Source organism: Peromyscus californicus, unplaced genomic scaffold (genome assembly GCF_007827085.1).
Source record: "Peromyscus californicus insignis strain IS unplaced genomic scaffold, ASM782708v3 Scaffold_8__1_contigs__length_139910024, whole genome shotgun sequence".
Lineage (NCBI taxonomy): Eukaryota > Metazoa > Chordata > Mammalia > Rodentia > Cricetidae > Peromyscus > Peromyscus californicus.
The window spans coordinates 101,274,253-101,384,565 of record NW_026294606.1 but is presented as its reverse complement, the minus strand read 5'-3'; the positions used below and the strand labels follow the sequence as shown (position 1 = coordinate 101,384,565).

Below are 110,313 nucleotides of genomic sequence, written 5' to 3'. Positions count from 1 at the left end.
GGACTACAGTACAAAACATTGAACATGCATCAGAAAGCACATGAAGCTAATAACATTTAAATTAATTCCATGTTACATTCATTGTCAGATTTAGACACAATAACCACTGTCAACATGTCTAGGAGTTTTAAAGATCCTGAATTTGCAACTTTGTGTTACAATGTCTGAACCTGTCGTTGGACGTGATCATACGTAATGATATTAATTATTTTGTGTAATTAATATACTATAATAAAGAAGATTACCATTAAAATATATATATATATATATGAAACAATGTATTTTTATGCCAATGTATTTTTATGCCAAAACAGTGTAAAACACTGCTTTGAGTGAATCTGAAGAGGTCATATAGTAAAAAATTAAAGAGAGCTATAGTTACTGATTTTCATTACTCTATAGTGTTTGATATAAAATACAAAGTAGCCGGGCGGTGGTGGCACACGCCTTTAATCCCAGCACTCGGGAGGCAGAGCCAGGCGGATCTCTGTGAGTTCGAGGCCAGCTTGGGCTACCAAGTGAGTCCCAGGAAAGGCGCAAAACTACACAGAGAAACCCTGTCTCGAAAAACCAAAAAAAAAAAAAAAAAAAAAAAAAATACAAAGTAATGTTTCCTGTTTTTTTTTTTTTTAACCATGTAGGCAATTCTGATCCCAAAGCACTCACTTGCTCACTCTCTCCCTCCCTCTCTCTCTTAAATTTTTTATTGTGTGTATGTGCCTTTGTGAGTATATGACACATTATGCTGGTGCTTGCAGAGGCCAGAACAGGGAATCAGATCATCCGGAACCCAAGTTCGAGGTGGTTGAGAACCACCCGGCACTGGTGCTGGGAACTGAACCCGGGTCCTCGGGAAAAGCAGTGAGCCATCTTAACCACTGAGTCGTATCTCCAGTCCCATCAAAGCTCTTTCTCTTAACAGTTTACATTCCAGACATAAACCATCTCTGAAGCTGGATATAGTAGGTCACATCTGCAACCCCAGTACTTGGGAGGCTGAGGCAGGTGGATGTATTTGAGACTATCGTGGGCTACAGAGTAAGACCTTATGTTAAAAAGGATTGACTAGTTAAATGAACAAACTCTAATTTTTTCCTCTTGAAATTGTTTTTAAGAACTGTACCTTGTATGCTGTTCAGCTCTTATTCTTAGGATTTGAGTCCTCTGACTTAAAAAAAATAAAACAAACAGGGGCCTGGAGAAATGTCTCAGCAGTTAAAAGCAGTTGCTGCTATTGCAGAGGACCTGGGTTGGTTCCCAGAACCCACATGGAAGCTCACAACCGTTTGTAATTCCAGTTCTAGGGGATCCAACATCCTCTTCTGATCTCTGAGGTTACCAGGCACTCACATGGTACAGGTACATGCATGCAGCCAAACTTATGCACATGAAATAAAAACAAACCTAAAACAAACAAACAAATAAGTAAAACAAAGAGCTAGGCATTGCGGCACAGGCCTTTGATCTTAGCACTCAGAAAGCAGAGATTAAGGATCTCTGGGAATTTTGGGCCAGCCTAGTCTCCATATTGAAGTTCCAGGACAGGCAGAATTACATAGCGAGACCCTGTCTTAATAAATAAAGTTTAGTTATGGAAAAATGTAGATATATAGCAAATTAATGATAGAATATAATGACATGCTAAGTACCAACTATCCATTGTCAACAGCTGTCACCATTCTCATTTAATCTATTTTTCTCTTTCTAGCATTTCTGGAGGGAGGGTGAAGGAAGAATCTAAAGTAAACTACAGACATTAACAAATTTCAGCCACGAACATTTCAGTCAGCCCCACGCCTCTTAATGACAAGATACAATCGGAGAAATACGTAGTTAGTCCGTGCCACCATGGTAGGATTGTCACAGAGCGCACTTACGAATCAATCATTGTCTTGACTTCTGGCTGCAATCATAGGCAGTAAATGTCAGCAGTGTGACAATGCTTCCAGGCTAAGACAGCAGGCTGTTTTGTTTTCATTTTTATACAGGGTTTCACGTAACCCAGACTGGTATGTAGCTAAGGATGATCTTGAACTTCTGCTCTCCCTGCCTCTACCTCCTGAGTGCTAGGACTACAAGTGTGTGCTGCCACGATCTGCTTATGTGGTGTGGGGGATCCAACCCAGGAATTCATGCGTGCTAGGCAAGCACTCAACTGAACTGCATCCCCAGCCCCAGCTTACTGATTTAAATAAGCTCAAAAATGGGGGAAGGTTAATTTTTCTTAGCATTTGGGAGACAGAGGCTATCATATGTTTGTGAGTTTGAGGTTAGCCTGGTCTACCTAGCAAGGTACATAGCTAGCTACATACTGAGATCTCAAGAGGGAAAACAAGATCGTGTGACTGTGTGTGTGTGTGCCTGTGAAGGTCAGAAGAGGGTATTGGATCCTTGGAGCTGGAGCTACAGGCAGCTTGTGAGTCCCCTGCGAGAGCAGTAAGAGCTCCTAACCACTGAGCCGTCTCTCCAGCCCCTCAGTAAGTCTGTATTAGTAGGAGTGCACTCTAAAATAACAACAAAAATAGTGCAAGTAAACGTGTAAATTAGTACTATACTTGTTTACTATTATTATAACATACTGTTGTATTATTATTATAATATATACATTGTATGTATGATTTTTAGGTGACTGCTAACACCGTAGCTTTGTTTACTCTAGCATCAGCACACACATGGGAGACATCCTTTGAATTACATTATAGTTCACTGTTCACTATAGCATTGTTGTGGGATATGTGACTATATGAAGCCCTAACATATACCCTTTGTTCTTACACTCTGAAACAGCACCATCAACTCAGGACAGTGAAAGCAACCCCTTCATATTATACGATACTCAAGCCATATTAAATTTCCCCGAGTAGCTCAAAAGTGAATTTTCTAAGTTACTATGTTGAAATCAAGATCCTGGGCTGAAGAGATGGCGCAGCAGTTGAGAGTACTGGCTGCCTTTCCAGTAGATGGGAGTTCAAGTCCCAGGATCCACACCATGGCTCACAAACAGCTGTAACTTCAATCCCAGGGAACCTGATCCTCCCTGCTGACCCCGGCAGGCAGGGCACACACATGATGCACATGCATGCATACATCAAATAATAGAATAAGTTAATCTTAAAAACTTTTTTTTTTTTTTTTTTGGTTTTTCGAGACAGGGTTTCTCTGTGTAGCTTTGCACTTTTCCTGGAACTCACTTGGTAGTCCAGGCTGAGCCTCGAACTCACAGAGATCCGCCTGGCTGTGCCTCCCGAGTGCTGGGATTAAAGGCGTACATCACCACTGCCCGGCAAAAACTTTTGTTTAAAAAAGAGAGTGATGAATTTCCTGAGAGCCACAGCTTGTGCTGACTGACTCGCAGCTGTCAGCCTCCCTCTTACTGCTCTTCCCTCCACCCCGCTTTGGGATTTATTTGTTGGGAAGATTTCTCTGACTTTATTAAACTGAATCATGCTTCAAAGTAACATCCATGGTGGCACCCGCCTTTAACCCCAGCACTCAGGAGGCAGAAAGGGGATCTCTGTGAGTCTGTAGACCAGACTGGACTTGAACTCAGTGATCCACCTGCCTCTGTCTCCCTAGTGCTGGGATTAAAGGCCTGTGCCACTACACGGGCCCAATTTTTTTTGTATATTATTATCATTGTTGTTACTGTTTTCTTTTCTAAGAAATAAATATTTATTTAGGGCTGGTGAGATGGCTCAGTGGTCAAAGCGCTTACTGCCCAGCTTGATGACCTAAGTTTGATCCCTAGGACCTACAGGGTGGAAGAGAAAACTAACTCCTGCGACTTGTCTTCCAACCTTCACATACTTATTCTGGCACATTCCTATGTGCACACATACACACACACACACACACACACACACACACATACACACACACACACACACACGTGTGCGCGTGCACTCTCTCTCTCATTCACATACACCAATAAATAAATAAATATAAATATAAAAAGGAATATTTATTGAAGGTGTCTGTTTACAAGTTGCATTTGAAACTCCAGCCAATCACTTCCTAATGATCTTTTTTCTTGCTTTCAGAATGATGGCTATAATAAGAATGGCCTACTTTCTTTACTGGTTCTTGAGTTTGGAGAATGCTGGAAGAGGCTAGAGGCATTTCAAACATTGTAAGAATATTTCTTCACTGGCTCAGAGAGTATGCTAGTGGTTGCCAGGGGCACAGAGTGTTCCTTTGTAGCAACTAACCATTTAGTTAGTGTATGGGTGTAGATCATGTTTTGAAATTCATGATACAGTTCTGGAGGGATGGACCTTCCAGTATTGAACAGATTCTAAAAACTGGTAGCAAAATAAAGGTCCTTTCTGTGGAGCCTTGTTGCTGGGAACCTGGCGAATACAAACAGACGGAGTTCTTGTGTGAGGCCTCTTAGATAAACAATCTTGTTTGCATTTGGGGAGGGTTTCTTAGTACCCATCTCCTACATGGTGAGCAAGTTTCTGAACACATAAAGATGATGTCTGTTGCTTTGATTGGCTTGTTAGGAATTCTTTTTTGTTTGTTTGTTTGTTTTTTGAGACAGGGTTTCTCGGTGTAGCTTTGGTGCCTGTCCTGGATCTCTGTAGATCAGGCTGGCCTCGAACTCACAGAGATCTGCCTGGCTCTGCCTCCCGAGTGCTGGGATGAAAGGCATGCACCACCCCCGGCTGTGTTAGGAATTCTTAAGCACAAGTAGCTCTCAGGGCCACTGTCACAATAGGTCATCCTGACATGTTTTTGAAGATTGTTCCTTAAATTTTTACTACCATTTATTTTTAAAATATGATAATGATGATGATGTGTTTATGCATATCCCTGTGTGTCTGTGTCTGTGCACATACCTGAGGAGATCAGAGGTGTGTCATATCCCCTGGAGCTGGAGTTACAGGCAATTGTGAGATACCCGATGTCAGTGCTGGGAATCAAACTCTGGTCTTCTGAAAGAACAGTACATTCTCTTAACTGCTCAGTAATCTCTCCAGCCTTTATTACACTTATCTATTTATATGTTATGGTGGCATGCACAGCGCGCGCGCGCGCGTGTGTGTGTGTGTGTGTGTGTGCGCGCGCGCGCGTGTGTGTGTGTGTGTGTGTGTGTGTGTGTGTATGTGTGTAGATCAGAGGACAACTTGTGAGAGTCCGTTCTCTCTGGGGATCAAACTCATTTTGTCAGGCATGGTAGCAGGTGCCTTTACCCTCTGAGCCATCTCTCTAGCCCCTACACTTTATTTTCTATTATTTTTAATTTTCAAATTTTTAGATTTATTTATTTTATTTTATATGTATGCATGTTTTGTCTGCATGCATATGTGGTGGCAGTAGAAGTCAGAGAGGGTGTTGGATCCCCTGGAACTAGAGTTATAGACAGTGGTGAATCACCATGTGGATGCAGGGAACCAAACCTAGGTTCTCTTACAAGAGTAACAAGTGTTTTTAACTGCTCAGCCGTTTCTCTAGCCCTTTACTTTTTAAGAGCAGTTTTAGATTCACTGCAAGCTGCAAATTAAAGTTTGCACTGTTGTCTTATTATATAGCCTTGCTGCCTACAACTTGCCATGGTAAACAAAGTGCCAAATTAATTTTTAGCTGGACAGTGGTGTCACACATCTTTAATCACAGCACTCGGGAGGCAGAAACAGGAGGATCTCCGATTTCGAGGCCAGCCTGGTCTACAAGAGCAAATTCCAGGACAGCCAGCGCTGTTACACAGAGAAGCCCTGTCTTGAAAAACCAAAAACAACAAAAATTTATTTTTAAGTGCAACTATTCATTATGCAAATATTTCATGATCCTTTCTGTTTAAAGGAGAACTTCCATTATATGTAAGAATGTGGTACCTACAAACTATTGTCTTTCTTTGAAAAATATTTCACCTTCTTCAAAAGAAACAAGTTTCTAATTAGGGTTAGTGGTAGAGTACTTCCAAGCCCTGGGTTTAACAGTATTGTGTGTGGGGGTGTTTTAAACATTCAGTGTTAGTGAAAGGGCCTTCAAGTACTAGGTCAGGGATAAGGCAGAGCAGTTGCATGCTTCCTCTCACAAAGAAAAGACCTCCCAGTCAGTGACTCCTGGGCCGCCTCTGGCACATGTGAGCTTCTGGGCACAGAAGGAGCTTGGTGTTCCCTGAACTGGCCACAAGAGACTGGATGTCCTGGTTACTGCATATGTCCCAATACTTCTTGGACCTCTCAGGGTAATTTTGAAGCAATTTATGAAGCTGATTTTAGAAGAATAGGATGGGAATATGAACAGAGTTTCTATATGTAGCCCTGGCTGTTCTGGAACTCATTATGTAGACCAGGTTGGTCTTGAACTCACAGAGATCCACCTGCCTCTGATCTCCTGAGTGCTGGGATTAAAGGCATAATATAGAATTATTGACAAGTCAAAAACAACTATAAGGTGGGGGATGCTATGACATATAGTATCTTAGATGGACTTTGAGCTTCTTAAATTTTTTCTAGAGCAAAGAAGCAGTGGGGTCCTTCTGGGTGTTGGTCTTCACTCAGAGAGAGCATAAGATAGATGTCCAATAAAATAAAAAACGTATGTGTATGAGTGTTTTGCCTGCATGTATATATGCGCACAAATGTTTGCCTGGTACCCATGGAGGTCAACTGGAGTTACAGAATGTTGTGAGCCACCATATAGATGATGGGAACCAAACTCAAGTCCTCTGTAAGAGGAGCAAATGTTCACAACCATTGACCCATCTCTCCAGCCCCTTTAATTATTTTATTGTTCTCTTAATATGAGGTCAAATAATATATGGAATTGGCTTTTGGAATTGTGGTTTTTACATCATTCCTGGTATGTGCCATAATGAAGGATTAATTCCCCAGTCCCTTTTCCAGGACATACTGTCACCAGGGATCATGCTAGAAGCAGCATGGGAATTTTTTTTTTTGTGTGTGTGTGTGTGTGTGTGTGTGTGTGTGTGTGTGTGTGTGTGTGTGTGTGTGTGTGTGTGTGTGTGAAAACAGCATAAACAACAGCAGAGAGACTAATTTCTCTCTGACATTTATGCTTATTTATAGACTCCTGTGACTCAACCGTAACAAAACCAGCCAGCAGAGAAGGCTCTTGGCCTGACTCACTGTGTTTCCTACAGACTGGTCCCCTTGTTGCTCTCCTCTCTCCGTGGAAGTCTCTGGCATTCAGAGAGACAGGAAATGTGCCTTGTCAAACTTCCTGACCGCTTTTCTTCACAGTCGTCAGCTGTCCCTGTCTGGTCTAAAGGGCACATGGATTTCAGCTGCTGATATCCCACAGAGTCGGTAAAGAAACCCATTGCATTGCTGGGCATCAGGTTACATACCTGTGGTTTTAGCACTCGGTGGGGTGGAGTCAGGAGGATCAGGAGTTCAAGGCCAGCCTTAGCTACACAGTGAGTTCATGAGTAGGTTGGGATGCACGAAACCCTGCCTCAAAAGGCCAAAAACTAGGGCCGGCAAGATGGCTGAGAGGGTAAAGGTGCTTGACTCTGAGCCTGATGGACAACCTGAGTTCAATCCCCAGGCTCCACATGCTGAAAGGAGAAAACAAACTCCTGAAAGGTGTCCTCTGACATCTACATGCACACTACAGTACATGTATGCACAAAGCCTCCCCCCCCCCCCCCCCCCCGCCCCCCTCCCCGTCCCGCAAACTCCTAAAACCAGAAAACCTGCTATATCCCGAAACCAAGACAGAATCCCAGGATCCAATTCACATGACATGTCTTCCCAAAAGCCCTGTTTTACTGCTTTAATAATGACCTCTCATTTTTTTCCATTTCTGTTTATTTATTTATTTATTTTTTTCTTTTAAATCGTGTGCATGTGTTTGTGTGTGTCTGTGCACATGAGTGTGGGTGCCCATGCAAGCCGGAGGCATTGGATCCCCCAGAATTAGAGTCATAGGTGGTTGTGAGTTGCTGATGTGGGTGCAGGGAATCAAACTTGGGTCTTCTGAAATAACAGTACACACTTTTAGCTTCTGAGCCATCTCCAGTCCCGTATTTTGTTTTAGTTTAATTTATTATTTAGAGACAAGATCTCACTATGTATCTCTGATTAGTTTTGAACTCACGTTTGCCTGCCTCTGCCTCCCAAGTGCTGGGATCAAAGGTGTGCACCACTATACCCAGCTAGTAGACTAGAAGAGAAGACCAGAACCTGTAGGTCTAGATTTGAGTCTGGTTTCTGTTGTATGACAGCATGACAGGGCAGGTCAGATGCTTCAGTGAAGAAAGGCACTAACTATGCAAGCCTGGTGGCTGAGCTCTATCCCACATCTAACGGTGCAAGGAGAGAACAGATTCCTCAAAGTTGTTCTCTGATCTCCACAGGTGCACCACGGTGCATAGTTCTCTCATTCCCCACATCATACATTTACAGTAATAAATAAGTAAATAGACACATGACATTATTTGTATTATGATATCTTCTTATATTTTATTTATTTATTTTGTGTGTATGCAGGCATGCACCATGCCACAGCATATACATGTAGGTCAGAGGCCAACTAGTGGGAACCAGCTCCTTCTTCCAACATGTGGGTTCCAGGAACTGAACTCAGGTTACCCCAAGACCAGCACCTTCCACCCCCCAAAAAGGGGGGCAATTCATTTAACCTCTCTGAAACCTTCTTTCCATATTTCTAAAATGGGATGAAAAAACTCATCTTAAGAAAGCTAAGATTTTGCTGAGCCCTTAGTATGTGCCAGTTATTGTTCTAGTTTTTAAATTAAATTAAAAATTAATTTATTTTGAAACAGGGTTTCACTATGTAGTCCTCCTGATCTGGAGCTCCCTCTGTAGACTAGGCTGACTTCGAATTCACAAAGATCAATCTGTCTTGCCTGTTCTAAGATTAAAAGCTTGCACCACCACAACCAGACGCTAGCTACTGTTTTATGTGTATCAATTCGTTTATCATATCAGCTCAAAGATACCAATGCTACTACTAGCTTCATTCACTGATGGAGACATTGAGGATCAAATGTGGCCAAAGATGCAAAGTAACTCAATGAGAATAGGAAAGGAAGGAAGGGTTGGTTTTAAAAAAAAGATTTATTTTTATCTCATATATATGAGTATTTTGCCTGCAGGTATCTTTGTATGTATGTTTGTATGTTTGTATGTATGTATGTATGTATGTATGTATGTATGTATGTATGTGCACCATGTGTGCAGTGCTTGTGAAGGCCAGAAGGGGGTGTGGTATCCCTTGGAACTGGAGTTAGAGACAGCTGTAAGCTGCCATGTAGGTGCTGGGAACTGAACCTGGGTCCTCTGCAAGGGCAGCCTGTGCTCTTAAGCATTGAGTCACCTCTCCAGCTGGGAAGGAAAGGTTTTAAACCTAGGTAGTCTAGTACAGGAAACCAAGCTTTTTTTTTTTTTTTTTTTTTTTTTGGTTTTGGTTTTTCGAGACAGGGTTTCTCTGTGTAGCTTTGCGCCTCTCCTGGAACTCACATGGTAGCCCAGGCTGGCCTCGAACTCACAGAGATCCGCCTGCCTCTGCCTCCCGAGTGCTGGGATTAAAGGCGTGCGCCACCACCGCCCGGCGGAAACCAAGCTTTTAAATAATGTCTTTGTAGCTTACAAGCTCATGGTGCATACTGAACGAGTGAATCAATCTACATGGAAATACTTGTGTAAGTTGTTGCTAGGTACAGTGTGCAGACGACCAATATCTTAGTTCAATTCTGGTGTGATACGAAATTGTTTTATGCTTATGTTCTTAAGATAGTTTAACTTTTCAAAGTTCCTTCATGTATTTGATTCCCTTTGGATAAAATTCTCTTTAAATCCATTTCGGAACAAGAAAAAGCATAAAAATATACGGCAAGGCTGAATACTAGGCCCAGGGATGTTAAACACCTTGGCCAGACATAGTCAGTGAAGTCAAGCAAAGCCAGAATGCAGACTGTCTGTCTCCTTAGTTCTGTTGTTGTTTGTGAGATTGAAGCATATAAAATAAAAATGGCGGCGATCTTCTCTCTCAGCCATTGCCACTTCCTTAAAGTTTGTTTGTTCTTGCAAACTGTTATTGTTTTAAAAACAAAAGCTAGGAGTGAAGGGCACAGCTTAGTGGGAACTTTCCTAGCATCAAGAGGCCCAGACTTCTACCCCAGAAATGCAAATAAAACAAAACAACACAACAAAAAATGGCAGCTGGAAAGATGGCTCATTTGGTAAGGTGTTTGCCTAGCATGCAGAGTGCCTGCAGTCTATCTCAAGATTGGATAAACTGGACGTGGTGGTGAGTGTCTGTAATCCCAGCATTTGAGAGGTAGAGGCAGGAGGCTCAGGAGCTCAAGGTCATCTTCAGGTACATAGAGAGTTTGGGACTATCCTGGGCTACCTGAAACCCTGTTTCAAAAAAAAAGATTTTGATGTTACATACACCATTTTTTTTTTTTTTTTTTTTTTTTTTTTTTTTTTTTTTTTTTTGGCCAGGTGCGTTAGAAATCACCTGCAGTCTCAGTGCTTGGGAGATGAGGAGTGGACATCCTTAAGTTTGAGGTCAGCCTGAGCCACATGGGACTGTCTCAACTCTCCATAGCCCTGATGCCTAAGGGGGTGGAGGGGCATTTTCTAATAAGGATTCCTTTTCAAAATGTGCAAAACTTTTTTTTTAAAAAGAGTATCTATAATATAATCCTATTATCCAAAGATAATCATTTTCACATTTTATTATTGTTCCTCAGTCTTTTTTGTTTGTGTACAATTTTAAGAAGCTCATCTGAAAGACTTAAAATGTTTTTTGTTTGTTTGTTTGTTTTGTTTTGTTTTGTTTGATACAGGGTTTCTCTGTGTAGCTTTGGAGCCTGTCCTGGATCTCACTTTGTAGACCAGGCTGGACTCGAACTCACAAAGATTCGCCTGGCTCTGCCTCCCGAGTGCTGGGATTAAAGGCGTGTGCCACCACCGCCCAGCCAAAATGTTTACTTAAGTGTACGCATGTGTGTCTGTGTGAGTATCTGCCACGTGCATGGTGCCCTTGGAGGCCAGGAGAAAGTGTCAGACCCTGTGAAGCTGGAGCTGCCTGACATGGGAGTTGCGATCTGAACTTGGGTTTTCTGCAAGAGCAACAAGTGCTTTTAACTACTGAGACATCTCTCCAGCATCCCAAATCTCATTTTAATTATTTTGTTTGAACATCCATCATATCAGAATAGTAAGGTTACAACTACAGTTTTGCTTTATTTTAAACTCTTTGAGATAGGGTCACATGTAGTCAAAGCTAGACTCAAACTTGCATTTAGCCAAGGATAACCTTGTACCTCTGATCCTCCTACCTCTACCTCCTATGTGCTGGGATTTCATTGTATACTACCACACCAGGCTAATGGAGTGGTAATTAAAATAAAGGAAAACGTAAGTGAAGAAAATAACAACACGGGGGTTTTAGTTACTATTTTCCTTTGAGTGTTCAGTTTTTCTTGGGGGGTAGGGGGTTTGTGAGACAAAGTCATTATGCAGTCGAGGTTAGCCTCCAACTCATAATCCCTCTGCCTCAAAAGCCTTTCTTAAGAAGACATCTTTTCTTTTTTGTTCACTATGGTAAACACTTAATCTTGGCCCTTAAGCTCTTTTAATAATCTCCCAAGTGGAACATTTAAACTACCTTTGCCTTGCATCTCTGTTTGAGAAACTTCTTTTATGGAAGCTTCAAAGTGAAATTGGCATGTTTCTTGCATATGCCTGTCTCAGAGTGGTCTGAACTATGCTAGCATTATGATGTTCTAGTTTTAGGCTGTATCATCATATGATCTAGGGTTGACATGTATAGATGTGCAGAAGGATAGGAGGGTCTGAATTCCATAAGTTTTTGAACCAGTAGCTCTGGGTTGGAATGCATGTTTTGGGTGTAGTGGGTTTTCTAATTCGTAGGATGGTATCTTATGGCAGAATCCAGTGTGGGAGGCAGTCATAGTTTCTGAGCCTTAAGTCTCTCTCTCTCTCTCTCTCTCTCTGGTTTTTCAAGATTGGGTTTCTCTGTGTAGCCCTGGCTGTTTCTGGAACTCACTCTATAGACCAGGCTGGCCTCAAACTCATGGAGATCCACCTGCCTCTGCCTCCCGAGTGCTGGGATTAAAGGTGTGTGCCACCATCGCCCAGAGAGTCTTAAGTATGTTTGTAAAATTAGGTTACTTACTTACTCAAGAGATTGCTTAGAGGGTTAGGTTGTACATAAGAAGGTGCCTTATAAACAATGGGATACCAATATTTAATAAAGAAGTGTGATCATGCCTTGGCATCCTTTCTTTCCAGCCACTTGGCATGCCCCAGAAATTAAAGGTCAAAATTGTACAGCTCAACGCCTGTAAAGTATTTTGAAATCCTTGCATGAAAAACGAATGCCTAAGGAAAAAGGTGCAACTTCCTGTTGATGACACTCAAGTCTCAAACCTAGGATTTGTGCTTAGTTCCTTGTCTTTGGCATTCAGTCTAGTGCTGTGTTTTGTTCACATCCGGGACGACTTTGCTACCAATCTATTGGAAAGATTTTATTCTAGGTAGGTCACCTCTCCCTTAAATGGGCCAAGATATCAAGGATCCCTAGGTTCACATGGAAAATACTTTTGTCACAAGTTAGCAATTATTTATCACGCCGGGAACTGTCTAGTTCGACTTTCTTTGGCTCAGGTCATTAGTTTATTCAATCATGGATTGAAAGCCTATCGTGGAAGAGTTTTGGCTGTCATTTGTCCAGATTCTCTTTTCCCACAGGAGTGAACTGTAATGTTGGCGAGATTAAGTGACTAAACGCACAAGGGGTGGTGGTGTGCTTGAAACCCATTCTGGTGCTTCATCTTATACCTGTTTTTATACAATTGTTATGAAGATATAATAAAACCATAGACTCCAAGACTACTTGGAGCATGCTTCTAAAGTTGAACAGAAAGCTAAGGACTCAAGGTGACGGGAACGATTTAGGAATTCTGTACGACTAAATCCTGGTTAAGTGGCCTGAGTCTCCACCTGCCTCTCCCTCCCACTTCTCCAGCAAGCTACCTTGCCCAGCTCCGCCCCCTCAGGTGGCCCCACCGTTTCCTGGTAGCACAGCTTCCTTCCCCAACCCTGCCGCCAAGCGGAACCAAAGTGCTCTGACTCTGGGGACGGCCGGATCTTTCTAGCGCAGACTCATCGCAGCGGTGACTCGGCAGCCGCGTCTAGCGTCATCAGTGACAGCCCCGACCCTTGCTACGCTTTGCGTCGCTCTGCCAGGCGCAGTCGCCTCCTCCTTGGCAAATAGTCCTCGGCAGGGCCCGAATCTTCGGGTCATCCGAGGTGGGGAACAGGAGTGGTTGCAGTTGAAGGGACGCGGAGTTGACGAGGAGAGGGAGCTGAGGAGCGACGTCTTCTCGAGAGCGCGTGAAGTGAGTTAGAAACTCCCTCCCTGCCCGGGATCCCTCCGCCTGCAGTAGCGGTGGTGAGGCCGAGGGAGCCGCCATTTTGGATGTTCGGTTCCTGCTGCCACTGCTGCCGCCGCCCCCGAAGCTGCTGGTTTCATTCGAGGTTTCGGGCCGGTGAGTGTCACTCGCGGCACTGAGAGCAGGTTGTGTCTTTGGCTCCGCTGCGGCTGCGAGCTTTTGGCTGGAAACCTCCTGTCAGTCCCAGGGGTCCGGTCTCAGCCTGTGGGGGATGAGGAGGACCCAGGTTGGGTCAGGTGGGACCGGGAAGCCCCAGGGCTTGCTTGGACTTCCCGAGGGCCGACCCTCGGAGGCTTCTGAGCAGGAGCTTCGGTGCGCGGCCGCTTTCCCTACTGTGGCATTGTCCTGCCGGTGCAGGCCTCCATGAACCCATTGACTTTATCAGGCTGCGATCCTCCTTTGAAAGCCCGTTCAGGGAGCCTAGGATTTAGCGGGGCGGGCCCCACCCCCGCGTGTCCTCTCCGAGCCACGTATCAGCGTTCTTGTGTCGTGGACTCGGGTCAGATCTGAGAACTCTCAGCATTTCCACATGCAGGGGTAATGCTGCCTGTCCCTGCAGTGTCGTCCGCTCAGAACCGGACATCGGCCTCGCCTCCCTCTAACCTTCCAACTAACTTCTGCTCCAAAATTTTCCGCCTTTTTTTCTTTTCCTTTTTAAAAAACTTACCTGCGACTGCACTGTTCGCCCTCCGCTCCAACTCTTGGTTCTGCGGACGTCAGTTTCTAGTAATTCTCCGGATCTTCCTTATTGCCTGGAACTGTGGGTTATGCTTCCCAGTTAGGGCTTGGTGTTGGAAAGCTGTCCAACCACTTAGGGTGTATTTCAGCAGTAAATGGGTTTAAAGCAGGCAGAGCGGCTTTAGGTGGGAAGGAGCTGTCAAAATACTTTCCGGATTTCCTTTCTGTCCCGAACACTGAGCTTTTGGGCACTTAACTGATACACCCCCACCTCCTCCTTTTTTCTTTTGGCGTTATATGTGCTTGATCACGGGAATCTGCCCTTGGAGAATATTAATCTGACGTAGGGAGAGAGGAAAATAACTTTTTTGGTTCCTGTAGGGATTAGTTAACAGAAGAGCGAGCTGAATGATCTCTTAGTGACTTCACCTCTCAGGTGTTTGTGTAGTAATGATCTTTGCTGACTTCATATGTTGATTTTTCTCAGGGTAGTTAGATTTCAAGCATCCATTCCCACCGTTGCCTGTAGTATTTGCCAGATTATATACTCTTAAGTTTTTATTTGAAACCTGTGGATCCTCGAAGTACTGATAGCCTCATGACTTTAATTCTGTTTTTACTGTCTGTTTGCAGCCCAGCGTGCTTTAGTAAAAAGAATTTAACAATAAATCACTGATTATTTCCTACATTTCAGGTTAGGTGAGTGTGGTTGAGTCACCCCTATTTTATCTCAGCCCAGGTTTTTGCATCTGCAAAAGAGAAATACTTTGAGTTAAGTGACTCAAAACCTAAGTTTATAACTTGAACCGAGTCAAATCTCTTGGTACTTGTAAACTTTATAATGATGCTTTATTTTTAAAATTTTTTGAAGATTTATTTTATTTATTTATTTTATATGTATGAGTGTCTTGCCGGCATGTATATATGTGCATCATGTGCATGCCCAGTGCCAGTGGAAGTCAGAAGAGGCTATTCAGATCCCCTGGAAGTGGAGTTACAGGCAGTTGTGAGCTGCCATGTGGGTGCTGGAAACTGAATCCAAGTCCTCTACAAGAGCAGTAAGTGCTCTTTAGCTGCTGAGCCATCTCTCCAGCCCTCTGATGCTTTATTCTTATGAAGCTTTTGAAATGAGACTGCAGGTAAATTCTTTACAGGTCATACAATGTCAAAGAGGACAGTATTTTCATTGTAAATATTCTGTGCTCTAGTTATTTGTTTTAAGAAACCCCTTCAGAACTGTGTTAATTACTGTTCGACAGGAGTTCTAACAGTAATTAGTAATTCTGTGAGTGTGTTGCTCTGAAGTTGTTCAGTTTCCTTTTGCTTTAAAAAGAACTCAGTATCTCCTTGTACTTTACAGCTGAAATGTTCTGTTTTTGAGTTCACTTTCTGAACAGGTATTAAAAGAGCTATTAAAAGTTATTTAGCTCAGTTCATGTTATGGTATATGAATGTCATTCATTCTTAGGTGGTTTGCAGTTTACCTGGAGAAAATACATCTTTGCCAAACAAAGATTAGCAAAGTGCTGTTCTGTGTATCATTCATTGGTCAGTACATATATAAATGTACCTCGCCTTGGCTGTTGAGAATTGCACTAGAAGTTAACATTTGTGTTTAGTAAACTTCCATTTGTTTCCTTCCTTCTTGCCCCCCACCCCACTTTGTTTTTGAAACTTGATTTTGCTCAGGCTGGCTTTAACTTGTGATCCTCGTACCTTAGCTGAGTAGGTGGGATGAACAGGTCTGTGCCATCAGTCCAGGCCTAGCTTTTGGTGTTTGAGACAGTCTTCCTATGTTGCTCAGGTTGGCCTGGAACTTGGATAGTCTCTTATCTTCCCAATGCTGCTGGGATGGCAGGTATTTGCCACTCCAGGGTAGATCTAGCAACATTCACTTTCTATTGTGAAGTTACATGTTTTTTGATATAGTCTGTTTTACTGACAGCAATTATACAATCTAAGGGTGAATTTTAGAATGAAACTATAAATGTAGAAATTGCTAGTAATGCCTTGCTGATATTTCATCCAGATTATTTTTAAAAAGCCAGGTAGTGGCATTGGTAGCCTAGCACACTGAAAGCTACAGGTTCTATTCCACTCTATCACCCAGAAAACCAAAACCAAAAAGTTCTTAAACTAAACAGTATACAAAGCAGATACAAATCCAAGAAGTTTTAAATGGATCATTAAAAACTCTTTATGCAAACATAGATAAAAGGTCAAATGAATCATTTTTTTATATTTATATTTTTATAATTTAAAAAGTTGAATTGGAATTTACCTGTCAAGACAGATTTCAAAATGCTTAATCCTGCCAGGCAGAGGTGGTGAATGCCTTTAGTCCCAGTACTTGGGAGGCAGAGGCAGGGGGATCTCTGTGAGTTTGAGGCCAGTTGGTCTACAGAGTGAGTTCCAGGACAACCAGGGCTACACAGAGAAACCCTGCTTTGAAAAACCAACCAACCAACCAACCAACCAACCAACCAACCAACTAACCAAAACAAACAAACAAAAAACCCCCTAAACTTAAACTCTTAGGTTTAACTGAAGAGAATGTAAACATAAAACCTTTAAGGCTGCTGAAGAGGTGACTAACTGGCTGCTCTTCCAGAGGATCGAGGTTAGACTCCCAGCACCCACATGGAGACTCACAGCCATCCATGACTCTAGTTTCATGGATCTGACTCCCCCTGGCCTCTAGGGAGCGCCAGGCATGTGCTGGTACAAAAAAATAAAAATAAAATCTTTCTGTTCTTGTCTTTTTTTTTTCTCCCCAAGACAGGGTATCCCTGTGTAGCTCTGGCTGTCCTGAACTACCTATGTAGACCAGGCTGACCTCGAATTCAAGAGTTTTGACTGCCTCAGCCTCCTTCCTAGGCTCAAGGTGTATGTCACCACATCTGGCCTGCATTTTAATCTTTATTGCTTTATGAATTGTTTTTAGTTCTTGATTTTTGTCTTTTTTAAAAAAATCTTCATTACATTTATCTATTATATTTTATATTTATATAAATATTTTATATTTATCACTTTATATTCCAAATTTTTATTTATTTTGTGTATGTATGTGTGAGTGCATGAATATATATGCCATGTGAGAGTGTGGAAGTCAGAAGACAGCTTAAATTTAAACAAAGTTGTATTTATGTGTATTGGTGTTTTGCCTATATAGTGTCTGTGTATCATGTATGCTTGGTGCCCATGGAGGCCATAAATTGGAGTTACATGGACAGTTGTGAGCCACCATGTGGGTGCTGGGAATCAAACCAGGGTCTTCTGCAAGAGCAGACAGTGTTCTTCTGAGCCGTCTCTCCAGCCTCCACAGGGCAATTTTTAAGAGTTCTTGCTTTCTACCTTGTTGATACAGTCTCTTCTCTATCTCTGCCTTCCATCTTGGGGTTACAGATGTGCCAAACATGCTTTTTACATAGGTTCTGAAGAGTGAACTCAGGTCCTCTTGCTTGGCAAGTGCTTTTACCTGCTGAGCAATTGCCCTGGTCCTTTATTTGTTTTTGAGACAAGGTCTTATTGTGTATCTCAGGGTGGCCTTAAACCCATGAACTTTGTTTCAGCTTCCCTACACCTCAGTTTACAAGCCTTTGCTTCCAAGCTCTAGCTTACTCAGCTTACTGCTCAGGCAGGATATTTAAAAGTAGCAAGCAATTTTAGAATTGAGAGAACATGTAAAGTTGGATATGGTAGCTCTTGGCCTGTAATCTAGCATTCAGGAAGCACAGGTATGAAGATCAATGCAAATTTTAGGTCAGCCTGATCTGCATAGCAAATTCCATGACTGCCAGGGATAGCTTCATAACTAAACCCCTTATCTAACCGTAACAACAACAGCCACAACAAGAGAACATACAGGTTTATATAAGTTTGTATTTCTTGGCTTGTATGTTTTGAAAATCTTGTTTGTCAATATGTTATTAGAACTTTTCCAGAATAGGTGTGTGTGTGTGTGTGTGTGTGTGTGTGTGTGTGTGTAGAAAATTTCATTTCAGTGAAGGCAGGGAAGAGAAAGTGAAAAGGAATGTCATTTCTATCTTGAAAATACCTGCAAGCTCCTTTTTCTTCTCTGAAAGAATAATACAAAATACCTAATTGGGCATGAGTTTTGGTTACTAGGAATTTGAAAGTTTAGAAATGAGGAAAATAACAATCCACTTATCAAAGTTGTTAAATCAGCATTAGCTAGCACTTTAGTATCAAAGCTAGGGTGAGATGATTGACATGGAAAATGCTTTTTCACTAAGTACTTGCAAGTTTAGCCCTTTAAAAAAAAGGCTTATTGAGACCATTGGAAAATAAAATTAAGTTAGAAGCATTGTCAATTGAAGATTAAATACATTAAAAAGAAAATAGGGTTTTTTTTCCTTTTTTTTTTTAATTTTCAGGAGCTGAGGACCGAACCCAGGGCCTTGTACTTGCTAGGCAAGCGCTCTACCACTGAGCTAAATCCCCCTCCCCTTTTTTTCTTTTTAAAGATGCTATCTGTGGCCCCTGTACTGTGTGAATACTTAAAGGCATCTCAGCGGCAGCAGTTTTCCCCTTTTCTGTTGCCAGCGCACAGTGGTCCCTTTGGCCTGCTGTTGCCTTGCTAATTCCAGCTTGTTTGTTGTCTCCCCTGTGGTCCTGCTTCATTGAGCATCCCAAACTTTCCAGCCTGTCCCACTTTGAGGCTCCAGTACCACCAACTCCTGGTAGTAACAGATATGAGGAGGATAGGATCTTTGTAACTGTGAAAAAACTTCGTTTTCTTTTCTTTACAAGCCTTCGGGTTAGGAGTGCCACAGTGCCTGGTGGTGGTGGCCCACGCCTTTAATCCCAGCACTCGGGAGGCAGAGCCAGGCGGATCTCTGTGAGTTCGAGGCCAGCCTGGGCTACCAAGTGAGTTCCAGGAAAGGTGCAAAGCTACACAGAGAAACCCTGTCTCAAAAAACAAAAACAAAAACAAACAAAAAAAAAAAAGAGTGCCACAGAGAGCTTGGTTAGATAGTTCAGCAGTTAAGAGGGCACAGTACAGCAGACACTGACCCGGGTTTGGTTCTCAGCACCCACATCAGGTGGCTCACAACCATCTGTAATTCCAGAGCCAGGGATTTGGACACTCTTCTGGCCTTTATGGGCAACAGCACTTCTTTGTACATATTCCCACACAGATGTACATATCCATACACATAATTAAAAACATAATTAAAAACAAAAAAAATCTTTAAAAAATTATCATAGAGTAGGCTGGGCATGCTGGCACATGCCTTTAAACTAGTACTTGGAGAGGCAGGGAGACCTCTATGAATTTGAGGTCAGCCTGGTCTAAATAGTGAGTTCCAGGCTAGCCAAGGCTACACACTGTGAGAGCAGTTCTAAAAAAAAAAAAAAAAAAAAAAGAGAGAGATGTTCTGTATTATTTGCTTGTAAGAAGAGTCCCAGGTGTGCTTTTACAGCTTAAGTTAGGGAAAGTAATTTTTAATTCCCACTATTAAGAAATTTCAGTTTTGCCGGGTGGTGGCGCATGCCTTTAATCCCAGCACTTGGGAGGTAGAGCCAGGTGGATCTCTGTGAGTTCGAGGCCAGCCTGGGCTACCAAGTGAGTTCCAGGAAAAAAAAAAAAAAAAAGAAAAGAAATTTCAGTTTTGAGCCTGTCATGGTGGTGTATCTCTTGAGTTCCAGGCCAGGCTGGTCTACAGAGAGAGTTCCAGGAGAGCCAGGGCTACACAGAGAAAATGCTGTCTTGAAAAACCAAAATAAAAATAAGAAAATAAATTTCAGTTTCAAGCTAAAGAAATTAATATTTAAATTCCTTTTTAAAAAGGTCTTATTAAAGGCTTCTCTTACAATATTTTGAAGTATTTGAAAATATGATGTTTAAAAATATACTTGTTTGAGATGATTAGGGAAACTGAGACTAATCAAGTACACTGTATAGAGTTAATTGAAGCTCTGTAAATATTAGGTTTTGATATGATGGTTGAAGGGCAAAACTTAGTTTCCAGAAGAAAGAACCTTTCCTGGCAGTATAACAAATATATTTTTAAAATTATATTTATTTATTTGTGTGCACATGCACGTGCATGTGAGTGTGGGCTAGGCAGAGCTCATGTGGTGTGCTCAGAAGACCATTTGAGGAAGTCAGTTCTTGTACCATGTGGATCCTGGAGATCAAACTCAGGTTGTCAGGCTAAGTGGCAAGCACCTTACCCTGCTGAGCTGTTGTGCCTGACCTGGATATTTGATAATTTTAAAATGTCTTATTTTCTCCTGTAGTGGGAACATAGGTTCTGTATTTTGCTTTAAAATGGAGGTATTTAGACAATAGAATGAGGAAGTAGCTTTTTTTTATTTTTTATTTTTGCTGCTTGATTGTACTATCCTCCCCTCTTTCCCCCCTCCCCCAACTCTGAATTTTTGCTGTTCCCTGATTAATTCTTACATTTTTTTTCCCCCTTGAGACAGGGGTCACACTATGTAGTTCTGGCTGTCCTGGAACTCACTATTCTAGATCAGGTTGGCCTTGAACTCAAAGAGATCTGCCTGCCTCTGTCTCCCAGGTGCTGGGATTAAAGGTGTGCATTCAACACTATGCCAGGCCGGGCCTTCATATTTATTTTTAATGTTTGATATTCTAATACGTCTGTAATGCTTTTCTTCCACCTGGAAAATCCATTCCTCTGTTCCCCTCCCTTCCCCTGTAGAAATGCAGCATTGCCCCAGGCAAGGGAACGAGACAGCTTTTTTTTTAGTATGTGCTAGATTGTTTTTATTTATTTATTTTTTTTGTAGCTTCTAAAAAACCAAAATTCAAATTTGTGGCACACACAGTGCAATGCCTGGCACTTAGTGGTTACTCTGCAGAATGGATGTCGTGAGTGAAAATAATACAGAATTGTTAAGGTACTCTGGCATACAGTAATTCGTCCAGTCCAGAGCAGCCAGGGTCTTGACTTAGTTATGGGACCCTGTTGCAGTTCCTTTACTTGTGACAGGAAGAGTTGATGTCAGCAAAAAGTTTGTCTTCAGATATACAAAAGAACTTTTTTGTTTTGCGCCTTTCCTGGCTCTCGCTCTGTAGACCAGGCTGGCCTCGAACTCACGGAGATCCGCCCCCTCTGCCTCCCAAGTGCTGGGATTAAAGGCGTGCGCCACCACTGCCGGGCCCCAAAACAACTTTTATCAGCTGTAACACATTGAGAGAATAGGACATTTACAAACATCAAAATCAAAACACAGTTGGGTGGTGGTGGCGCACACCTTTAAAAAAAAAAAATCAAAACACCGCCCTAGAAAATGCACATAAAAAATTACATTGAAATTGACAGTAAAAGTATTTGTTTGTTTTTAGCTCAGTACACATTGATATAGTTTGTTGAATATTTTACTAATCCAGAAAGTGTTCTGTATTTGTTTGAACCCTTATAAAATTATTTCTCAAGACTGGTGAGGTTACTCAGTGGGGAAAGGTGCTTGCTGTACAGGCCTGGTAACTTAAGTTTGATGTGATCCCTAGCACCCAAGTAAAGGTGGAAGAGAGCAGATTGTCCTCTGATCTCCACATGTGCATCCTTCACCCTCAATATACACAGTTGTGAGCTGCTATGTGGGTGCTGGGAATTAAACCTGGGTCCCCTGGATGAGAAGCCAGTGCTTTTAATCACTGAGCTATTTCTCCATTCCCCTATAAATTATTTCTAATGTGTAAACACCAGCAACAAAACGGAAAGCAGGTAATCCTTATTCGTGTTTCTTTGAAACGTTTGGGTATTTTTTTTGTTGTTTGTTTGCTTGTTTTTGTTTTTAGAGACAGGGTTTCTCTGTATAACAGCCCTGGCTATCCTGGAACTCACTCTGTAGACTAGGCTGGCCTCGAACACACAGAAATCGACCTAGCTCTGCCTCTCAAGTGCTGGGACTAGAGGCATGCACCACCACCGCCTGGCTCACTTTTCATTTCTTTTTGAGATAGGATCTCACTGTAACCCTGGTTGGCCTGGGACTCAGTATGTAGATTCTGCTGGCCTCAAACTCACAAAGTTCTGACATTAAAGGTGTGTCCACTAAGCCCAGTTTTGTTTTTAAATTTTTAATATATAAAAGAATACAATCTATTGTAATAAGTGAATAAAATTGAAAGGCTTTTAAGAAAGCTATTAATTTTCTTCAGATCTTCCACAGTTACTCTCCAGCTGTTTAGCATAGATGATGGGCATCTGTCAGTGTTTCTAGGTTCTTATATACTATGCTGACATAAATGTGCATATGTTGGAATTGTTTTTACTAAAGAAAGATTGAATTATATTACTCAATAAAAAAACCTCTCATAACATGTTGAGGTCAGTAGATATATTTCCATCATGATCTTTTAAACAGTTCCATTATGACTTATAGCACAGATAAACCCTAGTTTATTTGACTATTTTCCTATGGGCATTTAGGTCATTTCCAAAAAAAGTTTATTTGCCGGGTGGTTGTGGTGCATGCTTTTAGTCCCAGCACTTGGGAGGCAGAGGCAGGCTGATCTCAGTGAATTTGAGGCCAGCCTGGTCTACAAAGCAGGTTCTAGGACAGCCAGGACTGTTATGCAGAGAAACTCTGTCTCGAAAAACAAAAACAAACAAACAAACAAAAAAACAGGAAAGATTTATTTATCTATTTTTGTGTATTTATGTTTTGCCTGTATGCATATATGTGTACCAGCTACATGCCTGGTGCCTGGGAGGCCAGAGAGGGCATTGGATTCCCTGAACTGGAGTTAGTGGACAGTTAATAAGTTGTCATGCGTGTGCTGGAAACAAAACAGATCCTCTGCAAGAGCAGCAAGTGCCCTAACCATTGGACCATCTCCAGCTCTCATTTCCATATTTTTGTCACTACAGACTACAATAAATATACTTGTAGATGTGACCATATTTGCTGATTCTGTGAATAGAATCTCTAACATGGGATATTAAGTTTAACAGAAGTATACTTTAAATTTTTTTATTATGTATCAGTGTGTAGTATTATGCATGTGCCCATGGAGGCCATAAGAGAGTGTTGGATCCCCTGGAGTTGGAATCTTAGGTGGATAGATGTTACAATTACTGAACCTAGGTGCTAGGAACTGAACTTGGGTCCCCTAGAAGAGCAGCAAGTGATTTTTAAGTGCTGAACCACCTCTTCAGCCCTCCAAAGTGGTTTAAAAAAATATATATGTTTACATATATATTTGTATTGTCAGATTCTTATAAATAGGTTGCCATAATTTGCACCTGGTGAGGTGGCTCAATGGGTAAAGGTACTTGCTGTACAAGCCTGTGTTAGCAGTGAGCTTTCTATATCGTCATACATGTTTCTAAACACAGTAGATATGTAAAACATGACAAGTTGACATTAAAGTAATTGAGAAAAGAATGGTTTATTTAGTTCTAGAAATAACATGGAGTTAACATATAGTGTGAGATGGGGTGTTTGCTTTTGTCTGAGAGAAGGTCTCACTCTGTAGTCTCGGATAGCCTAAAACCCAGTATGTAATTCTGCTGGCTTCCTACTTCTTCAGCCTCCAGTGTGTTGGGAATACAAAGTGTGAGCCACAGTGTGTCAGTATAGGTTCTTATGTGACATGTAGAGAGTAAGCTATGCCAGAACTAAAGGAATCATTCTTCCCTCAATTAATTTATGTCACTTGTTATGTTTTATGTTTCTATTATGTTTTTTGTTTCTTCCCTTAGTATCTTTGCTTTGTTCCCCGATTTCTAATTATTTTTTTTGCGCGTGCGTGCGTGCGTGCGTGCGTGCATGCATGCGTGCATGTGTGTGGTAAATCGGAGGACAATTTGCAAGAGTCAGTTCTCTCTTTTTACCACGTAGGTCCCAGGGATTGAACTCAGGTCATCATACTGAGCAGCAAGTGCCCCTACCTGAGCCATCTTGCTGATCCTATTTTGCTGTCCTGAAATTTAAAAGACATAATAGCTTTATATGGAAAATTATTTTTGTTAAGAAAAGCTATGACTGTGCTTTTTTATCTTTGGCTACTCTTTTTTTGTGTGTGTTTTTTTGAGGCAGGGTTTCTCTGTGTAGCCCTGGCTACATTTTGAGTGCCGGGATTAAAGGTATGTGCAATCATCCAGCATCTTTGGCTATTCTTTTTTAAAGATTTATTTATTTATTATGTATACATATCCCTGAAGGCCAGAAGAGGGCACCAGATCTCATTACAGATGGTTGTGAGCCACCATGTGGTTGCTGGGAATTGAACTCAGGACCTTTGGAAGAGCAAGCAGTGCTCTTAACCTCTGAGCCATCTCTCCAGCCCATCTTTGGCTATTCTTAAACATTCATTTTTATTGTCTGTGGATTAAAAGTAATTTGGAATTTGGAAAACCAAAAATGTTACACTGCTTGGAATTGCATTATATTCATACATTAATTTTGGAGACTTGACATTTATTCAGGGTGACAGTTTTGTTTTTTTCTGTTTAAATAAATATTTCCTAATTTAAATAAAATTTTCTTCATACAGTTCCTTTGCTTTTCTTACTGAATTTATTCTAGGTGTTTATTTTGCCAGTTTTTTTGAGACAGGGTGTTGTTGATTGTTTTGCTCTTTTGGTGGGTGGTCCACCCATATCCCAAATAGATACATACAAAGATGAATTCTTACCTATAAATGCCTGGCCTTATCTTGACTTGTTTCTTGCCAGCTTTACTTAACTTTAAGTTATCCCGTCTTCCTTTTGTCTCTGGGCTTTTACCTTTTCTTTCTTCTGTAATCTTACTTTCACTCTTTGTGGCTGGCTGTGTAGCTAGGTGGCTGGCCCCTAATGTCCTCTTCTTTCTTTGGCTCCTCCTCCTCTTCAAGATTTCTCCTTCTATAAACTCTAGAGAGAGTATATAGGCCAGCCCTGCCTATCCTTTTTCCTGCCTCACTATTGGCCATTCAGTTCTTTATTAGACCATCAGGTGTTTTAGACAGGCAAAGTAACACAGCTTCACATAGTTAAACAAATGCCACATAATTGTGCAAAAGTAGCACACCTTAAAATAATATTCTACAACAACAGGGTTTCTCTGTAGCCATGGCTGTCCTCGAACTCACAGAGACTCCCCCCCCCTCCCCTTCCTCTGCCTCCCGAGTGCTGGGATTAAACGCGTGCGCCACCGCTGCCCGGCTATTTTGACACTGTTGTCACTCTTTTCTGTCCATTTCTAATAAGTCAATAATCAGAAATGGGTTAAAATGAGTATTATGCTATGTTTTTCCGAGGCCAACTTTCTGTTTCTTGAGTATCCTTTTGTAACAGAGTTTGGATTCATGAAGAATATGCTAGGGGAAATTATTTATTTATTTATTTATTTTGGTTTTTGAGACAAGGTTTCTTGTGTAGCTTTGGCTTTCCTGGAACTCACTTGTTTTTTTTTTTTTTTTTTTTTGTTTTTCGAGACAGGGTTTCTCTGTGTAGCTTTGCGCCTTTCCTGGGACTCACTTGGTAGCCCAGGCTGGCCTCGAACTCACAGAGATCCGCCTGGCTCTGCCTCCCGAGTGCTGGGATTAAAGGCGTGCGCCACCACCGCCCGGCTCTGGAACTCACTTGTAGACCAGGCTGGCCTTGAACTCAGAATTTCGCCTGCCTCTACCTCCTGAGTGCTGGGATTAAAGGTGTGTGTGACCATGCCTGGGTTGAAAACTTATTATTAAATAACTTTAATATTTCTGCTTTCATCCTATAGGAAAATACCCTTCTGTAAGTCTTATGGTATGAATGACATCTTACTAAGGTTGAAAGTTTATGATTTTGCTTTCCTCATGGTTCCCTTTACTTGTTTCAGTTAATAAGCAAATTCTAGGTGTGGAGAGGTGTCTCATGCCTTTAATCCCAGCACTCTCGAGGTAGAGGCAGACAGATATCTGTGAGTTTACGTAGTGAGACTTTGTCTTAAAAAAGAAAAAAGGAAAAAGGCACTTACATTCATACTAGGCACAGTTAAAGTTTTGCTTGGATAATTTGATGACACTTATTGTTTATTTTGTTAATAACATTAGGGTGGGAAAGGTAAAAATTGCTTCTTAGTTTAGTAGTATTTAGTGTAAAATTTGATATTTAACCGATTTACTTACTGCTGTTTACTTGACCTTTGTTGCTATTCATGCATCTTAAGCTGTTCAGTTGTTTGGTAGTATGCTTGCATTTATATGTCTGCTTTTTAAATTTTCAGCTTTGTTGAAGTTTGGTATGAATAGTTAAACATAAAAAAGGATTGCTGTGGCAGTTAAGGGAGAATTGAACTTAAGACTCTCAGAGGGATGCCAACTGGCTGCCATACACAGGGTGTGGTGGTATCTCTCTGTGGTTACATTTTAGCACATACTCCTTTGCTTTGAAGAGACAGAAATTCCATTTTAGTATTTTACTTAGGGATGATTCAGGCCAAACTGACCAAGTTGAGAGTTAGAATTATAGTATACTGTTTCACAGGGTACTGTGTTCTTCATTTAAACTTCTCATATCTGTTTTTCTGAGGAACCTGAGACAGTGATTAATAATTAGGAAGTTGTATTTTGAAAGTTTAGTGTTGTTGCATTGAAATTGTGTGAAACCTGATAAAATAACTAACTCCATGCCTCAAAGATATATAAGATCTTAGCAAAACAATAACCTTCTGTTTATTTATTTTTATGTGTTTAGATGTTTTGCCTGCCTGTATGTATGTGTGCCATTTGCATGCCTGCAAGAAGAGGGAACCAGATCCCTTGGAACTGGAGTTACTGATGGTTGTGAGCTGACATGTGGGTGTTGGGAATCTTACCTGGGTCTTTGGGCCTGATTTTTTTTTCTTTTTTAAAGATTTAATTTTTATTTCTTTTTATGTGGATGAGTGTGAGTCTGTGTGAATGCATCCCTTGTGGGTGCAGATTTCTGAGGAGGTTGGAATCAGATCCTTTAGAGCAAGTTAAGACAGTTGTGAGCCACCTAATGGGAGCGCTGGGAACTGAACTAGAATAGCAGCAAGTGCTCACTGAGCGATTCTTTAGCCCAAGTCTTCTCATTATCACATCTATTTTTATTTATTTACTTATTTATTTATTCTCTGTGTGTGTGTGTGTGTGTGTGTGTGTGTGTGTGTGTGTGTGTGTGTGTGTGTTGGGGAGGTGGTGCATGCCTGCCATGGTGCACATTGGAGGTCAGAGGACAACTTTGGGGAGTTGATTCTTTCTGTCTACATTTTGGGTTCCAGGAGTCAAACTCAGTTTTTAGGCTTGTCAGTAAGCACCTTTTATTTGCTCAGCCATCTTGCTGACCCAGTAATGTTCTAATACTAACCTTCCTTAACTCTGTAGATCTTAACTTTTGTGAACACATCACATATCTTCATATTGAGGAAATTATGCATTCTTTACATATTCTTACCTCACTTCCTATTGCCTAAGAAAAGCACTAAGACACTGAACAATACTAGAAAATAAAATTCTGATTTTTTTTTTTAACCAGTGGTTCATGTAGCCCAGGCTTTCTTTGCATTTTCTTTTAATTTTATTCTATGTGTATGAGTATGTTTGCCTGCATGTATGTATGTTTGTGTACCATGTGTGTGCCTGGTGCTTGAGGAGGCCGAAAGAGGGCTACTGGACAGATTGGAGTGATAGGAGTGAGCTGCCATGTTGATGATATCACTTGAACCTGGGTCCTTTGGAAAGACATTCCATGCTCTTGACCACTGAGCCATGTCTCCAGCACCTGACTTTGAATTTCTGAGCTTCTGATTCTCCTGTGTCTATAACCTAAATTTTTGGGACCTGCTTGTGCCCTGTGCCTGGTTTGTATGGTGCTGGGGATTGAACTCAGGGCTTTGATTGTGCTAGGCAAGTGTTCTGTCAGCTGAGCTCAATCTCTTCTCTTTGGTTTCTCTCTCTTTGGTTTTTTTGAGACAGGGTTTCTCTGTGTAACAGCTCTGGCTGTCTTGGAACTTGCACTGTGGACCAGGCTGGCCTCAAACTCACAAAGATACATCTGCCTCTGCCTCCCTAGTGCTGGGATTAAAGGCATGTGCCACCATACCCAGCTCAATCCCCATTCTTAGTTTAAGCTGGCTAGCTTGCTTGCTTCCCTTCTTTTTAACGTAATTACATTTGTTCTTTGGCAGTTGCACACGCACATAGCACATACAGAAGACCACTTTTGCCACCTCCCAGCCCCACTTCCTGTTTAACCCTTCTTAGTGTTCTGCTCTAGTCATAGTATTTTGCAATTTGTAAGTGCATTAATTTAGTTAGGCTTATGAAACAAAAATCTGAGCCGTGCGGTGGTGGCGCATGTCTTTAATCCCAGCACTCAGGAGGCAGAGGCAGGCAGATCTCTGAGTTTGAGGCCAGCCTGGTCTACATGGCAAGTTCCAAGACAGCCAGGACTACATAGAGAAACTCTGTCTCAAAAGACAAAACAAAACAACAACAAAATCTGGCATGGGGGTTTTGTATAGCAGGTAACGTGAAAGTATAGACCATATGGGCACCACAAGAGGGGAGTATGGAGGATTTTGTCTAGTTAACCTAGTTTCTTAGTTCTCAGCCACACAATCCAGGACTAGGATATTATGTCATAGTCAGTGGCAAAGGAACTGCAGTCCCATTCTTTTACTCAAGTCTTTTCTCAGTGTTTATCAAGGACGACCTATTCCAGTAAAGTCCTCATGTGGGATAGAAAAGGGGTGATTTTAATGTTGAAAAGTTGGCTTTTAATTTAGGATTTATTTATTTTTTCAAGACGTAGAGTTCAAATGTCTTTAGGTTGAGGGAACAAATGACCTTGTAACCATAGGAGCTTTTTAGTTTTGTGTTATTGACTCTTGGCTGTCATTAGCTCAGAGCTCTCAGCAAGTAGTGAGTTCTGATGTGGGAAGAAAGTTATCTGGGCCAGGAACTAGGCTGAGTCCTGGCTGTTTTTTTCTGAAGCTGTACAGCAAGTACACCTTCACTTCATGTGCTTCGTTTGGAAGGACAGATACATATTCTTTAGATAAGACTATTTTCGTCTTTCAGATTCAATAAAAACAGTATTTATTGTGTTCATACTTCAGAGGTGAGGGAGAGATAAGGGTGAACTTCCAAGGACACAGCCTGGGGATCTTATCTTGGAGTGATGAAGTAAGCATTTCATGAGACAGAAAAATGGTGATCTTGGCTTGAAAATGGTGTTACTCCTTGTGGGGGCTCTTTACCCCAGATATAGTTCTATAGATTTTGGAAATTGGCTGTTTTCTCAATTTGGGTGATGAATTTTAGAAGAATCAATATGTTGGTAATTTTTTGAGATGAGCTTGGGTCCTCTGGGAGAACATTTAGTACTGTTAAGTAACCACTGAACCATCTCTCCAGCTTCCCCACCCCCAACCCCCTCACCTCCTGTGTTGGTAATTTTAATTACTCTTTGAACATATAAAATAACCTCATATATAGTTTAATCTCCGAAACCAGTTTTACTTAGCTGTTTGGATAGAACATTTTCTAAATGGCTGGGCATGGCTTTGTATACGTGCAATCCTAGCACATGGGCAGGAGGAATTTTAGTTCTAGGCTAATCTGGGTTGCAGAGTTAGACCCTGTCTCAGAAAAATAAGTTTTCTAAAATGAATTTTTACAGGCTGAGGGTGTAGTGCTTGCCTAGCATGCAGGGGGCTCTTAATTTTCCAACCCTGAACAAACCAGGTGGTGTTGGACACAGGAGAATCAGGAGTTCAGTAAATTGAAGGTAGGCTAAGGACCTTAGAAAGCCATCGAATGCTTTTTGCTAGCATGGTAACTAGATAACCTCAATTCTCTCTTGTGCTCTCCCTCCCTCCCCTGTCCTGGTGTCTGTGTATGATATTCGGACGTGTAGGCATGTCTAATATTGTTCTCCCCCTTACTTCTTTAGGACATGGTCTTTCCCTGAATCTGGAGCTCAGTCACTATTTTTTTTTTGCTTAGACTGGTGGCCAGCAAACCCTAGATTTTCTTCTGTCTTTGCTGTCTCTACCCTTCCTAATGCTGTAACCCCAATGCTGGGGTTGCAGTCATGAGTGCTCTCTGGAGCTTTTGGGTGCTGAGATCTGAACTTTGGCCCTCATGCTTGCAAGTGCTCTTAGCTGGTGTCCTAGTTAGGGTTTCTATCACTGCGAAGAACCACTATGACCAGAAAGCAAGTTGGGGAGTAAAGGGTTTATTTGCTTCCACATTGCTGTTTGTCCTCAAAGGAAGTCCGGACAGGTACTCAAACAGAGCTGGATCCTAGAAGCAGGAGCAGATTCAGAGGCCAATGAGGGGTGCTGCTTACGGGCTTGCTTCCCATGGTTTGCTCAGCCTGCTTTCTTATAGAACCCAGAACCATCGGCCCAGGAATGGAACCACCCATAATGGGTTGGGCCCTCCCCCTTCATCACTTAGTTAAGGAAATGTTCTTTTCGTATTGGTGATTGAACCCAGGGTCTTGTGTATACTAGGTAAACGACTGTGTATCATCGAGCGCTGGAATTATGGGTATGTACTACCACGCCGGGCTTTATTCAAAGTACTAAGAGACCACAAAGGGCAAGGGTTGTAGCTCCATGCTATATGGCATTTGTCTAGTGAACTAAAGTGTGTGTGTGTGTGTGTGTGTGTGTGTGTGTGTGTGTGTGTGTGTGTTGCACGAATCCTAAATGGTCTTATAATAAAAACTGGAGCCAGATAATCAGGGTGAAAGCTGAAAGATCAGAGAAGCAGAGCAAGCCACAGCTACTACCTCTTACCTCACTAACTCCTCAGCCTGACAGAGCCTCTGCAAGAGAGTGAGTGAATTCCTGTCTACTCCCACCTTATATTCCTTTCTCTGCCCAGCCATATCACTTCCTGTATCAACCTTCCCAGTGCTGGGAATAAAGGTGTGTGACCCCCAAGTGCTGGAATTAAAGGTGTGTGCCACCACTGCCTGGCTGTTTCTCTTCTATACTGTTTTGATCTCATGTAGCCCAGTGTGGCCTTGAGTTCACAGAAATCCAGATGGATCTCTGCCTCTGCCTCCCTGGATTAAAGGTGTGTGCCACCACTGCCTGACCTCTGTGGCTAACTCTGTCCTCTGATCTTCAGGCAAGCTTTATTTCTTAGATTACAAATATATTACCACGTGTGTGTGTGTGTGTGTGTGTGTGTGTGTGTGTGTGTGTGTGTGTGTGTGTGTAGAGAGAGGCAGGAGAATCATGAGTTAAAAGTTAGCAACTCAGCCGGGCGGTGGTGGCGCACACCTTTAATCCCAGCACTCGGGAGGCAGAGCCAGGCGGATCTCTGTGAGTTCGAGGCCAGCCTGGGCTACAAAGCGAGATCCAGGAAAGGCGCAAAGCTACACAGAGAAACCCTGTCTCGAAAAACCAAAAAAAAAAAAAGTTAGCAACTCTATAGATAGTTGGAGTCAGCTATGGTCACGTGAAATCCTGCCTTAAAAAAAAAAGTAACAACAAAAACTCAACAATATAACCAGATAGTTTATATTGTCCAGATAAATAGTACCTATTACATGGATTAGATGTATTTGAATTGAGAATTTTTTATTTCAGGATTGGAGGTTAATCCTAGGACCTTTCTCATGTCATGCAAGCACTCTACTAACTGAGGCTCTCTCTCCCATCCTGAGTTTAGTTCTAAGTATAAAATATTTCAGACATAAAACATGGTGAGCAATAATAAATATTAACTTACCCATCATCTCAGAAAGAAAATGTTACCGAAGACCCTGTATCTCATTCTGTCTCTGTCATACTCCCTTCTCTCATAGATGTGCCAAGTGTTGGATTGATCTTTATCTTTTCCATGAATACAGTTAACTCCCTTCTACACTGGTCTGTCTTTAAAGAAAATGATTTAAACAAAACAAAACAAAACTGTTTCCCTAATAGAGCCCAGGCTGGATTGAAACTATTTATTGGCCCTTTGGTTTCAGACTCCTGAGTACTGGGATTACAATGAGAGCCATCGTGCTAGGCTAGAATATGTTCTTGAATGTGTTGATTTTAATATGTGTTATATTGAATTCTTGCAATAACCCTTTGAGATAGGTACTCTCTCCACATTTTGCAGATGAGGAAACTGAAGATGTCAGAGTTTAAGTCATTTATTCAAGGACACACAGCTATTAAGTGGTGGAGCTAGGAATCAACCCAGGTAATTGATCCCAAGGTTATCATTTATAACTCTCAGTCTGCAGTTCCTTGTCTCAAGCTTGAAATGAAAGTTAACAACAAAAAAAACCCAAAGAACACAGAAAATGAGCAGTTTTTTAATGATCCTTTCAATGTTAAAAAAAAATCTGACAAGTAGAAATGAATTTGTTGGTTAACATTTCTTTCTTTTGATGTGACTGACTTCTTTTTTTTCTGCAAAAATACCACTGTAATTAAGGTGCTATGCCAGACAGACACAGTGGGCAAGTCAGCAGGCGAAGTCTATGTCCTCCATCATCTTTACCAATTGGAGAAACTCTGAATTCAGAAAAAAGCCATTTTAGAAAAGAAAAACAGGCCCAAATATATTTAACTTATTTATATATATAAAAATTTTCTTTTTACCAGTGATCTGTTTCTTTTTATTATGTGGCTGAACTTAAATACTGTTTTCCTCACTAGACTTGAGTTCTTTTGAGGTTTTTTTTTTTTTTGAGACAGAGTCTAATAGCCAATGCTGGTCTCAGTTCCCAATCCTCTGGCCTTCACCTCCTAAATGCTGGGATCACAGGTGTGTATCCAGCTTCACCTTTGAGTTCTTAAGAATATATTGACATTCTGGACCCAAGTACCTACTGGAATATCTGCTATAAAAAAAGAGTGAGCAAATATTTGTTGAGTGATTGGCACTGATTTTGGATTCTATGTTTTTATTACTCCCCCCCCCCCCCCCCCCCCCCCCCCCCCCCCCCCCCGCCGCCCCCAGTACTTTGAACTGGATCTATTTTTTGATTTTTGTTTTTTGTTTGTTTTTTTCTTTTGTTTTTGTGTTTTGTTTGAGACAGGTTTCTTTGTGGAACAGTCCTGGCTATCCTGGAACTCACTATGTAGACTAGGCTGGCCTTGAACTCTCTGCCTTTCAATTGCTGGGATTAAAGAAAGGTGTGTAGCAGCACCACCACCACCACCCAGCTTGAACTGGATCTGAACAATGCTTGTGTTAATGCTATTTCTTTTTTTTCTTCTTATTTATTTTCTATTATCAGCTTGATAGAGTATAAATTCTTATCCTAATAGTGAAATGTTTCATTGAGGCTTGCCCAGTAATTGAGTAAAACCAAAACTTATTATAAGCTACAGTCATCCTAGGGTCCCCCTGCTATATAGCCTTCCTGGTTCTGTGAAATACTATTTCTTGTATTCTCTGTTTTCTTGAACTACATGGAACTTTATAACATAGTCCCATGGGCACTAAACTGTTATTTTTAATTTCTTCATTAAGCACCTGACCCTGCAGCTTTCTGAATTTAAGATTCCCAGACTTAATCGCTGTGGTTCCGTTATGTACATAGTATGTAGTGTGTTTCCTTCTTATTGAAGTTTAGAATATTTTATTTTTTCCCTTTTATGGATCTGGTTGATGGTATTGATTAATGAAGGGAATTATATTTCACTCATAAAGAATGATACTGTTTTTTTTTTTTTGAGATAGGGTATCCCAGTTAGGTTTTTATTGCTGTGAAGAGACACCATGACCACGACAACTCTTATAAAGGACAACATTTAATTGTGGTGGCAGCTTACAGTTTCAGAGGTTTAGTCCATTATCATCATGGTGGGGAGCATGATGGCATGCATGTAGGCATGGTGCTGGGGCTGGGAGTCCTTACATCTTCATAGGCAGGCAACAGGAAATTGAGTTACTGTCATATTGAGAGAAGCTTGAGCAAAAGAAACCTCAAAGCCCACCCCCATTAGTGACACACTTCCTCCAACAAGGTTACACCTCCTAACAGTGCCACTCCCTTTGTGGGCCATTTTCTTTCAAACCACCACACAGGGTTTCTCTGTGTAACAGCTCTGGTTGTCTTGTAACTCACTTTGTAGACCAGGCTGGCTTCTAATCACAGAGATCCACTTACCTCTGCCTCCTGAGTGCTGGGATCAAAGGCATGCGTCATCACCGCCTGGCAAGAATGATACTTTTAACATTAAATTTCAGATAGAATGATATGTAAGATCTTCATGGAATACTCTTACACGTTTTTAGAGACTAGTCTATGTCTTTTTTTTTTTTTTTTGAAGAAACATGTTTATCGGGGCTGAGGAAACACACACATGCAGCAGACACAAAGAGAATGACCCTCTGTAAAGCAGATGGAGCAGAAAGCTGAAAATTCCAGTCGCTTCTCCAAGGCTCAGTTTTTTAAGACTGAAAAGTCTTCCTCCCCTAATTTAGGGTTGTTCAGTTTGGAGACAGATAGGATGGTTGATTGGCACCCAACTGTAAAGTTTGACAAGGCCTTGAACTTGTTGAGCCAGTCCATCAGCAGGCCTCCTGCTGATGGGAGACAGAAGCCTACAAGTCCTTCAGTCTGAAGCTGCCAGACTTTGCTCTCAAGTCAGGAGGGTGAGGAAGAAGCTGGCTGTCTTGAAAACTCACCACCTTATTACCTGCCCACGGCCCCTCGTATCCTTCCACCTGCCCAGGAATCTGTTTAACCCCTGGTCTCATTAGGAGTACATATGTGTACTGTCATGTCTGGATTCCATTTTAAGGAATAGTTACAGGTATGTCCTTATTTTTAAGTTAGTGGGAGCAGAGGCCTAGTCATGTCATTAGGCTTATGTACTAGGTGGCTTGGCTGACAATGCTAATTAGAATTTCTGTTTTATTATTTGGGTTGGAGAGTTTCTTCAAGTCTGTTCTCTAATAGAGCAGCACATTTCTGTTACAGGTTCCATGTCTGAGGAGTACATTATGATACTGAGAGTACACATTTAAAGTCTTAAGAATGTTATAGCTCCTGCATCTGAGGGATATGTTATGATACTGAGAGTGTGCTTTTAAGGGTTTGAGAACTTCGATTTATCTTTCCCATTTCTACTTGTCATTCAAAATCTCTTTCACAGTCTAAGACCCTAAATCCAAGGCTTATTTATGCAAGACTAGGAGAGGCAGGTGAAGAAGTTGGCTGAATAGCTCCATTTCTGTACCTTGGTAGTTTTCCTTCTTTGTAATTTATTTTATTTTAGTTGCTGTTACTTCCAGTGTTTTATTTCCATAGAATGCTTTACTCTTTAGCACTTTGGCCAAATAAAGGCACATTCCTTATTGCTTTCCTTTGTAGTATTGGACATGGCTAGGATTTTCAGAACAGGCTTTTTTACATAAAGAGAAGTACCAACTGTTCATCTTTGCTCCTTCCCACATATTTAAAGCATTGTATCCTCTTTTTAATTTTATTTTACCTGTTTAGAAGTTTAAAAAGGGGGCCTTAGCTGGGCAGTGGTGGCGCACTCCTTTAATACCAGCACTTGGGAGGCAGAGCCAGGTGGATCTCTGTGAGTTCGAGGCCAGCCTTGCCTACAGAGCAAGATATCCAGGAAAGGCGCAAAGCTACACAGAGAAACCCTGTCTTGAAAAAACAAAAAGGGGGGGTGGTGCTTAACTTACTAGGCAGCATTTTTTTATTTGAATGTTTGGAGGGTCCTTCCTTCCTTCCTTCCTTCCTTCCTTCCTTCCTTCCTTCCTTCCTTCCTTCCTTCCTTCCTTCCTTCTTTCTTTTCTTTTCTTTTCTTTTCTTTCTTTGAGACAGGGTTTCTCTGTGTGGTCCTGGCTGTCCTGGAACTCATTCTGTAGACCAGGCTGGCCTCAAACTCACAGAGATCAGCCTGGCTCTGCCTCCCGAGTGCTGGAATTAAAGGCGTGCACCACCACGTCCACCCAGCTGGGTACTGTCTTTCAGTCAGCCACTTAAAGACTTGTTTCTAGACAACTTGACAGCTCTGGTTCAGATCAGTAGAGGCCTCACTAGCCTTCATCTCCAGTAGGCCTGGTCTAAGGGCACAGTAAATGACTGTTAAGTGAAACCACTTCAGCATCGTCTTTCATCTAAGAGCTTAGTGGATTTAAATTAAAAATCTAGATTTATTTAATTTTATCTGTATGAGTGTTTTGCTTGCATATATGTGTGTTGTATGTATGTGTACCATGAACTGCCTGGTGCCCATGTGGGCTAGAAAAGGGCATCAGATCCCCTGGAACTGGAGTTACAGACAGTTGTGTGCTGCCACCTGGATACTGGGACTCAAACTTGGGTCCCCTGCAAGAGTAATGTGTGCTCTTAACCATTGAGCCTTCTCTCCAGCTCCCTACTTACTTTTGATGGAGGCCTCATTATGTTGTACAGAATAGCGATCGTTCTGTTTGAGCCAACCTAGTTGCTTAGACTCTAGGTGCATACCACCATGCCTGGTTTTTACAGTTATTATTTGTTATTTATTTTTATTGGCTGATTTTATTTAAGACTTTTTTTTTGTTTTTCAAGACAGGGTTTCTCTGTGTAGCTTTTCGCCTTTCCTGGAACTCACTTGGTAGCCCAGGCTGGCCTCGAACTCACAGAGATCCGCCTGGCTCTGCCTCCCGAGTGCTGGGATTAAAGGCGTGCGCCACCACCGCCCGGCTGATTTTTTTTTTAAAGACAGTATTGCTATGTAGCCCAGGCTGGCCTTGAACTCACCATCTGTTTTATTTTCCTATGTATATCTGTTAGTTTTGTGTTGTGTGTTTTTTGTTTTGTTTTTGTTTGTTTTGTTTTGTTTTTTTCAAGACAGGGTTTCTCTGTAGTTTTGGTGCCTGTCCTTTGTAGCCCAGGCTGGCCTTGAGCTCAGAGTTCTGCCTGGCTCAGCCTCCCAAGTGCTGGGATTAAAGGCGTGCACCACCACCACCCGGCCTCGTGTATTTTTTAGGTGCATTGTTAAGGTGTGTTTTACGTCTTTTAACATTAGAGTTGTTCCGCTTTTTTAAAAAAAAAATGAATTTACTGTTTTATCATCCACTGGAGGAGAGAGAGAAGGGAAGAAAATGACTACAGTCTTGGTATCATGACCACTAGTCAGGGAAAAAAATTCCTTCCTCTCCCGCAGTGTTCCTGTATCTGCCTATGGCTGCTGTGCATCATGCCAGTTACCACCAGTACTGCGGTCGTGCATAGGAGCTGGGGTGGAGGAACGAGGAAGGGACTAGAGCAGAAAGCCCAGAGGGATTTCCCCTTTTCACAGAGCTTCTCCTCTCTCCAGTGAGCACTTCTGCTTTGTTTCAGTCAGTCCAGACTGGACAGAGCTGGAGGGAAAGTGAAAACCTGTCTATTAAGTTCCTGGGAACTTGAAGTCATGCATCTTCAGTCTGCTCGCTGTCACTACATACGAGAGTCCTTAGGACACTGTGTGATGGTTTTTGTTTAGTATCTGTAGATGTGTTTAGAGCAGTGGTTCTCAAGCTTCCTAATGCTGGGACCCTTTAATCCAGTTCCTCATGCTGTGGTGAACCTTGACCATAAAGTTATTTTGTTGCTACCCCATAACTGTAATTTTGTTACTGTTTTGAATCATCATGTAAATATCTGATATGCAGGATATCCGATATGCCACCCCTGTGAAAGGGTCATTGGATGACCCTGTGGGTTGCAACCCACAGGTTGAGAGCTGCTGGTTTAGAGGAACAGAGTAGCATGTGCTTATTCATCTTCCCTGTATCCAGAATATGTTTAGTTTTGATTTTAAAATTCGTTTTTTAAAATTTTGACCAATTCTCTCTGTGTGTGTGTGTGGGGGGGCAGTCAGGGGCAGGTGTATCATGGTATGCAAGTGAAGTTGAGAGTCCATTCTCTGTGGTGGTATTGTGTTCCCTGAAATATTGTGCATGCTAATAAACTTATCTGGGGTCAGAGAACGGAACAGCCACAATATTAAACATAGAGGATAGGCAGTGGCAGCACACACCTTTAATCCTAGCATTCCAGAGGCAGAAATCAGTCTGGATCTCTGTGTGTTCAAGGATACAGCCAAGCATGGTGACTCGCCTTTAATCCCAGAAAGTGAGCCTTTAATCCCAGGGAGTGATGGCAGAAAGCAGAAAGGTATATAAGGTGTGAAGACCAGAAACTAGAAGCTTTTGGCTGGTTAAGCTTTTAGGCTTTTAGCAGCACAGTTCAGCTGAGAGACATCCAGTCTGAGGAAACAGGATCAGCTGAGGAATTGGCAAGTGAGGTGGCTGTAGCTTGTTCTGCTTCTCTGATCTTTCAGCATTCGCCCCAATACTGGCTTCAGGTTTGATTTAATTAATAAGACCATTTAAGATTCCTGCTACAATTCTCTTCTACCATATGGGTCCTAGTGGTTGAATTTAGGTTAGCAGGTGTGGGGCAAGCAAGTGCTTTTGCCAGGTGACCCACCTCACTGGCCTTGGGCCCAGTTGTTTGCCATCTGAGTTAAGTTTTGCTTTCAATCTGTTCCTGTTAAGATATTATGATATATAAAGATAGCAGTTAATGTAGTGAGTTGTAACAACTCAGGGAAAAAATGCTTTTTTTTTTTTTTGGTAAACTGTAGACAGCTTAGTATTGGGCAAACTGCAGAATCACAGGTGAGTCAAACAGGTAACTAATTCGATGTTCTTGTACATGGTATATATATCTGCTAGGACCCTAAATTTGCTCCATAAAAACCTATTGGCATTTAAAATTATATTTTGTTCTGGCTTCTTCTAGCTCTCTGTCTAGGTCTTGTAATGCTAGTAACTCTTTCCTACTTCTCCCACATTTTTCTTTCCGTGCACCAGCCGAGGACTTCTTTCTTCACTGACTTGTATTTGCAGTCTCCTAGATGGGGTCCCCTGGAGGGGTACCACAACTGTTGTCTCAGACCTACCCCAGGAAGAAGCCAGGTTCAGTCATCACCACAGTTCTCTAAATGGCAGTTAGGGATACCTCTTCAGAGGAGCCAATGATGGTAACAGGACATAGAGAATCCTCTTAAATCCTGCCTGGATGCTATCTGGGAGGGTAAGGACTAACTTTAGTTCAGATAGTAATCCCTTCTGGTGAAAAGTGCTGGAATCAGAGCCCTAGATTTTCATGGTAGAAATGAGTTATAGCCCTCAATTTTAGCCCATCTCCTAAATGTTTTTAGGGTTACTTCTTTAGAGGAGGCAATGTTACAGTCAAGAATGGATTGCCTCTAGGTGAAGACATGCCATTGTTTTGTCCCTTAACAGTTAACATACTGGGCAGGTCAGTTAAAAAGCTCTTGGTCGGTTTGGCTGAGGATCTACCTTAAGCTATGCTTAAGAAGTAGTAGGAGAAATAAGTATTCTCACAATGATATAAAATATGTTTCCTCCCCAGAATTCTTGCCCTCTTGCAATCACACCAGAGCCACCATAAAGTTCTGTTGGTTTTGCCCCCGTCTCTTTTTGATGTTAGCCTCAGCCTAAGTGTGCTTCTCTGGTACTTGAGGCCTTTTTATTCTTTCGCTAACGCTTCCTTCCTGGTTATGTGACTGTTGGTCTGCCATGTGGTTGATCTCCATGCTGGCCTAACTCAAACAGAATGATTTTCTCACTCCTCCCTCCCTCTCTTCTTTCCCTCCCTGCCTCCCCCTTCCTCTCTCCTCCAGGCTGCTGTCTACAGTTTGCCCCCTTGGGGTTTTTTTCTTTTAAACTCTAATAATAAATTGTCTTGGAGCTTTAAAAAAAAAATCACACTGGTGGCGTGGACTTTATTTCTGTGAGTTTGTGACTGGTTGCTTAGGCTTTATGCCAGATAACCTGTTTTTGTATTACGTAGCTTAAATTTTTGGTTCCTCCCCCTCCCCCGAGTTAGAGTAAGTAAATGTTCTGGGGCTAGATTTAAGCCTTTTCTAACAGTCTTTTTTTTCTTTGTAGAATCATTGGGGTATTTTTCTAGCATTGTTTTCTAGGAGACCTTCCCAGCTACTTTTGGTGGTGCTGGTGTGAACCAGGGCATTATGCATACCAGGCAAGCTATCTACCCCTCAGCTGTACCCCTGTTCCTTCCAGTAGTATTGGTTCTTGATCTTTGAGACTGTTCAGCTTTGAACCTGTAATGCTCCTCCCACTGTAGCCTCCTGAGTGATGGGATTACAGACTGAGCCACCATGCTTTGTCAGATAATATTTCTCTTCTCCATGAAGGAGTTAAGTCAAGTCTACTTTTGAAAGTAGACTGGGCTTTGGGAAGTTACAGCTCTTGGTCATTAGCAGCTGTGCTCTCTTGATGCTTTTTAGTATATATCCTGTTATATATTACATATGCAGCATACCAATTTGCTTACAAATGTTTTATTCTAAAGTCTGTGGCATTTATAGTTTACAATAAAGAAACGGCCTTTAAGTAGATCCTTAACTGTTAAGCATCTTATCAATGAGACATTTAAGTGTTTAAATGCCTTGTTTATTGAAATTTCACAATTTCTTTCCTTTTCTTCCCTTTCTCCCTTGTCCTTCCCTACTTTGTTTCCTCTTTTCCCTCTTCTTTCCTTTCAGTCTTTCTTCCAACCCTCCTTCTGTTCTTCTTTCCTTGATATGGTCTCAGGTATCCTAGGCTGGTTTTTAACTTCTGACTCTTCTTCCTTCACCTCCTGAGTGCTTAGATTACAGGTGTGTACTACCATGCATGATTATGCGGTGCAGGAAATTGAACCCAGGCCTTCCTGCATGTCAGGCAAGCACTCTTGCCAATTCCACTATATCTTTACCTAGAGGCATTGTGATTTCCTAAGGGCTTTTGATTATGAAAATGTCATGTACACAAAACCAGAACACTGAACATTGATTTATTCAGCAATGATCACCTTTTGCCCATCTTCTTAATTTTTTCCCAGATTTATTTTTGTTTGTTTGGTTGGTCGGTTGGCCTTTGTTGTTGTTTCTTTTTCTGGAGTACTTTAATAAAACAGTTCCTAGTAGTTGTGTCATTTCCTATGTAAGTGCAATGTTCATTTTGAAGTACTGAGAGAGCTCAAACACTGGAGATCTAAGACTGGTTCAGGCCCTGCCTTTGTCGCCTGTTAACCTTTGTGATCTTAAGCAAATTGCAGAGTGTTTGAAAATAAGTTTCTTCATGGGCAAAACAGGGAGCATGATTTCTACTTTACTTACAAAGTGCTGTAAGGAGGGCTGGGGATGTAGTTCACTTAGTAGAAGGCTTGCCTAGCATGCACAGACCTCTGGGCTTTTCTTCCCAGCACCATATAGACTAGGCATAGTGGCACATACCTTTAATCTGAGCATTTGGGAGGCAGAAATAGGAATATCAGAGGTTTAGTAGCAATTTCAGGCCAACCTGAATGATACAAAACTCTGTTTCAAAACCAAAGAAAGAACAGGACAAATGAGATAATGAATATAAAAATATTTTTGTAAACTTCAAATGCTAGACCCCTGACTTTTCTCATAAAATGTAACAGTAATACACAGGCAGTGTGGGGGCTCTCTGGGACCACCAGGGCCAGCAAAGTGTCGATCTGAGTGAGACAAGAAGAAAATCTGATTCAACACTACTCAGTAGATAGTGTTGGTTTAAACTTCTGTAGTCCAACACCAGGCAGCTTAGTTAAGCTTATATAAGCACAGAACAATTTTGGAAGAAAGTTTCCTGGTGATAATTAACTCAATCTGCATGTACAACAAAGCTTAAGACATGATTACATTGAAACTCTTTTCAAAGTACATATGACCTCTTCCATAAAGATGAGCTCTGTTGACTGAGAAACAGTGCATAAGCTAGGGTCTAGGGAGAATGTCTGAGATAAACGTAAGAGTCTGGGGGAGCCAGGTGTGGCCTGGCCCTACAGATAATGGCAGAGGTCACCAGGCTATCCACATCCATTCCCAACCTTCTGGGCAGAAAACAGGTTATACATCTCTCCCTTTGAAGAGACAGCCCCGTGTCTTTAACATTCCTGGTTCCCCTAGTGCTTCTCTGTGAGCACAAGAACCTCTAGATATATGTAGCTTGAGTTACACAGGTTCCAGAGGGCCAATATGGCCCCTCTTCTAAGAGGATAACAGTGCCTAGATAGCTTTCCCCCAAATTTCCAGTGGATTGTCCCCAACTTGAAGATGAATGCTACAGGGAATTGATGAGAGCGGGTTATCCACCTGGTGTTTTGGTTCGAACAACACTTGAAATCACTGATTGAAGAATTCAGCAGCTGGTAATAGTGTACTGAAGAAGACGGATATCTTCATCTGAAGATTGCAGTAAAGCCAGGCGGTGGTGGTGGTGGTGGTGGTGGTGGTGGTGGTGGTGGCGGCGGCGGCGGCGGCGGCGGCGGCGGCGGCGGCGGCGGCGGCGGCGGCGGCGGCGGCGCACGCCTTTAATCCCAGCACTGGGAGGCAGAGCCAGGCAGATCTCTGTGAGTTCGAGGCCAGCCTGGGCTACAGAGTTCTAGGAAAGGCGCAAAGCTACACAGAGAAACTGTCTCAACCCCCCTCCCCCACAAAAAAGATTGCAGTATCTTCATTTACTTTTTTACCCCCTCCCTGCCAGGTTCTGCTACGTAGCTGCTGGTTACCTGGAACTCACTGTATAGGCTGGGCTGGCCTTGAACTCACAGAACTCCTCTACCTTTGGAGGCATGAGCACCATGCCCAGCCCTAATTTTGTAATTTTTACTTTCTTAACATTTTTGAGGTTTTAAGTACCTATTTAAATGTGAAGTTCAGTGAATTTTGAGAAGTATGTGTACTCAGCTTGTGAATGTCCATCACCGCACATTTCTTATACCTAGTCAGTCTCCATCCCTACCCTCAAGACAACCATTCCTTCCTCCATCATTACTTTTGATTAGTTCTATTTTTCCAGTAGAGCCCTATGAATGAGGGAAGAGAGTGTGTACTCTTGTACTTTGCTTGGCAGAATGTTTTTTAAAGAACTGTTTAGTTTAAGAAATTTCGGGCTGGAGAGATGGCTCAGAGGTTAAGAGCACTGGCTGTTCTTTCAGACGTCATGAGTTCAATTCCCAGCAACCACATGGTGGCTCACAACCATCTGTAATGAGATCTGGTGCCCTCTTCTGGCCAGCAGGCATGCAGGCAGAACACTGTATAAATAATAAACCTTTAAAAAAAAAAGATATTTCATGTTATGTCAAAGCCATTATACATTCATCTTTTTATAGACATTTGGGCTGTTTCTAATTTTTTAAATTATAAATGAAGTGTTTATGATCATTTGTGCACAAGTCTTAGTGAGGAGTTGGATTTTTCATTTCTTATGGGTAAATAAATACCTGTCTTGGATAATGTTCAAAAAAATTTTTTTTTCTTCAATTTTTTTTTTTTTTCAAGATAGGGTTTCTCTGTGTAGCTTTGGAGCCTGTCCTGGACACTGTAGACCAGGCTATCCTCGAACTCACAGAGATCTGCCTGCCTCTGCCTCCCGAGTGCTGGGATTAAAGGCGTGCACCACCACCACCACCACCACCACCACCACCACCACCACCACCACCACCACCACCGCCCGGCTGAATAGATTTTTTTTTTTATTCCCTCCCTCCCTCCCAACAAACTCATTGTGTAGCCAGTGATGATCTTGAACTGCTGATTTTGCCTCTACTTCTCAAATGCTGGAATTAAAGGAGTGAACCACTGCTTCAGGCTGGATAGATTTTCTGAATGTGCTGGATATAGTTAGCTTTTTATGAAACTGTCAAATTGTTTTCCAAAGTAGTTGGACCACTTTTATTCCTGTGAGCAGTCTTTACCAGTTCAGTTATTCGGAACTTTAATCCTTGGTGTTTGATATGCATCTTTAATTTTAGCCATTCTATTGTCTGTAGTTTCTCACTGTGTTTTTTCTCTCATATATTACATCCCGATTGTAGTTATCCCTCTTTCCTCTTCTTTCCCTCAATCCACTTCTCCTACATTTCCCTTCAGAAAAGGGCAGGCCTGCCAGGGATATCAACCAAACATGGCATATCAATTGCAATGGCAACTCTCCTCATATTAAAGCCGGATGAAGGGGCTGGAGAGATGGCTCACTGGTTAAGAGCACTGGCTGCTCATCCAGAGGATCTGAGATCAATTCCCAGTACCCATATGTTTGTTGGCTCACAGCCATCTGTAACTATAGTTACAGGGGATCTGACAGCCATTTCTGGCCTCCAAGAGCACTACGTGAATGTGGTGCCCAGACACACATGCAGGCAGAACACCCTTCCACATAAAAATCAAAGATTAAAAAAAGCTGGATTGCCGGGCGGTGGTGGCGCACGCCTTTAATCCCAGCACTCGGGAGGCAGAGGCAGGTGGATCTTTGTGAGTTCGAGGCCAGCCTGGTCTACAGAGCGAGATCCAGGAAAAGGCGCAAAGCTACACAGAGAAACCCTGTCTCAAAAAACCAAAAAAAAAAAAAAAAAAGCTGGATGAAGCTACCCAATGAGGGGAAAAGGGTCCCACAAGCAGGCAAAAGAGTCAGAGACAGCCCCTGCTCCCACTGTTAGGGATCCCACAAGAAGACCAAGCCACAGAACCAAAATAAATATGTGGAGGGCCTAGGTCAGACCCATGTAGGCTACCTGACTGTTGGTTCAGTCTCTGTGGGCCCCTATGGGTCCAGGTTAGTTGATTCCGTCTTACTATGATTTAAATAGCATTTTCTTTTAAGTATCTTTTGATATGCTTACAGCCATTTGTATATTATTTTATTTTGAGACAGGGTCTCATGTAGCTCAAACTAGCCTTGAACTTGTTACGTAGCTGATGATAACCTTGAATTTCTGATTCTTCTGCTTTTACTTCCCAAGTGCTGGGATTATAGGTATGCACCATTATGCCTACATGGTGCTAGGGCTTTGTGTATATTGAGTAAGCACTCTTTATCAACTGAGCTGTGTCTTTAGCCTCTGTGTGTCTTTTTCTAGGGAAATGTCCTTAGGAATCTTTTACCCATTTAAAAATAAACTTGTGCCGGGCAGTGGTGGCACACGTCTTTAGTCCCAGCACTCTCGTAAGGCAGAGCCAGGTGGATCTCTGAGTTCCAGGCCGGTCTGGTCTACAGAGCGAGATCCAGGGCAGGCACCAAAACTACACAGAGAAACCCTGTCTCAAAAAACCAATAAACAAACAAAGGGACGTACGGACGGATGGATGAATAAATAAGTAAAAGATAAACTTGCCTTGTTATTGAATTATAAAATTTATATATTCTGAATAGACATCACTTATTAGAAATGTGTTGCCCTCCGCCCATGAAGTACCTTATTTTTGTTATATTTCTATCTGGGTGTATGTGTATGCGTGTGTGTACGTAGGCTTAGAGCATGGTGCTTGAATGGAGGTCAGAGAACAACTTGTGGGAGTTGGCTGGCTCTTTCTACCATCTGTGGACATGGGGATTGAACACAGGTTCTCAGGCCTTTGCCTACTGAGCTAGCTTATTGGCCCAGCATTGATTTCCCCCCAGATAGAAATCCACTTGTACTGGCACTTTTTGCTAAAGAACTAGTCTTTCTCCTGTTGAATGGTTTTGCCACTTTACTGAAAACTAGTCGAGCATTTTGAACTTTATATTTTGCTCTGCCATTCTCTAAGTCTCTTCTTAAATTCAGTTCTACAGTATCTTATTTGTTATAACTTTGTAATAATCCTTAAAGTTAAATAGTACAAAATTTCCAACTTGATTATTTTATTTTCCCTTATGCTTGTTTTCGCTGTTACAGATTACTTATTTTTTTTAAACTCTTTCTGACACTTGATAGAGCTACTTTTGGAGGTTAGCTTATTTTTGTCTTCATCTCACTTTTTTTTTTTTTGTTTTTTTTTCAAGACAGGGTTTCTCTATGTAATTTTGGTGTCTGTTCTGGATCTCACTCACAGAGATCCGCCTGCCTCTGCCTCCTGAGTGCTGGAATTAAAGGCATGTGCCACCACCACCTGGCTCATCTCATTTTTTTAAAGATTAAAAAAAAATTATTTTTGAAACCAGGTTTTATGTAGCCAAGCTGATGTCAAACTTGATGATTCTAAATTTCTGATCTTTGCATCTGCCTCTTGATGTGTTGGATTAGGACCACCCCCTTCACTACACACACACACAGCACACCCCCTTCCCCCACCAGATATTATTGGTGCTGGGGATTTAAACTCAGGACTCCATGAGTGATAGGCAAGTACTCTACCAGCTGAGCTGCCTCTCTAGTTCCTTTTCTAACTTCTCTAAAAGTGTATTTTCACAATATACCCAGTGTACCAAAATGCTGTTTGGTGGACAGATGATTGCTGTTTAACCTGACAGTTGCCTCCTTCTAATTTCTCATTCTTTGCAGTGTTGAGCTGTCACTCATTTAATACTTTATTGAGCTGTGTTGAATTTAGGATTAGTTAACAGAAAATGCCTGTCTTTCCTGAAGTCAGGTATAGGTTTTTCCTAATTACCTTAATGATTAGTTAATATTTCAATTTTCTTGTGAGATATGTAGATATATTATCTCCCCTCCCTCTTTGCAACATTGGGTCTTGCTTTGTATCTCAGGCTAGCTTGGAACTCATTATGAACCCCAGGCTAGCCTTGCACTCATGGTAATTTTCCTACTTCTGCCTCTCTAATGCTGGGATTACAGGAAGGAGCCATCATATCTGGCAGACATTAATGTTTCTGTGTCTTGTTTTGTTAGCCCTTTGTAGTCTTTCTAGAAATTTACTAAGTTGCGGGATTTGCATGTAATGTCTTTGAAGCTTATTATCAAACTTTATTGTATCTAAGCTGGATTTAACTTGCATTCTTAAAAACCAGCCATTATATTATATAGGAAGTTGTATGAATGGTTTTGGAAGCAAAAAATATTAACATTTCTATTTTATGTTTTTCCATATCCAGAGGATGCCAGCCCCCATCAGATTGCGGGAGCTGATCCGGACCATCCGGACAGCCCGAACCCAAGCTGAGGAACGAGAAATGATCCAGAAAGAATGTGCTGCAATCCGGTCATCATTTAGAGAAGAAGACAATACATACCGGTGTCGGAATGTGGCAAAATTACTATATATGCACATGCTGGGCTACCCTGCTCACTTTGGACAGGTAGGCTGAGGGGAGACCACATCTAGCAAGGACACTTCTTTTTTGGTGACAGTGACTTAGGGAACCAATCAAACCTTTCCTGGCAGGGAGGTGCCTGTAGTTTGCAGTCTGATCATTGTGGCACCAAGGGTAGGATGGAGAGCAGTCGTGTACCTGGAAAGGCACGGTATTCCCTCATTTGTCCTCCCTTGTAATTCTTTATGTGGATCCGAGGTTTTTTTCCTTGTCAGTGGTGGCCCCTAGCTTAAATATTTCCCAGACTAACCAGAGGACTAGTTGTTCTGCCAGAGGACCTGGGCTATAATGAATATTTAATTAGTGTTTGCTAATCGTTTTCTTAGTTACTCTCCTTGTGCATGATATATGGGAAAATGTCTTGACAGATGCTTTTAAGTTAAAGATATTAAGTGGATGCCAGGTACTTGCATTTTATTTTGTTCTGATTTCCTCAAGTCTCAGTTGCTGCCACTCTTGTTCAACTCTGTCTGCCTGCTGATTCTCTTCCTGACAAATGTCCGCTCTTTGCTTTCTCCAGTCTGTGCACTGAGGATGATGGTTTCAGTTGCAGGTGCTTTTTTCTTTTGATGCTTTTATTGTGATAAAAGGGGCTTAGGATTTAGTCTTAGAAGAAATATGAGTTGTTTAAAAATTTCTTAAGAACATTTTTAGTCTCAAATTCTATTCTACATAAGTCAATGCTAACTAGTCTTTTTAAGGGAATGGACTGCAAAATTGAAAGAAAGTGCAACTCTAGGGAAGAAAAAGTACTCACACGGCCTTCTCAGAGATAACTTGACACGTCTGTCGGGACAGCAGGCGGCTTGTCTGTTTAGCTCCTGCCTCTTAAAACAAAGTCCTCAGACGGAGTTTTGTCAGACTGCTCTCAGTTGGTGTTCTCTTAGGTTGAGGGCTGTAAGTGGAGTCAGCTTCTTTAGAGATACACAATTAGGCATGGAAGAGCATTAGTTCCGAGGAGAACTAGGGTATTACTGTGAGAAGAAAGGAGACTGGGTTAGAAGAAAGGGAGCAGCAAAAAGAGCAGCGATCTCCTGTGGGTGCGTGTGGGTGCGTTCATTCACTGTTTGATTTCCATGAGAGTAGTCCTAACTAGCGTTGTTATTCACACCTGTCATTAACAGTTTTCTAAAAAATATAACTGGTGCCTCCTTTGATACAAATTTTATATTTTATTCTTACAGAATTAATGGAATCAGAGCCTAAAGATGCTAATATTTCAAGGTATAGGCTACTTAAATTTGATCCAAATGATTACTGTATACTACATGGCATGATAGAAAACATGGGTGTCCATATAGTCTTGGTTGATTTTCGTTTGAAACATCAAGTCAGATTTATAGAAGTATGATATTAGAATTGAGCTTTAAAAAGAAAAGGTAACCTGGTTGAGAAAAGACTCAGAATCCTTCCACTGGGAGATGCCCACTGTTAACATCTTGTGAACAGCACATTTATGTATCCCCAAGAGAGTTCTAAGGGGGAAACTCTTGAATCTAAAGTCAGAGTAGATTTAATGTTTGGAGATTTTGTTTTGAAAAAAGATACTCCTGTATGCACATGTATACACACACACAGAGTTAAGGTTCATTTCTATAACATGATTAAATAAAATTACATGGGCCGAGGTGTAGTTTAGTGGTGGGATTCCTTCCTAGTATATGTAAGGCCTACATTTGATCCATAGTACCATATTAAAAGTAATAACTTTCAAGGTATAGGTGACTTTTTGGGGGATATTTGCAACTTAATTATTTGATAAAACTGAAGTTTTAGTTGAAAAGAGTGAATATTCAAGAAAACTATGATAAAATTTTGGTTAAAAAATAAAGATATTTCTGTTTGGGGCTAAGAATTATAATTTTAAGTCCATTACTCTGTTTCTTTTACTTAAACAAGTTCCTTCTTTATTCATGTCTTAATTTCCTTTATAATATGCCCATAAAAAAGGTTCATATCTTGATTCTGTCACTTCCAGGTATGAGGAGCAGCCATTCTTGTTTAATTGTGTATAACAGCTGCCCTGTAATTGCATTTTATTTGTCAGACGGGCTGTTCATTTTGGTAGTCAGGAGCTATATGCTGGTCATTGAGCTCTTGAAATACAGCTAATTTAACTAAGGTGACTATTAAAATAAAATTTTCTTGAGTATTGATTCAGTTATTGGAAAACTTTTAGATGTGTTTTAAGCAACTTGGATACGTGAGTTTATCAATTGTATAGTTTATGAAATTGAAATATAGTTAAAGTATTTCTACTGAAAATGTATACAAATTGAAATGTGCTATAAGTGTAAAGTACATACTGTATTTAGAAGCCTCATACACAAAAGTGTAAAATATTGAAAACTTTCTATGATATGTTGAAATGATACTTTAGATAAATTCGTTAAATAAAATATATTATTAAAACTAATTTTACTTGTTTCTTTTTAATTTTTAATGCAGTGTCTAGCATGATGCTGTCAATAGAAACAAAATGTGAAGAGCCAGGCATGGTGGTGCATGCCTGTAATCCCAGCACTTGGGAGGCCAAGGCAGGAGGATTGCTACACTTTTGAGGCTAGCTTGGGCTACATAGCAAATTTGAGGCAAGCCTGGGCTACATAGTAAAACCCTGTCTCAAAAACGCCAAGAAAAAAAAAATTTTAATGCTAAGAAAAAATTTTTTTAATGAGACACATAAAAAATGTAAATTTTTTAGTAGCCACTTAAAGAAAAATCTCATTTAAATTTTACAGTAAAACCTGGAGGTAGGTAATTGTCTCGAAGATATCCTATGGAGAGGGAGCCAGAAAAAAACAATTAAATTCAGAGTTTTAAGTGACTTATTTAAATTTATTCAGCTAGTAAATAAATACTAGACTATATTTCAGCCTTACATAACACGTATTCAGTTTTTGTGCTTAGTTAAATTCTATAAATAGTTATTTCTATTAAGTTTATTTATTTTAATCCTGCCAAACAACAAAGTGACCAAGACAGCAAAAACTTCCAGCATCAATTTAAAAGAATAAAATAGTTCAAAGTCAGAATTAGGAGGAGAAACTCAAAACAGGCCGTGTAGCTGTTGTTGAGTCGGCCAGAGTAGGAGAGGGGCAGTTAGCTCCACGGGTCCAATGCCAGAATCCAAGAACAAGCCTGCAGGGGCCAGACTGCCCAGGGTGAACTCCACCTTTCCTGTTTTGCTGTCGAGTGATTGAGAACAAGAGTTTGGATTGTTCCCCTTTCCTTCCCTTTCTTCTTCTCTTCCCCCTTCTCCTGTCTTGTCTCCCCCACCTTTTTTCTTCTCTTTAAGCTCTTTGACAGTATGTCAGTGTCCTCATCTGTAAAATGGAGACAATCCTAACCTCTACATAGGGTTATTATGAAGACTGAGTTAATAAATGTTAGACATTTATGATTTGTACATAAAACATTACCTATTTTATCATTTCCTAGAGGAGAGCAAACCCAGCTTATGGAAGTACTGAATTCTAAGAGATTGTCTTCCATTCGTCTTTATCATCAGGGTTTATGTCAGAAACAGTACCCATGGCATTTTATACCAGAAATAGTAAAACATGTCCCCAAAGGTGTGTAACCTTTCACTTGTGTGGTTTAGACACCATCTCAGAAGTTTCCTGTTCCATATCTATGTATATGTATGGTGCACATGGGACAGGAAGATGACAACTTGCAGGGATTGCCTCTCTCTCTCTGCCCGTATGGATCTGGGGAGGGAACTCAAGTCTGTAGACCTAGTCAAAAGTGCCTCTACCCTCCGAGCCATCTTGCTGATCACAAGTTGAGTATCTAAAGTTTATTTTAGGAGTAGAAAATTGGGATCCAGGACCAAATTTTCTACAGTTGTCTTTTGGAAAATTATTTTGAATTTGCTGCCAATCTATGCAAATGAAGGAACTTCACATAGAAGTATGGGCTTCTTCTATAGTTAGAAAGATCAGAAGCTTTGGCAACACGATGTCCAGGTGGGAGTCAGAGGGCTGGGCAGCGTTCTGTTTCTCCCTGGCTTCAGCCCGCCTGCTCTGTCCCATTTCCTGTGTGTGTGTCATTCCTGTCAGTGTACTCCAGCTGTCCTCGACTTGGTAACCCTGAAACACAGTGCTTGCCATGAAGTCTCATGCGTTCTAAGAGACATTTCTCTGCAGCTTCTCCAAAGCTTCTGTCCCTAATTACAAACTGTATCCTTAAAGATTTGTCTGTCTGTCTGTGCATGCACGCATACACATGCTTTGTTCTTTAATTTTTTTTAAACAATTGTGTCATAAATATAGTTTTTTTAAAAAAAAAACTCAATTTTTTTTTTTTTTTTGGTTTTTCGAGAAAGGGTTTCTCTGTGTAGCTTTGCGCCTTTCCTGGAACTCACTTGGTAGTCCAGGCTGGCCTCGAACTCACAGAGATCCGCCTGGCTCTGCCTCCCGAGTGCTGGGATTAAAGGCGTGCGCCACCACCGCCCGGCAACAAACTCAATTTTTTTTTTTTTTTTTTGGTTTTTCGAGACAGGGTTTCTCTGTGTAGCTTTGTGCCTTTCCTGGAACTCACTTGGTAGCCCAGGCTGGCCTCGAACTCACAGAGATCCGCCTGGCTCTGCCTCCCGAGTGCTGGGATTAAAGGCGTGCGCCACCACTGCCCGGCCTCAACAAACTCAATTTTTAATTGAGATTTAGTTTCATGTGTATGGTGTCTTGCCTGTCTATATGCCTATGTACCGTGTGCATGCATTGTCCAACAAAGCCAGAAGAGGGTTTCAGATGCCTTGGAACTGGAGTCACAGCTGGTTGTTAACCGCTTTGTTGGTCCCAGGCCCACTGGAAGAGCACTCAGTGCTCTTAATTGTTGAGCCATTTCTCCATCTCCCCAGAAATACAGTTTTTATATATTTCTTTGCCTAGCAACATTATTAACTTGGTTCTCAGAGTTGCTCTCTATGTGGTTAGTACTGTTACCTGAGAACAAAGGCAATTCTTTTTCCTTCCTTTATAACATGTTTCTCATCTGCTTACTACACTGTATAGGTACTGCAGTATTAAAAAGAGACAGTATTTAATTCCAGCACTTGGGAGGCAGAGGCAGGAGGATCTCTGTGAGTTGGAGGCCAGCAAGCTCCCAGACACCAGGACGACATAGAAAGACACTATTAAAAAAAAGAGGAGGAAAAGAAAAAGACAGTGATAGTAGGCATCCTTATTAAAAAACCTTAAACTACATATTATGACTAAATATGGTGACTGTCATTGCCTTTAGGTAGTTATCCTTTTTCATAAGAAAACTCTTGATACTTAATTTCATGAAATGCCTTTTCAGTGTGTGCTGAAATAGTCATGGTTTTCTCTTTTAATCACTGTTAGTGATTTTTATTAATAGCTACTCTGCTGCTATAGTCTCTTTGTAGATTTTCTTTTACATTGCTAGATTGACCTTACCAGTATTCAAACACATATATTACCTTACTTCATTTTGTTTTGTCCCTTAACATGCCCTAAAAAACAGGAGCTGGGCATGTAGCTCAGGTGGGGGAGGGTATTTGCCTAGATACACAAAGTCTTGGGTTATGATGTATACCTGTAATCCCAGCTCTCTGGAGGTGGAGGCAGGAGGATCAGAAGTTAAAAGTCATGCTAGGCTATATGGAATTTGAGGCCAGTCTGGGATATATGGAACTTGTCTCAAAGAAGAAAAAGAAATAAAAGTCCTAAAAACTCCGGGCAGTGGTGGCACACGCCTTTAATCCCAGCACTTGGGAGGCAGAGCTATTGTCTGTGAGTTCAAGGCCAGCCTGGTATACAGAGCTAGATCCAGGAAAGGCACAAAAAACAAACAAACAAACAAACAAAAAAACTATACTGAGAAACCCTGTCTCCAAAAACAAACAAACAAAAATGCTAAAAACAATGATCACACCATTAACAGACCCTGATTGTGATCTCCAAATGCTATTTCACTTTAAAAGTGTCTGAGCCCATTAGAATGATGACAGATCCTAAATGCAGGTTAAGAAATGTATAAGACAAGTTAGAACCATTAGTCTATGTCAGGAGCCAGAAAGACTAGCTACAGAGGTTGTTACTAGAGGTTTCAGTAGTCATTGGAAGAGTCTGTTATGCTCCCAACTCTGGTGACTGAATATTGAGGTTAATAGTGTAATTGATTAAAAAAGACGAGCCCTCCCCCAATCTAGCAACGCGGGTATTGAACCCAGGCCCTAAACTTGCTAAGTGTGTGCTCTACCGTAGAAGCCCATCTTCAGCATCAAGCAGGTTAGTACCCATGAAGGCAAGCTAATATTTAAACAGAATTTTTTTTTTTTTTTTGGTTTTTCGAGACAGGGTTTCTCTGTGTAGCTTTGCGCCTTTCCTGGATCTCACTCTGTAGACCAGACTGACCTCGAACTCACAGAGATCCCCCTGGCTCTGCCTCCCGAGTGCTGGGATTAAAGGCGTGCGCCACCACCGCCCGGCTTAAACAGAATTTTATGAACTTCATTGGTCATCCTTAAAAGATACCACAGAATTAACTCATTTTGAAACTGGCCAATAGAAGGAAAGAAACATTTATCTTTACTTTTCTTTACAATGTTTCAGAAGAATTGATGGTAATCTGATGATTTGTATAGAGATGTTGCTTCTTGGAATTTTTATTTAGCCGATAAAGAGGGGAGTGTAAGAGAATTAGACTGTTAACCATCTTGCAACACCTGGTGATCAGAAGTACTGCTGATGTCTGAGGAAGAAAGATGATAGAGTGCCCCCTGATGAAAGTGAACATTGCTACCTGAGGGTGGCACATATTTGCAAGATCAAATCAAAACAAACCTCACTGAAAAACCTGCATCTGATCAAGCCATTTAACTTATATAATGGGAAGCAGTTCTTGTCCATTATGTAAAAACAGTGTAATTGTATTCATTCCAGCATTGTTTTTCCTAGTAAAACATTGGAAACAACCTATTTGGTCTCAAAAACAGTAGGTAAGTTTATATTCACAAGTAGGGATGTGGGGTGGGGAGTAGAACAAATGATACAGTAAATGTGAATTAGAGTTTGTATTGATGGGGAGTGAGAAGATCAGGGATATGATATATTTTTAAATGTTTAAATGTTTAAACACCCAAAACAGCTTTTCTACATGTGTAGGTAGTAGGGACAGCAGTTTTGGGTGGTTGATTACTTCTGAAATGGAAAGGAAGCAAATGGTTCTGAGTCTTATTAACATACAGAGGCTTCAATTGAAGTTATGAAATATAATATATATAGATATATAATATAATATAACATCTATCTATCTATCTATCTATCTATCTATCTATCTATCTATCTATCTATCTATCTATCTATCTATCTATCTATCTCTATTTAAAGTAAGCCAGGTCTGGTGGTGCAGACCTGTAATCTACCTACTTAATCAGGATTGCAAGCACAAAGCCAGCCTGGACAACTTGGAGAGACGCTGGCGTACAGTCAAAAACAAATGGCTGCAGATGTAGCTCAGTTGGCAGAGTGCTTGCCTAGCGTGCCACAGGCCCTGAGTTCAAATGGCACAAGTCTGTAATTCCAGCACCTGGAAGGTGGAGGCAGGATCGAAGAGTTCAAAGTCATTTCTCAGTTCCATTGTGAATTTGAGACCAGCCTAGGGTTCATGAGATACTGTCTCAAAAACAACAAAACAAAAGGATCTCACGTTTATTGACAGAGTGATAAACTATTAGCCTATTATGCACAGAACTCTAAATTTTCAGGCATCACCCAGCCTCCACATTAAGTAGTGCAGAATGTTGATTGATAAAGGTAGTTGGTATGTCAGCTAGTATTAGAGTTTTTATATATTTTTGAATAAAATATTTCAGTTATTTTTCTTAAGAGAAGTGATTCTTTAATATGAATGTTAGGTTTTAGAGTTTTGTTTTTTCTCTGTCAGAAATCTGTGTGTGTGTGTGTGTGTGTGTGTGTGTGTGTGTGTGTGTCTGTGTGTGTGTGTCTGTGTTAAATAGGGAGGTTTTTTTTTTATTTTTTACTTTTTAAAGATTTATTTATTTATTATGTATACAGTGTTCTTCCTGCATGTATGCCTGCAGGGCAGAAGAGGGCACCAGATCTCATTACAGATGGTTGTGAGCCACCATGTAGTTGCTGGGAATTGAACTCATGACGTCTGAAAGAACAGCCAGTGCTCTTAACCTCTGAGCCATCTCTCCAGCCCCCGCTCCATGACTTGTGTGAGGAGATCATAGTTCAGTTGTGGAAATCCATTTTTTCCACCACATGGGTACTAGGAATCGAACCCAGCTTGTCAGGCTTGGTGGTAAGCACTTCCACCTAATAAGCCGTCTCACTGGTCCTCAAGTCTGCCTAAAATGGTTTAAAACATTATTTTACTTGATGTGTGTCAGTGTTTTACTCGCATGCCTGTTTCTGTACTATGTACATACCTGTTGGATAGCTGGGAACTGCAGTTCCTGATGGCTGTGAGCCACCATGTGAGTGCTGGGAATTGAACCTACGTCCTCTGCAAGAGCAGCCAGTGATCTTAACCGCAGAACCATCTCTGCAGCTCCCAAACCTAACTTTTTACATAGAGGTTGGGGATCAGAACTGAAGTCCTCATGCTTACAGAGCAAACACTTCACCCACTAAGCCTTCTCTTCAGACTTAAAGTTCTTACTATAAAAATTGGTTTGAAATTTTCTTTTAAAAAGGTATATTAAAAGTCATCTACAACCGGGTGGTGGTGGCACACTCCTTTAATCCCAAGCACTTGGGAGGCAGAGCCAGGTGGATCTCTGTGAGTTCAAAGCCAGCCTGGTCTACAGAAAGGAAAGGCACCAAAACTACACAGAGAAACCCTGTCTCGAAAAAACAAAACAAAACAAAAATCATCTAGAATCTAGAAAAATTTTGTAAAAATGAAATTGTTATCCGGGTGTGCTGTGCATCCTTTAATCTCAGCACTCAGGAAGCCAAGGCAGGTAGATCTCTTTGAATTTGAGGCCAGCCTGATCTACATAGCAAGTTCCAGGCCAGCCCGGACTGCATAGTAAGGTTCTGTCTAAAACAAACAACAGTCTCTACTTAAAATCTACTCTGTCACAGTTTCCTTGAAGTAACCAGCCATGCTGGCGCATAACTATAATTATAGCACTTGGGAGGTGGATGCAGGAGAGGCAAAGAGTTTAGGGTCATCCTTGAGGTACACAGGGAACTGTTGTTGAAAGCCAGCCTGGGATTCATGAGATCCTGTCTCAAAAAGCTGTAAAGCCAAAAATAAAAAGGAATTTCCTAGAAGTGTCCTCTACTTTGAAAACTGCTTGTCGATTCTCACCAGTCCAGTTTAAGAATCATTCCTAAGACTCTGTGCTTGTTCCAGAGAGGACTCATGGCTGCAGGTCTCTTAGGCTTGCTGCTAATGGCTGACTCGAGTGCACCTGCTGAGGAGGATTCTGAGGCTGTTTAACAATCAGCTCCAAAGGATTAATGACTACCTGCAAGACAATAATGGGGAACCCAGGCCCCTAAGTGGAATTAGGGTTTAAGTGGTCCAGCTCCTAATTCAGACTGATTTCTTTCTAGTCCAGTATGTGTTTTTTTTTTAAATTTATTTATTTATTATGTATGCAGTGTTCCAGCATGTATGCCTACATGCCAGAAGAGGGCACCAGATCTCATCCTAGATGGTTGTGAGCCACCATGTGGTTGCTGGGAATTGAACTCAGGACCTCTGGAACAGTAGCCGGTGCTCTTAACCTCTGAGCCATCTCTCCAGCCCCCCAGTATGTGTTTTGTAAGGAAACAGAAGCCTCTCTCTGATCATTTTCCCCACCAGAATTGGGTACCCTTGTTTTCATAGTATCTTATGCATAATGACTGACTGACTGACTGACTGTCTGTCTGTTTGTCTGTCTCTCTCTCTCTCTGTACTATAGATACTGATTTTATTATATATTTCCTTTCAATTGAGTATCAATATCTTGCACATTGGTTGCTACACTGTAGGAATTTACTAAATTAGAGCAGGATGTGTTAAGAAATGAAGCTCGTGGTAACCATACCATCTCAAAACAGCGTCTCACAATTGGAAGCAAAAGTTAAAAAGAAAATCAAGGAATAGGAAAGAGGTCATTATCAGGCTTTGATATTAAAGGAAGGAGAGAGGCGGAGATTCCTGTGTAAAAGCAAATATATCACAGTGCAAGTTAAATAGTGATGTTGGCAAAGGGGATTTGATAGGAGATACAAAGTAATTACTAGCAGAAAAAAGCATAGCTTTTGTGAGAATTAGGGATTAGGAACAAACCCACCGAAGCTCTTACAAGCACCTGCAGCATAAAAGCGCTCTTCATGAATTTCTCTTTAAAAGACTGATTCACCACCCCCTTAACTAAGCATTACATCTTCCTAAGATTCTAGTGTCTTACTTTGTAAAGTGTTCTCATATTCAAATGTGCTTTTGTTAGGCTTTGAAATATATACTGTCCAGGTATATAGAAATAATTTCCCCCTCAATTTTTAGCTTTTCTTAGCACTAGCCACTTTCATTTCTGTTTTAATTAATGAATTTATTCTCTCCTAGTCTTGTATTTTTATTATTTTTCTTTGGAATAGGTAATAATAGTGTAATTGATTCTAAGTTTGAAAGATGCAGAAGGGTTAGGATAAAAACTCTGTTTTTAGCTTTCCATCACTACTTGTTCCATAAGCCGGTTCAACTTCTTACTAAATGTCCTTCCAGATAGATAATATACATTGTGCATCTGCAGGTGAATGGAGTTTGCACTGGACACTCATCTGTCCTCAACAGTAACCCATATCAGTTTATCATAATCTTACTCAAGGAACTGAAGAGCTGGCTCAGTGGCTAGAAATACTTGCTGCTCTTGCAGAAGACCCAGGTTCAATTCTCAGGACCCACATGGTGGTTCACAACTGCCTATAACTTCGTTTCCAGAGAATTTGATGTCTTCTTTTGGCCTGTGTAGTATCAGGCACGCATATGGTGCACAAACATACACTCAGGCAGAACACCCATACAAATTAAAAAAATTAAAAAAATTAAAAAAAAAAATCCTTGCCCATCGGTGGTGGCGGACGCCTTTAATCCCATTACTTGGGAGGCAGAGGTAGGTAGAGCTCTGAGTTGGAGGCTAGCCTGGTCTACAGTGAGTTCCAGGACAGCCAGGACTACACAGAGAAATACTGTCTTGCAAAACAACAACAAAAACAAACATTCTTTGGGCTAGGGCATGTAGCAGCATGATAGAGTACTTGCCTACTTAGTCCTCAGAAGGCCCTGGGATCATTTCCCAGCAACACAAAAATATACATGTCCTCATCTCTCCCCACTCCCAACTTGATGTGCTCATGGTTGCTCAGTGTCTTGCTACATGAATGAATCATTATACATTATACTGATGTCTTGTTAGTGGCACATATTTTCCATCTTCCTAGCTGAAATATTTGAACAATATCCGTTGCGTTTCCTATGTAATTCTAAGTAAGTGCAGATTCTTATGAGAATTGCCAAGTCAAAGGTTGTATATATTTGTAATTTAAATAGATCCAAACTTTCTACATCGTGCCCGTTTGCTATCAAATGATTGTTAGTCCTTGCAAATCTAGATTTAAAAGTAGTGGCTGGAGAGATGGCTCAGTGGTTAAGTGTTTGCTGCTTTGTGAAGGACTGGCGTTTAGTACCAGCATCCATATTATGTGGCTTCAAACCATCTGTAACTCTAACTCCAAGGGATCTAATGCCCCATGGCACTAGCATTTCCATAACTGTGGGCATCTCTTGCTGCAACTGGGCTACTCTTTCACCAATAGCTTCTCCTGAGCTTTATTTAGTGACCCTAGCCCAGACACACAGTGCCACGCCTCAGTTGCTCTCTATGACCCCTCACACCTTCAAAACCAGCATCACCTGGGTGACTCATACACTACCAAGTACAGCCTTGACCATGTCTGGAACAAAGTTTCTGTGTGCTACTCTCAGGATACGTTTCCTAGAAGATTTTACTTCAACGATGTTGTTCTCTTCTTTGACTTTTTTTTTTTTTTTTTTTTTGAGCTGAGGATCGAACCCAGGGCCTTGCGCTTGCTAGGCAAGTGCTCTACCACTGAGCTAAATCCCCAACCCTGTTGTTCTCTTCTTAATCACTACTAATTTTTCAGCTTCAGCTTACCAGTATTGACTATCCCAGCAAAGGTTTCACTTTAGTATTTCTGGTATCTTGTTAATCACAGCTAATTAATTCTTCAGCCCCAGCTAAGGAGAACCACAGAATCTTCACACAAAAAGCCCTGTAGAGTCTTTGCTTCCCTCTGAAACTTCACAAGCCAGGACTCCATCATCACTGTTCTCAACAATCTTATCTTCCAAGTTCCTATAGAATAGTTAACTGATGACCTTTCTAGCACAAAGTTCCAAAGTCCTTCCACAATCCTCCCCAAAACAACAAGGTTAGGTTTGTCACAGCAATACCCTATTATGCTGGTACCAACTTATCTTAGGTGTTACTATTGATGTGAAAGCGAGTTGGGGAGGAAAGAGTTTATTTTTATTTGGCTTACGTGTCCATATCACAGTTCATCATCAAAGGAAGTCAGGACAAGAACTCAAACTCTAGAGCAGGAACCTGGAGGCAGGAGCTAAGGCAGAGGCGATGGAGGAGTGCTGCTTACTGGCTTGCTTCCCCTGGCTTGCTCAGCCTGCTTTCTTACAGAACCCAGGGCCACCAGCTCAGGGATGGCACCACCCACCATGGGCTGGGCCCTCTCCCATTAATAGCTAATTAAGAAAATGCCCTACAGGCTTGCCTACAGCCCAGTCTTAATGGTGGCATTTTCTCAATTGAGGCTCCTTCTCATATGATGACACTAGCTTGTGTCAAATTCACATAAAACTAGCTAGTACATCCTCTTCTAGCCTCTGAGGGTGCATTCAGACACACGTATGCATAAATAAAAATAATTTTTTTGTCATTTTCTGAGACACAGCTTACTATGTCGCCCTGGCTATCCTGGAACTTACTCTATAAACTAGGCTGGCCTGAAACTTAGAGATCCGCTTGCTTCTGCTTCCCGAGTGCTGGGATTAAAGGCGTGCACCACCATTCTCTGTATAAAAATAAATCTTAAAAGTAGCATCTCTTTATGGTTGGGATTTTATTTTATTTTATCCCCCTCCCCCACACAGGGTTTCTCTGTAGCTTTGGTGCCTGTCCTGGAACTCACTTTGTAGACCAGGCTGGCCTCAAACTCACAGAGATTCACCTGCCTCTGCCTCTGGGACTAACGGCGTGCTCCACTACACCCGGCTAATGGTTGGGATTTATAAGTTTGTTTAACACCTTTATTGAAGTTTATATTATAAACTGTACAGCTCATGCCTTTCAAGTGTACAGTTCAATATCTTATAAATTTATTTAGTTTACTTTGTGTTTGTTTTATGAGGTTAACTTCATTTATTTGAACTGTTTCTGTTTTCTGTGAATTGTCTGGCTGTATCTTTTCTCATTTTAGTAATGGATGTTTCGTCTTTTTTTTGCACAATCAGTTGGTAGGAGGCCATTACATAGGACCTTATGAGTGTGAAATGAGTTGCAAATATGTTTTCCAATGTGCATTTGTCTTTTGAATTTGGCCATGGAGTATGAAAATCAGTTTCCTTTAAGATTGTCTGGAGTATGAATATCGTGGGGTAGGGTTGGGGAGCTAGCTCTGTCAGTAAAGTGCTTGTGCAGCAGTCCTAAGAACCTGAGCTTGCTCTCTAGACCCAAGTAGAAAAAGCTGGGTGTCATGGTGGGCTCTTGTCATCTCAGGGCTGGGAAACAAGATGGGAGACTCCTTGGGACTGACTCACTGGCCAGCTAGTCTACCCTAAGGCCATTGACAGACCCTGTCCTGTCTCAAAAAAAAAAAAAAAAAAAAAGATGAGCGCTGGCAAGATGGCTCAGTGATTAAGAGTGCTTATTGTGTAACCAATGAGGACCTGAGTTCAAATCCCAGCACCTATTTAACAAGCTGGGCATGGTCTCACAAATACCAGTAACTCCAGCCCCGGGGTGGGGGTGGGTGGTGACAAGGCAGCTCACAGAAAACAAAAATAGCTCAAACAAATGAAGTTCACCTTTATCATTTACAAAATCTATCTCAATAAAGACAGAAATGATGACTTTTGCGTGACTGTCTTCAAACACACGCCTAACGGTATGAGCGATGCCTTAAGGAGTGTGGCCTGCTTACCCTTTCTTAAGAGTGAATTCTGAGGTGGGGGGTGGAAGGAGAGGAGGGAGGGAAAACTGTGATTGGTATGTAAAATTTAAAAAAAAAGAAAGAAAGAAAGAAAGAAAGAAAGAAAGAAAGAAAGAAAGAAAGAAAGAAAGAAAGAAACAGTCTCTAAACAACAGTCTCTAAACATGAGGGTGATTGAAGCCCCTCTTCAGTGATGGATGCTTTGCCCTGATATTATGGCTGATTTGGAGGGTCTGTAACCCACCATTGTACTATTCTCCCCTTCCCCTCAACTTACAGTGCAGACTGCAAATACATACATATATATAAAGAGTGTCGCCCCCTCACTAGATAATCTAAATAAAATGTTTTTGGATAGTGTATTTGTATAGTGCTTGGAGTTGGCTATGACCAAGGTTCAGTAATGATAATGGAGACTTTTGTGATATCTAGATCTTGGCGTTTTGTTACATAACAAAATTTTTTATAGAATTATTCAATGGAATGTTTGAAAAATGAGCTTAAAGTGGAATTTTTTTATAGTGTGTTTGAGAGGTAGTATGTTATATAGCCCAGGATGGCCTCAAATTGTTGTGTAGCTGAGGTTGACCTTGAATTGACCCTTCCGTCTCCAACTCTGTCATGCTGGGATTACAGGCTTCCTTGAAAAGGGAAGCTTTGGTAACAGTTCAGCTTCTGATTGTCTTCTTCACCAGCAGGGCCTTTTCTGCACACATTGTAAAAGACGCCATCAACTTCTATTCAGAAATTGTTGTTAAAATTGGAATAGAATATGCAGCAGGAAGGGCGGGGCTGCTGCTTCCCTCTCCCCTTTCCTGCCCCCCCCATAGAAAGTCATTCTCCTTTTGATCTTGGTCTTGGAATCTTAGCATTGTGATAGTGTGGTCAGTCACCTAACTTGAGGTGCTTTTGTAATTAAAAGGTTCCTTAAAAGAATAATTAAAAATAGCCTCCGACAGTTCCATTGTGAAACTGCTTTACTTCCTTCCATTTCACTTGAGCCCGTTAGATCAATTCATAGTGGAAAGTGGTCCCACCTGACTGTCGCTTCCTGTGTACACAGGTCTCCATTGGAGGCCCTTCCACAGATGTGTAATTCAGAAGGAGAGTATAATTTAAGAGCTCTTCTTGGAGAATTTGAATTGTGTATGCCCTTTGAAAAACACTAGCCCAGAGGGATTGCTTGACTTTTTTTTGTCCAGGTGAAACCTTAAAGTGTATCCGAGTAGTTGTGACCCTCAAGAAAAGCCCAGTTTCACTCTCCAGTCCTGAAGAGTTAGTTAATAATAGTTGTTTTTATTGTTTTGTGACCCAGGACCTCACACATGCTAGACAAGCAAGTGCTCTTCCAATAATTGTCTGAAGAAAAATGATAGAAAACATTTTAGATTAGTATCACTATGGTGTTTTGCTCTGCAGATTTAATTTTCTTTCTGCATTTGATTCCTTGGTTTAAGCCCTAAATGTAGTACTTCTCATGTTACATCACAATTATTGAGTTCATTGTACATTTTGCTGTTTAAGATATTGTTTAGTGCTTTATTTCCAATTGTTGAGTGTTTTGATTATCAAAACAGAAACCAAATCTTTGAAAAAGATTTGTTGTTTTATGTGTATGTATGTATGTGTGCAAGTGCCTGTGAAGGCCAGAAAGAGGAGTCACATACCCTGGGGCTGGGAGTTATAGGCCATAGTGAGCTACCTGATATGCGTGTTGTGAACCAAACCCAGGTCCTCTGCAAGAGCAGCAAATGCTTGCTCTTAACCACTGAACTATACAAATTCAAACTCTAGTCCCTGTGAATTGTGAATTAAAAACAATGCTTTTCCTTCTCTGTTCACCCCTCCTCTTTTTTTTTCTTCTTTTTTTTTGTTTTTGTTTTGTTTTGTTTTGTTTTTTGTAGTTGGAGTGCCTCAAGCTAATCGCCTCACAAAAATTCACAGACAAACGCATTGGGTATTTAGGAGCAATGCTGTTATTAGATGAAAGACAAGATGTGCATCTTCTCATGACCAATTGTATCAAGAAGTAAGTCATACCTTTTCCCTCCCCTCAAAACAACTGTTTTGCTCTTTTAAGGATTTCTTATGAGAGTAAGAGTGTCTACTCACTGATTTCAAATTTCTTGTCCAGAATATATGTGAGTGTCTCCTGATTGTAGCTAATATTGTAAAGATACTAAGCAAAAGAAAACGAAAGCATTGCTGTACTTCTTTGGACATGATACATAATTAGCAATTAGATAAACCTTTGGATGTTCTTAGAAAAGAGAAGAAAGCATTAGTGAAATCTAGATTTTCATATTTTATATTTCTAGGATGTTAGATACCATGAATAATGAAATTTTACCTTTATTAAAAGTTACTAATCTTTATTCTGAGTAAGGGACTGAAATTTTAGTAGTGTAGAATTGTACTCAACCCCTGTGAAAATAATAGATTTATTTTATTATTGTGTGTATATATGTGATGTGTTTATGTGAGGGGAGCGTGGCCAGTGGTGTGTGTGTACGTGTGTCAAAGGACAACCTGTGGAGTCGGTTCTCTCCTTCCACCTTTCCATGAGTTCCAGGGATTGACCTGAGGTCATCAGGCTTGTGTGGCAAGTGCTTTACCCATTGAACCATCTCACCAGCCCTGAAAATGTTCTTTTGAGAGAGAGTATTGCTGTGTATGCCTCAGGCTAACCCCGAACCCTGCCTGGCTCTTCTTACCTCTACAGTGTTAGGATGAGAAGCACAGTTTGTGTGCAGCATGACTTGGCCCCTGAACTTAATGCACAGCATCTTTAGAGTCCAGTACATCTTCACTGATGCGGCAGTTGTTAGACTTCTTACCTTTTGTAGTAACCAAGGACCATCTGCTGTGTGGACAGATGAGAGGATCTAGGAGAAGTTAGCTGTTTTCTCCAGTAGCCTCTTAGAATATGCTGTGAGCTGGGTGCAGTGGCACATGCCTGTAATCCTACCACTACAAGACTCAATCAGGCAATCTCAAGTTCAAGGCTAATCTGGGCTGTTTGGTGAGATAGTACCAACATACAAATAAAAAAAATAATAGGGAAATCCGTTAGAAAGTTATGGAAATTCTTCAAGTTTTAAATGGTCAAAAGTACCTTTGGGTTTTGGTTTTTATCAATGAATTTAATATTTAAATTTTTCTTTTGTTTGTAATATTTCTGTATTTGACAGAAAATAGAAAGGGGTATAGATAGGGGTATAGATAACTATTTATCTAGATATATATATATATAGACATTTAAATTGTATATTTCTTTCTATTAGTACTGATCTCCTTTCAACTTTTTCAGTGTAATAGAATATTTCAAAATGAGAGTTACAGTTTGGTTGTAATTGTGAAGTGTAGCATTTAAATGCAGGCTGTGAACTTAATTTTGGGAAGGATTTTTTTTTGGGGGGGTGGGTGTTCATGGAATATGAGTAGTGAACATACCAAGGTGATTAATTATTGAGCTTTATTGCATACCTGCCTACATGCCCGGGGCTGTTGTGAGCACCGGAGTGGAGAGTAGAAAACCATGAACAGCATCCCTCAGTGACATGAGAATACATCCTTAAAGGTCATCCTGCTTATCTTCCACATCCCTTTCCGGACAGGGCTGGAAGGCAGTTCTTTTCCTTCGGTTCTTTCGTGGTTTGTTGCCCTGTTACCTAACCTTTCAGTCAATGTGCAGAGAAGCTGCCAGTTCTGCCCAGCAGCAAGACATGTTAGAGTTAATACCAAACGAAAGGATGGGCTGTAGCTTGGTAAGAGCTGAAAAATGAGGCACATGAATAAAGAAATCTTGATGTTTAATTTCTATTTTGAAATAAAATCTTATCTGGGTGTGGTATCACATACCTTTAGAGTCAGATAGATCACTGTGAGTTTAAACCCAGCCTGATCTACATAGTGAGACCCTGTTTCAAAACAAAAAACAAAACAACAAAAAAACATACTTCATTATGAATGCTAGGCTATCTCAAATTCACTGTGTAGTCCAGGCTAGACTTGAAGATTCTCCTGCCTCAGACTCCTAGGGGCTGGTGTTAGAGGTGTGTGACACCATTCCCAGCTTGTGTTCAGTTGTTAGGCCAAACCCCAGGTGAATTTAGGAGAGGATATTCTCAGATAATTGAGAATTGATAAGCATTTCATTTTAAGCATGGCATTATTCATGTCTCTCCTTGTTTGCTTGTCTTGCACATTTAAAGTCTGTTAACGTGTGTGTGTGTGTGTGTGTGTGTGTGTGTGTGTGTGTGTTTAATGTGTGGGTTTATTTGTATTATAAGGCTCATGGTATAGCAACAGTTTTAATGCTTAATACTGAATAAGCTGCCTTATTGGCAGAGGAAAAACTTAAGATATTGAAATATCTTGGAGTAAACTCTTAAGAAATTGAATTTAATATTTTAAGAATTTGCATTTTGAAAATACCCTTAACTATTGAAAATGAATACAAAATCAACTAAATATTTGTAGGAGCTGGGCCCATAAGTGTTTAAAAACCATAATTAATATTCAAGCTTTACTTTAATAATTTTATCTTAAACTATTAAAATTGGTATGGTAAAAAAGAATAAACTTAACTTTTAAACTTCATTTTTTTTATTTAAAAATACTAATAATGGGGCCAGGCATGGTGGTGCAGTCCTTTAATACCAGCACGCATGAGGCAGATTCAAGTGGATTTCTGTGACTTTGAGGCCAGCCTAGTCTATGTAGCAATATAATAGAGAGACCTTGTCTCAAAGAGCAAAACAAAACAAACCAAAACTAATAATGGCCTGGTGGTTTAGCTTAGTGGTAAAGTGTTTGCCGTGTGTGTTTGTGTGTGTGTGTGTGTGTGTGTGTGTGTGTGTGTGTGTGTGTGTGTGTGTGTGTTTTGTCCCAATAACTCCATTTCCCCAGGGAATAATAATGAGCTGTTGCTTAACATAAGTACTTTTCTTTTTCTTTTTCTTTGGAGATAGAATCTCACTATGTAGCTCAGGCTAGCTTGGTATACGTTGGAATTGTAGGCACATGCCTAGCTATAAGTAAAATTTTCTATGAAAATATTTCCTAAGATAAATTCCTGTGTGGAGAGTGGTATTATTTTATTTTATTTTTTTCCACTCTACCCAAAGGAGGATAGTTGTATGTTCATGTCTTTCTTCAGTTCCTTGATTGTGGTCTGTTGACTGATGGAGGTAAAGAGCATCTAGCAGGTGTAATGTGGAGAAGGGAAAACTTGGCAATTGCAGGGCAGCTGTTCTGGAGCTGAGGCCAGAGGATCACAAATTTGGGGCCTGTCTGGGCTGCTTAGTAAGTTCAAATTGGATCTGGGCAACTTAGCCAGATTCTGCTTCAAAATAAAAATAAACACAGCTGGATATGTAGCCCCATGGTCGATAGAGCTCTTGCTTACTTAGCATAGGCCTGGTTCAGTCCCAGCAGCACAAAGAGAAGAGTAATTGGCTTTTCAAAGTACTTAATAGTCTTTGCTACTATGCTAAAATTGAACAGGTGGCTGCCACGCTCTCTTTCTCTCTCCTTTCCTCCCTCTCTCTCCCTGGTAGTTTTTCAAGATAGGGTTTCTCTGTGTATCTTTGGCTGTCCTAGAACTCACTCTGTAGACCAGGCTGTTCTGGAACTCAGAGATCCACCTGCCTCTGCCTGCCAAGTGCTGGAATTAAAGGCGTGTGCCACCACTGCTCAGCTAAGAAATTTTTTTTGAACATTTCTTTGTTTTGTATGTGTGTTGGGCTGAGTGTGTCATTGCATGTGTGGGTATCAGAGAACAATTTGGGGGAGTTGGTTTTCTCTGCCTTATGGGTTCTGGAGATTGAACTCATGTCACCAGCCTGGACAGTAAAGTGCCCTTACCCCCTGAGCCATCTCACTCACCCCTTAACCAATAACATATTTACCCATGGATGATTTTATACTTGGGAAAAGAAATTGTTCACCAAGTTATGTAGATCTTCTGGATGCCAATGCATCTCATCATAAAATAGCAAAAATACCTTATGGGTTAGGATTGTCACTGATGTCAGCAGAACAGCTATTATTTATAAACTGTCAAGTTTGTAGAGATGATAGAAGTTTTCCAAAACCTCAGATTTTACTTCAAAGCTTGGATTATGTCATTAGCAACAATTATCAGTTGTTCCTTTTGAAGTTCTATGCTCACATGAGTTTGTCCAGAAAGACCTCAGGCTGGTCTGAACATTCCGAGTGATGGGATCACACATGTGCGCCACTACTGCTGGCTGTTGGTTTAAAGAAGCTGCCTTCCTTCCCCTTCTCTCTGGCTGCTTTCTTCCTTGCTCCTTACCTCAGCCATGCAGTGGTGAACACAGTGCTCACTGTTGTTTAATGCTGCTGCCTTCGCTGGGGCTGTGGACAGCAATTTTCCCACCACTGCTTTTACTAACTGCAGAGCTCAGCACAGCTGACAGTAGGGTAGGATTAGGAAAACAGTTTGGATCTCATGAACTATTGAGATGTCCATAAACTCTGAACCAGTGGTTCTCAACCTATGGGTCATGACCCTGTTGGGGGTCAAGTATCAGATATTCTGCATATCAGATATTTACATTACAGTTCATAACAGTAGCAAAATTACAATATAATTTTGTGGTTGGGGGTCACCCAACGTGAGGAACTGTATTAAAGGGTCGCAGCATTAGGAAGGTTGAAAACACTTCCTTGACCCATGTTGTGCTAAATAATATAAAATGCTCAGAAACTGGTAGAGGTATTGTAAATCATATAATTTGGCTTCTGAATAACAATAGTTAATATCGAGATGTAAGTATGTTTAGCAGTTCATGTTTTTAATACTTTAGCTTTTTTTAAATAAAACACTATTTTATACAGTAATATATTCATTTTTTGTTACAATCAGAATTCCTGAGGCTATAATATATAAAGAAAAAAATATTTATTCAGTTCACAGTTGTACAGGCTGAAAGTCCATGATGTGGTAGCCTACCAAACTGCTTAGCTTCTGGGGAGGGCCTTGTGGCAAACAGCATTTCACACAGCAGGAGTACATGTGTGGAGAATCACACAAGGAAGCGGAATCTCTTGCTCCTTTAAAGCAACCCAACCTCACGGGAAAGGCTTAGTTCTCACCACCAGTGCCACTTGTGAGGGCAGAGTGCTCAGTGATACAAGGCTCTGTGTCTTAAAGAGACCACCATCTCGACCGTGAACACACTGGGAACCCAGCTTCCAGGATACAAGGACACACAAACCACATTGATGCGTTAGAAACACTGAGGAGGGCTCATTGTTACTATCTAGTTTAGTATGTTAAAGGTACTTTCACTAGTGCTATTTTTATCATAGTAATAACAATTACTGGTTTTCCTTCTTGAACAAGTATAACTAGAAATATAGAAAATATTTAATGTAAGGTAGCTAATGCATAAGATCAAAGGGGGCCAGAGTAACTATATTTTTGTTGTGTTTACATTATCCTAAATTCACTAGCAATTGAGATTTCCTTTTCTAATTTTTTTTTATTATTATTTATTTTTTGGGGGGCGGGGAGGCAGGGTCTCAATATATAGCTCTGGCTGGCCTGGGACTTGCTATGTAGACCAGGCTTGCCTCGAATTTGTAGACATCTTCCTACCTCTGCTTCCCAAGGCTTGGAATTAAAAGTGTATGCCACCACACCTGGCTACAAAAGTTTTAGTTAGTATGAATCTTAACTTTTTTTATAGACAGTACTAGATCATGTCTTAAAAATCTTTCAAGACAGTTTTGCTCCATCTTTTTACTTTTAGTGGTTGCTAAGTTTTCTAAAGTGGTATTTTTAATATCTAATAGGTAACACATTCTTGTTACTTTGTCATTTGGAAACCTTGGATAGAAAACTGTTGATTCTGTGTGTGTGTGTGTGTGTGTGTGTGTGTGTGTGTGTGTGTGTGTGTGTGTGTGTACATGTGTGCCATAGCACTTGTGTAGCCGTAGATGTCAGTCTATCTTCTACCTTGTTTGAGACAGGATCTCTTGTCCTATTATACATCCTAGGCTAGCAGTCCTGCAGAGCTTCTGGAGATCTTTGTCTCCGCTGCCCATCTGGCCATAGGGCCCTGGGTCTACTGAGTCTAGCTTGCAGAGTTCTAGGGACCTGTATTCATTCATTCCTTAAGTTTGCAAGGCAAGCACCTTGTGCTAAACTGTCTCCCCAGCCCCTGCGGTTTGTTTTGTTATAGTGGAGTAATCTTGAGACTTGCAGTTAGGTTGGCAGCTGCTTTGGGGAGGCTGAGTGTGTTTGTTCCTACTTCCCTTTCTTTCTCTTGCAGTGATCTTAATCATAGCACGCAGTTCGTACAGGGGCTAGCACTCTGTACCCTCGGCTGCATGGGCTCCTCAGAGATGTGCAGAGATCTTGCAGGAGAGGTAGAGAAGCTTCTGAAAACCTCCAACTCTTACTTAAGAAAAAAGGTAACTTTGTAGTAAGTCAAATGTCTGTCTGGATTAGGTACTATTATGGAAATGAGAAGGCAGAATACTTGTTTTTGAAAACTTAGATGGAATTAAAATATTTTTTTTCTTTTTTCAGTAACTATATTTAAAAGAATTATACATGAATTTTGATTCCTTTTTTGTAAAGAAATAATTCATAGACAAACTATGTCCTCAGCGGCATATCTGAGTACTTTGTAAATTATCTCACATATCAAAATTATGATATTGAACAGTTTTTCATTGACTTTGTACTAATAACTGGCACATGTGCTCATGTCTTCATACTCATGCCTTTGTATCTCTAAAAGGACAGTTCCACTGGACCTAGATAGCTATGATGGAGGGAATGATGGAGAGACCACTTTTTTTTTTTTTTTTTTTTTTTTTGGTTTTTCGAGACAGGGTTTCTCTGTGTAGCTTTGCGCCTCTCCTGGAACTCACTTGGTAGCCCAGGCTGGCCTCGAACTCACAGAGATTCGCCTGGCTCTGCCTCCCGAGTGCTGGGATTAAAGGCATGCGCCACCACCGCTCGGCGAGAGACCACTTTCTAAAATTGATATGCCTGATTGGGATAGTAATGGCAAAGAGAGTGATCTTATTCTCCTAACCTACTTGCTTTTGCCTGTTTCTAAAAAAGCTTTTTATTGAGTTAAAAATTTTGCTTCAATCCTAAGACTGTGGCAGAGAAAGCACAGAATGTATATGTCCAAGAAAGGAGCATAAACTATCATCTCATTGGCATTTACTGAATCTGTTATTGGTGTGAGAAAAAGAAGCTTATATAGGACCGTTTTTAGGATGTATATTGTTAATGATGCATGCAAACAGATTTCCTTATTGTATGTGCCAGTGCCTTGTTCAGTATTCTGGAAGCTACTTTTATTAGAATGCACAATATTGCATTAAATAAACCACTCCTTCAGATTTGAATTCCTCCCCATAAAATGGAGAAGAATGAGCAGGAATCTTCTCTAACCAGTCTTTCTAAGCTGTTGTCGCATTTGACTCAAGTAATAGCTGCAGTTACTTTGAGGGATCACCACAGTCAGTCTCCACCTCTCCTGTTTTTTCCGGTGGGCAGATTAATAAGATGGTCTTTTCTTTAGTAGAAACTAGTTAATACATTTTGCTAACCAACCTTCCCTCCCTTCCTCTCCCCTTTCCTTCCTTCTTTTTACTGGGAATTAAGCCCAACTGACCCTGAGCTGCACTCTCTAGCCCCTAAGTGACTTTCTTGACTTGAGTCAATTGAGGGCAGGATAGATACTGTTAAACTTAGCATTGCGTTTATAGAAGGAGTCTTTAAGTTATATGACACTGTTGGATGTATTGATCATCTGACTCAGGAATGATTATCAGAGATGGACGTCCTTGTCTGTTTTTCAGTTCCCCAGAATTCCACTTACATTTAACTTGTGTGATAAATTCCTATTAACTATTATCTAATTGAAAGCATTTCCCCCTGGTGTCTGGCAATATGTGAACAAAGAGATGGGTGAGCTTAAAGTTTCTCATTAATTCACTAGTATGTACTGGAAAGCCCCAGGCAGTTCATAAATGATAAATCCCATTATCCAGCCTCTTAATTTTTCTCGTAGATGAATTAGTTGGTGAAATTCTTTTATAAGATTGGTTGCCCTGGCTTACTTGAAATAAAATGTTTTGTCCTTTTATTTTTGTTTTTATAGGCAGCACTGTGTGCTGTTCATGTCATCAGGAAGGTTCCTGAACTTATGGAGATGTTTTTACCAGCAACAAAAAATTTATTGAATGAGAAGAACCATGGTAATGTGATTTGGATGAACTCATAAAGTACCAAGAAAGGAAGGGTCAGCCCTGTGTCTCAGGGCTTGCCTGCCAGAGCCTAGCTTTACAGTTCAATGATTTCTTCATAGTAAACCCACCTTTCAGTTCTGGTCCTGTCTTAGGTTATTAATGTTCAGTATGATGTACAGAAGATCATATCTTCAATTTTCATGTAAAAGCCCTCTGATTCTTGGCTATTTTATAACAAAAAGACAATTTTTCTTTGCTACCATGTGCTAGGAGTATAAGATTAGCAAGAATTCCAGTGAGTTATTTCTAACCGGAATCTGTAGTGTGCATTCAGATATCTTTATAGAAAGCTTGAGAGGAATGAAATGGATTTTGACTAGGTTTTTTTCTCCCTCAAACTTTTTCTTCTTATCTTGAAGTCAATGAAATGAGTTCCAAGTAAAGTTTTATGTCTTAAATACTAAGAGGAAAAAAATGATACAATAGATTTAATTTGATTAATTTAAACCAAATTTAAATTAGTTTAAATCTGTGCTGTGCCTGGAATGCTCAAAACAAGTGTTGAACACATGAAGGTTTAGGTAGGTCTGTCATTTATTACTTAGTGAAAAGTCTTTAGAGATTCTTTTTACTGACTTTGGGACAAACAAATTTACTTGTCCTTTGTGTTTTGATCCATTTTATCTGAGAATTAGTATCTTACTAAGGTTTTTGTCTAGGATTATCTGTCAGTGTCACTAGTAGTGTATTATATAAGCATGGAGAAGGAAAGGTCTAGTTTACACTAACTGAGCGTGGGTGTTCTAGACGGACAGACTTGTTCTTGGCACTTTAACTGTTGGGAACCAGCAGCTCCTGCTGAGTACTCTTTCACAGTGCTTTGATTCTTGGGGGACTGAAAAGCAGGAGTAGCAAGTCTCCTTCTGGAGTGAAGCCTTGTTCTCTGGAGCTGAGTAGGCCCTCATTTTTGCTTCCCTTTGGCCTTTCTTCAGGTGTCCTCCACACGTCTGTAGTCCTCCTCACAGAGATGTGTGAGCGGAGCCCAGACATGCTCGCACATTTCAGAAAGGTAGGTGCCTTCTGTGTGCCTTAGCTTTTGTTGATTGAAAGATGATTTTCCTGAAAAGTACATGTTTTTTTTTTTTTTTTTTTTTTTTCCACTTAGGATTTTCTTTTGAAAGCAAGCTATGAAGCTGAATAAAGGATTTGACTAGCCCTGCTGTGTGGTAGGGCTGGGAGCCAGATTTAGGCAAATAAGGGCTGGCACTAGTATAGTGTTTTCCCTTTCAGAATAGAAGTTTTTCCTTGTTGTTGGCAGACAAACTGCTCACGTGTTTTATCTGCTGCTTTCACAGTGAGCCAGGAAATGTAACCTGAGGTCAAATTACAAACAGGATTTTTTTTAAAGACAGGTAATATTTCTTTATTACGGTGAAAACAGCAAACAGAATTTTCACTTTTATTACTTTGTTACAATGTTCACTTGAGGTCATTGATGCCTGTGATAGCCATACCTTTTTTAAGCCCTCCCCCTCTTTTTTTTTTTTTCTGAGACAGGGTTTCGTATGTAGCCTAGGCTGTCCTGGAACTTGCTCTGTAGACCAGGCTGGCTCAAACTCAGAGATTCGCCTGCTTCTGCCTCCCAAGAGGTGGGATTAAAGGCGTGCACCCCATTTTTCATAGCGTTTTAAGGTAGGCAGTTTTATTTCTCCCTTTACTTAGTGAGAAGGTTACTGTTCTTTGTATAGTTACATGTATTGATTTCCATAGAGAAGGTTGCTGAGCACTCCACCGAGAGTTCATTTTGTATTCGACCTAGTGACAGCTTTTTTTTTTTTTTTTGGCCTCACTCTCCCTTAGATGTTCATGTCTTGATTAAATTAATGTAAAATAGTATGAGACCCGTATCTGTCCCTAATGCTTGCTTTGTATGTTTTGTTCCTGTTGTCTGTTTGGAATCCTGCTGTATGTTAGAATGAAAAGGTAAGAATTAACCCTATTTCTAGATGGTGCATGCTGGCTTTAGGTCTTAGTAGCTTTTGTGTGTCCATCCACAAGTGTGGCTTTTAAACTATACTAATGCTGAAGCTGTGCTTAATACTGTGAATTATTTGTTCTAGCATTTTTCGGCTAACTTCCTGGTCCAGTTTCTGTCTTGTCTCTTAAACTCCTGACTCCAAAGTCAGCCTTGGATTTCAGTTGCAGCCTTCCCTGAGTTGTAATCCTCCTCCTGTATCTTACCTTCATCTTCCTGGGAGAGACTTTGCTCATGGCCATTCCGGTTCTGTCTGGAGCCTTTACACAAAACACTGCTTCTTTTTGAAGTAGACAGTTTAGAGCCATCTGTGGGCAACTCATACTTGGAAAAGCTCCGAGTACTTCTGAGCTCTCAGTTCAGACTTAGAGCTTTTATTCCCCTCTTCCCGGGACTTAATCTGAGAAGCTTTGGGATCTTGAAAGGATTTAGAGGTGGAGTACCCGGCACCAACTGACTTTCATGGCTGCAGCTTCCCCTCTGTCACCCTCTGTTATTTGTCCTGTCATCACTTTTAGCAACTTGCATTTCTGTCTGAAAAATAAAGCTGGGTTCCGAGAACTTGTATGCTGAATACTTAGACGTGTGCTTTCTGTCCCAGGACAGACTTATGCAATATACTGGCCTTGGCAGCAAGTACAACAATTTCTGAATTTAGTAGCCCAGGGAAAAAGGACTTCTCCAAGAACTAAACCAGATTTTAAAAAGTGATTAGGGTTGTATGTACACAAAAGACTGTGGGTAATGTGAAAGGTGAGCTGTTTATCTTCACACCACAGTCAACAGATTTACTGAGATTTTATTTACAGTTTACAGATCTCTATAGCTTAGACTTGTCTTATTCTTGGAGTTGTCCAAATTCATTTTGGTTTTGATGATTTAATGAGTCACTAAATTCTGAAGGATTATGGCTAACTTAAGTTCACATTATGTTCTCTTGCTTTTATAAGTGGCCTTAATGTTTTGAGTGTTTTGGGTGCATGCCTTGAGTGTAGCTTGGCATTTTATTTTAATATCAATACCTTTCTAGGCTTGGGGAGTAGAGAGGGAACAGCATAAACACAAGGAGGAAAAAGAATGAGTTGCAGTAGAGTTGGGTCTTTCAGATGATGTCCTACAGAAAGATGCAGTGTTTGTACCCTTCCTTATTTAGTTTTAGGTAATAAGAGCTGCTCATCTAGTTAATTCATTGGTGTTTTCATTTGGAACCTGGGAAAATTCACCTGTGGCAGACATTTTTGACTAGGGGTTTAACATGAAGGAATTGATCAACAAAAAGGAAGTGAGTGCTCATATTTATTTGAAAGCATCTGTAACTTTAGATTGACAGTAATAGTTGTCTCTCTGACATGGACCTAATGAAGGAAGGACAAAGGAATTCTTGACTATGAGGGATGTATAGTGTCTTTGGTAAGATAAGAAAACTGAATTGAGTGCTGGTATGAAATTGTGACAGAATTCCATCACACGAGTAAAGAGTAGGGCCTTGGTATCTTAGGTGTGCTGCTTTCTTCATCTCTTTTTCCATTTGGCTCATGTTGGTCACTTTGGTATTTCCTGTTGCTTTTTGGGAAAGGATACATGACTAAACCTATATCTTCAGGGGAGAGACTTTTTTTCCCTTCTATTTGAGGTGTGGTATGCTTTTTATTTTGATAAGATCATTGGTTAATGCTTTGTATGACTTTGTTAGAATGGATAAAAAGGAACTTTTTTCCTACCCAAGAGTTTCAAGTTCTCCAGAAGTAGAGTTCCAGTATACCCTATAGGCCTGTTTTGTCTGGTTCCCCTAGGCTCTTGGACCACTGTGATTTCTAGTGTCTTTACAAATAGAACTCTGGAGGAAAAAGATCTGGCTTGTTTTCATCCTGGTAAAGTACATGTTACTTGTTGGGTTTTCACCTAAGTATCCGAGTCAACCGTCTTCAATACTATATTTGTAGCAGAAGAAATTTCTTGGACTCAGATCCTTGCATCATTATTCTAAAGCAAAGAATCTGCTTATTGAAGAGATAGTCTTAGGTATTCACTTTTTGTTGCTGTTGGTGTTTTGACGCATCTTTCTTTTCTGCAGCTTGTGCCCCAATTAGTTCGTATTCTAAAGAACCTCATCATGTCCGGATACTCCCCAGAACATGATGTTTCTGGGATCAGTGACCCCTTTTTGCAGGTGAGGTCCAAAAACATTTGGATAAATGTCATTTGAATGCAGTGCTTCTGAAGAAATGTTTCCTTCATCTTAAGTTTATGTAGGGTACAAATTTGGTAATTCATTAATTCTATTAATAAGTGCACCAAGACCAAATGAGTATTGTATTTAATTAATAAAATGACCATGTAAATGTAAAATTTATCTGATACTTAGGTACTTGATTATCAGTTAAGTAGCTAAAGGATATGGGGCCATGAAAGGTGGATTATCTTACAACTTAATTTAATGTAGAAGTGTGCATGGATTCTTTTGAAAAGTGTTTAAAATTCTTGTGACTTCTTTCTGATGGGATCTAAAACTTCATCTGAATTATCTGAATTTCATACTGAGTGAGATTTGTTTGTGTCAGACATAATTTGTTGACATTTTTGTATTTTGCATGTTAGGTACGAATTTTGCGGTTATTAAGAATTTTAGGACGAAATGATGATGATTCAAGTGAAGCTATGAATGATATATTAGCCCAGGTGAGTTGCTCCAACTTGGAGTATATTATTTTCATTTCGTCCAGCAGAGAGTAGAATGTGATTATTAGGATGAATAGTTTCTGTTTCCTCCTTAGTGAGTGACTGCCATCAAAATATGTCTTGTTGCCACTAGATACTTTTTGGAAGTGTTGTTTTGTCACTTGTGCACTCCTTTGTCTTTTCAGGTTGCCACTAATACAGAGACTAGTAAAAATGTAGGAAATGCTATTCTGTATGAAACGGTTTTGACTATCATGGATATTAAATCAGAGAGTGGATTGCGAGTAAGTCTTTTTTGAATCTTCTTTTCCTTCTAAACATTTTAATTAGAGTGATTGACTTGGGCTTCTTCAGCACTTTGGAAACAGATTCCATTTGGAACTTTAGGAAGGATTGGTGTACCAATGCATAGTGCTGTGTTTTCTGCGCTTTAATCTTGAGGAAAATAATAGAGCTTGGAAAACTAAGGCAGGGTTAGCTCTAATGCTATTGTTAAGGAAACCTTTCAAAATAAGCTTTTGTTAGAGCCACACCCTGAATTATACCTCATTATTTAAACAAGTCAGAGGTACAATATTGAGTAAATTTATTTAAGGAATATACCTATAGAGCAAGAGACTCAGGCCGTCCCAAGCAGTATACAGAGAGGGAAATGTTAGCTTCATAACTTGCACATTTGCCCATAAGTCTCCTTCCAGAGGAAAATACTTTCTTGTGATGCCTTGTCTATGGTCAGACAGCATCTTGCTGTAGGATGTAGGCTGAGCTGGCCTGGAACTCCTCTGTAGTGTAGATTGCCTTCCGTTTCTTGATTCTTTTGCCTTAGCCTCCCAGTGCTGGGGTTATAAGTGTGCTCCACCACATCCAGCTCTTTTCCCCCAGTTTCATTTAACTTTGAGATAATTTTATATTTTTAAAAAAAATTTTTTTTTTTTGTAATTAATTGTGTATATATGCATGTGCTTGTGGTGAGAGCAGTGCCTTTGGAAGCCAGAAGAGGATGTTGGATTCCCTGGAGCTAGAATTACAGATGGTTGTGAGCAGCCTAATGTGGGTGCTAGGAACCACATTTGGATCCTCTGGAAGACTAGCAAGTACAGCAAGTACATGTCCTTAACTCCTTAGCCGTCTCCTGCCCCTGAAGCCTTAGAGTTCCTATATGTGCTATGCCCTTTATTTAACTTTTCCTGATATAATATCTTGCAAATGTATACGTCTTATGAAGACCAAGAAAGTAACATTGACATTCTACTATTACGTAAATTCTAGACTTGATTCATATTTCACCAAGTTTCCACATGGTATTTATTTTCTGTTACAGGATCCAATCCATGAGCTCATGTTATATTTAATTGTCACTTTTTTTTTTTTTTTTAGTATCCTGGTCTGTTAGTTTCTCAGTCTCTGTTTATCTTTTGTTATTTTGACACTTTAGAAGTATTGACCAGTTGTTTTGTTGAATGTAACTCAATTTAGTCTGTCTGATATGTTTTCATAATTTTATAGATTTTTTTTTTTAAAAGATTTTATTTATTATGTACACAGAAGAGGATGCCAGATCTCGTTACAGATGGTTGTGAGCCACCATGTGGGTGCTGGGAATTGAACTCAGGACCTCTGAAAGAGCAGTTGGTGTTCTTAACCTCTGAGCCATCTCTCCAGCCCTAATTTTATAGATTAAAGTTATACTTTTCTTGGCAATTCTTTCACACAGACTTGATGTGTCCTTTGCAGCTGAGCATACAAAGTAGTACATACTAGTTTTCTTACCAGTGTGATACCAGCTGGGTATGCCTCCTCTACCCCTGTTCTATCTATAAAAATTCATTTATTTTATTTTTTATGTGGATGAGTTTTGCCTGTATGTATGGATATGCCCCATGTGCATGCCTGGTTCCTACGGAGTTTGGAGGAGGGCATCACATCACCTGGAAATGGAGTTATGGACAATTTGTGAGCCATCATGTGGGTGTTAGGGATTGAATCCAGGTCCTCTACAAGAGCAACAAGCTATTAACTGCTAAGCCATTTCTCCAGCCCCATATGCTGGGTTTCTTCAGTACTGTAAAGTTACTATCTTAACTTTTGTAATTAAAATTTTTGGGAGGAGACCCTTTGAGCCTGTGCAAATATACTTACAGGCTTTTGCCCGTGAGTTTTGGTATCCATCAGATGTTCTTGTCTATAATAATTGCTAGGATGATATTCTAATGTTAGTTTCCTATTTCCTTCATTTTTTCCCCTCATTAAATGATGAAAGTTCTGTGGAATTCTCCCTATAAATTCTCCCCATTTGTTCATCAGTCCAAATCAATTGTTAATAATAGAATTGCTAATCCAAAGCCTTTAAAGAAACATACTTACCACCTTAATAATGTACTAGATCAACTTGGAGCAAGGTCTTTTTCTCTCCTTTAAAGCAAGAGCAGCATCATATATATTGTTCTCTACTCTGTTAGATAACTTTCTTATTCATAGATTAAGACCAGTTTTGTGTGTGTGTATATGTGTTTCCAGTTGTGGTAGAACATATGTAACAAAATTTGCCACTTGAATCATATAAAGATGTAGTAATGGATTTAGTGCTTTTACATCGCTTAGTAGTCAATATTGCCTTCTTTGTCTAGAGCTTTTTTTGTCTTCCCAAATTTTTCTGTTCCTTATCCCCCCTTTTTTAATTAAAATGTTATTTAAAATGATTTTATTTTATGTTATGGATGTTTCTATTGCAAATATGTCTGTGTACCACATGTGTATCTGGTGCCTGTGGAGGCCAGAAGAGGGTATCAGATGCCTGGAACTTGATTTGCAGATGCTTGTAAGCCACCACTGGGTCCTGGGAATTGAACCCAAGTTCTCTGGAAGAGCAGCCAGTGCTCTTAACCTCTGCACCATTTTTTTCAACCCCTCCTCTCCCTGCTTTTTTTTTTTTTTTTTTTTTTTAAGAAAAGAAGGATTATTTTGAAAAATCAGTCTTTAGAAACCACCATTTGTTGGATTCTTCTCTATACCTCTGCAAAGATACAGAAAGAAAACAACAAAATGTGTTGGGGATGCAGCTCAGTGGTAGAGTGTTTGCTTAGTGTGTGCAAGGCTTGGGTCCCATTGCTTCAGCAGAAGAAAAGAGGAAATGTTCTATCTTCTTCCCTTCTAATCGGTACTCTTCCTTACTCCCTTAATATTTTACTTCCAACACCAGATATGGGGTGATATCTTCAGTGATCACCAGTTGGTATTCTCTAATGTAATTCAGTTTAAATATTCTGTACCTGGGAAGTGTCAGGTCTCACAGATTGAAGGCTTTAGTTCCACAGGCCTATCTCTCACACTAGATGCTACTTATATGACTGGTATTTTTAACCAGCTAGCTGTAATTCTAGGTTCTAGAGTGGCTTACAGAATTAAGAGTTACACTTAATTGTTCTTGTTTATGGTGATGGATACTCAAAGGATACAGATGAGTATATTGCAAAAACGTAGGAGGCAGAACATATGAAGAGGGGTAAGAAACATTCCCCACACATGTACCATCCTTCAGAAAAGAATCCTTCTCATGTGTTTAGCTACCCAGAAGCTCTTAGGAACTCTGTTCTTTTGTTTTTTATGGAGGCCTCATTATGTAGGCATGATTGATTAAATCATTGGCCATTGGTGATGATTATAACTCTCAGCACTTTTCCTTTCCCAGGATCTTGGGAATGGGCTGAAAGCTCCAACCCTCCAATAACATGATTGCTTCCTCTGACAAACTAGTCCCATCCTAAGACTATGCAGGAGTCCATCAAGAGTTACTTCACAGCATCTAAATGTGGAGATCTAAATGAGTGATTGCTGTTCCTGCAGAGGACTAGAGTTCAGTTCCTAGCACTTCACCTCCAGGGGATCGAGTGCACACACACATTTTAAAAACAAATCTTTTGAAAAAATAAAAGCTATGTGAGATTTAGGAGCTGTATGCCAAGACATTAACCCAGAAATGGGTCGATGACAGAGATTATTTCACAGTATCATATAGTATTTGTCCCTTTGCTTGTGTCTTTGTTTAGCATAATGTCAAGGTTCTCTTGAGTTTTGTCGCGTGTCAGACGCCTGTCTTGAAATGCCTACATAGGACTCCACTCTACACACCAGTAATCTATCCAGCAGATCTGTTAGTTTGGGTATCTAGGATATCTCCTACCATTTGTTCCCTGCTGATACTGCTCCAGGAGACTTTGTGTATATGTTTGTACAGTTATATTTATCAGAAAAATTTCTAGGGTTAAATTATTCAAGTAAACCAAAAAAAAAAAAAAAAAATCCGGGCGGTGGTGGCACACGCCTTTAATCCCAGCACTCGGGAGGCAGAGCCAGGCGGATCTCTGTGAGTTCGAGGCCAGCCTGGGCTACCAAGCGAGTCCCAGGAAAGGCGCAAAGCTACACAGAGAAACCCTGTCTCGAAAAACCAAAAAAAAAAAAAAAAAAAAAAATTATTCAAGTAGAGTATGTATTTGTCTTTCAGGTTCAAGATCTCAGTTGACTTTACTATCATTCTAGAATAGGGTAGCATTCTGTAAATAGAATAAATTTTCATTATGTCTTCCAGTAATTTCAGTATTACTGTTGAAATGGAATGTTGTTTTTAAAAAGAATTTATTTTGTGTGTGGACATGTGCATCTATACATACCCACTATTGTGTACGTATGGTGGTCAGAGGACAGTTTGAGGGAATGGGTTCTGTCCTTCCAACATGGGATCTGGGACCTGAAATCAGGTCATCAGGCTAGGTGGCAGGCACCTTTATCTGTTGAGCCATCTTTTTGGCCCCTGAAATGGAATGTGATTTTAAGAATTTGCTTTTAGATAATTTTTTTTTTGCTAATAATCTATAGATAACTAGCTGCCATCTTTAAGCAGCTTCTACGCAGAAGCTAGAAATTGATTCTTTAGAGTTAGAAAACAATAAAAGTGTGTAATTTTTCTAGATTAAAAAACAAAACAAAAAACCTGTGCTGTTTCTCTTTAGGTTCTAGCCATAAATATTCTTGGTCGATTCTTATTGAACAATGACAAAAATATTAGGTAAGTCAGCTGAAAAATTTCCCATGTCTTCTATATTATAAAAATTAGTATTTTACAGAGTGATTTTGCTCAAAATTATATGTGTATTATGTATTATATGATCTAGAATTTGAAGTCAGAATTCTAATTTTAAGTTTTAAAATTGCTGCTGTTTTGTAAAGAATTTGAGGATTTCTCTTACCGCTTAATTTTTACATTAACTTATAAGGCAAAAACACACGTCTTACAAAGGGCCAGTTGGTAAACATTTTAGGCTTTCTGAACCACAGGGTCTTTGTTGCAACTACTCAATGCCGTGGCTTTGGATCGTAAACTCAAATTGATTTTTGGGTAGGGTGGGGGGCTTGAGGGTTTCTTTGTGTAGCTCTGGATGTATTGGAGCTCATTTTGTAGACCAGGTTCACCTAGAACCTGTCTCTGCTTCAAAAGTTCTGAGATTAAAGTTGTGCACTACCATGCCCAGCTTTAAACTCAAATTTTTATAGAAGCTGTTTTGGTACTGGTATAAAAAAAGAGCAGAAAACATTCAAATGATAAAATTAAAATAATTTCTTCTTGTCCTTTGGGATAAGGCAGTGTGAAAAAAGCATATATAATTACTGTGTTTTTTTTACTTTGGAAGATTTAGAAAGAGCTGAGTCAGTTACTTTTAGAAGTTTAAGTGGATGTTATTGTGAAAGCACGGCTAAACCAAAGCCTCTCCAACTTGTCACTACTATATAGATTCTGCTCTTCTTCCTTGACAGATGTTACTCCATATGCACTAGTTCTGTGTTTACCCTGACCCTTTGAAGATGCATGCATTTCCTTATCTATTAGACGTCTTTATTATTTAGGCAGAGGGAAAACATCTTGAGTTTTATATTTTAACTTGGTTATTGTGAAACTTTATTTTCTGTAGATATGTTGCTCTGACATCTTTGTTAAAGACTGTGCAGACAGATCATAATGCTGTACAGAGGCACAGAAGCACAATTGTGGACTGTCTAAAAGATCTGGATGTCTCAATAAAAAGGTAAGAGACTCTTTCTCCAGTGTGGTTAAGTGAAACAGGTTTTTTTGATAAATCTGTCTCCTCCATCAGTTTGATAAATTGTAGTAGTTTTGAGTCAGGCATTTAGGGATTTAGTCATTGTGTTTAGAAATGAGCTGTTTTTTTGTTTGTTTGGTTTTGTTTTTAAAGTAAAGGATTGGCAAGGGAAGTTTTGGTCAGTTAAAGAGACCCATGGGAAATACTGAAGTGTGCACTGAAAGAGCTCTCAGTTCTTAGGTAGAAGAATTGGTACAAATACATTGGGCCTAACTTCACTTGGTAGAGGTGCTGTGTTATGTGTGCTGGGGGATGAAAAGAAGGAGTGATCCATCGGCTAAGTGTCTTACCACTGTGCTGAAACTCAAACTGCTGACAGCGCACTTTTTCACAGAACCTAATCTCCCAGAATCCTGGAGGCAATTGAGTTTCTTAGAGTAGTGCATCTAGAAACAATCACCAGGCAGTTGACACTCTGAAAAGACACAAAATTTCTTTGTTCAGTGGAATCTGGTGGCTCTCGAAGCACTGTGTGATTTATAGTTAGCTTTAATATACTTTTGATATGTGTTCAAATCTAAAACAAAGGAGGTTTAAAGTGATCTCTGAAGTTATTCAGTAAACAAACATTTATACAGAAAAACATGCTAAGTGTTTACAGGTAAGAGCCAGATTTGGTAACATGAGCTTTCAGGAGAGCTTTGCAAAGGGCTTTCCAGCTCTTGGTTGTTTATCACAGTAAGCCAATGAGAAGCAGTTCTCCCTATGTCTGACTAATAGACTTGTAAAAGTATAGTCACCAAGGGATCAGATGATGTACCCTACACTTCAGCCCTTGAAAGGGGCAGTCTGGAAACAGAAGTCCATCTTCTCACTCTTATTTTTGTTGTTTCTCTGTAGCTTAGGGTTTTGATTAAAAATGAAACCTGTGTTTGACAGAAGCTATAGCGATAAGAGCTGCGACTCAGCCAGATTGTTTCTCATTGCAGCTCTATGCTTCACAGACTAGATCCTTTCCCCTACCCTTCCAGGACATTGGTTGCCTCCTGTGTGATGCAGGCAGAAGGCCACCCACTTCAGAGGCCTGTGCAAGACTAACTGTGTTCGTGTATAAAAGCTACCTTAACATTTTATGGGAATGATTATAGCTTTGAGAGTTTAATTGCTACTGCTGTGTATTGGTCCATGTGGAATCATGTACTTAACCTAATTGTGAGTTTTGAAAGGCATCATATGTCTGATATTTTTGCCCAGAGACAGGTCTCAAATAGTTGAGGTTGACCTTCAACTTGTGATTCTATTGTCTCCAGCTCCTAAGTGCTGAGATTACAAGCATGTGCCATCATTTTGGCTGTGAACAATATTTACATTTTTGACCAAACATGGAAAGATTTATGTGGACTTTTGTATTTTATACTTTTTTAGTTTTGCCTTTATTACCAAACTTGATAGGAACTTTCATTTATTTTATAGATTTTTTTTTCCTTTTTTATGGTCAGTTTCCTGTTTAGTTTGGGTTTTTGTTTGTTTGATTGGTTTTTTGAGACAAGGTTTCTCTATGTAACAGCTCTGGCTGATCTGAACTCGCTGGGTAGACCAGGCTGGCCTTGAACTCACAAAGATCCGCCTGCCTCTGCCTCCCTAGTGCAGGAATTAAAGGCGTGCCCCACCACTGCCCAGTCAGTTTGTTTTTCATACCTTTATAAAAATAATTTTTTATTTTTTGATATTATAATGCAATATAATTATATTTATAATATAATTATAATATAATTGCCTCATTTCCCTCTTTTTCTCCCTTCAACCTCTCCCATGTACTCCTTGCTCTCATTTAAATTTGTGGCCTCTTTAATTATTGTCACATATATATGTGTGTGCATGTACATATATGTATACATATGTATACACACATTCCTAAATATATACATATAACCTGCTCAGTCTGTATATTACTTGTGTGTGTGCATATATATATGCTCTCATTCACATTTATGGCCTCTTTCTCTAATTTGTTGCATATATTTGTGTGTGTGTATACATACATTCCTAAATATATAAATGTAACCTGTCAGTCTGTATAATGTTACTTTATGTTTATTTTTTCAGGGATAACCATTTGGTATTGGATAACCATTTGGTGTACTCTTCTCTAAGAAGACTATTTTTCCCTGCTCTCAGTATTTCTTAGTTCTTTGTTTAGGGTTGAGGCCTTCTGTGCTTTCTACCACATTAGCATGTCTGTTGGTATCCTATTTGTGTTTTGGGGAGTGGTTCTCTCTATGTAGTTCTGGCTGGTATGGAACTCATTATGTAGACCAGCTTGGCCTTTAACTTGTGATGGCCTTCCTGCCCTCTTTCTCTCAAGTGCTGGAATTATAGGCATGAACCACCATGCCTTGCTTCTATATTCTCCCATTAAAATTTTTATTAATTAGTTTAAAAATTCTTTGGAGTAGGGTCTCACTGTGTAGCCCTGACTTCCTGGAACTCACTATATGGACCAGGATGTCCTTGAACTCGTAGAGATCCTCCTGCTCCTGCCTCCTGAGTGTTGGAATAGAAGGCATGCAGGTTTTTTTTTTTGGGGGGGGGTTGTTTTTGAAGACAGGGTCTCTCTAGCCCTGCCTGTCCTGGAACTCACTATGTAGACCAGGCAGGTCTGGAACTCACAGAGACCTGCCTGCCTCTGCCTCCCGAGTGCTGGGATTAAAGACATATGCTACCACTGCTAGATTATTTCTGTTTTTTTTTTTTTTTCAATTAGATATATTCATATGTGTCTGTGTGGGGACAGTTCCTAATGGCTGAACCATCTCTCTAGCCCCATAATCAGTATATTTTAAGATTTATTTTTATTACTTTTAATGATGCGTGCCTCCCCCCTTTGTTTTTTTTTGGGGGGGTGGACAGTGTCTGATGTAGCCCAGCCTGGTCTTGAACTCACTATGGTGAAAATGATACTGAATTTCTTACCTCCTGCCTCTACCTTCCTAATGCTAGGAGCTTAGGCATGGCCCACTTTCTTCAGTTTCTGCATTGCAGAGGATGGAACCAGTGCTTTGAACAGGACTGACAGTCACTCTAATAACTAGGCTACATCCCTAGTCCTATGGGACTGTTTCATGTAAGCACAGTTATGTTACATTTACACAGAAGTGGAGTGCAAAAAGAATATGGTAAACAAATGTCATGTTTTTAAAGAAACAATGCCAAGAGGCATTATTATGGAGTAATAATTTCTTGCCTGTCTTTTGGAGAGTCTTAAGTCTTAGAATTTCAAATATATTTGAAAAATAAATTTCAGTCTTATAGAATAGACTGATGAACTACAGTTACTAGACTTTTCCTAAGTTTGTATTGGTATTTTTTATTATTTATTTATTCACCCTGTCTGTGTGTCTGTCTATCTGCATTTTCATTCATTCATTCATTCATTCATTCATTCATTCATTCATTCATTCATGAGGCAGGGTCTCAATGTAGCTCAGGCTGACTTTTTTTTTTTGGTTTTTCCTGACAGGGTTTCTTTGTCTAGCCTTAGCTGTCCTGGAACTAGCTCTGTGGACCAAGCTGGCCTTGAATTTACAGAGATCTGCCTCTGCTTCCTGAGTGCTGGGATTAAAAGAATTGGCCACCACCACTGGCTAGGCTGACTTTTTTTTAGCTCTGTAGCTGATAATGCCATTGACCTACTGATACTTCTGTCTCCATTTTCAAGAGCTAGACTTGTAGGCATGTGCTACCACACCTAGGTTCTCTCCAGAATTTCTGGAGAAAGGTGTTGGGTTAACACTTACAGTATCAGAACTAGCATATGAATACATTTTCATGCTTATCTGGCTTGTAAAGATTGAAATCACAAGATTATGTACATATGCATCTGTCGGTGCTTTTGGTGTATAATGAACATACCTGGGTATGTGTTACATAAATATGTTTTTTTTTTCCCCTCTGCAAGACGTGCAATGGAGTTGAGTTTTGCCCTGGTAAACGGAAATAATATCCGAGGCATGATGAAGGAATTACTTTATTTTCTGGATTCATGTGAACCAGAATTTAAAGCCGATTGTGCATCTGGAATCTTTCTTGCTGCAGAAAAGTAAGATTTAATTTTTATTTTCCTTGGTAGAAGGTTTTTGGAACTTCCTAAAAGCATCTTTAAAACATCGGACCAAGATATGTTATAGACATGTTTAAGGCATGTAGTGTTTTTCTAGGTGTGAATTATAAGTGATTGTAGCCATTATTGAAATATATTAAGACTAATCAAAATTCCACTTTTGTGAACTTTGTTCCTATATCCATTCTTTAAGCTCTCCTCTGTTATGAAGAGGCAGAAGAGCATCTGAATTGAAGTTATTTATGTATAAAACCTCAAGTACAAAGTGCTTCTCAGTTGTAGTAGTGTAACTATTCTTTATCTCATTCCTGAATATCTCACTCTGAGTTTAAAGGAACTAGGGTTCAGTTTGGGTCTTAACCAGTGTCTAATGAAACCCCATTTCCCCATTTGTGGTATGTATGCGGTATGCATGTTTGCTTGTGTGTGGGTATGTGCAAGTGGAGGTCCAAGGTTGATGTCCAGGATCATCCTCAGTTGCTCTTCCAGCTTATTCATTGAGGACAGTCTCTTAGTCAGACCCAGAGCTCCCTGATTTGGCTAAGTCTCTCAAGCTTGCTCTGGATATTCCCTGTCTCTGCTTCCTGAGGCTGCCACATCCACCACATTGTATTTATGTGAGTCCTGGGGATCTAACTCCGGTTCTTGGCTTTCTGAAGCAAGTGTTGTAACCACTGAGCTGTCTTCCCAGCCCTCTTAATTTGCTTTCTTTTTTCCTGACACTATGATTTGTCTTCTGAGAAACTGGGGCAAAGTTCCATCTTTTCAGTATAGCTAATCCTATTGTAATATTATGGGAAATGTGAGTTTGGTTATATTTGATTGTTCATTGAAATAAATGATGGTTTCTGCTAGGTTTAATGGTGAAACATCTACAGCTAGAATCATTTTACTAGAAGACTTGAAAAAGTTTGTAGAATAGAGTTTTTGAAAGTCACTGGGTATAGTCAGTTTATTAATTTCAGTGTTTTTCACCTTATTTTCTCAGGTATGCACCTTCCAAACGGTGGCATATAGATACAATTATGCGTGTCCTGACAACGGTATGTAGCTTTTTAAGTCAGACTATATACTGAATGTACCTAGAAATGAGGCAGATGAAGCCCCTGTTGTCATGGAGGTTGTATTCAGCTGGAAGAATGGAAATTATGTAACTGTAACTGTTGTGGTATTGCTTTGATAAAACACTAGAAGAGTTTGGAGCTTAGAAGTTATAGTCCATCATAGAAGGAAGCCAAGGCAGGAAGCTAGAGGAGTGCTACTGGCGTACTCAGATTACTTATAAAACCTAGGACCACCTGAACAGGGGTGCTACCACTCCCAGTGAGCTTGTCCCTCCCACCCCACCCCTGCTCATCAGTCATTAATCAAGAAAATGCCTCACAGACATGCCCACAGGCTAAGCTGATGAAGGCAGTTCCTCAGTTGAAGGTCCCTCCTCCTGAGTGACTAGTTTGTGTCAAATTGACAAATACAGGTTTCATTGTGTTGTCTAGGCTAACCTTCCAACATGTGACATAATGTCAGATAGGGATAGATGCCGGTGTGCCTAATGCAACTAACCACATGTTATATTTGGTGTGGTCAGGGGCTGTTTTAGAGAGGGTAACATTTGAGAAACGAGCTTTGTGGAAGGAGGAGCAAGTCATTCATATACCTCAGGGAAATGTGTCCTCATCAAAGGGAATGAATGGTAAGTTCAAATACCTGGGGCAGCACGCTTGGCCTTCTTGGAAAGCACCAGACAGATAAGTGAAGCCAGTAAAAGGAGAGATGTAAGCAGGAGCCATTCTGTAAAGCTTCCTAAGTGTTTGAATTTTATTTTGAATATGATAGGAAGGTGTTGCAGTTGAATTTTTCCTTGATCAAACCCAGGTGCCTTGCACACACTAGGCAAGTACTTGATCTTTGAGTTCTGTCCTCTATCAGTTATTGCAAGGTTTGAAATGATTATATTTACTTTACAATTCCCGTCTTAGATGTTGTCTTTTCTTGGGCATTCTTCTTGGGTTTCTTTTCTTTCTTTCTTTTTTCTTTTTAAACTAGTTAGTAGAGTGTGATGACATAATAAGAAGATATACTGTATGTCATGATGTTACTATAAATGGATACCATAAAGGAAAATATTCTCACTTAGTGACAGCATTAAAGTTATAAACTCATAAAGCAAAAGGGAAAAACTGACAGATCTAGGAACTAAGTAGGGAAAATATTGTAACATGACAGTATATTAATTATCTTTAATACATAAATAAAAATGGGAAAAATCTGATGAACAGAGTCATTGGCATTTGAATAGATCACCAAAAGGGAAGGAAATATTTAACAAGTGAAAAATAGACTTACTAGTAAATAATAAGAAAAATAAAAGCAAAGTATCATTTTTTCCCCCCAGAACTGAGGACCAAACCCAGGGCCTTGCGTTCTACCACTGAGCTAAATCCCCAACCCCAGCAAAGTATCATTTTTAATCTGTGATACTGTCTCTTTTTGAGACAGGTCCTCATGTAGTTCAGGCTGGAGTTGAACTGGCTATGCAGCCAAGGCTGACTTTGAACTCTTGCTCCTCCATCCTGGATATGCCATTATACCTGTACTTATACTTTCTCTTTTTGCTTATAAGCCTTCTTTCTACCATACCTTTTGTTTTTGAGACAAGGTCTCACTGTGTTGGTCAGGCTAGCCTTACAATTAGTTGGAAGAACAGGTATGGCCAGCCCACTTATCTTCTGTTGTACTTTCTAAACCCACTTTCTAGTGTTGGTTAAAAAAGAAACAGGTGGAGCACGCCTTTAATCCCAGCACTCGGGAGGCAGAGCCAGGCGGATTTCTGTGAGTTCGAGGCCAGCCTGGGCTACCAAGTAAGTCCCAGGAAAGGCGCAAAGCTACACAGAGAAACCCTGTCTCGAAAAACCAAAAAAAAAAAAAAAAAAAAACAGGTAAAGGTGGCTGCCATTTATCCTAGTCACCTGAGTTCAATCCCTGCAGTGCTCATGTTGGCAGAAGAGGGCTGACTCTCAAAAACTGTTCCCTACCTCCACATGCATGCCACCCACAGCCCGCAAGCCCATACCCACACACATAAAATACATAAAAATGTAATTAATGGTTAAAACAATAGAGAAGTAGACCACACTCTTCACTTGATAGTGTAATAAAATGGTGGTATCTTTTCAGAGTGCAGTAGGAAAGAATGTAGCGAAAGGCTTATGTTGTACCTTTTGCTGTATTGATACAAATTTTTAGACTTCAGCTTAGAAAAATAAAAAAGACAAATGCACAAAAATGTTCATGCAAAAATGTTCCTTTCAATCTTCTTTATCCTAGAAGCAAACTGAAAGCAGCTCTCAGTGCAGAAATGAGAACTAGTTCAGTAAATTATGATGATTTAGATGCATTTGTTACTGGACATGGTGGCTTATGACTGTAATCTTAGCACTTAGGAAGCTTAAGGTAAAGAACTGCCATGAATTCAACACCAGCCTGCGCTACACAGTGATTTTCAGGCTGGCTTAGACTACAACGTAAGACACTGCCATTAGCCAGTTGGTGGTGGCGCATGCCTTTAATCCCAGCACTCGGGAGGCAGAGGCAGGTGGATCTCTGTGAGTTCGAGGCCAGCCTGGTCTTCAGAGCGAGCTCCAGGACAGGCACAAAAACTACATGGAGAAACCCTGCCTGGGGCGGGGAGGGGACGACCAAAAAACAAAAAACCCAAAAAAGATGGTGCTATTAAACAAACAGAAGAGCAACAGAAAGATACATTTTTTTGTAGGGAATTTTCTGGAATGTGCTAATTTCTGTTTTGCTAATAAGTTAATTTCATAGAAGACTTAAAGTTGACAAATGTGATTGATAATGAGGAATAAGTACATTTTAACAAAAATCACAATGAATTAGAACACTCAGTCCTAGTTTTGATGAGAAATTAGAGCTTTTAGAGGAGACTCTTTTGAAATGCTTGTACTTGTCACTTTTCTAGCTGACTTGTACTCTCTCATGATGACCATGTGATTTTTCTTCTTTAGCCCTGTAAGAATGTAATGTTAGGATCTTGCAGCAGCTCCCCCTCTCTCACAGATACTGACAGGCACCCTATTGGGGCATTGCAGACAGGGTATTGGTATTAAGGTATTGGTGTCATATATGCCCCGCTCCTCACTCCTTCCCTGTCTCCTGCCTAGGAAACAGAGCTTGGGCTCAGGCTCTTCTGTGAACCTCCCTCATCAAAAGGTTTAAGAACTGTCTTAGGGTTTCTATTGTTGTAAAGAGACCCTATGACCACGGCAACTCTTTTTTTTTTTTAATTAAGAAAAATTTTTTTATTCATTTTACATAACAATCACAGATCCTCCTCTTCCCTCCTCTTGCCCCTCCAGCCTCCCTCCCCAAACCACCCCCCATTCCCTCTAACCAATAGATAAGGCCTCCCATGGTGAGTTAGCAGAGCCTGGTACATTCAGTTGAGGCAGGTCCAAGCCCTTCCTTCCCCCTGCCTCAAGGCTGTGCAAGGTGTCCCACCATAGCTAGTGGGCTCCAAAAAGCCAGCTCATGCATCAAGGATGGATCCTGATCCTACTGTCAGGAGGCCCCTACACAACTGTCTCGCTTATGCAGAGGGCCTAGTCCAGTCCCATGGAGGCTCCACAGCTGTTAGGATCTTGTAATGTTAGGATCTTGTAATGTTAGGGTTAGGGTTAGGGTTAGGGTTAGGGTTAGGGTTAGTGTTAGGGTTAGGGTTAGGGTTAGGGTTAGGGTTAGGGTTAGGGTTAGGGTTAGGGTTAGGGTTAGGGTCTAAAGTTCCTGGGTCCCCACTAGTTTGGCCTGGTCGTCTCTGTAGGTTTCCCCATTATGATCTTGATGCCCCTTGCTTATAGAATCCCTCTTCTCTCTATTTGACTGGACTCCTGGAGCTCAACCTGGTGTTTGGCTGGACCATGGCAACTCATATATATATACATATATTTATATATATAAAATATTTATTTGTTATTTATCCAGTGTTCTGCTTGCATGTATACCTGCAGGCCAGAGAGATCACCAAATCCCATTATGGATGGTTATGAGCCACCATGTGGTTGCTGGGAATTGAACTCAGGACTTCTGGAAGAGCAGCTAGTGCTCTTAACCTCTGAGCCATCTCTCCATCTCTCCAGCCCCATTGCTTACATTTTCAAAGGTTTAGTTCATTATCATCATGGTGGACATGGTGGCATATAGGCAGACATGGTGCTGGAGAAGTAGCTGAGAGTTCTACATCTTGCAGGCAACAAAGTCACACTCCCGTGAGTTTAGGAGGGCCAAAAATATTCAAACTACATAGACAGGCTGGGCAGTGGTGGCGCACACCTTTAATCCCAGCACTCGGGAGGCAGATCTAGGACAGGCACCAAAACTACACAGAGAAACCCTGTCTCAAAAAACCAAAAAAACCAACCAAACAAACAAACAAAAACAAAACAAAAAAAAAAACCCTACATAATTTAAAAAGATGACAGCTGGAGAGAAGGCTCAGTGGTAGAGTGCTTGCCTATCATTTATAAGACTGTTTAATCTCAGGTGCCACGCCAAAATCAGCCCGTCAGTGCATAAATGATTAAAATATCTCCCATCCCTAGGTCTATATTATTGATCATATTAGTGAGTACTAGTTTTTAAATAACAGTGTGATACTTTAAGCTTATTTTTGAAAAGTTGATATGCTATGCTAGGGTATCGTTCAGTGGTAATATTTGTCTAGCCTTTGTGAGAAGCCTATATTTGCCCCAACACTGAAAACAAAACAGAAGAAGGTTGACTGGACCTTTGGTGCTGTGCACAGGTTCCCTTCCTTGCATCCCCAGAGTGAGTGCTCCCCTTGCTCATGGGATTTTTTAACAGTGTTGGGGAGTTGTGGAAAACAGACGTGGTGATTTTGTTCCCAGAGAATGCATCTTTTAAAGTTTTAAAATTTCAGAGCTTTACCTAAGTAGAAAAAAAAGTCATCCTCAGGAATTTGAAACTTTCTATTTTGATTTTGATGGCATTTTTTTTTTTTTTTTTTTTGATTTTTCGAGACAGGGTTTCTCTGTGTAGCTTTGCACCTTTTCCTGGAACTCACTTGGTAGCCCAGGCTGGCCTCGAACTCACAGAGATCTGCCTGGCTCTGCCTCCCGAGTGCTGGGATTAAAGGCATGCACCACCACTGCCCCGCTGGCAATTTTTTATTAGGCTTTGGTTGAGGTGTTTATCAACCTGGCTGTTATAATCATGTCTGCTTTTATCTATCTATCTATCTATCTATCTATCTATCTATCTATCTATCTATCTATCTATCTATCTGTCTGTCTGCAATTTTTTATTAGGCTTTGGTTGAGGTGTTTATCAACCTGGCTGTTATAATCATGTCTGCTTTTATCTATCTATCTATCTATCTATCTATCTATCTATCTATCTATCTATCTATCTGTCTGTCTGTCCGTCCGTCCGTCCGTCCGTCCGTCCGTCCGTCCGTCCGTCCGTCCGTCCATCCGTTTATTTTTGTGGCCTTTTTCCAAAACCAGCAATTGGTAAAACCATTTACCTGTACTTGCCAACACTGCTTGTGTGTTCTAGGATAATTGTTCCTGTTTCCTTTTAGGCAGGAAGTTATGTTCGGGATGATGCGGTCCCCAACTTGATTCAGTTAATCACCAATAGTGTGGAGATGCATGCATACACTGTCCAGCGCTTGTACAAGGCAATTCTAGGGGATTATTCTCAAGTAAGTACTTCATTTTTTGTTACATCATGAAAAAAAAATACTCTTTTTTAATCTTATGTTACTATCATTCGACATATAATCTATTTTGAACTTTATAATTACATGATATATAACCTACATTTAATATTTTTGGGGTCAATGAAGTTTCTTGACTTTGCAAGCATGAAGACCTGAATTTTATCTCTTGTACCCTTGTTCATTATTATTATTTTTAATTATTATTTATTACATTTGAGACAGGATCTCACTATGTATCCCTGGCTAGCCTGGAACTCACTGTGTAGACCAGGCTGTATCCAAATTTATAGAGATCTGCCTGCCTCTGTTTCCTGGATGCTGGATTATAAAGGGCATATGCCACCACTCCCCACCTCTGTACGCGCCCCGTCCCCCCCACCTTTAAAGGCAAGTGTGGCAGCACAGGCTTGTATAATCCCAGTGCTGGTAAAGAGAAGACAGGAGAAACCCTGGGGTTTGGGAGCCAGCCAGCTTAGCCTGCTTGGTGATGTCCAAGCCAGTGAGATCCTATCTCAAAAACAAACAAGTAAAAACTGGCTGACTCTGGTGTACAAGCAGAAATCCAGAAAGCCATAGTTAGTATCACCAGAACCAACATGAAAGACATAAAAGTGGTCTAGATGGGGTCACCAGAACCAGCGGAAGAAGCGTGAACGTGGTTGGTGTGCCTCTTCACCTGTAATTCTAGCGCTCAAGTCCCAAGACCCTCAGAACAGGCTCAAACAAGCCTGGTTACCATATTTGTGAGCTCTGTGTTCAGTAAAGAGACCATGCTTTAATGAAAAAGGTGGGGATGGAGTGAAAACTCAGATGTCAACCTCAGGCCTCTACTCACACATGTACATATATACACATACATCCACACACATGTGCTCACATGCATACACACATTAGAAAAAGGGTGGACAGCATCTGAGAAGCACAGGTTTTTTCTGGCCTCCATATCTACTTTCACACATGTACGTGCACATACACTTAAGCCAATGTATATACAAACGCACACATGTATACCTGTACATGTATAAATGCATGCTCACACAGAGACACACACAGCAAAGCATTTGGGAAGATTGAAGGCCTTGACTTTCTTTTGGCAGCAACCGTTGGTACAAGTGGCTGCATGGTGTATAGGTGAATATGGCGATCTTCTTGTGTCTGGCCAGTGTGAAGAGGAAGAGCCTATTCAGGTATCTCTTGTTACCCTTGGCTAAGGAGGAAACAAGACTGTATTTTTGACAATGGAGTAATGTTTAATGGGGAGTTGGAATGGATTCCTTTTTACAGAAGTAGTATCAAGACTGTGTTTAGACATTTTTGGCAAATTTTTGGATTATTATGTGGATTTAAATCCATTGCGGTTGGACTTGGGGGTGTAGTTGGATTATCAGTGCTAGATGAGTGCGGGGTTCAGTCCCCAGTACTGAACCCAGAACCTGACCACTCCTGTCTCACTCTTCGTAGCAGGTGGGCTTCTGGTTTCTGTGGGCAGTTACGAGGCACGTGTTCCTATTTCCATTTGTTCATTGAGATATTAACTTTTGAGAACATATTGGCAGCAGCTTTTTTTTTTCTTTTTTTTTTTTTGGAGCTGAGGACCAAACCCAGGGCCTTGTGCTTGCTAGGCAAGCGCTCTACCACTGAGCTCAATCCCAGCCCCGGCAACAGCCTTGAACTCCTTGCATCTCATATGTTTCTTCTCCTTCTGTCACTTACAATAGAATCTGTTCTTATTCGCCAGTGGTTGCTTTGAACCCTGCTCTGAGCAGTGGGCTAGCTCTGCACAGGCAGTGGGAGAGGTGGCCCCTCCAGCTCCTCGGATTCCCGTGCTTTACAGTTCCCATTGGTGACGTGTTGTGTCTTGGTTTTCCTCTCCAGGTGACTGAAGATGAAGTGCTGGATATTTTAGAAAGTGTCCTGATCTCTAATATGTCCACCTCTGTGACACGAGGGTATGCTCTCACTGCCATTATGAAGCTTTCTACTCGATTCACCTGTACTGTAAAGTGAGTACTGAGGGAAGTAGAGTGAAGAGGGTTGTTCTGTAACTCCGTGTGTGTGTGCACACTACAGAGGCCAGAGGTTGATGCAGTGTCTTCTGCTGTCATTTGCCACCTTCAGTTTTGAGATAGGGTCTCTTAGGCAGAAGCTCACTTATTTGACAAGTTGGCCAGAGAGCTTCAAGAACCTGACCCTCAGTGTCCACCTTGGTCGCACTAGGATTACAGATGTGTACCACCACCCCTGGCTTTCTGTAGGTGCTCGGGACAATCTCGGGCCTCATGTTTGCCTGAGAGTCACTTTACCCACTGAGGCATCACCCTAGCCCCTTGTTCTGTAGCTCATTTGGGAGAATATTTATTTGCCTGACATACACAAGACCCGGGGTTGATCCCAAGCACTGCATAAACAGGTCAGATCAGTTGTTTATGGTCATCCTTGAATATATAACTAATCAGGCCAACCTAGATTACATGAGACTCTGGGAAATTTAAAAGCTTATCACAGAAAACTTCAAGAATAGACAAAAATGGGGCTGGGGAGATGGCTCAGCACTTGCTGCTCTTGCAGAGGACCCGAGTTCGATTCCCAGCACCCACTCTTTAGTTAACAATCACCTGTAACTCCAGTTCCAGGGATCCAACAGCCTCCTCTAGCTTCCTCAGGCACTGCACAGGCTTGGTGAACTGACATCCATGCAGACAAGGAGCTCACACACATAAAATAAAAAGACTGGAGAGAAGTAGAGACAATGATAGAAAGTTTTCATTTACTTCGTACTACACATTCAGAATGATCAGTCTGTAGTTGATGCTTATTTCATTTGTGTTTTGTTCTGTCATGGCCCCACCCTACTGGGGATTATTGTGTAGCTAAAGTTGTATTTTTACAATGTAGTTTCTAACATTTGCCCTTAAAATTTTGGTCTATTTTGTTCTTTTCTTGTTTGTTTTGGTTTGTTTGAGACAAGATCTTATACCATATAACTATGGCTGATTGGAACTCAGAGATCTGCCAGCCTCTGCCTCTCAAGGGCTGGGATTAAAGGCATGTGTCACTATGCCTGCCTTGATTTATTATATTCTGAAATATTTGTGTTGGAATAAAAGTGTGTGTGTGTGTGTGTGTGTGTGTGTGTGTGTGTGTGTGTGTGTGTGTGTTTAAATCTTCTAAGTTTTACTTGGTGCTATTTTGAATAAAAATTGACTCTTGATAAAATTAGTTTTCTTGGACTTGCTATTTCATCTTCAGTGTAAGGCTTCATGAGAAGTGTAAATTTCTTAGTATTTAAATTGTTAATTGGAAGGATTTGTGGTGAGCATTCTGATGCGAAAACCTGATTTTTAAAGTTACTAAGAATGAGAATTGGATAGTACAAATTCCCTTTGTGGCAAAATGATGGGTACTTTTGTCTTGCAAGGTTTTTTCCTCTTCACTGCTGGGCCTCACACAGCTATGCAAGCACTGTGCCACTAAGCTGTGTTCTCAAACCTCTAGCAGGTTGAAGGAAATGGAATAGATACTTAGAAATCTGTCGTTACAATTAGAGTAGTATAATGGTGAATGAATAGAGATAAGACAGTGGTATCCTCTTGAAACACGATGTGAATTTAAGAAACATAGATAATTCAAAAATTTAACGAGGAAACTCTTGTTTTTAACATTTTCACTGCTTCGTTATGCATTTTGTGTTTTGAATGTTTGATTTATCGTTTTCTTTTACAGCCGAATTAAGAAGGTGGTTTCCATCTATGGAAGCAGCATCGATGTAGAGCTCCAGCAGAGGGCAGTAGAATACAATGCACTTTTTAAGAAATATGACCATATGAGGTGAGCAAAATAAACCAACCACTGGCTGTACCACTGCGTTCTGAGTGACTGGTCCTTGTAGTTTGTGGAGGAGACATGGCTTGTGCGGCACTCACAGAGTTTGTAACCCTCTTCAGTTCGCGCTGCGGGGCCGCTCCTCCTTGTCCATTTTCTCCTCTGCCTGAGCGCCAAAGAAATCAATGTATTGATCTGGGTATGGTGAGGCCTGCCTTCAGTCCCAGGACCCGCAAGGCAGAGGCAGGTGGGTCTCTGTGAGTTCAAGGCTGGCCTGGTCAACAGAGTGAGATTCAGGCCAGCTAGAATTACATGATAAGACCCTGTCTCTAAATAAATAAATAAATAAAAATTATTGTGTGTTTTTCATTGCATGCTCCCCCCATATAAAGTTTGCATCATTTCACATTTTATTTGGTTAAAAGGCAGTTACTATCTTTTTACAAGAAATAATTTTCAGATTCCATTACTTCAAACATTTGGTGTTTTGTTTTTGTCCGTCCCCCTACCCCCCACCCCACCCATTATATAGTATCCAACTCATGACCGAACTCTGCTAATATCTCTGGATTTACCTTCCTTCACCCTAGTCTCAGCTACTGAATAGCAGTTTTGGGGATTTGGGACATTTTGTTTATTCAAGATCTCTTGCCTGTTCTTAATCCAGTTAAGAATTTAGGTCATGTATATATTTTATAATCCATCTTCTACTCGTGTGTGTGTGTGTGTGTGTGTGTGTGTGTGTGTGTGTGTGTTGGGTAGGGAGAGGAGATATTTTTTAGGCTTCAAAATTAATCATTAATGGTGATTGTTTTGTGCAGGGAGTCTAGGTTAACTGCCTAGAATGTAACCACTTCAGATTCTTCTAGGTCTGCCCTACTTGAAAGAATGCCTGTCATGGAAAAAGTGACCACGAATGGCCCTTCTGAGATTGTGCAGACAAATGGAGAGACAGAAGCAGCTCCACTAGAGACTAAGCCACCGCCCTCTGGGCCCCAGCCCACCAGCCAGGTAGCCTTTACTTGCTTGTCTGGGGCTCCTGGTGTATTTTAGTCCCTGTAGCTTATTTCTTAGCTGATACCTTTAGTGTCTTTTGATTGCTTGATAATTGCCTTTCTTAATGTTAAAAACACAAAGTTTTTTCCACTTTAGACAAATAACTTATGAATGAAGGTGTTATTTCCTTATTTAGGCCAATGATTTATTGGATTTGTTGGGAGGAAATGACATAACACCTGTTATTCCAACTGTACCTACCACCAAACCGGCTTCTGCTGGTGGAGAACTTCTTGACTTGCTGGGAGACATCACCCTAACAGGTGAGGCCAGACTGGAGTTATTTACTATTTGGATAGCAATAGAGATCTTGGGGGAAATGATAAGAAGCAAGGATAGAATTGGCAACATCTGGGATGTAAGCTGCCATGTTAATGCTCTGAGGATAATCCAGAGGGATTTCTTAAAGGCTAACTTAATTTTGGAAGAATGGTTTGTTGCTAGTATTTTAAGATAGAATGGACTTCCTTTTTTAGAAGAGAAAATAATGTGTTTCCAGCCAACTCTGTTTTTAGTTGGTGCCTCAAAATCAACCTTCTCCAGATGTGTTTCTCTTCATAGTTAGTTTTCAACAGCTGTGGACATTTGTGGTGATGGGTTAACTTATTACCTACCATCCTCTTTCCCTTCTTTTATTAAAGCAACCAAAGAGAAAGCACCCACCATTAGCATGGTCTTTTTTGTCTTATTCATATGCACTAGCCATTTGCAAGTGGTGTGTCCAAGAGTATCACTGAGGTGTGTAATTTTATCCTAATTGTCATGTAAAGTGTGGCTGAAAAGTTGATATTTTTAAAAGTACAACGGACCTGGCAGCCTATCTATACTGAGAAGAAGACAACCAGAGAGAGGTTCAGAATGTGGAGCAACTCTGCTCTCTACCCTGGTCTAAATGATTTCCCTAAACACAGCAGGCTTCCAGAACTCTCATGTATATCTTTTTTGTTGTTTTTTGTGAGACTGGGTGCACGTGTGTGTGTGTGTGTGTGTGTGTGTGTGTGTGTGTGTGTGTAACTTGCTTTGTAGTCCTGGCTGGCCTTGAATTCACAGAGATCTGCTTGCTTCAACCTCCCAAATGCTGGGATTAAAGGCATGCTTCACTGTGCCTGGCCCACAATTTATATCTTAACACAGTTTTTAAAAGCATCTTGTTTTATGCCTTTAGAGTCATTTACAATTAGTCAATTTCAGGGTAGGAGATGCAGTTCCTAGGTAGAATGACTGTCTAGCATTCAGGAAGCTCTGGCTTTTATTGATAGCACTGAATAAGCCCTGTGTGTTAGTACACCTATGTGACCCAGCACACAGGAGGTGAAGGCAGGAGAATCAGAAGTTCGGGGTTAGTTTTGGTTATGTAGTGAGTTTGAGGCCAGCCTGGGTCTATGGAGAGGGAGAGGGCAGGGGTTGTAAACAGAGAAACAATTTTAGACCAGCAGATGTCAAAACTATACTAGGTAACTGAAGACCAATATTAGCTCAAGGTCTTCATGCTTTTTTTTTTTGTTTGTTTTTTCGAGACAGGGTTTCTCTGTGTAGTTTTGGTGCCTGTCCTGGATCTCGCTCTGTAGACCAGGCTGGCCTCGAACTCACAGAGAGTCGCCTGGCTCTGCCTCCTGAGTGCTGGGATTAAAGGCATGTGCCACCACTGCCACCTGGCTTTTAACTCAATTTTTTTTTTTTTTTGGTTTTTCGAGACAGGGTTTCTCTGTGTAGCTTTGCGCCTTTCCTGGAACTCACTTGGTAGCCCAGGCTGGCCTCGAACTCACAGAGATCCGCCTGGCTCTGCCTCCCGTAACTCAATTTTAAAGTTTTACTTTTGCTTCTTTTTGGGTGATTTGGAGACGTGATCTTGCTATGTAGCCCAGTCTAACCTTTACTGGACTCTTCCTTATTCAGCTTCCTGAGTATAGAATTACAGTCCTATGCCACTGTACCTGGCATGACTATGTTTTTCAATGTTTGTCTAATATTTTATCAAGAAATACACAGTATTAGATGATCATTGTGGCACATGCCTATAATCCCAGTATTTAGATTTTGAGTTCAAGACCAGCCTAGGCTTCATGATGAGCCTTTGTCTTAATGAACAAAAACAAAACCAATCAAGCAAGTAGTTTCAGCCTTATTAATTATATGGTGGGATTGAGCCCTCTCTAAGATTCCCTTTTCATTTAAAAAAAAAAAAGAAGAAGGAAAAAAGAAAGAAAAACAAAGGATACCCTTTCATTCAGGTTCTTTTCTATAAATTGCATGTTATATATCTTACCACTCTTTATTTGGGTTATCTCTTTCATTGAGATATTTATATCTTGAACACTTAGCCATTTGTTACATAATAGACATTTCCCCTTGCTTGTGGTCTTGTTTTCTTAATGGTAATTTTGGTGAACAGAAGTTAAAGTATTTGAATTTTTGTTTCTTCTTGTTTGGCCTGTGTTTTTTGAATACTGGTTAGTTATCCTTTCTTTAACTTGAGTTCATAGTAACTGCAGTTTTTCCCTGAGATTGACTTTTTTTGGAAATCTGTTTTAGGTGCTCCAGCTGCTGCTCCCACCCCTGCCTCAGTGCCACAGATATCCCAGCCCCCCTTCTTGTTGGATGGGCTTTCGTCACAGCCTCTCTTCAATGACATCGCTCCAGGTACAGTTACCGTTTCTACCCTCACTTGAGCACCGAGGGGTGGTTACTGAGCAAAGGGAGTACTAATTCTGTTGCTAGCTGACTCCTCTATGACTGATCCTCCTGTATTTCCCCAGGTATCCCCTCCATCACAGCATACAGTAAGAATGGCTTGAAGATAGAATTCACCTTTGAACGGTCAAACACCAACCCCAGTGTAACAGTGATAACGATACAGGCCTCTAACAGCACAGAGCTAGACATGACGGACTTTGTTTTCCAGGCTGCAGTACCAAAGGTATTACAGTGTCTTCTCTGCCTTTTCTTTTGATTAAAAATTAGCTAACTTTGTTTTGTGCATTTGAAGAATATATTTAATGTTTAGAGATTAAATTTTCAGATTTAACTTAACTCAGCAGTGTTACAAAATCGCTCATTGAAGCATGTCATTTTAGTGAGTACTTTTACTTTGTTATACTCTTTTTAAAAATTTTATTTATATGTATTTGGGTGGATCTCTGTAAATGTACGCTGTGTGTGTGTGTGTGTGTGTGTGTGTGTGTGTGTGTGTGTGTGTGTGTGTGTGTGTCCCCGTCCGTGTCCCTCCAATGAGGCCAGAAAAAGGTATCTGATGCCCTGGAGCTAGAGTTATGGGTGGTTATAAACTATCTGGCATGGGTGCCGGGAATTGAACTTGGATCCTCTGGAAGAGCAGCAGTTACTGTTTTTAACTGCTGAGCCATCTTTCCAGCTCCAGTAACAGATACTTTTTCGGCTAGCATAATAAAAGAAAATTCAGCTGGATATGGGGACATATGTTTGTAATCTCAGCACTTTGGAAGAAGAGGCAGGAGGATTCCAGCCTTATCTAAGTAGTGAATTTTAGACCAGCCAGTGCTACATACATAGTAAGACCTTATTTTTTAAAAGAGTAAACCAAAAATTAGGATTAGTGAGAACTGAATTTTACAAGGTTAATGCTTAGAGTATTGACATAGGGTTAGTAATGTAGTACTAAAGATCTAAGAACTCAACATATAACATAGAATTAAAATGTTAATTAGGATAAAGGACTACTTGGTAGCTAGTCACTAGATTAGAATTAAAAATTTTCAAAACTTTTATGTATAGATAGTTTACACTTTCAAAGTTAGATTTTTTTTTTTAATTTTGTATGTGTCTGCCCATACATTCATGTATGTGGGTAGATACACGTGTCATAGTTTGTGTGGGCAACTCCACTTTCAGGAGGTGGTTCTCTCTTTCTACCATGTGGGTTCTGGGGATTGAACTCCAGTCATTAGAGTTGGTAGCAAGTGCCTTTACCCATTGAGCTATCCCTCTAGCCTCAGGAAAAATTTTGTGTCTTGATACCTGAGTGAAATATTCCTCCTTCATTAACCTCCAGTTTACTATTGATACAATGACTGTTTGGTGAATTGAGGAATTTTAAAACAACAAATTAATTTAAGGAATATTTGTTTGGTTTTGAATACTGAACAATTTTAATGAAGTTCCGAAATGAGCAGAGTACAAAGGTTTTCTCTGAAAGATAGTGATTCAAGCTGTAGAAAACACACGAGCGAATGAGCATGGCTCCATTCCAACAGAATGTCAAAGACAGGTGTTGGGCCGTAGTTTGCACTTAGCACTGGCTTAGACTAAGCTAACTTAATCTTTCTGTGACATGTGCAGCATGGCATTCATACAACATGCATTTGGAAGCTGACAATACTTTCTTGTAGTTACTGTTGTTTTGTGGGGTTTTTTTTAACCTTTGCTCATAATTTTAGAGCCAGAATAATTAATGTATTTTTAAAGTGATGTGATATAGTTATAAGTCACTTATAAATTCTAGAGCTGTCCTGTTTTGATCTTAGTACTTGCTGTGTTGCATGAAGCAGGTCAGTCTCTGTGTCTTTGTCTTCATTTGCAAAGTGAGGTGGTAAGGAGAGTTACTTCTAGTGTCACTTTGAAGAGTGGATGAGTTTCTCATGTTGGACCCAGCCAGAAGCACTTTTCTGTGTTCAGTGTCCAGGAAACGGCAGCTATTACACCTTAGGGTTTTATGCTAGTTATGTTACACTGGCCTAGCAGCATCGATTTTGCATGGTCTTGTTTTGGGTGTTATATAGGGCACTGTGTTTTGTTAATGTATCTTGAGCTTCAAAATGCCACATTTCCTACTACTATGTAGCTTTCAATTTCTGAAATTGAAGTGTAATTTGAGTGATACCTTAAAGCTAAGGTTGTTGCTCAGTGGTGGAGCACTTGCCTATATGTACAAGGTCCTAAGTTTGATTACCTCCTCCCATGCCATAGAAAAATAAACTTGATATCTTGTCATGGTTTAATGGGCAGCTTTTTTTCTTTCTTAGTGCTCTATAAAATAACCATTTGGATCATAGTTGATAGTGTCTTAAATGTAATGAAATACATTAGTAACAGCTTTTTGTTGTTGTTGTTTTGTTTTTTGAGACAGGGTTTCTCTGTGTAGCTTTGGAGCCTTTCCGGGAACTCACTCTGTATCCCAGGCTGGCCTCGAACTCACAGAGATCCGCCTTGCTCTGCCTCCTGAGTGCTGGGATTAAAGGCGTGCACCACCACCACCTGGCTGGTAACAGCATTTTTGGCTTACATAATTCGTTTTGACAATAGAATTATAAATGAGAACCAAGATAATAAGCCTGTGCTTTGAGTTTGACTATTGAGTTCTAATATTTGAGCTTATGAAGGAACTTTTCTGCCTCTCAGGAAAGGCTTTTTGTAGCTGCTTAGTACAGTATGACTCACCTAGCTTGTTTAAAGCATTTGTTCCATCTCTGCAAACAGATGAAAACCTCTCCACACTCAACAAATTATGATGTTTGGCTTCTCTTGGTCTTTTGCTGTTGGGGCTGGTTCTGCATGTACTTTTTGTGTTAGGGCCTTGTGTCCCTGCTGGTGCATTCCTGAATGTTCCACTTATGTATTAACAACTGGCTTTTTCATGCCTTTCTTTAGGGGCAGACCTTGACATAATCCACATTATGCAGGCTTTAGAAAACAGAGGTTCAAGTCTCTGAAGCCTAGTCTTCAGATCACACAGAAGCATAAAGGCCTGTAGTTATTAGCTAGTATGTTGGCTTATTATGTCTGGAAAGCTTTTTTTTTTTAGGCTCCTTTGGCGTTGTTTCAGGCCACAGGCACACATTCTTTACTTGTGTAGTTGATCACAAGTTACTTAGTTACCACTAAGCAGAGTTTCCAGAACAAGAATTGGTCACCTTCTGGTAGAGATGGGAAGGTGGCACCTTTTCAGTTTTCACAAGCAGAGACCTAACTGGGATTTTGCAAATTCAGTGAGTGACTATATACTAAGGGTTGGTATCTGGAAAACAAGCACTGGACAGAACTTAGGGGAACCTGGGACTTGACCCATCCGCTTGTGCTCAGCTTCTTGCTGACATCTCTGACTTAACACTGCTGCTTTTCTGAAGTGCCCTTTGTTCCTCTGTAGACATTCCAGCTGCAGCTTCTGTCTCCTAGCAGCAGCGTTGTCCCAGCATTTAACACAGGGACCATCACGCAAGTCATTAAGGTTCTGAATCCACAGAAGGTGAGTAGCACATTCGGAGCAGCTCTACATAAGGTGTAAACCCGCTCTCTCATGTAAACCTTTGCTTTTCTTTTTCTGGTTTGTGTTTGTTTTTGTTTTGTCTCACTCATAGTTAGAGAAGAGATCTAGGAATATGCCTGGTCTAACTTCCTTGTCCTTTTGTAGAGATAAACTGAGCCCAGGGACAGCAAATGGGATTAGTGACATCTTATTAAAATGCAACTAAAAATTCTCTGTTTTGAGGATTATAGGTATAGTTTTGAAGATTTAACAAAAGTTTACATTCCGAGGTAAAATCATTTGTTGAGTCAGAAGTCCATATTTACTGCTGAAATCACCAAGTGTGGCCATCCAAACTAGATGCATTTTAAGTGAAGCAGTTAAATGAAAAATTATGTAGAAACCAATTTAGCAACAGTTGCACTGTATTTTTTCAAAGAAATAAACTGGTTTATTTAATAATTAACTGTCTGATTTTCACAGAGTTTTGAAATGGTTCAATTTTTTTTTTCCTTGCAAGCTCTCTGATTGTTTCCTTCTCCTATATTACTTTGCCTTTCCTCTGTCTTTTTCTGAGTTTTGATCAGATCATTAGCACAGATAAACACACATTATTTTCATCGTCAGATACATGGGACAAATTTTTTTCTTAATGTATTAATGTTTGATATTTGCCACACTTAAAACTACTGTTGTTACCTGGGCACCCAGTTTTTTCTTTTATGCTTTGGAAATAGAAACGTTGACGTTGATGTTTACCATGGGCTTTATAAACCAAGCAGCAGTTGACTCAAATGTAGAACATGCAGCAGTGTATTCCCTAATTTTTCTGGAGACTTGGACAGAGTTAAATCTTTTGTGCCCCCTGCCCCCACATCTGTCCATCTGTATTGTCTGTGTCCTGCCCCCCGATCCCCACCCCACCCACCCCCATCCCCAATGCTGGGGGCCTGCCTGGTATTCTGCATGTGCATGCTCTCTACCTTATGGCCTTGATGTTGACTCCTGGGCTCCAAGAGTGATAAGTATTTGGTGTTGGCTCTTTGCCTATGTACCATTTGAGACAGCTTTACTTTGATGTACTTGGTTTGCCTTTAGGATTAAATATATCTGGAGCCCGGTGTAGTGGTGTGTGCCTGTAGTCTTTGATACCTGGGAGGTTGAAATGAGAGGATCACTTGAACCCAAGGGTTCAAGGCTAGCCTGGTCAATGTAGTGGAACCTTGTTTCCAAGAAGCAGTCTAGTTAGACTGGAGAGAGAGGGAGATTTTATTTCAGTGAATTAATTTATGGTTCTCTTTCCCTTTTATAGCAACAGCTGCGAATGCGGATCAAGCTCACATATAATCACAAGGGCTCAGCAATGCAAGATCTAGCAGAAGTGAACAATTTCCCCCCTCAGTCCTGGCAATGAGGGTCCAGCACCATTCTCATTCTTATCCCACTCAATCAAAGGAATTCTGGGAAGGAGGTTGTGATTGCTGGCAAGTCCCCCAACTGTACCATGGGCATGAGGAGCTGAGAGAACTGTCGAGGAGGGTTTCCTCAAGGTACTGCTGACCTTGAAGCATCGGTAAAGACTAAGGTCCTCTCCTCCGCTGTGGAGGCTGGCTGCTTCTGGAGGCTCCTTTGCACTCTTCCTCCTCTTCTCCCTCTTCCACACTTTCACCCCTCCCACATTTGCAGCCAGAATCAACATTCTCTGGGCCACTGAGGCAATCAGCAGCTGGTCTGGAGGAGAGGACTGGAATTCATGGCAAGAAAACACTCGCTCTGTCTCTGCAGCAAAGAGTGGCCCTTTCTTTCTACTGTTGTATCTCTGTGGACTGGGCAAGGTGGGGTGTTCGTTCCTCACTAGCTGGTTACCATCCTAAGGCGCTTTTTACATCCGGCATTTGGAATGGAATTGTAACAATGGACATAAGGGAGCCCTGCCCTTTTCTGCTGGTTCTCCCAATGTTTGAAAGAGGCATTAGGCTCCTGGTAGCCTTTTCTGTGCATTGCTGTATACACACAGACACACATGTATGTATGTATGTTTGTTATAAAAAAACAAAACAAAACAAAACTGGTTAGACCTTGAGAGGTTGTTTGTAAACACTGGACAGATGCAGTTCAAAGAGCTTTTGTTGAGATTTGGCATGAAGGATATGGTGCTCTATTTGTAATAGAAACTTCCAAGGCTCTTCCAGCTCCCCCTTCTCTCCATTCTTTAACTGTAGTCATGAGTTCTCTCTCCATGATTTTCAAAATCAATTCCCCTTAAAGTGCAAAGTGGACACTTTCTAAAAGATACATGACTAGTTATTAATGCCCCTGTTTCCACCACAATGTTCCCCCAAGCCTGTCACTTGCCTGTTTGAGCTGTGGTAAATGGGTCAAAAGAGGAGTTCAGTCTTAAGGAGCAGACTCTGTCACAAAACACCATAGCCCATAGGAAGAGCAGTACCAGACTTCATCTGGAGCACACTGGGGTCAGTTCATCCATGGCTCCAAACCTCCCTTTTCATTTCCTGAGCCTGGCTTGGACCTTGGCATTCCGTTTGAATTCCTTCTTCTAACTGGAACATTTGTGTTGTATCTGTAACACTGGCACTGAAATAAAGACCACACGGTTAAAGAAATCTTTCCTATATTGTACTTTATGGTGTTGAAATGAAGCCTTGTAGCTTCCTTGCCCCCTATGTGAGAGCAAGTCTTATGGTCACCATAGCGTAGGAATATCCTTTCCTGAGTCTGAGAAATTGGTCTCTTGAAAGAAGCCAATCTCATGAACATCTGCATTAAAGATTTGAGCATTTTAAACAGTAAGAGTGCCGAGTGCTTTTTAGAAAAGACCCTGATGTCACCAAGTCTTTATGTTGGTTTGCTGGGTGACTGCCCTGCGGTACATATTGAATGTACTTTATACGTTCAGGTATTCAGGCACTGTGTCTAATGCACAGCAGGAGAAAGGAAAAGTGGGGCCCACCTTACTTGTAAAGCTAATTGGTGGCTGTTACCATATTGTACAGTAGAATGACACTTTGGCTTCAGTTTTAAACCTTGATACAATCTCCTTTTCTCCCTGTTCCATTTCACCAAGCCTTTACTTAAAATCTTCAGTGTCTTGTCAAACCTAGCTCTGTATCAGATGCTAGACTATTCCTAACATTGACAAACTGGAGTTGAACTAAAGGCTCCAAAAGGGAAAGTCTCTGGTCTTAATAGTTTTTTAAGAGCAAGATTTACGGACACTTACTGGACTGGGTAAATGGACAGCTGAGTTAGGAATAGGATATCTCTCCTGTGTTCAGTAAAGCAAGTTTGGACACGTGTACTTTAGACAACTGCTCTGCCTGTGCAGTGAAAGCCTTCAGGGTTTCCTGCAGACAGATTTCATTGGATGGAGATTTAATGCTGTGAAACATGATAGGATTAATGTTCTATTGGTGGATTTCTTGAATAGAATTTGTCTTAACATTCCTCTTTGTGTGGAGGCTTTATTTTCTCCTTTACATCCGTAGCTAACCAGCTCAGGTTTTTGGTTGCTTTTCGTTGTCGTTGTTGTTGAACTAAGTCGAATCTGAAGAAATCTGCTCAAGACCAAGCTGAAAGACAGTGCTAGCCAATGGAGCTGGAAAGATCTCTGCTGACAAAGTATCTGCCTGGGTGATCAGAGTTTTGAGGTAGAGTATGTGGTCATCCATGGCTTTATCGAGAAGGAATAAAAATATCATGGCCTTAACACAAAGGGTGCTGTGTAGATATGACTTTATTTCTGAGACGACCTGAGCACCATACCGATGGACTAGCAGCCAAATAACTGCCTAGGATACAGATGGTTGTGAAGACTGTTCCGAGTGATTGGATCTTTGAAAGCTTCAGCGTGCCTTCTTAGTTTCTAGGATCAGCATTAGTTATCTTCCCACTTGGCCTTGCAGCTTAAAGGAGAAATCTCTTCGTGTCTGTGAATTCTTGCACATTTCAGTCATTCCTTTCCCACATGTAACCCTTCAAGAGGAAACAGATTTGGATGGATTTGACAACCTCAGAGCCATTGTGAAGTGATTTCTGTGACTTTTGAATAAGCCCAGGGTGATAAGCAGTGAGCCCCACTTACTGACAATTTCACACGCACTTGTACCTCATTATCGCCTTCTTCGAGGAGTAGTTTCTGTGTCATCCTTCTTTCCCTCCCCAGTCATCCTAAGGGAGAATTCCTCTAAGTAATCTCAGAAAACTGTAGGAAGGGTGCTCTTCCGAGACACTTCTCCCACAATGCTTTGGTGCTGTTACCTTGAGATGGTTTAGGGAGTCATGGAGGTTTTCTGCAGTGTATAGTAATCATCTGTTAACTTCAAGGTCTTTTCATTTAAAGGAACATTCCTCAGTGTAATATTGCAGATACCCATTTCTTGGTTAAAGGTGTGGTTCTTAACCTTTGTCTCCCTCATAAATGAAAATAGACTTTTGAAACTGTCCAGCACTAATAGTTTGAACTTTTCCATCTCCTGTATAACATGCTTTCCATTTCTGTGTTCTTTTAGAAAAAGTTGGAAGTTAGGAAATACTGCTTTTGTGGTTCGATTTCATTATCTTCTACATTGGAATGAATATATTTGCCCATGAGAAGTAGGGGAAGAAGGAGTTTGAATGTGTATTTTTTTTCCCAGTGAATGTATTTTAACTACCGTGTCCTAAACTGAGAGAGAACAACAACCAAAAAAAAAAAAAAAAAGAAAGAAAGAAAGAAAGAAAATGCATATTCACCAACCTTGTGGTTGGGAGGGCTGTGTGTGCCGGTCTGTTTGTCAGTCTGGGTGGGGGAAGATCACGGAAGAGAGGCCTGCACAGGAAGTGCTGAAGTTTAAAATACTCCTGGCCAGCCTCGGCTCGGGAGGGAGGGGCTGTGTGTGGACCTGAGTGAATACCTTTTTCAAGCAATAGCAGTGAGTGGGTCCCGTGGACAAGGTTCCGTTCCCAGAACCTGGAACACTTACACGGAAGAAAATGCTGAAGCAGTGTGAGCAGCTGCTTCTTGATTCTGGCTTCAAGATGGAGCATTGGAGACTCCCCTCCCCCAACCCCAAGAACCTGCATTTGCGCTTTGTGTGTTTTGTTTTTATTTTTATTTAGGGATCGTATGGGAAAGAGTTTCTGAACTCTGTCCCTTGTGGGCTCCCACTGTGTTCCTGTAAAGTCCTTTTTCTTTCACGATGTTGTAAGTTACATTTTCATTAAGCCCATCACATCTTCTTTACTGTAAAATTATTAAAAAGCTGTTTCCAAGTGGGACAGCTAATGAAGTTCTAATTATTGCAGACATATTTTTGAGATGTAAAAAAATTTAAAATGAAATGATAAGTCTTAGAGGCGAGTGAGGAATAAAATGGATGTAAACATTTACATGGGATGCATTTGAATTCTGCTGTGTGTATTGTCTTTTGGTTGAAACAAATTATGAACAGTGACTAATAATAAAAAGTCAATACTCAATGATTTAAAATTTGCTGCCTTGCTTCTTACATGTGAATTAGAAGGCTTGGATGAATCCTTACCCCAAAGCTTTGTGCTAGATTGACTTTTTAATGTTCCTTTGTGCAGAAATCTCACCAAGAGAAGAAACAACATTTGAAAAATCTTGTAGAAGTTATAGATATTGAAAAGTCTAAAGAACAAGTGGACATTTAACTGTAATGCAATTACTATAATGTTTATTTTCTCCACAGAGGTGAATTCTCAAAGGTATGAAGCCAATAAGATGACATATATATATATATATATATATATATATATATATATATATATATAAACATATACTTAATATATTAAGGGACACTCATGTTTAATTATAAATTCGGTTTTGTGTTTTGTTTGCTGGCTTGGTTGATTTTTGGTGAGTTGTT

The 110,313-nt window shown here is 40.6% G+C and overlaps 1 protein-coding gene, 1 long non-coding RNA gene and 1 other non-coding gene across 4 annotated transcripts; all 3 read left to right on the top strand.

Moving 5' to 3' along the window:
- The first annotated feature begins 13,170 nt into the window (after positions 1-13,170).
- On the top strand, positions 13,171-109,903 carry Ap1g1 (adaptor related protein complex 1 subunit gamma 1). 2 transcript variants are annotated; one of them, XM_052728622.1, is made up of 23 exons: positions 13,171-13,369; positions 46,935-47,138; positions 63,304-63,428; positions 69,703-69,844; positions 71,557-71,653; positions 72,637-72,713; positions 75,754-75,849; positions 76,278-76,358; positions 76,544-76,642; positions 81,365-81,420; positions 82,322-82,435; positions 86,409-86,549; positions 87,559-87,613; positions 93,190-93,312; positions 94,428-94,517; positions 95,206-95,333; positions 97,054-97,158; positions 98,022-98,163; positions 98,345-98,471; positions 100,741-100,848; positions 100,965-101,125; positions 104,327-104,425; positions 105,738-109,903. In XM_052728622.1, exons 2-23 carry the CDS (start codon positions 46,938-46,940, stop codon positions 105,837-105,839), a joined length of 2,469 nt encoding a protein of 822 aa, XP_052584582.1. In that variant the 5' UTR covers positions 13,171-13,369; positions 46,935-46,937; the 3' UTR covers positions 105,840-109,903. The 2 variants fall into 2 exon arrangements, with proteins under 2 accessions (XP_052584582.1, XP_052584581.1); XM_052728621.1 differs by having other exon boundaries at positions 13,171-13,519.
- LOC128103935 (uncharacterized) lies at positions 47,146-49,569 on the top strand. The gene is made up of 2 exons (XR_008215800.1): positions 47,146-47,706; positions 48,338-49,569. It is a non-coding gene; the product is annotated as an uncharacterized LOC128103935 (long non-coding RNA).
- LOC128104852 (small nucleolar RNA SNORD71) lies at positions 82,750-82,835 on the top strand. Its single transcript, XR_008216147.1, has one exon. It is a non-coding gene; the product is annotated as a small nucleolar RNA SNORD71 (small nucleolar RNA).
- Positions 109,904-110,313: the final 410 nt, after the last annotated feature.

Bases quoted from the DNA above. Each gene is read 5' to 3' on its own strand.
- Ap1g1 (XM_052728622.1), top strand. From the start codon at position 46,938: ATGCCAGCCCCCATCAGATTGCGGGAGCTGATCCGGACCATCCGGACA. The intron at 47,139-63,303 runs GTAGGCTGAGGG...TGTTTTTTGTAG, and splicing joins ACCCTGCTCACTTTGGACAG to TTGGAGTGCCTCAAGCTAAT. The intron at 93,313-94,427 runs GTAAGTACTTCA...TTCTTTTGGCAG, and splicing joins TTCTAGGGGATTATTCTCAA to CAACCGTTGGTACAAGTGGC.